The sequence below is a fragment of the Sorex fumeus genome, unplaced genomic scaffold (genome assembly GCF_029834395.1).
Source record: "Sorex fumeus unplaced genomic scaffold, SorFum_2.1 ptg000122l, whole genome shotgun sequence".
Taxonomy (NCBI): Eukaryota; Metazoa; Chordata; class Mammalia; order Eulipotyphla; family Soricidae; genus Sorex; species Sorex fumeus.
In genome coordinates this window covers 49,876,438-50,011,157 of record NW_026606179.1, presented here as the reverse complement: position 1 = coordinate 50,011,157, position 134,720 = coordinate 49,876,438, and the positions used below count along the sequence as shown (strand labels likewise).

The 134,720-nt window shown below is 56.5% G+C and overlaps 11 protein-coding genes across 15 annotated transcripts; 6 read left to right on the top strand and 5 right to left on the bottom strand.

Moving 5' to 3' along the window:
• The first annotated feature begins 870 nt into the window (after positions 1-870).
• Positions 871-6,937, top strand: LOC130043715 (dipeptidase 2-like). The gene is made up of 10 exons (XM_056136131.1): positions 871-976; positions 1,285-1,411; positions 2,831-2,960; positions 3,036-3,177; positions 3,427-3,496; positions 3,619-3,795; positions 4,139-4,223; positions 5,155-5,230; positions 6,488-6,623; positions 6,698-6,937. The coding sequence occupies exons 1-10, from the start codon at positions 951-953 to the stop codon at positions 6,935-6,937; spliced, it is 1,209 nt and encodes a 402-aa protein (XP_055992106.1). The 5' UTR covers positions 871-950.
• Positions 6,938-10,316: 3,379 nt separating this feature from the next.
• Positions 10,317-14,350, top strand: LOC130043714 (dipeptidase 3-like; the record flags this gene model as incomplete). Its single annotated transcript, XM_056136130.1, is given in 11 exon segments — positions 10,317-10,525; positions 10,695-10,812; positions 11,222-11,351; positions 11,449-11,590; positions 11,778-11,850; positions 11,949-12,110; positions 12,346-12,430; positions 13,459-13,534; positions 13,895-14,027; positions 14,121-14,172; positions 14,277-14,350. Coding segments are annotated over 11 exon segments (1,254 nt in total), but the record flags the coding sequence as incomplete, so codon positions are not given.
• A 7,445-nt stretch (positions 14,351-21,795) lies between these two features.
• On the top strand, positions 21,796-44,888 carry SLC12A4 (solute carrier family 12 member 4). Of its 2 annotated transcripts, XM_056135855.1 has the most exons (24): positions 21,796-21,952; positions 27,924-28,018; positions 29,789-29,920; positions 32,804-32,950; positions 33,033-33,087; positions 35,979-36,109; positions 37,680-37,921; positions 38,035-38,249; positions 38,658-38,822; positions 38,899-38,997; positions 39,472-39,529; positions 39,839-40,013; positions 40,203-40,321; positions 41,295-41,393; positions 41,570-41,689; positions 41,877-41,981; positions 42,407-42,575; positions 42,810-43,005; positions 43,119-43,288; positions 43,376-43,507; positions 43,606-43,713; positions 43,825-44,015; positions 44,097-44,230; positions 44,347-44,888. In XM_056135855.1, the coding sequence occupies exons 1-24, from the start codon at positions 21,838-21,840 to the stop codon at positions 44,436-44,438; spliced, it is 3,264 nt and encodes a 1,087-aa protein (XP_055991830.1). In that variant the 5' UTR covers positions 21,796-21,837; the 3' UTR covers positions 44,439-44,888. The 2 variants fall into 2 exon arrangements, with proteins under 2 accessions (XP_055991830.1, XP_055991831.1); XM_056135856.1 differs by lacking the exon at positions 27,924-28,018 and having other exon boundaries at positions 21,836-21,952.
• A 195-nt stretch (positions 44,889-45,083) lies between these two features.
• On the top strand, positions 45,084-47,882 carry LCAT (lecithin-cholesterol acyltransferase). The gene is made up of 6 exons (XM_056136354.1): positions 45,084-45,255; positions 45,823-45,979; positions 46,050-46,165; positions 46,259-46,354; positions 46,443-46,667; positions 47,301-47,882. Exons 1-6 carry the CDS (start codon positions 45,102-45,104, stop codon positions 47,873-47,875), a joined length of 1,323 nt encoding a protein of 440 aa, XP_055992329.1. The 5' UTR covers positions 45,084-45,101; the 3' UTR covers positions 47,876-47,882.
• A 2,105-nt stretch (positions 47,883-49,987) lies between these two features.
• Positions 49,988-52,337, top strand: PSMB10 (proteasome 20S subunit beta 10). The gene is made up of 8 exons (XM_056136715.1): positions 49,988-50,138; positions 50,345-50,432; positions 50,523-50,620; positions 50,732-50,872; positions 51,056-51,171; positions 51,264-51,322; positions 51,916-52,067; positions 52,174-52,337. The coding sequence occupies exons 1-8, from the start codon at positions 50,083-50,085 to the stop codon at positions 52,283-52,285; spliced, it is 822 nt and encodes a 273-aa protein (XP_055992690.1). The 5' UTR covers positions 49,988-50,082; the 3' UTR covers positions 52,286-52,337.
• A 2,432-nt stretch (positions 52,338-54,769) lies between these two features.
• CTRL (chymotrypsin like) lies at positions 54,770-56,476 on the top strand. The gene is made up of 7 exons (XM_056136888.1): positions 54,770-54,858; positions 55,286-55,389; positions 55,482-55,561; positions 55,660-55,741; positions 55,832-56,012; positions 56,097-56,230; positions 56,306-56,476. Exons 1-7 carry the CDS (start codon positions 54,807-54,809, stop codon positions 56,465-56,467), a joined length of 795 nt encoding a protein of 264 aa, XP_055992863.1. The 5' UTR covers positions 54,770-54,806; the 3' UTR covers positions 56,468-56,476.
• A 215-nt stretch (positions 56,477-56,691) lies between these two features.
• PSKH1 (protein serine kinase H1) lies at positions 56,692-81,796 on the bottom strand. The gene is made up of 3 exons (XM_056136845.1): positions 81,686-81,796; positions 67,912-68,941; positions 56,692-58,767 (listed from the first exon to the last, which is right to left on the bottom strand). Exons 2-3 carry the CDS (start codon positions 68,869-68,871, stop codon positions 58,450-58,452), a joined length of 1,278 nt encoding a protein of 425 aa, XP_055992820.1. The 5' UTR covers positions 68,872-68,941; positions 81,686-81,796; the 3' UTR covers positions 56,692-58,449.
• Positions 81,797-88,064: 6,268 nt separating this feature from the next.
• NRN1L (neuritin 1 like) lies at positions 88,065-89,549 on the bottom strand. Of its 2 annotated transcripts, none has more exons than XM_056136940.1 (3): positions 89,427-89,549; positions 88,573-88,705; positions 88,065-88,439 (listed from the first exon to the last, which is right to left on the bottom strand). In XM_056136940.1, exons 1-3 carry the CDS (start codon positions 89,497-89,499, stop codon positions 88,154-88,156), a joined length of 492 nt encoding a protein of 163 aa, XP_055992915.1. In that variant the 5' UTR covers positions 89,500-89,549; the 3' UTR covers positions 88,065-88,153. The 2 variants fall into 2 exon arrangements, with proteins under 2 accessions (XP_055992915.1, XP_055992917.1); XM_056136942.1 differs by having other exon boundaries at positions 88,573-88,684; positions 89,427-89,528.
• A 1,975-nt stretch (positions 89,550-91,524) lies between these two features.
• EDC4 (enhancer of mRNA decapping 4) lies at positions 91,525-103,591 on the bottom strand. 3 transcript variants are annotated; one of them, XM_056137055.1, is made up of 29 exons: positions 103,337-103,591; positions 100,883-101,039; positions 100,455-100,566; positions 100,103-100,202; positions 99,657-99,846; positions 99,408-99,555; positions 99,218-99,322; positions 98,687-98,832; positions 98,526-98,609; positions 98,341-98,436; positions 98,156-98,258; positions 97,869-98,049; positions 97,721-97,793; positions 97,544-97,635; positions 97,277-97,464; positions 97,080-97,189; positions 96,849-96,999; positions 96,166-96,599; positions 95,974-96,078; positions 95,736-95,888; positions 95,623-95,659; positions 95,331-95,508; positions 95,067-95,222; positions 93,990-94,105; positions 93,742-93,907; positions 93,471-93,657; positions 93,161-93,380; positions 92,275-92,438; positions 91,525-92,056 (listed from the first exon to the last, which is right to left on the bottom strand). In XM_056137055.1, the coding sequence occupies exons 1-29, from the start codon at positions 103,419-103,421 to the stop codon at positions 91,864-91,866; spliced, it is 4,230 nt and encodes a 1,409-aa protein (XP_055993030.1). In that variant the 5' UTR covers positions 103,422-103,591; the 3' UTR covers positions 91,525-91,863. The 3 variants fall into 3 exon arrangements, with proteins under 3 accessions (XP_055993030.1, XP_055993031.1, XP_055993029.1); XM_056137056.1 differs by having other exon boundaries at positions 98,687-98,796; XM_056137054.1 differs by having other exon boundaries at positions 95,067-95,508; positions 98,687-98,796.
• A 1,324-nt stretch (positions 103,592-104,915) lies between these two features.
• On the bottom strand, positions 104,916-123,832 carry NUTF2 (nuclear transport factor 2). The gene is made up of 5 exons (XM_056137059.1): positions 123,684-123,832; positions 109,925-110,051; positions 107,911-107,982; positions 107,731-107,829; positions 104,916-105,808 (listed from the first exon to the last, which is right to left on the bottom strand). Exons 2-5 carry the CDS (start codon positions 110,021-110,023, stop codon positions 105,695-105,697), a joined length of 384 nt encoding a protein of 127 aa, XP_055993034.1. The 5' UTR covers positions 110,024-110,051; positions 123,684-123,832; the 3' UTR covers positions 104,916-105,694.
• A 2,671-nt stretch (positions 123,833-126,503) lies between these two features.
• On the bottom strand, positions 126,504-128,496 carry THAP11 (THAP domain containing 11). Its single transcript, XM_056137058.1, has one exon. The coding sequence runs from the start codon at positions 128,133-128,135 to the stop codon at positions 127,185-127,187; it is 951 nt and encodes a 316-aa protein (XP_055993033.1). The 5' UTR covers positions 128,136-128,496; the 3' UTR covers positions 126,504-127,184.
• Positions 128,497-134,720: the final 6,224 nt, after the last annotated feature.

Here is a 134,720-nt window from a genome sequence, read left to right as displayed (position 1 = left end):
GAGGGCGGGGCAGGGGAGCCGCAGGATGGGGAGATGGGGGACAAGCTCACCCCTGAGCCCTCCTAAATGCAGGGTGTACACACCAAAGCCCCCCATTTCTAGAAACCACCTCTTCCTCAAGCCCGGCAGAGCACCCCGGCAGCTGTGGATGGAGACATTTTGCTGCGAAGACTTTTTGTTGTTTATTTTTTTCTTTTGGGTCCGGGGCAGAGTCTGGCAAACTCCCCGTGGCGTACCAAATATGCCAAATACCAGTAACAATGATGGGTCTCATTCTCCTAAAGAGCCTTGAATATAACCTCAGGGCTAGGATGAAAGAGACGTTACTGGGGCCTGCTCGAGGCAATCGAGAATAACAGGGTCCTGGGCGATGCCTGGGGCTTATTCCAGGCTCCGTCTGTGCCCAGGGCTGGCTCCTGGCGGGTTCGGTGTGTGTGTGTGGGGAGGAGGACCAGGTGGGGGTGCCAAGGATCGAACCTGGGTCGACCGCATGCAAGGAGAACGCGCTCCCCGCTGTGCCGGGCCCCGGCCGGGCTCCGGGCGGTGGGGGGGGCGCTGGCTGGGGGAAAGGGGGCGCGGGGGGGCGCGGTCGGGGCCGAGGCGGGAGGCGACGGGCGCCCCCTGGCGTCGGCGCGCCGCCCTCCCCTACGCCTCACGCGGCCGCGCCCACACGTGGGCGGCACCTCCCCGCCCCGCCCCCGCCGCTCGTCCGTTCACCTCTGGCCTCTGCGTCCGCCCGCCCAGCCTCGCCGACCATGCCGGCTGCACGCCTCGACGGCCCGTTGCGCCTCCCGCCCCTGCTGCTCCTGCTCTGGCTGGCGTCCGTGCCGCACACCCGCGCCCAGACCCTGTCGTCGGGGGCCCTCCACCACGCGGCCACGCCGGGCGCCCCCCGAGCCCCAACACGCCCCGCGGCCAGCGGCAGGCTGCGAGGGCGGGTGCGCGCCCTGATGCGGGACTTCCCGCTCGTGGACGGGTGCGTGGGGCGGGGGGAGGGGAGAGGGGAGGGACAGGCCACCCCCCCCAAGAGGAAAGCGGGCTGCCTGGGGAGGGGGCCGCCGTCCACTCACCCGCTAGGACCCTCCCTGCACCCCCTTTCTTGGGAGAACCCCCCCGCCCCCAGCCCAGGCTTCCGCGGGTCCCACAGTGGAGACCCCAAGCGACTGCACACCGGTGAGGGTCCCGCCACCGGGGGCCCAGGCCAGGTCGCCTGCCCTGCCTCGTCCCAGGGGCCTCACCACCACCGTTTGCTTGCTGACCACGTGGGCCTCTGCCTCCCTCCAGCCACAACAATCTGCCCGCGCTCTTGAGGCAGCTGTACCACAGCCAGCTGGAGGAGGTCAACCTGCGCAATTTCCACCAAGGCCACACCAGCCTGAACCGCCTGAGAGACGGCCTCGTGGGCGCCCAGGTACCACGGGGTTTTTATTCTTTGGGCCACACCCAGAGGTGCTCCGGGCTTACTCCTGGCTCTGTGTTCAGGGGTCAACTCTTGCCAGGGTCCTGGGACCATCCGGGGTACTGGATATCAAACCCAGGGGTACTGGATATCAAACCCGTGCAGACGCCTTGCACGCTGTGCTAACTCTGGCTGCAGGATAGGATGTTGGGGATTTATCCCTTTTTTTTTTTTTTTGGTTTGTTTCTGGGCCACATATGGCTGTGCTCAGAACTCAAGAACTCCTGGCTCTGCACTCAAGAATCATTCCTGCAGGCTCAGGGAACCATATGAAATATCAGGGATCACACCCTGGTGTGCAACATACATAGCAAGCACGTTACCCATTGTACCCTCTTCTCAGGCCCCCAAGGTTTATTTTTCTCATTTTTAATTTTTTTTTTTTTTTGCTTTTTGGATCACACTGCAGCAAGGCTCAGGGGTTACTCCTGGCTCTGCACTCAGGAATTTCTCCTGGACCATATGGGATGCTGGGAATCGAACCCGGGTCAGACGCGTGCAAGGCAAACGCCCTACCTGCTGTGCTATTGCTTCAGCCCCTCATTTTTAATTTTAATTTTGTGTGTGTGTGTGGTTGTGGGGCCACACCCAGCTGTGCTCAGGGCTTACTCCTGACTCTGTGCTCAGGGCTCACTCCTAGCGGTGCTCAGGGGACCATAAGTGGTGCCAGGGACTTGACCTGGGATTGGTCTGGTGCATGGTAAGCACGTTAGCCCCTGTACTCTCTTTGTGGCCACTATTTTTTTTTTTGCCTTTTTAAGTCAGATCCGGTGATGCACAGGGGTTACTCCTGGCTCTGCACTCAGGAATTACCCTGGCAGTGCTCAGGGGACCATATTGGATGCTGGGAATCGAACCCAGGTCGGCCGCATGCAAGGCAAACGCCCTACCCGCTGTGCTATCACTCCAGCCCCCCCATGGCCACTATTTTTTATTTTCTAGTGACAGTGGCAATGCTAGAGGCTACACCTAGCCCTGTCGTCTGGCGTCACTCCCCATAGTGTGAGGTCGGCATCATGTGGTGCCAGTCAAACCTGGGTGTTCTGCGTGCAGAGTATGTGCTCCAGCCCAGAGCGCTGTCTCCGGGCCACCTAGAGAGCATGACTTTGAGCAAGACCACCCTCCCCAGTTGGTCACATGGGAACTCTATTATCAGAATGACCCTCCCCCCCCAAAGTGCCATGACATCGATTCGGGAGGGGATGAAGGACCAGGTTTGGGGTGGTATCCAGGTGCCGTGGAATAAGCAGCATATTAGCTAGGACCTCTAGACCCTTGGGGGTGCCATGCTGGCTGTGGGGAGCAGGAAGAGCCCAGGTTGCTTCAGAGTGGCACCTGCTCAAGCTTACCCCCTGAAAATGCGCCCTCCAGTTCTGGTCAGCCTACACTCCGTGTGAGACCCAGGAGCGCGACTCTGTGCGCCTTACCCTGGAGCAGATCGACATCATCCGCCGCATGTGCGACTCCTACTTAGAGCTGGAGCTGGTGACATCGGTCCAGGGTAACTGGGTTGGGTAGGGCCGGGCTGGGACACACTGTCGGAGGCTGAAAGTAACCCCAAACTCCCCACCCCCAGCCCTGAAGAATTCTTCCAAGCTGGCCTGCCTCATCAGCGTGGACGGCGGCCACTCACTGGACAGCAGCCTTGCCATGCTGCGCACCTTTTACCAGCTGGGCGTGCGCTCCTTGACGCTCACACACACCTGCAGCACGCCCTGGTGAGTGAGTGCGGCACGGATGCTGTGGGACTACTGAGGCAGGGATCTGCCCCTTGGCACACGGGCCCAGTCAAGCTGCAGTGAGGAGGGGAGCGGGGGTTCAACAAGAAGACTGGCACACTGGTGCTTGTTTCGGGGACTGCAGGGATAGAGAGTTCGGGGACATCTCTAGACTCTCACGGTCTAGTTATTTCCACCAGTCCTATGTCCCCTGGCTCCCAACATCCCCCCCCACACACTATTCTGCAGGGCTGAGAGCTCCACGAAGGACACCCACCCCTTCAACTTCAACGTCAGTGGGCTGACCAGCTTCGGCGAGGTGAGGGCCCTGGTTCCAGCCCTGTCCCCCCGGGGTACTTGTGTCCCACCTGTTCTACCAGTAGGTATGTGTGCGTGAACGCCCCTGATCAGCTGGGCCTGGGCTCTCTCCCAAACTTGCAGAAGGTGGTGTTGGAAATGAACCGTCTGGGCATGATAGTGGACCTGACCCACGCCTCGCCTGCCACAGCCCAGCAGGCCCTGGAAGTGTCTCAGGCACCTGTGATCTTCTCCCACTCGGCTTCCTGGGCTGTGTGCAAGGACGCCCAGAACATTCCGAATGATATCTTGCTGCTCCTGGTAAGAGCTGGCCTGACCCCTCTGACCCAAGTCAGAGCCCTGTGACCTGAAGCCTGGCTCCTCTGACTCCTGCACACCCCACAGCAAACGGCTCTGTCCCCCGAGGCCACAGTCCACAGCCACTGACCTCTGAACTGTGGTGGGGGGGACATCTAGGGGGCAAATATTTCCCTACCCCTCAGACCCAGGGCCAAGGCACTGCCCCCGCCCCCAGCAAACCAGGCTGAGATTCCATTCCCGCAGAGCTGGGGACCAAGACCAAGAACTCCCTCCCAGGGGCCCGAGGGGACAGCAGGTGGTCTTCCTGGGGATGGAGCTGAGTGTCCGTCTGTCCACCTTGCAGAAGAAGAATGGTGGCATCGTGATGATGTCTTTGTCCGGGGGGGTGCTGACCTGCAACAAGTTAGCCAACGTGTCCACTGTGGCAGGTAAGCCCCTGCCGCCAGGGCTCTCTGAGCAGTGCCCACACGCCCCGAAGCCTGCGGGGTTCCAGAGCAGCTGGTAGCCAGCACAGCATCCCTGCAGCCAGTGAGGGCAGGTACAGAGCACCCAAGGCCCGGTGGCAGTGAAGCCGCAGTCCCTACTGCGATCCTGTCTAAGGGGGCTGGGGGGGTCCTGCCCACCCTCCGTGCCTCTGCGGGGGATCTGCCCAGCACCTGCCCCCTGCCCCCAGCCTTGGGTCCCTTTAATCTCTAGCAGCTGTAGTCTTTGTCCCTCTCATCCTCCACACCCATGTAAAGGTACAGTTTTTTTTTTCATTTCATTTGGTTTTGGGGCCACACCTGGCTGTGAGGGGACTACTCCCAGACTCCCAGCTCAGTGCTCAGGCTGCTCCCAACAGTGCTCAGTGGTACCAGGTATTCAGCCCTGTGAGCTGTCTCCCTGCCCGCTGCCAGGCCCACACACACACAGTGTGTTGGAAGCAGAGTGAGGCCTGGATGGGAAATGACCCCACTAGGTAGCGCTGAGGACAGTGCCATCTCGGAAGTCCCATGAGAGCATTGAGGATAACTTTTGGCCAAATCCAGAGCCTATAGATGGTTTACTAGGTGCCAGGCCTGCAGTGCCCATAGATGCCAAGCAGGGGGAATCAGTGGAGTCTGGGCCTCAGCCCCCACACCCTTGCTGCCTCAGAAGCCCCACATGGGCTGGAGTGATAGCACAGCGGGTAGGGTGTTTGTCTTGCACACGGCCTGACCCGGGTTCGATTCCCAGCATCCCATATGGTCCCCTGAGCACGGCCAGGAGTAATTCCTGAGTGGATGAACCAGGAGTAACCCCTGTGCATCTCTGGGTATGGCCCGAAAAGCAAAAAAAAAAGAACAGAAGCCCCCACACAGCTGCCTCTCTGTCTCCCAGCTCACTTCGACTACATCCGGGCGGTGATAGGCTCCGAGTACATTGGGATCGGCGCAGACTATGATGGGACAGAGCGGTGAGTGCATCCCCGCGGTGCCAGAGCCTCCGGTCTGCTGAGCACTTCGTCACCCCACTTCCAGGGTCCGTTTTCTGGGCTCTTCTGTCGACCTGTGGCCCACTGGGTCCTCTCCAAGTTGTCTGATTGGGTGAAGCCCCAAACAGGCGCACTGACCCACGGCCTGCAGACACGCTGCCCACAGCAGACACTCGGCACTATCTGGTGCGGGCCGGCGTCCTCTTCTCTGTCGGCCGCTGGCTCTCTGCAAGCAGGGCTCAACCCAGCTCTTTTTCTGTTGCTTTCCCCTTCGGTTTGGGGGCCACACCTCGTGGTGCTCAGGGACTGCCCCTTACCTCCATGCTCGGGGTGCTGAAGACCCGGTGCTGCTAGGGATTGAGCCCGGCCTCCTGCATGCAGAGCCTGTAGTTCAGCCCCGGAGCTATCCCCTGACCCATGCCCTCACACACACGAGGCTTGCCCTCCACCACTGCAGCCTGGCTCAGCCCACTACTTCTTCTGGAAAGGAGACAGTACTTACATGCACCAAGAGGCGTAGGTCACCATGTACCTTCGGTGAGCTTGGAGGTTCGGGAGGTTTGGAACCTCCTTTATGGAGGAAGGTTCAGCCTACCCTTCAGTGCTCAAGGCCACTCCTGGCTCTTTGTCCAGGGGTCACTGTTGGTGATGCTCAAGGGACCATATGTGGTGCTGGGGATCGGGTTGGCCACTTGCAAGGCAAGCACCTTACCCTCCGTACTATCTCTCCAGCCCTTTGTTTGCTTGGCCTGGCCATGCTTGGGGGTTGCTCCCAGTGAGGTGCCAAGGAACATGTGCTGTGGCTTGAACCCAGGGCCTTGCGTGCGCGCGCGCGCATGCGCGCGCACACACACACACACACAGCAAATCTCCCACCACTGAGATAGCCCTGGCCTGGTCAAGGAGGCAGGAAGCCGACTTCTGAAAGTGAAAACCAGGCAGATAGGATCAGGGAAATGCAAGTAAGGCATGCACACAGCCAACCCGGGTTCGATCTCTGGCATCCCGTATGGTCCCCTGAGTATCATCAGGGATGATTCTTGAAGTGCAGAGCCAGGACTAAGCCCTGCACATCACCAGGTACGGCATCCCCCTCTCCCCAGGGTAAAATCATTTAGTCCCCTCTAAGTCTCCATTTTTCATAGCCAACCTGGACTGAGGTTTGAGGGGACCCTGGTTCCGAGTCAGGACCAGGGATCAGCGCTGAGGCCCCATGCTGGCCGGCTGGCGGCCACACAGGTTCCCCCAGGGGCTGGAGGACGTGTCCACGTACCCGGTTCTGATAGAGGAGCTGCTGAGACGCGGCTGGAGTGAGGAGGAGCTCCAGGGCGTCCTTCGAGGAAACCTGCTGCGGGTCTTCAGCCAGGTGGAACAGGTGGGCTGGGCCGGGCCACAGCGGGGGTGCTGGGGTGCGGGTCCTGTGGGGCTGCTGACAGCTGCTGCCTGCAGGTACGTGACGAAAAGGGTTTACAAGGACCTCTGGAGGACGAGTTCCCGGATACTCAGCTGAGCAGCACCTGTCGCTCTGTCCTTGGGAGGCAGCAGCTGTCTATGGAGCTCACCACTCTTTCAGGGCTTCCAAACGTCACTGTAGCCACAAAGAAGCCATCCTCCAGCTCTCCCCCCACCGTGGCCCTCAGCTTCCCCGTTCTAGCTGCCTTCCCCAACCTCATTCTGTGGCTCCAGTAGCCAACTTACTCCTACCATCCAGCATGATGGAAGCTGCAGATGCCCTTGGACTCCCCCCCACCCTCACCCCTTCGTCACCATCACATCCTCATGCAGGTACAAACATTGCCTATGAATAAATATTTTGGCAATGCAAGCAGGTGTGGTGCCTTTTTCTGTGGTGGTGGCACAGTCTCCCAAGGATGCGGGGTGTGGGGTGTCTGCAGTTCCACCACCAGGTTCTCCAGGAAGACCTGTTAGCCACGGCCCTGGGAGACCCAGGCTGGGGCTCAGCACTTCACAGACAGAGTAAGACAGACAGGACGATGGAGCCTGTTCTAGAGTCCCTCTGAGACGCTCACCTCAGCCCACAGCCTGACCACCGTCTGCAGATCACCCAGCGAGTTCTCACTGCAATGCCCAAGAAGGATCTTTACTTGGATCACAAATGATCTTCAGTTGTCTTTGAAGGGAGCCCAGAATCCCAGGTCCCATTATGTACCATGCCCACCCCCCCAACAGTTGGACTCTGGACTCTGGACAGCCCTGGGTGTGGGCTCACTCGTCCCCTGTCTTTCTCCAAGAGGTCCAGGCTACTTAGACCCCCTCACTCCCTCGCCTCCCACACCCCACTTACCCCCTGGCCATGAATGGTAATAGTAACTGCAGAAGTCACCAAAAATGTTGGCCCAAGAAATGATATCTAATAATAACATGATGATACATAATGGCTAATAAAAATTGGGCCGGAGAGATAGTATAGCAGGTAAGGCACCTGCCTTGCATGCATCCAACCTGGGGTTCGATTCCTGATACTTATATATGGTCCCCCAAACTAAGCCAGGAGTGATTCCAGAGCACAGAGCCAGGAGTAAGTTCTGAGCACTGTTGGGTGTGGCCCCCAAACCAGACAAAAATAAATTTTAAGAATAATAGTAGGGGCTGGAGCGATAGCACAGCGGGGAGGGTGTTGGCCTTGCAAGCAGCCGACCCAGGTTCGATTCCCAGCATCCCATATGGTCCCCTGAGCACCGTCAGGAGTAATTGCCGAGCGCATGAGCCAGGAGTAACCCCTGAGCATCGCCAGGTATGACCCAAAAAGCCAAAAAAAAAAAATAATAATGGTGAATACTAATAGTTATGCATATCTCGTAAGAGCAGTTTTACACGGGTATTTCAGCAGGGATGCTGCATAAGTTCCCCCCAAAGGCATCTATTAAATTATTACTTATTTACTGGCTTTTGGGGTCACACCCAGCGATGCTCAGGGGTTTTTCCTGGGTCTGCATTCAGGAATCACTCCTGGCAGTGCTCAGGGGACCATATGGGATGCCCGGGATCGAACCCGGGTAGGTCAGGTACAAGGCAAACACCCTACCCACTGAACTATTGCCCCGCCCCCTCCACCCCACAGGCACCCAAGCGCCAAGGCTGGAAGCAGCTGGATGGCCTGGATCCTTCAGCTCCAGGCATGAAAAGGGATGAATCAAGACCCCGAGGAGCGAGGCCCTTCCCTATAGTCTAAAGATCAGGCCACTTCTCAGGGAGCCCAGGTGCGGGAACAGGAAGTGGATGGACCAGGACACAGAGAGCTCAGTGAAGGAGAGGACTGGTTTATCCATATTGAGGGCACCTCTCAGCTTGGTCAGACGGGGACAGGTCCAGGAGGCTTGGAACAAATCCAAAGGTGTTTTAGTGAACGGCTCTCCCTGTATCAGGGTTTCCTGAAGAAAATAATTGTTGGGTCTGAGTGACAATGCAGAGGTTAACACACAGCCAGCCCAGGTTTGTTCCCCAGCACTACTTATAGTCCCCCAAATACCTGTAGGAGTGACTACTGAACACAAAGCCAGGAGTAAGACTTTAGCATGGCTGGATGTGCCTCCACAAAAATAAATAAAATTTCTTTCCAGGCCTTTTGCCAGTCTGGAAATCACATTACCAGTTTTGTGACCTTGTAGTACTTAGGGCTAGTGCTTCATGAAGTGCTGAAACTTGAACCCAGGACCTCACTCAAGCTCTGCTACATGAACCACGTTCCCAGTCCACGGAAACTATCTTGTGTGAAGGATTTTGGCCCAGATCTAACCATGATCCCTCAGACGTTGGGTCCTGACCTCACCCCCTACTCAATCCTTTAGAGCAGCATTTCTCAACCAAGGTCACAGTGAACTGTGGGCACCCCAGGTATCCCAAGGAGGCCACAGATGAGATTAGCATAAATGGAAGTCCCTGGCACAAGACTGGGAGTCCAAACAAAGTTAGAAGGAGGCAATGGCAGGGGAAATGTCGGGAAATACTGTGTTGGTGCTCAGAGGATCATAAAGGATGCTGCGGATCGAACCTGGGTCAGCCTTGTACAGGGCAAACGCACTACCTGCTGTACTATCTCTCTGGCCCCCAAATTGCATTTTTTTCTTTTTGGGTCCCACCAGTGATGCTCAGGGGTTACTCCTGGCTCTGCGCTCAGGAATTACCCCTGGCTGTGCTCAGGGAACCATGTGGGATGCTGGGAATCGAACCTGGGTTGGCCGTGTGCAAGGCAAACACGCTACCCGCTGTGCTATTGCTCCAGCCCCCAAATTGCATTTTTATTTATACATATCAGCGACGGGCCAGAGAGCATTTTTCAAACAGACAACCTGGGTTCCACCCAGCACTACATGGTCCCCCGAGCACTGCGCGGGGAGTAGCCCCTGAAACCTTTGTAGGGTGTTGCAACAAAACACAAACTAGAGTGTTTGGGTAGATTATGGACCCCACACCAAAAAATAAATACGGAATAATTCTGTTAGTGAAAACCTGCTCCTGTGAGCAGGGGCTAAACATTCGTGGAATAGTTGACACATTGGGGTTGGAGGATAGTACAGCAGGCAGGATGCTTGTCTTGCACGTGGCTGCCCCGGGTTCGATCCCTGCCATCCCATAAGGTCCCTTGCGCCCCTCCAGGAGGGATCCCTGAGCACAGAATGAAGTCCTGAGCACCGCCAGGAGTGGCCTCAGATCAATATACCGACTGTTTCCGCACAGGTTGCTTTAGCTGCAGGGCATGAGCTATGTATGCTCCTGTTACTCTGTCCCTCCTGGGTGCTATCAGGAAGAAGCGGGTGGTGTCGCCAGATTCCACCGGTTGCTTCTGACGCAGCCAGGCTGGGTGCAGGGCGCGAAGTGCCACGACCCGACGCTAGTGGGCGCTTTCGCGGACGCGAGGCGGGAAAAGGAGGTCGCCCCCTGGCGTCGGCTCGGCGAGTCCCCGTGCGTCCGTCGGGTCCCCACCCCGAGCCGTTGTCGGCTGGTGCCCCTGGACTTTGCGACTGGCCCCTGCTGCTTGCCCAGCCCCGCGCGTCATGCAGGTCCCCGGTCTCGACGCCCCCCCCCCCCCCAGGCGCTCGCCCCGTGACTCGTGCTGCGTCTGCTGCCCCTGCTGTGGCTGTCGCCGATGGCGAGGCCCGACACCCGCTCCCAGACCACGTCGTCGTCATCAGGAGTCCCCGGCTTCCTGGCCCGCACCGACACGCCCAGCGGCGCGACCACCCCTGGCGCCCCTAGTATGCAGCTCCTGCAGGAGCGGGCGCAGGCCCTGATGCGGGATTTCCCACTCGTGGACGGGTGTGTAGATAGATGCTCGTGCAGGCCTCGTGGCACGGGGAGACCCCACCACTGGCCCGATCCTAGGGAATTTCCCTCCTAGCTGTGCCCCCAGAGAAGCCCTCCCCGTGCACCGTGCCTGGCAGGGTGGGGGCCTGGGCCCACCTCACTCTGCTCCTGCCCGACCTAGCCACAGCAACCTGCCGCAGTTCCGGAAACAGCTGTTGGAGAACAGGCTCCAGGATGTCAACCTGTGCCACTTCAGCCACAGCCTGGACGGCCTGAGGGACAGCCTTGTGGGTGCCCAAGTACCACGGGGCCACGCAGGGGGCCAGGCCTCTGGGTGAGGAGTGATCAGAGGGCACTTAGCTCTCACATGGCTACTGAGGAGTTGGGGGTCTCAGAGGCCATGATCGGTCACCACAGGGAACTCAGGTTCTGTGGAGACTCAGAGAGTGCCCATTGGGTGCTGCTCCCCCCAATGCCACCTTCGCCTTGGGGCGCTCACAGAGCACAGGCACAAACAACAGGCAAGGATGTTCCCTGAGTCCATGGTCTGGCCATTGGTAAGCAACCTGATCAACCAGGTACCAGGAGTACCATGGAGGGCCACTGACCCACATGGATACAGGGTATATGTGCAGTGCAGTGGAGGACGGGGGACCAAGGGCATTGGAGATCACCCCGCTCTCATTCTGTACTCCAGCCTTCCCCCAGTTCTGGTCGGCCTACACCCCGTGCCAGACACAGCAGGGGGACACTGTGCACGGCACGCTGGAGCAGATCGACTTCATATGCCACGCATGCACCTCCTGCAGTGAGCTAGAGCTGGTGACCTGAGTCCATGGTAGCGGGCTGGCGAATGAGGGGCAGGGAAAGTTCGAGGTGGGGGGTTGTCACAATTGTGGTTTGAGTCCTCGCCTTGTGATTACTCCCTCACTTAGGTCTGGAAGACACTCAAAAGGCGGCCTGCCTGATCAGCGTGCACGGCGGCCACTCACTGGTCAGCAGCCTCGCCATGCTTCGAGCCTTCTACCTGCTGGGTGCGTGTGCCCTGGTGCTCACGCACACCTGCAGCACGCCCAGGTGAGCCAGCCTGGTGCCTGTTGGGGCGCCGGGGGGAGGGGGGAACTGGGGGAGCAGAACTGCCAGCTGGCCCAGGTCCTCACTAGAGATGGGGTGACTGGGCAGATAGGGGGACAGCAGGACCCCTCCCCCCAGGCTCTCGATGGCCAGGACATGTGTGTCCTGCAGGGCTGAGAGCTCCACCAAGTTTTGAGAGCACCTCTACACCAACTAAAGAGCACCTCTACACCCGCCAAAGTGGGCTGACAGGCTTCAGCGATGTGAGCACTCCCGTTCCCCCTCCTCCCTGCAGGTCCCAGCACACATAGGCATCCTCCCCCTCCTCCCCCACCCCCTGCAGCGAAACCTGTCCCTACAGCAGGTGCTATGGGAGATGATGGTGGACTTGTCCCACGCGAAGGACGCTTTGGCGCAGCAAAGCCTGCGGGTTTCGGAGGCCCCCGTGATCTTCTCCCATTCGGCTGCCAGGGCCGTGTGTGACTCTGTACTCAACGTGCCTGATGACACCCTGCGACTCCCAGTGAGCCGGCTCTCCTGCCCTCCAGCCCGGGACGAGGCAGGCATCCTCTGAAGCGGCCTGCCAAGACCCTGCTCACCCCTCGACCCAAGGCTGGTTAGCCAAGCCATCTTTGCCATTCAGGGCCCCCATGAGTTCCCTGCAGGCACAGGACCCAGAGAGAAGGCACGTTTCTATCAGATGCCCCAAGGCCCTCACCAGTAGGCCTCTCTGAGTGTCCCTGTGTTGATCCCTACAGAAGCAGAACCAGGGCGTCATCATGGTGATGCTGTCCATGGGGATGCTCCACTGCAACCTGTTGGCCAACGTGTCCACTGTGGCAGGTGAGCCCTATTTTTTTGTGTGTGTTCTGGTGTTTGGGCCACACTCGGCAGTGCTCAGGGCTTACTCCTGGCACTGTTCTCAGGAATCACTCCTGGCAGGGCTTAGGGGACCACACGGGATGCTGGGGATCAAACCTTGGGTACAAGGCAAGTGCCCTACTCTCTGTACTATCGCGCTGGCCCCATGAGCCCCATTTTGACTCTGATGGTAACTCCAGCTTGGGCCTGGGGCTTCTGGGGCTGTCAGGAAGGTCAGGAACTCTAGCATCCCTATTGGCAGTGGGCAACTGCTCAGCACACCAGGGTGTGCCACCCAGATCTGTGCCCGAGTCCTGCAGATGGCTCTGAAGAGCAACCCCTCAGTTCCTTAGTCTCCCTTTTTTGGTTTTATTTTGGGGCCACACCCAGCAATGCTCAGGGGTTACTCCTGGCTGTACACTCAGGAATTACTCCCAGCAGAGTTCTGGGGACCAGGAAGCAAGGTGTGCGCAAGGCAGATGCCCTACCTGCTGTCCTATCTCTCCAGGCCCCCAGTCTCCCTTTTGCTTGCCATCCTGAACTGTTCTCATCTCCCCACTTCATTGGACAGGACAGACAAAATCCCCACCCCCAGCTCTTGGAGGTCCCAGCAGCAGCACCGTGGGGTGGTTCTGGAAGGTCCATTGTAGGCCCAGAGTCCAGTGTGCAGCCTCTGCAGAACTCGCACCTGGCCAGGACACCTGTGGCAGTGACTCTGTGACCTGGAGCGGTGGGCAGCGGCCTTGGCCAGAGACTACCTCCAGCCCAGCTGCTTAACCACTGCTTAACCTTTGTAGATCACTTTGTCAGATTTTTTTATTTGTTTGCTTTTGGGTCACACCTAGCAACGCACAGGGGCCACTCCTGGCTCTGCACTCAGGAATCATTCCTGGCAGTGCTCAGGGGACTATATAGGAGGCTGGGAATCGAACCCGGGTCGATTTGCATGCATTTGCATGCAAGGCAAATGCCCTACCTACTGTGCTATGGCTTCGCTCCAGCCCCTGTAGATCACTTTGACCACATCCGGGCAGTCATTGGATCGGAGTTCATTGGGATTGGCGGAAGTTATGATGGGGGTGACCGGTGAGTGTGCCCCTGGGTCTGCCTTGTTCTTTGGTCTCAGGTCCCCGTCCTGTGGGCCTCCACCCTTCTGGCCTCGACCCAGGCTCTGGTTCCAGCGCACCTGACATTTCCCTATTCCTGGGGCCCTGTTGTTGGACTTTCCCCAGGTCCTCGTGGGCCCAAAAGGACTGACTGGCTCCAGGGCAAGTCCTCCCCTCCCCCGGCAGTGCTCTCTGTCCAGCACCTGCTCCGGCTTGCAGTCCCATGTTCAGGAGCTTCTATGGGTGCAGTGAGCAGCCCGAAGAACCAATCTGTGGTTTCTGGGACCGGGGAGGCGGGGGTCGGGGAGACAGTGGGCCCCAGACCGGAATCAGCGCTGAGGCCCCATGCTGGCCGGCTGGTGTCCACATACCCGGTTCTGATAGAGGAACTGCTGAGACGCGGCTGGAGTGAGGAGGAGCTCCAGGGCGTCCTTCGAGGAAACCTGCTGCGGGTCTTCAGCCAGGTGGAACAGGTGGGCTGGGCCGGGCCAGCAGATGATCAGCGGTGCATGCCGGTGGGGGGGGGAGGCCTGTGGGAGGCACTGACCACTCAGCATCACCCCCAGGTGAGAGAGAAAAGCCGTGGGCAGAGTCTTGCAGAGCAGAGCAAGTTCCCAGGTCAGCACATGGAGTGTCTTGCCAGTCCCACCTCCACGCTCAGCAGAGGGGACACCCGCCCAGGAGGAAGTGGTCAACCAACCAGGTGCTCCAGAGGCCTATAGAGACCTCCCCGCATCTCGTCATCAGCCTCGTGACTTTGGCCACCTTCGCTGCCTTCATCTTGTGGTACCGGTGACCCGGACCTCTCTCCAAGGTCACCACAGCCGAGTCTCATGCACTCCTGCTCTTCATCGGCAGAAGCATAAACATAATAAATGTTTTCTGCATGCACCCGGAGGGAGTGTCCTTTGTTCTGTGTGGGGGCAGCCAGTGGGCTCTTGGGTGAGGGGTCTGGTCTAGCTCCAGCCACTCCAGGCAAGTGGTCACTCTTTGCCTCCAGCTGTCAGGAAAGACAGGCATCTTCCCTATTATTTTTATTATTGCTATGAAATGTGACCATGATCCGTGATGTATTCGATATGCCAAGAACAGTAACAACAAGTCTCACAATATGTTACTGGTGCCCGCTCGAGCAAATCAATGAACAACGGGAGGACAGTGCTATAGTGCTACTATGAAATTTAATTAATTTAATTATTATAGGGACCAGAGCAACAGTGCAGTGAGGTACTTGCCTTGCATGCAACTGATCTGGGTTTGATCCCTGGCACCACCTATGGTTCCCCAGTCCCCATCAGGAGCGATTCATAAGTGCAGAGCCAGGAGTAAGCCCTGAATACTTCCAGATGTGTCCCCTATCACTATCACTATCACCCCATTGTTCATCGATTCTCCTGAGCAGGCCCAGTAACGTCTCCATTCGTCCCTGTCACATGCTAGTGTAGTCCGATGACATATTGGGGGCTCCTTCAGGATCAGGGGAATGAGGATCATTCATTGTTACTGTTTTTGACATATCAAGTACACCGTGGTTAGCTTATCAGGTTCTGCTGTGTGGGTGGGATACTCTCAGTAGTTTGCTGGGCTCTCCAAGAGGGATGGAAGCTTTTGGGGCAGCCTTTAATCACCTTTACACGAATATAAGCGGGTTCCTAGTCAGGCATATAGGCGGGTATGATACTCTCAGTAGCCTGCTGGGTTCTCTGAGAATGAAAACTAGAGAGTAAGAGGTCTAAAACTCTAAAACCGGGAGCTTGGTTTTAGAGTCTCTGGATCCTGGCCGTTGATGGGGTTACATGGCAGTTGGTGGGTGTAACTGTCTAGCTACTGGAAGGTGGGGGAGCTGGGTGGAGGAGGCCCGGCAGTCCCGAACTGAGCAGGCTTGGAGATCTCAGCCCTGGGTCCCGCACACCTGGGTTCCTCTGCCGGTTCCTCGTCCAAGCGTGTGGAGAGTGGTCTCAGCATGGCTTTGGCCCCTAAACTTTTTAAAACATTCGTTATATTTTGGGTCACATATTTACAAAGTTAGCTTTGTGGTTGGGTGTTTTGGGGGAATGGGGGTATGCGTACCAAATTACCTTGTTTGAAGGGCAAAATAAAACTGAAGTAGAAAAGATAAAGGTAACCCCAACATGCACTTACTGCCCTGGTGACCCAGAGGCCACCTATAGCTATGAGAAGCAAATATAAGGTTTAGCTCTCCTTGTCACAATGTCACTGTGTCGCATGTATGCTTGTCACAGAGATACTCTGCCAGGCCAGATTCAGGGGCCCCCTTCTTGCACAAGTTGTTTACATGGTCATCCAGTTCTTTTTTTTTTTTAATTGAATCATCATAGGATAAACCATTACAAAACTGTTCATGATTGGGTTTCAGTCATACAATGCTCCATCACCCATCCTCCCACCAGTGCACATTTCCCACCACTGTTGCCCCAAGCTTCCCTCTGACCATCCCCCAACAAACCACCACCACCTCTGCCCCCCGAGCCTGCCTCTATGGCAAGCACTTTTTTTTCTCTCTCTCTCTCTCCTTTTGTGTAGTATGGTTTGCAATACAGATGCTAAGAGGTCATCATGTTTGTTCAGGGAGTTCAGTATTTTTATCGCAAAGGTATAGCTGAAGTAGCTTTTTTAGGTGGGTGGCAGCTTTGGGGTGGAGAAGTGACTGCCAGGGCATCCGGAAGTATAGGGAAGTGGGAGAAGGTAACTCATTTCAACTCTAAGAAAAGCCTGGAGATTTCTTTCACAAAACCCGCATACCCGAATTTTCAGCAGATTATATCTCTGTGAGGTCTGTCCTCAGATGGTGGAGTCCGGCCAGTGGCATGGCAGAAATTTTGGATTGTGGGAGGAAGTGGCTGCTGTGTGCCCTGTTTGGGCCAGCACTGGGCTATACCACTCCCCTCTGATGTTCCCTGGATTATTCAGCCATGCAAGGGTTTGAGATTTACTGCAGCTTTTTTTTTATCTCAAGATTTATTTATGGGTCTCTGGAGCAATAAATAAAAGCTAGAAAAGCTTACATGGTGACTCCTGGAGCCTCCGGGAGTATAAGGGAAAGGGGGGAGGTAGCCCATCCCAACTCTGAGAAAGCCTGGAAATTTCAGTCACAAAACCCACATACTGAATTTTCAGCAGGTTAATTTCTCAGCAAAGTTCATCTCAAGAGGATGGGGTCTGGGTGGGGAAATGGCATATATTTTGGATTGTGGGAGCAAGCAGCTGCCAGGAGCCCTGTTTGGGAGGACACTGGGCTAACCCGCTCCCCCTCCGATGTGCCCTAGATTATTCAGCCTGCATACCACCAGTTCTTTGATGGGCTTCACCTGCTTATCCAGGGAATGAGTCTTTTTTGTCTGTGGCCAGTTGGTGTAATTTGGGTAGTGGCTGACTCATACTTTTCTCCAAGTGTAATGTACTCCATCTCCTTGGGCCTGGGTTTTGGATCTGAAATAAGCTCTTCCCACTGCAGTGCTTCTGCAGCTTCATCAGCTTCTCGACATGTCCCATGATCTCATGAGACTTATGAAGAGAATATTGGGCAAAGTTCTTCAAAGCCACACCATCACGGACAAAATAATGAGACAGACATGTAGATGCAGGTGGCGTAAAGGTCTACTGGTCTGTTGGTGAACGGTGGCCTCAGTCCTGCAAGTAGCTCTGGCATGGTGGTCATTACGCCCTGGTTGTTATGCTGTGGCCAGGGCTTCGGGTGGTCTAGAGCGGCTTCAAGGGGAGGATCGTAAGTTCTGAGCCACACAGGTAGGAGAAGAGCGCTGGACACCACGGACCTCTCTGCACGTTTGACTGGTTTGTATTTTTTGTTTTGCGGGGGGGCTACATTCAGCAATACTCAGTGTTTACTCCTGGCTTTGTTCTCAGGATCTCTCCTGGCAGTGCTCAGGAGTGATATATGTGGTGCTGGAGAGCAAACCTGGGTCAACTGCATGCAAGGCAAGCGCCCTGCCCACGGTACTATCGCTCCGGGCTGGAGCAATAGCATAGGGGGGGAGGGGGTTTGTCTTGAATGCCAACCCAGGTTCAATTCCTCCATCCCTCTTGGAGAGCCCGGCAAGCTACCGAGAGTATCCCGCCCGCATGGCAGAGCTTGGCAAGGTCCCTGTGGCATATTCAATATGCCAAAAGCAGTAACAAGTCTCACAACGGAGACATTACTGATGCCCGCTCGAGCAAATCAATGAACAACTGGAGAACAGTGCTACAGTGCCCTCCCAGTCCTCAGTCCCACAGCGACCTCTATGTTTAAGGTTTTGACATGCACAATTACCACACCTCAGCACTTTGGTGAAAGTGCCCAAGACCCTCCATGTCCACCAGTCTCTTTCACTTCCAGTTCACCTCTTCATTCCCCCACTCACTTGGTGTTATTTTATAATCCAGGGCCAAGCAAAGTGTTCTTTTTTATGTGAGGTTGTGGGGGCTACTCTGCTGGGTTCAAATCGTGGTCAAAGTGTATACTCAGCCTACTGAGTGCTTTCCAGCCCCTTACTGTATTCTTTTTGTTATATTGGGGTAACAACCAGCATTGTGCAAGGGATACTCCTGGCTCTGTACTCAGGGGTTACTCCTGGTGACGCTCAGGGGATTATTTGCAGTGCCAAGAATTGAACTTGGGTCAGCAGCATGTGAAGCAAGTGTCTGAACCCCATACGATGTTTCCAGCCCTTCCGTACCATATTCTTCTCTGTGTTTTTATTTGGGGGCCACACCTGGCAGTGCTCAGGGATTTCTCCTGACTCCACACTCAGGCCTGTGCTCAGGCCACTCCTGGCAGTGCTTGGGGTTCAGGCAGTGATCCAGGGTAAGCTCTGTACTTGCTGCATTGTTGCTCTGGCCTTCTGTACCATATTCTCCTTCTATTTTGGTCACATTCAGTAATGCTCAGAGGTTATTCCTGGCTCTGCACTCAGGAATGACTCCTGTCGGTGCTCGGGGGACCACATGGCATGCTGGGGATCAAACTTGGGTTGGGCACCTTACCCACTTTACCATTCATCCAACCCATCTATACCATATTTTTATGCTAAAATCCTGGACCCACAGAAGTGTTCAGTGCCATCTCATTAATGAGTGCGGCATGGGTTCTCAATCTCTCCCTGAAAGGTTTAAATGGATTTTGTTTGGGGGCTATACCCGGCAGTGCTCAGGGCCTACTCCTGGCTCTGAACTCAAGGATCACTCCTGGTGGGCCTCATGGCGGGGGAGGGGGGTGGAACGGGATCATACGGGGTGCCAAAAGTTGAAGCTGGGTGCAAGGTATGCACCCTACCCACTGTATCCATGCTTTGGCTCCTAGAGTTATCTGGGAGAGGGTGGCTAGTGACAGGAAAGGGGACATGAGACATTTCTGGGTCGCAAAGAAAATGTCGTATCGTGATCTGGATGTTGGCTTTAGGGGGTGCTCATTTCATCTCTTCTACCATACCAACTTACAGTCTGTCAAATTTCCCCTGCCGGCTTCCCTCTGCTGCTGTCTTCTCAGTGGCCAGGAAGCATGCCTGCACCTGGCTGTGCTGCTCCCAGTTTTATCTTGCTGCTTGCCTGGGCTCATGTGCCAGGCCGTTAGGCCCACAGGCTTGATGTGGGCGGTGCTCACTCACCCAGGGGGGCACTCCTGGAGTTGTGGTGCCTGTGGGGGTCGTGCCCCTTTAATGGCTTGCACACACCTGGCCAGTGCAGCTGGTGATCACTAAGGGCTGCTGGGGTCCCATAGCGTAGCTGCCAGGCACCAACAGCAGAACCCACAGCACAGTGTGGCGCCAGGAGCTGGTCTCTCGCCTTGAGCTTGCAAGTCAGATGCTCGAAGCGCCTTAGCTATTCCTCAGCCCCTGGGCTTTCCTTTTCCCCCCGATTCTTTCTTTATTTTTATGGGGGTGGATGGGGATCACAGTGATGTTCAGGGGCTATTCCTGACATTCCCCAAGGTTCAATCCTGGCAGTGCTCAAGGGGACATGGGGTGCCAGGGATTAAACCCTGAGATGTGCTCAGCCTTTAAACCAGCTCTGGCCAGCCCTGATTTTTTTCCTCCTTTGTCTCTTTCTTTCACTCTTTCTTTGTGGGGTAAAGGTTGGGTTACACCCAGCCCAGCTTTGGGATTACTCCTGGCTCTGTGCTCCAGAATCACTCCTAATGGTGCTCAGGGGACCTAAATCATTCCTGATCAGGCACCTAAACTTCTGTACAATCTCTCTGGAACTTTCTTTTTCTCTTTCTTAGTAGTAGGAGGGATTGAACTCAGGGCCTCACTTTACCACTGAGCCACAGACCAGACCAGAAAGGTCGTTTGTTGATTTCAGTTTTTGCCTTTGGGCCACACACTGCAATGCTCAGGATTACTCCTAGCTCTGTGCTCAGGATTGCTCCTACCGTGTGCAAGACAAGTTCCGTATTCCTTGTGCTATCTCTCTGATTCCAGAATGTTTTATTTATTTTTTGGCTTTTGGGTCACAGCCAGTGATGCTCAGGGATTAATCCTGGCTCTGCACTCAGGAAGCACTCCTGGCGGTGCTTGGGAGACACGGGTCAGCCACGTGCAAGGCAAATGCCCGACCCACTGTACTATGACTCTGGCATCAAAGTCATAGTCATTTTAAACTTAAGAACAATTAGGCACCCTTATTTTATTTATTTTTGGTTTGGGGGCCACACCTAGCAGTGCTCAGGACTTACTCCTGTCTCTGCTCAGGGATCACTCCTGGAGGGGCTCAGGTGATTATATGGGATGTCGGGGGGTCAAACCCGAGTTGGTCGTGTGTCCTTCCCGCTGCACTATCACTCCCACCTTCTCTTTAACTGTTTTTGGGGCTATCCTCAGCATTACTCATCCCTGAAACCCAGTCTGTGGTTTGATGGTTCCATCCATAGGCACCACTGCACTCAGATGTGCCCCTGAGCACAGAGCCAGGAGTAGTGTGGCCCCCACACCAGCCAACCAACCAACCAACCAAAACAAAATCACATTGAAAGCAGGAACTGAGGATACCAAAGTAACAGGGTCAAGGAGGGAGGGACAGGAACAGCATTAATCAAAGATGCTGCCAGTTCCCTGCTCCCTGCACTGGGAACTTGGAGGGGCAGGTGCTCAAGGGACACCCCAGGAAGGAGGATGGGGGCGTGTCAGGCTGCTGGAGGGCAGTGTGTCCAGGGTTAAGAGGAGGGGTTCATGGGGTGGGCACCCGGGTGGCATCTTCTGCCCGAGAGTGAGGATGTGAAAGGACTGAAACATCTGTGCCTGGAGAGGAGCGGGGCGCAGGGTCTTGTGGGCCTGAGAGGTGTCTGGGCCGTGCTGTGGCTCTACCCAGGGCAGGCGGTGCTGCAGGCCTGTTTGGAGGCGCTGCTGAAGGAGGATGACTTGGCGCCGGGAGCTGGCTCGCAGGATCAGCCGCTGTCCCTCCGACGGGCCAGGGGAGGGGGGCGCAGAGTCAGCGGTCCTGCCGGATGCTTCTAAGACTCCAAAGTCCCGAGCCCCATGACAGGGCGGAAAAATGGGAGACGGGAGAAGTGAAAGAAGCCCTGGGGTGCCCCGATAAGAGACCCAAGTTGAAAGGACTGACTAGATGTTTCAGATAAGCCAACAAGGTCAGTTATCTGACGCCCCAGAAAGCGAAAGAAAAGTTCTCGGCGGAGGAGCAAACAGCTTGAGTCAAGGAAGCCGGGGAGGTGAGGCGGTAACAAAGGCGAGGGGCGAGAAGTCGATTCGGGAGTCCGAGAGGGTGTCCCGCATGGGCCGACCAGGCCGGCGGAGGGGGGCGCAGCCCGGGGACTGCGGCGCGGGTGGCCGCGGCGGGGCAGGACCGGCCTTGGCCAGGGTCGCGGTGTGAGCCCGCGGATGCCAGTGGGGCGGGGAAGCGGCGGCGGCCTCGGGCTCCGGCCAGGCGCATCCTGGCCCGGGACAGAAACGGGCAGAAACGCGGCCGAGCGCTCGCCGGGCACCACGCGCCCCGTCTCGGCGCGCCCGAGGAGCGCCCCAGCGTTGGGGGCGCGCATCCCCCACCCCATTTCCTAAGGCCCCCCGCGCAGCCGAGGCTCCGAGAGGACAGAGCCCCGCCGAGAGCCGCACAGCCGGCCCCGGGACCGCCCCGGGGGCTTCGCCGAGCCCCTCCTGCTCCCCCGCCCCGAGGGGCGGCCCGGGGGGCGGGCGGAGGAAGTGAGCGCAGCGGGGAGGAATGCGGCGGGCGGGGCGCGGCGGCCCGGAGCGGCGGGGACAGGCGGGCGGGCGGGCGGCCGGGGTGGCGGGGCGGCCGGGCCGAGCGCGCGCGATGCCGCACTTCACCGTGGTGCCGGTGGACGGGCCGCGGCGCGGCGACTATGACAACCTCGAGGGGCTCAGTTGGGTGGACTACGGGGAGCGCACCGAGCGGGAGGACTCGGACGGTGAGGGCGCGCCCGACGGGTCCCTGGCGGGGGCGGGGGGCCGGCCACGCGGGGCCGCGCTCAAGCCGACGCGCGCACGTCGGTGCGGACCGACTAGTCGATCCCTCCTGATCCCCGGATCCCCCCACCCCCACCCCCGCTCCGCGCTCGCAGATCACACAGTCCCGGGCCGCGGCGCCTCCGGGCCGCGCGTCTTCCCCTCCCCGGCTCCTCCCTTGCGGGCCGCGGGCGGGGGCTGTAGACGTGGCCGCCCGCGCGCCCCGGGCGCCCGCCGAGCCCTCGGCGCCGGCCCGTTGCGGGGCCCGGAGCACGGCGACAGTCCCCGATCCCCGATCCTTGCCCTCCAGCAAACCGACCCCAGACTCTGCCTAGTTCCCCAGTTTGAGCTGCAGGGTCTGCGTCCCCCACCCGCCCCCGCGGGTCCCTTGCGTCCCCTCCCTAGTCCGTCTCGCTGGCAGAGAAAGGGGTGCCTTGTCCGAGGGCCTCTGTGCGCCCTCCGGGCCGTGCCAGTTTAGATCTGGGGAGCCGCGGGCATCTGTGGCTCGGTCACGGCTTCGCGTGAATTGGCTGGTTGGATGTTCCCAGCTCCTGCCCGGAGGGAGAGGAAGGCGCGGACTTGCCGCGTGCCTCTGGGGGAAGAACCATGGGGTAAGACTCTAGTCCAGGTGTGCGGGCTGGACCTGGAAGTAAGTCCCTCTGCTCTGGTCCCGTGCTGGCTTCGCGCCCCTTTCTCCATCTTCCACCCCAGCCACCCCAGAAGGTGGTAGCCTGGGAGGGTGCAGCCCGCTGTGCTGGTGTAACTGTGTTTGTCCAAGTGCGTGACAGTAAGGAAGCACCTTCTCTCGGCCACAGCTGACACGTGTCAAGTGATACGTGACAATGATTTCTGTTTGTCTTGTTTGAGCTAATGGCCGTACTCAGGTGGCTGATGGGGCGGTTCCGGGCTCGGCCCTGAGATGCGCCGCTGACTGGGCCCAGTGGTGATGGATGCGGAACTGTATGGGGCTCCCAGGCTCCAGGTGTTCCTGGCAGGGCAGGGGGGTTGGGGTGGGGGCTGGAACCTGGATCTTTACACATGCAAGGCAGCACCCCTGACTCCTGAACTCTGTCCCCAGCCCCCAATGACGTGATATATATGACTGATGAGTTCCTGATGGGGACCTGACTGAGGTCACCCATGCCAGCTGGGGGTGATAGCTGTATGTTCCCAGTGATCAAGTGAGGGGGACAGTCAAAGGGTGTGTGTGTGTGTGTGTGTGTGTGTGTGTGTGTGTAGTGGGACTGGACCAAGGGTGTGTGTGTGTGTGTGTGTGTGTGTGTGTGTGCGCGCACGTGTGTAGGTGGAATAGGACCAAGGGATGTGTCTGTGTGCTTGGAGGTGGGTCAGGACTGAGGTGTATAGCAGGGCAGGATGGAGACAGGGCTGCTGGATCAGGACGTGCTCTGGGCTTGTGCCACACCTGCCCCCGCCCTGCTGCCCAGCTCAGAGCAGGTGCCTGTATCTCTCCTCACTATCAGCCCAGACTTTCCTCTCCAGAGGCTGGGCTGGGCTGCCTCCTGGGGATCCCTGTGGGCCAGTGGGCTGGCAGAGCCAAACCCAGCCTGTGGCCCCGCCTCGGCCTCTCCCAGGGTGCCGGCAGGGACCTGGAGTCACATTGACTCTGTCCTGCCAGGTCCCTCTGGACTGGTCAGCTCCTCCCACCAGTCCCCCCCCCCCCTTCCTCCTCTCAGCCAGATCTTGACTTGCCTCTGCGGGATGGGGGACACTCTGCGCCCGGGTGAGTGGGATCTTTCTTGGTGGGGACAGCAGCAGGTTGGGGGCACAAAGAGAGTGAGCTTCAAATTCGTCTCTTGGGGTCCCTTATCTAGGTGCCTGAATCCCAAGGCCCACACCTTTTACTCTACGGGGCAAGGCTGGGCTTGTTTATGTAGCCCACAGGGACCTACAGACAGGGTGTGGAAGGTTCTAGAGGGGGACCCGGGTGGATGCCTATGAGCTCAGGGCATTGTCACTCCGGTCACCACCTGCAGCTGGTGTATTTTATAGCTGCTGGCAGGGGCACCCGTATGTATCTACCTCATTAGCGCTCCCCAGGCCCACACTATCTTCGGGGTACACCAGGGGGCTCAGGTGGTATCTGAGCACTTTCAGCCTGGCAGGCAGGCCCAGACCTGCCCTGGAATTTTTAGAATAGCTGAGAGCAGTACAGACATCCAGTGACTGTTTAGACACCCCCCCCCCATTCCCACAATCCCCTCTGTCCTTAAGCAAGGCTTTGGGGAGCCCTGAGGAGTGCCCGCTGGGTGTCTGGCACCAGACTCTCCCTCTTCAGTGTACCTGGGTGGTCTGGAGGGTGGGGGAATGAGGCAGCACAGAGAAGCCAGAGGTTGCCTTGGGGGACAGAAGGAAGGGTGGGAATTGCCACAATTGCCAGCACATCCCGGACACCTCTGGTTACAGGCCTATGCTCTGTCCTGGGGGTGATTCTGCAGGGCCTGGGCCCAGAGCTGAGGTAGGGAACTGGCAACTCAAGCTTCTACCTGGCTCGTGTCGATCCCGGGACCCAGGACTGGCCCTGGTGACATTCATTCCCTTGGGGTTCCTCTGAGTTTTCGTCCCATGTTTTGAAAAGGGGGTACATGATAGCCCCATGGTGAGTGCTGGAGATCTACACAGCCTTTCAGGGCTCTGAGTTGCCCTAGAGTTGGGACAGCAGATGGGCTGAGTCTTAGAGGACCATCCAGAAGGACTTGGGGAGAACTTCTCAGCTCTGCGTTTCCTAGATACTAGAGCAGTTTCCTCAGAGACAAGGCAGTGATGGGGTAGGCTTCATGGCCCAAGTTTAGAAAAACTTGTAACTTTTTTGTTTTTGGACCACACCTGACATTGCTCAGGGCTTACTCCTAACTCTATGCTCAGAAATCACTCTTGGTAGGCTCAGGTGCCGGGGATCGAACCTAGGTTGGCTGCATACAAGAAAAGTACCTTACCACTATACTATCTCTCCTGCTACAATATTTTTTAATTTGATTTTTTTATTTTAATGTATGAGTATTGCTATTTATTCAGCCTAATTTTATTTTTTACCTCCAATAACTTGCAACTTATTTTATTTTATTTTATTTTTTGCTTTTTGGGTCATACCCGGCAATGCACAGGGGTTCCTCCTGGCTCTGCGCTCAGGAACTACCCCTGGCGGTGCTCAGGGGACCATATGGGATGCTGGGAATAGAACCCGGGTTGGCCGCGTGCAAGGCAAATGCCCTACCCTCTGTGCTGTTGCTCCAGCCCCTTGTAACTTATTTTGAACCTAGTTCCCCCAAAGGATCAGGAGAGAGATGCAATAAAGTGCCTCCCCAGAGGCTCGAGGTGAGAAAGCTCAGAACCTTGTATTGAAAAGGGAGGACTGAGATGAAGCAGATGGTGGTTGTGTAAGGAATAAATTTAGCTTAGAGATTCCTGGCAGTCAGGGCAGACAGGGAACTAAGACGAGCTCTCTGTCATTGTCATCATTGAAGCCTTTATTCAGCAGACTTTCTGGGTCACCAAAAGTCCAAGAGTAGTTTTCAGTGGCTTCTCACTAAAGCCCGTCCTTGTAATGAACAAAGTTATTGGGTTTGAGATTTTTTTTTTCCTTTGTGGCTCCTTATCCCGAGGGAGCAAGCCTCAAGGGCAGAGCAATGTAGAAGCATGTCTGAGGAATTCAGACCCCTGAGAGTCTTTGACACTATCTGGTGGGGCTGGCTGACTTTCTCACTGCTTTTATTGGTTTTTGTTGTTTTGTTTTGGGACCACACCTGGCAATACTCAGGGGTTACTCCTGGCAATGCTGGGTGGGTAGAGACTATATGGGATGCCAAGGACTGAACCTGGGTAAGCTGTGTGCAAGGCAAGTGCCCTATCTGCTGTACTCTCTCTTCGGCTCCACTTCTCACCGCTTTTGTCTATGGTACTCTTGTGAGGCCTATGGAACTGAGCCGTGTGGCCCCCACACTGGTCTAGTTTGCTCCAGGAGACCTTGGCTGCTTCCAATGGCTGTGGGGAACAAAGGCCTGACTGCCCTGGAAACAGCTGTCATCATGCCTTACCTGTACCGTGCAGCTCCTGCTGAGTGACGGCTGGCTCAGAGAAGACGAGTTCAGTGTCAGTGATGGCAAGAGGAGAAGGCAGGGAAGGATGGATCCTGAGTATTCTTAACTGCAAACACAAATGAACTGTGGCTTTTTTAGCAGAAAAGGTTGGCAGGTAGCTTCCCCCAAGCCACGTCTAGACTATCTACAAGTCTGGGTCAGTGATGACACCGTCACTTGCCACCAGTCCAGCACTGCTGGCCCCGTTGCTGGTCTCCAACATAAATGTGGCTTGAGCCAAGACGCCAGCTTCCTAACCGTTGGGAGGCCTTGAACCAGTGCAGCTGCTGCCAAGTTGTACAGAGGAGAAAAAACAACTAGAAAAGAAAGACTTGGGGCCGGAGAGATAGTACAGTAGGTAAGGCATGTACTTCCCTTCCCTTTAGTCTGTTGAGTGTGGGGCTCAATCCCTGGCACTGCATATGTTCCCCCCCGCCCCAAACCTAGTCAAAAATGCCCGAGCACAGATTCTAGAGTAAAGAACAGCCGGGTGTGGCTCCAGAGTTACCAGGAGTAAATTCTGAGAGTCAGCGGCGTGCAAGACAAGACTATCCCCTGCTCTGGTGTAAAAAAATAGTAAAGAAAATAGTTTTATTGAAAGAAAAAATCATGGCTTAAGAAAAAAAAAATCCCTATTTTTATTTTTTTTTTTGTGGGGGGCACACCCAGCAGTGCGTAGGGGTCACTCCTGGTGGTGATCCGGGGACTATATGGCATACTGGGGATCGAACCCGGGTTGACTACGTGCAAGGCAAGTGCCTGACCCACTACTATCGCTCCAATCTCCCCCCATCCCCGCTTATTTTTCACACTGGAAAGTGTAGCGGGTCTGAATGCGTCGTCTGAGCTTCCGTTTCCCGCAGTGCATGTTGGCCCTGGTAGCTCCCTAGGCACTAGAAACAACTAAAAGTTCCGGCCCCCACCACCACATGGTTTCTTAGGGCCGAGCACTGCTTCATCCCGGGGTTGGACGTAGCAGGCCGAGGCTGGAGTTGGCCACACACCCAACCTGGTCCCGCGAGGTCCGCTTCCACCCGCGCCTTCCACCGCTCGCTCGGTACATGCTGGGGGTAGCCCCAGGACGCCAGCGTGTGCCCGCGTGGTGCATGCTGGGGGGGTAACCTCGGGACGCCCGCGCAATGCATGCTAGGGGTAGCCCCGGGACGCCCGCGCGGTGCATGCTGGGGGTAGTCCCGGGACGCCCGCGTGGTGCATACTGGGGGGTAACCCCGGGACGCCCGCGCAATGCATGCTGGGGAGTAGCCCCGGGACGCCCGCGCGGTGCATGCTGGGGGTAGTCCCGGGACGCCCGCGTGTGCCCGCGTGATGCATACTGGGGGGTAACCCCGGGATGCCCGCGCGGTGCATGCTGGGGGTAGCCCCGGGATGCTCGCGTGTGCCTGCGTGGTGCATACTGGGGGGTAACCCCGGGACGCCCGCGCGATGCATGCTGGGGGTAGCCCTGGGACGCCCGCTGGCCATGGCAGCTAAAGGCATCCTGTGTGGCTTCATCTACCTGAAGGGCAGAGCCCGGGCGGGTCCTGAGGACACAGAACCCTTGGCGCCCAGCGCCCTGGGTATTCAAGAAGGTCCTGGAGCGGGGGAGGGCGACCCAGAGGGGCCCCTTCAGGCACGTGGCTAGCCAGGGAGTCTCGGGTCTTCACCCTGGTGTGATGCCCAGGGCTTGAGTCCTCATCCATTACCAGCCCTGGCCCTGATTCAAGGAGGCTGTTAGGGTATGAGGGGGAAACTGAGGCTCAGCCTGGTCACACTGGCCCCCAGAAGGCTCCAAAAGAGCTGGAGCCAGCTAGTAACGGGGTTCTGTTTTCTCTGCCCACAGGTCATGGCAACCACCGGGAGAACAGCCCTTTCCTCTGTCCCTCCGAGGCTTCCCGAGGCAGTGACTACTATGACCGGAACCTGGCACTGTTTGAGGTAGCTGAGGATTCGTTCTGGGCTGCAGGTGTGGCAGACAGGTGGGCGGGCAGGGGCCTGTCCTGACCGGGCCTCAACTAGGCGGGTGTCTCGACTCCACCTCCAGTCTCCCTGGTCTGTCTCGTTCCCTTGGCAGCCCCGCTGCGGTTCCCAGGGCCCTTTGAACTGCAACTGCTCTCTCAGAAGCCACTCAGCCTCACCTGCCCTCGACCAAACGACCCTCCTCTCAGAATTGTTCCCTTCAGGATTGTCACTCTCCTCTCTTCTCCCAGGCCTGGTCCCTCCCCTCCTGCACTTTCTACTTCCTGTTCACCGAGCCCCCTACCTTCTCACACTTGCCTCCGCTCTCTCTCTGGACACAGTCCCAGTGCTGAACTTGAAAGTTATCCTTTTCAGAGTTGAGCTCAGAAACGTCCTGGATTTAAGACAGAATTTAAACAGATGAGGCTAAGGGAGCTTAAGGAGCTGAGCACATGCTTTGAGGAGACCTGGGTTTGATCCCCATCACTGCATGGTCCACATGGTCCCCAAAGCACTGCTCTGTGTAGCCCTCAAAGCAAAAGAACTCTGACCCACACATTCACCACGCCCCCCACCCCCACTCAGTGTTTCAGAAGCTCCTTAAGCCCACATCCCACATCTTGAACACCTGCATCTTCCTTTTTTGTTATTGTTTTTTGCTTGGTTTCTGAGCCACACCCCCAGTGCTCAGGGCTTACTCCTGGCTCTGTGCTCAGGCGACCGTGTGTGTCACCGGGATCGAACTCTGGTAGGCCATTGTGCAGGGTAGGCATGTCACCTGCTGTACTGTCTCTCCGTCTCTGCGCTTTCCCTTCAGAGGCCAGTTTCTCCTTGTGTGTAGGTTCAGGGGGAGTGGACAGACAGGGGCAAGGGTTAGCAGAGGTCCAGTGTCGGGCAGGCGGCAAGAGTGAGCAAAGCTAGGGGCTGGAGCGATAGCACAGCAGGTAGGGCGTTTGCCTTGCACGCGGCCGACCCAGGTTCGATTCCCAGCATATCATATGGTCCCCTGAGCACTGCCACGAGTAATTTCTGAGTGCAAAGCCAGGAGTAACCCCTGTACATCACCGGGTATGACTTAAAAAAAAAGTAAGCAAAGCTAGACCTGGGATATTTGGGGAGCATGAGACCTGAGACCCCCAGGCCCAGGAAGCAGTACATCTCTGCAGCTCGGACCTTGACCCGGCCCCACCTGAAGACAAGCTCGGGCACTGAGGTTAACCACGGGGCCTGTGGCCCGGAGGGTCAGGATTTGGCAGAGGGGAGAGAGACTTCAGTTACCCGAGACATCTTTTGACTTCCTCAGTTCCCTGAGGTACCAGCCTGGCCTTTCGAGTGAGAGCCGAGGGCCAGGAGGCGGCCCAGAGGCCCAGTGGCCATTGGGAAGGTGGCCAGACAGCAGAGGCCGGGTGGAGTGTGCGGGTGGAGTGTGCCGTCACCACCACCGGCCCAGCCCTGCCTGCCCTTCCCTCTCTCCCCCGAGGCAGGTGGTTTTCTCAAATGGGCCGGTGGTGATTGCAGCCAAGGTGGGGCAGGAGTGAGTGGCCCAGCGGCCGAGGCGTGCCGCATGCTGAGGTGTGGCGCCTGAACCTGCCTTGTTGGCCCGCATGGGCTTCCCCAGGCCACAGCTGGGATCAGGCCCAGGCTTGCCTTGGGGCTTGGGACGGGGCCAGAGGCTGGCCTGCTGGCTACACGAGGTAGCCTGGCGCCAGCTAGGCCCGTTGCCAGATTGCCCTGTGGCTTTGTTTACAGGAAGAGCTGGACATCCGCCCGAAGGTATCATCTCTTCTGGGCAAGCTCGTCAGCTACACCAACCTCACGCAGGGCGCCAAGGAGCATGAGGAGGCCGAGACTGGGGTGGGCACGCGCCGGAGAGCCGCCAAGGTGAGCTGCGGGCCAAGAGGTTCCCCACCGGGCTGTGAGCCTCCCAGGGAAAGTGGGTGCTGGGTGCGGTCAGCGGGGCAGACAGCTGTGAGTGTCTGGGACTCGAGGGAGCTTCCAAAGGGATTAAGGAGGGGCCCCCAGTGGGCTCTTGAGAAATGACTGGGGGAGGTACCTGGCCCGTACTCCGTCTCTGGCTGGAGGCGCCGTGCCAAGTAGGGCCTGGACTCTTATCGTTTTCACATCACGAAGAGGGGCAGAGTGGCGGGTGCTGTTACCATCCCTGAGTGTCGATGAGGAAACCAAGTGGGGGTTGGCATTGACTCATGTGCCTCACACGGCCCAGGTCACTTGGCTGAGGCTGGCCCCGACGTAGGGCTGGGCTTCCTAGGAGAGGGCTGTGCGGAGCTGCCCACAGGGCGTCTCTGACCCAGAATTCCTGGCTTCCTGGTTGCCCCTTGGGCTGTGTGACATAGAACAAGTGACCCAACCCTCTGTCCCTGACACTGTTGGATCTGCTGGTATCCTCCACAGCCCCGAGGGTCCTGAGCCTCAGGGAGGGGCTCCTCGCTCCCTCTCCCTGTCCCACCCCTGGTCACTGTCACGGCCTTCGGCCTAAGTCCTCTCCTCACAGTGAGCCACGTCTGTGTTCAGTGGCCCTGTGGGAGGCACAGTTTAACTGAGAGATGGGGAATTTCCGACATTTCTGGAGGCCAGAAACCCTTCCTCTCCGCCCTCTCTCCGACTCCCTGATATTCGGGGAGCGGCCGTGTGCTGGAATGCAGCCCAGGAGGGCAGCGTCTCTGCTAGGTCTGGAGGGGCCGGTCCCACCCTCACAGCTGCCCAGGGGGGTTATGCCTTTCTGGAGTGGGCCTCGGAGAGAGAAGAGACCCCATTGATGTGCTCCTGCCCTTCTCCCTCAGCCCCGGGAAGTGAACCAGCCCCCCTCAGATGAGACAGCTGCGTGCTGGGGGTCACGCAGTATGCTGCTGGTTGGGACGTTGCAGGCATTTTCTGTGCCGCAGAAAGCAGAGGTCCTAAGGGAGCTCGTGGGCTCCAAGAGTATTTTCTGCCTTGGGTGGTCGGACTCCGCGGTCAGAGCTTCCTCCTGTCCCTTCATGCCAAGCGCCAGAGCTGCTGGCTGCGAGGGGGTCTCCGCACAAAGTCGGGGACTGTGACAGACCACGCCGCCCTGAGCTCACTGCAGGGGTGTGAGAGCTCCGGTGACTTCCCTGGAAGCGGGGAGCCTGCTCAGATCGACGGGGTCCCCATCCTGGAGGTCTGAGCAGGGACCTGGGCGAAGGGCGGGCCTCCGAGCATTGGCCGCCCTGGTGCTGGCCTGCTGACCTTCCGAGGCTGCCAGAGGTTATTTGGGGATGTAGAAAGCATTTCCGGCCCTGCCCTTTCCCACACTGCCCTTTCCCCAGTGACTCAGCCAGGCGGGGGGTTGGGCTGGGGACTCTCGCAGCCACTGTCCAGTGGGTGGTCGAGCCACTGAATGTGGCCAGATTCCGTATCTGTCACCAACGTGTGCAAGGCGGTTTCAGGGACTATCTGTCCTTGGGGCCCTTCCAGACCTTTTTTTTTTTTTTTTTTGCTTTTTGGGTCACACCCGGCGATGCACAGGGGTCACTCCTGGTTCTGCACTCAGGAATTATTCCTGGTGATGCTCAGGGGACCATATGGGATGCTGGGAATTGAACCTGGGTCGGCCGGGTGGAAGGCAAACACCCTATCTGCTGTGCTATCGCTCCAGCCCCGTTCCAGACCCTTCTAAGCTCCTTTGGGCATACAGACTGGCCCTAGACCTGGACCCTTCAGAAGAGATCCACGGCCCCAGCTTCAGGGCATTGGGGGCTTTTCTGGGACTCTGGGGGAAGCTCTTAAGGCCCCAGTCCCCCGAGCTGTGCTCAGCCGCTGCCCTGGCCTCCTGGTGGCCCTGGTTGTCTTTAAGTAGATGACGTCTCGTAGCCCCCCTCACCTGCTCTCCCTGAGTCTCTGCTCTCTATGTGGATTTCCCTCAGTGGTCATCCCAGGGTCTTCCCTCTGGGCACATGTCGGGCAACTGGTACCAGGACAGTGAGTGAACAGGCAGCGTGGCCGTCGGGCCCTGGAGAGCAGTGGTGGGGCCACTCTGCCGGATGCTGTGTCAGAGCTGAGGGGATTGAGCGGACAGTCAGCACCATCACGGGCCACCCAGCAGCTGGAGGAGACAGTGGTTCAGCCAAGGTGGCATTTGCCAGTCCGGAGAGCAGGGCACCCTCCTGAGCAGAGCCCAGCACTTGCCTTGGTTCTGGGGGTTATTGGCCTATTGATGGGGCACTTGGTGGCTCCCACCAAGGAGTCAGGCCCCCACATGGATGATAGGTTGGAAGCAGGGCTGACAGTTGGGTTTGGCGTCATTGAACTGTTGTCAGGACAATGGGCTGGAGTGTGAAGGCAGCTGGGGACAAGGGTGCCCCTCCAGATGCCCGGGGCTGTTGCCCCAGATTCGAGGGGCTAAGGAATGGAGAGGGGCTAGAGAGATGGAGGGTCAGTCAACTTCAGGCTTGGGAGACATGGGGGCGGCAAGGTGGGGAGCGCAGACAGACCCCTCTGCCCAGAAGCTTAAGGGAAGTAATGGAGGAGACGGTGCTGTCCCTAGAGGGTTGGGGGCCGCCCGTGGGACTGCTAAAGGAATCCTGTTTCTAACTGTCTTTCGACACAGAAGACAACACCAGCACCTAGCTGCCCTCACAGCCCTGTGCTCTGAGGCCATGTGGGGGGCCCCTCTCTGCACCCTGTTCTCTAGGGGCGTGGCAGGGGTCCCTCTGATGCTCTGATGCTCACCCTGTTCTCTGGGGGCATGGCGGGAGCCCCTCTGATGCTCTGATGCCCACCCCGTAGGCTCCCAGCATGGGCACCCTCATGGGGGTGTACCTGCCCTGCCTGCAGAATATCTTCGGGGTGATCCTCTTCCTGCGGCTGACCTGGATGGTGGGCACGGCTGGGGTGCTGCAGGCCCTCCTCATTGTGCTCATCTGCTGCTGCTGTGTGAGTACCGGACTGGGGGGGAGCCTGGGCCGGCCCGCAGGACCCCCCGCCCAGCCGCTCACCGAGGCCCTCCCACCCACAGACCCTGCTGACGGCCATCTCCATGAGTGCCATCGCCACCAATGGCGTGGTTCCAGGTGGGTGTGTGCCACTTCCGGGCCTGCTGGAGGGAAAGGGCGCACAGGCAACCCTCACTCACCTGCCCGGGTCACCTCCTCATTACCGCTCCCTACCCCCTGCCCCCCCCACCCCCCCGCCAGCAGGTCTCCACTGCGGTTTTTGCCCCCATCTCAAAGCCACCACTTAGGCTCGTTTGAGCTGGCCACTGTGGTTATTTTCGGCCTAAAAGTCAGGTTTCTAAAGGGGGGCTGGGGCACACCTGCTCAGCAAGCCCAGGAGTTCCAGACACACCCGTGGGGGGACGGGATCCATTCTCAGCAGGGATGCTCAGATTGGACTTGATTTTCAGAGACCTCATCTTCTCCGTTTGTTTTGAAGTCACATCCAGCAGTGCTTGGCGGCTGCACCTGGCTCAGGGCTCAGGGCTCATTCTGGTTGTGCTTGGAGGAGGATGTGGGGCTGAGGATGGAAGCTCGGTCTCGCATATGCAAAGCAGGTGCTCCGGCCCTCTGCGCCACCTCCCTGCCCCTCCCCATTTCTTTATCTACCCTTCCTGGACTCCTGGATATTTGTTTTTTTCCTTCGGATCATAAGCAAGTATTGTATTTTATATTTTGTTCTCAAATTGTCCTATTTTGGCTATGTCCTTTTTTAAAAGAATAATTTTGGAGGCTGGAGAGATAGTACAGCCGGTAAGGTTCTTGCCCTGCATGCAGCTCACCCACGTTTGAACCCTGGCATCCCATATGTTCCCCACAGCCTGCCAGGAGTGATTCCTGAGTGCAGAGCCAGGAGTAACCCCTGAGCATCACCAGGTGTGGCCGCAAATAACAACAACAAAAACAATTTGGGGTGGGGGGCAGGGAGCTAGTACAGGGGTTACAGCACTTGGCCTTGGACAAGACTGAGCCTGGTTTAAGTCCGTGGCAGCACACCTGGTCCTCTGTCCACTCAGAGGTCATTCCTGAGCACAGAGCCAGGAATAGCCTGGCGACCACCAGTGAGGCAATTCCCCCCCCCCACCACCACCAAATAAGTAACAAAAACTCTTTTATGAGTAATAGTGGAAATGCTAGAGATGTTTACAATAGAGGGTTTAGGGCCAGAGCCATAGCACAGTGGTAAGGTGCTTACCTTGTACGTATCTGACCCAAGTTTGATCCCTGGCATCCCATATGGTCGACTGAGCACCACCAGGAGTGACCCCTGAGCATCGCTGGGTATATCCCAGAATAGCACCGTAGCGCTGTCCTCCCGTTGTTCATCAATTTGTTCGAGTGGGCCCAGTAACATCTCCATCGTGAGACTTGTTGTTACTGTGTTTGGCATATGATTACGGGCAGCTTGCCAGGCTTTGCCGTGTGGGTGACGTATCCCAGAATACAACAAACAAAAAAATAGACAAATTAAAAATTAAAGCAAGAGGATTTAAAATACAGAAAAATGTAGAGAGGAAAAGTGAAAGTACTCAGTCACTCCCATCCTGTTCCATAACTATGATTACTGTTTTTTTTTTTTTAAAGAAGTCAATTTATTTTTCTTTTTTTGGTCACACCCGGTGGTGCACAGGGGTTACTCCTGACTTTGCACTCAGGAATTACTCCTGGTGGTGCTTGGGGGACCATATGGGACATATGGGATGCTGGGGATTGAACCCAGGTCGGCCGCGTGCAAGGCAAACACCCTACCTGCTGTGCTACCGCTCTGGCCCCCTTATTAGTGTTTTGATATAAGTGTCTTATGAAGTGTTTACACATATTCCCCCCCCCATTTTTTTGTGTACCAATTTCAGAAATGTTGGACTGGCTTGTCTTATTTTTCAGACAGTCGCTCTGATGGTGCCTAACTGACATGGTCATTCTTCTCGCCCGGGCTCTCCGTGGCCACTGTGTTAAACATTCTAGTCAGAAGCAGTCTTGCACACAGAGCTCCCTTCATCCCCTGGCAGTTCCCAGGAGGGGTGGGGCTCGCAGCATGAAAGAGATCATCCTGTTTATCATTTCTAGATCCCTGCTCTCTGATTTCTCACCAGAGACCTGTGAGTGGCCATATGCAACCTGGCTCACTTGTACCTGTGCCCTCCGATGTGACCCAATCCCTTCAGGACTCAGGAGGGTCAGCCGTGGCAAAGTGCCAGGCGACATGGGGTGGGGTGGGGTGGGGGTAGGGGACCAGGCTGAACCCAAAGGAGAATGGGCTGTACAAGACCCAAGATCCCTTCCTCATTCTGGCCTGACAAGCAGACAGGGACAGGATACTGAGATAGGACACATCCTTCCAGAGGAGTCAAGAGGGTTGCTTAAGTGTAGAATTAGGGGTCAGGGAGGCCCCCAGGCATGGCTGTGAACCTAGAGATGCTTCAGTAACGATTTCATTCATTTCCTTGGTCCCCTCTAGGCCTGGAGTAGATGGGATTGGGAGCCAGCCCATGTCAGGTCACTTACTGACTGGCGGCCTCAGGAATTCTCCAGCCTCTGGTCACCATCTGCTGGGTTTGGGTGGGGGGCACACCTGGCAGTAATTGGGCTACTCCTGACTCATTGCACCTGTGCTGTTTGGGGACCTTGTGGTGCCAGGGTCAAATCTAGACTTTGCACATGCAAAGCATATACTCCAGCCCTTTGAGTCATTTCCCTGGTCCTGGTCATCTGTTTTAAAGTGGGAAAAGCAATTCTTATACTTCTGGATGGTTTTGAGGGGCTGTCATAGAGGAGATCCCTTGAAAAATTAGATATTTGTGTGTGTGTTTCTTATGTTTCTGGGCCACATCCAGCGATGTGTGACTCCTGGCCTCTGCACTCGGGAATCACTCCAGCAGGCTCAGTGGACCATATGGGATGCGGGGTGTAGTCTTTCTTCGACCCCTGAAGATCTGGGTTTTGACCTGTGTACCTTTTCATTGTTGTAGCCGGGGGCTCCTATTTCATGATCTCCCGCTCCCTGGGGCCTGAATTTGGAGGTGCTGTGGGCCTGTGCTTCTACTTGGGAACTACATTTGCAGCGGCCATGTACATCCTGGGGGCCATCGAGATCCTGCTGGTGAGTCATTCGGTTCTGGGAAACTCAGGTTTTACCCAGACCTATAGGCAGAGCCCAGCTAATCAGGCCCCTCCCATAAGGGCTTCTTTGGGGAGCAGAGAGCCGGCCAGTGGAGCCGCAGGGGTCCTGACTCCCTTCTTCTAAGCCCTGCCTGTTCCAGCACCCCGGCATTTTCTCACCTGCCGGTGGTCTGCAGACTGTCGAATTCCACTGGGCACCAGACAGCGACAGTGGCATGAAGCCTGCCTCCTACAGGCAGGTGGGCCAGGCCAGGGTGTCCCCCCAGGGTTCTGAGGACTTCGCAGTTCCAGCTTTGCCTCCTCCCTAAATCAGGGTATGCAGACACAGGCACAGGCCTTGTATCTGGGTGCCCCCTCCCTGAGTCCCCTTCATGCCGCCCCAGCCTCCCGGTCCCCACTGAACTGCCCGAGTGGCGGGAGGAGAGGTGGGGACAGAGGAGGCCCTGGCACGCAGGAGCCCCAGGCGGGTGTGTCCCTTTCCACCTGCCCGAGAACTGTTGAAGCAGCTGCGTCCCCTCCCTACTCCAGGTCTCTGCTGCTCCCTGGCCCCGCTGCCAGGTCTTTTAGGAGGCTGGCTGGAGTTGGGTTTTCTCTTGTCTACGTTCCTACATTATTTGGGTTTTTCCCGTAAGAAAAGTTTGTGTTTTTCCCATTGATTCCACTATGTTTTTGTATCAGTTTTTGAACTTCTGGATATTTATTTATTCTCTGGCTCATAAGCCAGTCAGTACTATCATTATTTATCTTGTCACTCAAACTATTCCACTTTGGCCGTTTACCTTATTTAGGTTGGCTTCTGCGTCCAGATCCCCACCGCCTTCCAGTTTTTCCCCGAGAGGCCAGTGTGAGGGCAGGAGAGAGAGCTGGAAGGGCAGGAGTGGACGCTTTGTGTACAGACAGCCCAGATTCGATCCCCGACACAGCATGACACTCTGAGTGACACCCAAGTACAGAACCAGGAGCCAGGCCCTAGGCACCACCCGTTGTGGCTTAAACCCATAAAGTCACAGAGTTATAAAACTACCAAAAATGACTTTAGAACATTTTCATGGTGCGGGAGATATAATACAGGAGTTAAGTGCTTGCCTTGTACACAGCTGACCAAAAAAAAAAAAACCATTTCCATCCCCTCAAGAACCTGGATGCGGTCCTTCTCCATGTCCTGCTCCCTCACCAAGTCCCAGCAGTCATTCATTGTCTTTCGTCTTGATCCTGAGTTAATCAGATGTGTCTATCCTGGACAATTCACATAAACAGAGCCATAAAACAGCGATTTTTTTTTACTGTATTTTTAGGGGGTGGGTATTTTTATTAAAGAGAAAACTGAGGGCTGGCATAAGAGTACAGTGGGTAAGGCACTTGCCTTTCCTGATTCAACCTCAGAACCCCATAGAGTCCTCCGAGCCCCTCCAGGAGTGATCCCTGAGCACTGAGCCAAGAGTGAGCCCTAAGCATAAGCCAGGTATAGCCTCAAAACCAAAAACAAATAAAAAACTGAACTGACTGTCCTCATACGGGAAAAGTGACTGTCTCGCCCATCTTTTTTTCAGACCTACATTGCCCCAGCTGCCGCCATTTTTCACCCGACGGGCGCCCATGACACCTCAAGCGCCACTTTGAACAATATGCGGGTCTATGGGACGATTTTTTTGACCTTCATGACCTTGGTGGTATTTGTGGGTGTCAAGTATGTAAACAAATTTGCCTCGCTCTTCCTGGCCTGCGTCATCATCTCCATCCTCTCCATCTACGCTGGGGGCATCAAGTCTATCTTTGACCCTCCTGTGTTCCCGTGAGTCACCTGGAAGTACACTGGACCTTGGGGACCCCGGCTGCCCGAGACTGGCGGGTGGGAACAGTTCGGGACCGCGGGCTGAGGAACTGCTCTCACTTCTGCCCCCACAGGGTCTGCATGCTGGGCAACAGGACCCTGTCCCGAGACCAATTTGACATCTGTGCCAAGACCACCGTGGTGGACAATGAAACAGTGGCGACCCGGCTGTGGAACTTATTCTGCCTCAGCCCCAACCTCACTGCTGACTCTTGCGACCCCTACTTCCTGCTCAACAACGTGACCGAGATCCCTGGCATCCCTGGCGCAGCGGCTGGCGTGCTCCAGGGTGGGTGCTCCGTCCCGTGCCCCCTTCCCTGGGCAGGAGGGTGAGCGGCATACAGAGCTGCCCTTGTGTGGCCAGCTCGGGGCTGGGGACAGGCCTGGCTGCCTTCCCGGCCCGGCGGGGAGGACCCGTACAGCTTAGTTGCGGCTACCCAGAGCCCGTTTGGCCGCGGTCCCAGGCTGGCAGCAGCCCCTCTCCCGAGCCACCAGGCCCCGGAGCTTCCTGGGACTGTTCCCGCAGGAGCCATGGGAGGGCCTAGGAGACAGGCCGAGGCCCACGGGCGCTGGTGGCTGGGCTGCAGCCACCTTGGCCCCACACTTGCAGCCAGGCCGCCACCTCTGACCACTGGCTGGGCTGCCCTGGTGGCCTCGGGCGGAGGGGGGCCGTGGGCTGATGCCGCTGTCCCCTCAGAGAACCTGTGGAGCACCTACCTGGAGAAGGGGGAGGTGGTGGAGAAGCACGGGCTGCCCTCCACGGACGCCGTGGGCCTGAAGGACAGCCTGCCCCTGTATGTGGTGGCCGACATCGCCACCTCCTTCACCGTGCTGGTCGGCATCTTCTTCCCCTCTGTGACGGGTGAGGCCCTCCTGCCCACTGCCTGACCCCCCACTTGCCCTCTGGGAGCCTCTGACAACTCTGTCGGTCTTCACAGGCATTATGGCCGGCTCCAACCGCTCTGGGGACCTCCGGGACGCCCAGAAGTCCATCCCGGTGGGCACCATCCTGGCTATTGTTACCACGTCTCTTGTGTGTATCCTTTGCTGACCTGGGGTGCCTGGAGGGAGGCGGGTTGCTCGCCAGCAGATCCCCACACCTGCATGCCTGCATTTATAGCTCCTGTCCTCGGGTGGCGGGGGAAGGGGTGTGAGGCAGGAACAGTACAAGGATTAGGGTGTGTGCCTGGCCTCCCTGATACCACAGCTTCCTGAACACGGCTGGGGGTGGTCCTGTTGCACCCCCCCACACACACACACGACACCCACAGACAGTGGAATCCTCAACCTTAGCTCCTCTTCCTCCGGGTGAGTCTTTCCACACCCCTCAGCCTGACAAGTACCCTCCTGACATATTCCGCAAGCACCCCAGGGGAGGTTCCCCCCAAATCCAAATCATCTCACACCCAGCCTCACCACACACGGACAGTGCACAGGCCTCAGCTGAGGGTGTCCCCGTGATGGGCCCACGGGGGAGGAGCCAAGCCTCCCTTTCCTTGACGGAACCACAGACTTCAGCAGTGTGGTTCTCTTTGGCGCCTGCATCGAGGGTGTGGTGCTCCGGGACAAGTGAGTGAACTGGGCCCCGCCCTGGGCGGTGTCCCCGCCTGTCCCCCAGCATGCACAGTCCCACACATGCCCTCTGGCCACCGGCTCCCTGTGACCCCGTGTGCCTCTGGGTGGGTGAGCCCAACCAGGGCCTTTGCTTGTGAACGGTGCCATTGGAATCTTGGGGCTGGGCCCAGGGGGGCAGACAGAGCTGGTGGCCTTCTCCACTGGAGGGTCAGAGTTTAGCCTGCCACAGTGCCCCTCCTAGCCCCGGGAACCCCCATTCTGGGCCACCTTTGCCTGGATATGGCCTAAGCCCAGCTCCTGCAGGTATGGTGACGGTGTCAGCAGGAACCTGGTGGTGGGCACACTGGCCTGGCCTTCACCGTGGGTCATTGTCATCGGCTCCTTCTTTTCGACCTGCGGCGCCGGCCTGCAGAGCCTCACTGGGGCACCACGTCTGTTGCAGGCCATTGCCAAGGACAACATCATCCCCTTCCTCAGGGTGAGTCTTCCCACACCCCCAGCCTTGGGGACAGGGGCTGGGGACGGGTGAAGGACATCCTGCCGGGGCCTACAGAGAAGCCTGGAGAGGGAGGGCAGAGAGTGGGAGTGCCTGTTGGCCTGAACCCCAAAGGGAGGTGTGAGGGTTCCACTTTCTCCGGTACTGACCCCTCTGACGTGGTGTGGGCAGGTGTTTGGCCACGGGAAGGCGAATGGCGAGCCAACGTGGGCGCTGCTCCTGACAGCACTCATCGCGGAGCTGGGCATCCTCATCGCCTCCCTGGACATGGTGGCGCCCATCCTGTCCATGTGAGCTGGGGGCCGGGCTGGGAGGTGCTCTCGGGAAGGGCTTTCAGGACCCTGCTGGCTGACCAGGGCACAGCTGATACAGTCAGGACTCGGCCTCCCCTGCATGCAGGCAGGAGCCTGGGCCTCACCAAGAAGGTGTAGTGGCCAAAGGCCCCGGCCCTTGGGTGGGAGGCCCCAGGAGGAAGTGATAGAGCGTTTGGACGAAGCCCCACTGCCCCAGGGCTGGTACTCCCAAGGGTTCCCGCACCTGCAGAGGCGCCCGCATATGGCTTTTCCTGGCATCCGGGACCAAGAGCACATGCTCACTGGACCCCATCCCTGTCTTCTGACACACTGGCTCCACTGCCAACATGCCACCTGCGGCTTCAGTTCTGGCGCCTGTCTTAGTGCCCCCACTCACCTCACTCAGCCTATCGGCCTTTCCCCATGATTGTAACCCCCCAACCTCCCAGCCCCCACAACCAGGCCTGCAGGAGTCTGTGCACTTTCACCACTTTCACTACTCAGAGTCACAATGCCCGTGGTGCCCAGCCCCGCCACTGAGGTGTAGAGCTGACGTGTAGGAACCTCAGCCACAGTCTCTGGGGTGGGGCCACGTCACGGCTTGAACTGAGGCTCTCCTGGCACCTCCCTGGGACTGGCCATCCACATCATGAGCCCACGACATAACCTTCCCTGCTGGCTTGGCAGCAGCCCAGGGTCGCAGCTCTGGGTCGTCCTGCTGTCCCCAGAGGCCAGATTGCCCTTGGTTCTTGAGACGCTGAGCACAGCTCTGCCTTGAAAGGGGCCGGCATGGGAAAGCCCCGCCAGCAGGCTACCAGTCAGCCACACCTCTGCATAGGGTCTCTCTGTTTTGTTTTTGTTTGGGGGCCATTCCTGGCATGCTCAGGGCTTACTCCCAGCAAGGGGTTTGGAGGACCATCTGGGGTGCGTGCAAGCCCAGCTCTTCCCTGCCCTCTCCTGGCCCCTACAGGTTCTTTCTGATGTGTTACCTCTTTGTGAATCTGGCCTGTGCCGTTCAGACGCTCCTCCGGACCCCGAACTGGCGGCCTCGCTTCAAGTACTATCACTGGTGAGCACGGCAAGTCATCCCACCAGGAGCTAGAGGGGTCACCAAGAACCCCCTTCTGAATGTGGTTGGAGCTGCCTGGAGGCAGTGGCTGTTGGTGGGAGTTTGGGGGCCACAGGGCTTGGCCTTGGGTCTTCCTGCTCCCACCCTCACTCGGACCCTTCCCCCGTCTGGCCCAGGACGCTGTCCTTCCTGGGCATGAGCCTCTGCCTGGCCCTGATGTTCGTCTCCTCCTGGTACTATGCTCTGGTCGCCATGCTCATCGCGGGCATGATCTACAAGTACATCGAGTACCAGGGGTGAGTTGGGGACTGAGCGGGCCCTCCATGGGGGCTGGGGGGGGGGGGAGCCAAGCCACCCCCCTCCCGCCACCATTGTGCTGGATCTGGGGGACTGTGGGACCTGGGCCCGGGCCCCCCCATCTCATTCACAGAGACAAGTTCTGGGTGGGAGCAGGGCATCACTGGCTTGTGGGGGTCTCCGCAGGGCTGAGAAGGAATGGGGTGACGGCATCCGAGGTCTGTCCCTGAGTGCCGCCCGCTACGCGCTGCTGCGGCTGGAGGAGGGGCCTCCTCACACCAAGAACTGGCGGTGAGTTCACACCCAGACCAGGAAGGGGCCCTCCAGGCTCTCGGGGAGCACTGGGTGGGTCAAAAGTGTACTCCTCACCACTTGGGGCTGGATCTCTAGTACAGCGAATAGGGCATTTGCCTTGCACACAACACATATGATCCCCAACATCCCATATGGTCCCCTGAGCACCGCCAGGAGTAATTCCTGAGTGCAGAGCCAGGAGTAACCCCTGAGCATTGCTGGTGTGACCCAAAAAGCCCAAAAAAAAAAAGTGCACCCCCCCACCCCATCCAGGTTTCCTTTCCTGGGACTGCTGGGGGCGCCCTCTGGCTTGTTAAGCTCTTGGGCTCCTGCCGCCTCAGCCTGCCCCTGAGCCGCAGTGGGATGAGGGGCTCCCCGGAACCCTCTGACCAGGCCTTAGGCTTTTCCTTTGGCTGCCACAGGCCGCAGCTGCTGGTGCTGCTGAAGCTGGACGAGGACCTGCACGTCAAGTACCCCCGACTCCTCACCTTCGCCTCCCAGCTGAAGGCCGGCAAGGGCCTGACCATCGTGGGCTCCGTCATCCAGGGCAGCTTCCTCGAGAGCTACGGCGAGGCCCAGGCCGCGGAACAGGTGTCCACGCTGGGCCGGGAGCCGAGTGGGCTGGGGGCAGGGCCCTGATGCTGGCCAGCCCAGTGGGCTGCCCCGTGCCACCCAAGCGCAGGACACGTGGCCATGGCTGCCGCCTCTTGAACGCGTGGGCTCTGGGAGGACCCGTCCACCCTCCCCGCAAGTTGCTGTGTACCCTTGGGAACTTGGGAAGGAGCCCAGCAGAGGGGTCGCTGAGGGCCGGTATGTCCCCTCCAGACAATCAAGAACATGATGGACATTGAGAAGGTGAAAGGCTTCTGCCAGGTGGTGGTGGCCAGCAAGGTGCGCGAGGGGCTGGCACACCTCATCCAGTCCTGTGGCCTGGGCGGCATGAGGCACAACTCTGTGGTGCTGGGCTGGCCCTACGGCTGGCGCCAGAGTGAGGACCCGCGTGCCTGGAAGACTTTCATTGGTGCGTTCGGGGCCTGGGCTCACACCCTGGGGCCAGGGCAGAGGAGGGCAGAGGCCAGAGGGCCACAGGCTGGCAGTCAGCGGCACCCCTTGCCACCCCCACCCCACCCCCAGATACCGTGCGCTGCACCACGGCGGCCCACCTGGCCCTGCTCGTGCCCAAGAACATCGCCTTCTACCCCAGCAACCACGAGCGCTACCTGGAGGGCCACATCGACGTGTGGTGGATCGTGCATGACGGCGGCATGCTCATGTTACTGCCCTTCCTGCTGCGCCAGCACAAGGTGCGACACACACGGGCACGGACGGCAGGGGCCGCCATGAGGGGTGGCACCGCATGACCAACCTGCCCGGCGGCCGTCTCCCCGCAGGTTTGGCGGAAATGCCGGATGCGCATCTTCACGGTGGCCCAGATGGACGACAACAGCATCCAGATGAAGAAGGATCTGGCCATCTTCCTGTACCACCTCCGCCTGGAGGCTGAAGTGGAGGTCGTAGAGATGGTGAGCGCCCCCCTCCCAGGCCCCCCGCCCAGCACGCCCCTGCCCTGGGCAGCCCTGGGCAGCCCCGCCCGCCCTCCTCACGGCCTCTCTCTTCCCAGCACAACAGCGACATCTCGGCCTACACCTACGAGCGGACTCTGATGATGGAGCAGCGCTCCCAGATGCTGCGGCAGATGCGGCTGACCAAGACGGAGCGGGAGCGAGAGGTTGGTGGTGCCGGCTGGGCCTCAGGATGGACGCCCCCGGCTTCCGGCATCTGTGTCCCTGCAGCCCACGAGCATGCTGGGCTGCTCAGACCCCCGCCCGGCTGTCCCCAGGCTCAGCTCGTCAAGGACCGGCACTCTGCGCTGCGGCTCGAGAGCCTGTACTCTGACGAGGAGGAGGAGTCCTCAGTGGCGGGGGCCGAGAAGATCCAGATGACATGGACCCGCGACAAGTACATGGCCACCGAGCCCTGGGACCCCAGCCACACACCCGACAACTTCCGAGAGCTGGTGCACATTAAGCCGTGAGTGCAAAGGATGGGACCCCAAACTGGGGGCCGGATGTGGGGCCGGGGAAGGGCCATGATCAGGTGTATGCCCTGTAGGGACCAGTCCAATGTTCGACGCATGCACACGGCTGTGAAACTCAACGAGGTCATCGTCACTCGCTCACATGATGCCCGCCTGGTCCTCCTGAACATGCCTGGGCCTCCCAAGAACAGCGAGGGGGACGAGAACTGTATCCTTCTGTGGAGGGGCAGGCAGCAGGGAGCCGGAGGGGTGCGGTCAGCCCATTCCCTCCCCCGGGGCCCCAGGGCCCCTGTCCCCCGTTGCCTCCTTGACCCTGCTCCGCAGACATGGAGTTCCTGGAGGTGCTGACCGAGGGCCTTGAGCGGGTGCTGTTGGTGCGTGGCGGCGGCCGGGAGGTCATCACCATCTACTCCTGAGCCCAGCACTGACGCGCGGCCTGGAACGGAGGTGCCCCAGGTGACCAAGATGGACGACACGGATGACACCCCCTCACCGCCACCCTCCAGCTCTGCGGGGCCCAGCTCCGCTGGTCTCCCTAGAGACTGGACCTGGCCTGGCAGTGGAGATGGATCCGAGGTCCGGCGAGGCCTGCGAGGTCTGGGGGGACTTTCCCTGCCCCGGCTGGAGAAGACTGGGAGGCGCAGGGGGGCTTTGAAGGCTCAGGTCCTGGAACGCTATTTATTGCATATTTATTGTTCAGATGTCACCAAGAGAGGAGAGGGAAAGGGCAACGGGGAGGGCCCAGCGTGCCTGGAGGAAGGCCTGGCCAGGCGACTGTGGGCAGGGACCCCCGCCACGCCGGGCTGAAAGGAGCTGGCCAGCTGAGGCCTGACTTTTTTCAATAAAACATTGTGTACTTCTGGGCCTCCTGCTGCCCTGGCTGTTTCCTCTGGCGCCAAGGGAAGGCGGAATTGAACCCGAGCCCGAAGCCAGCTCTCTGAAGCTATGCCCTTCCCGGCAATCTGGCCACCCCCATTGGCGGGCTACCCCTCCCACCAGCTCCCAGGCCCCTCCCAGCCCCGCACAGATAAGGCCAGCCCAGGTCCCTGTGTCGTCGGATATCAGGCCCCAGGGCAGGAATGGGGCGGCCCGGCTCCCCGCGGCAGTGGGGGCTACTGCTGCTGGGGCTGCTGCTCCCCCCGGTCACCCCCTTCTGGCTCCTCAATGTGCTCTTCCCCCCGCACACCACGCCCAAGGCGGAGCTCAGTAACCACACACGGCCCGTCATCCTCGGTAAGCCCCCGCCAGGCCCCCCAAAGCACCAGGCCAGACCCTGGGGGCGGCTCCCACCTTTACCCTTCCTCAGTGTTGAGAGGGGCCACCAGCGTGTCGCCTGCCGAGAATCAGCCCTTCCCCAGCACCCTCCGGGGCTCGCAGTTGCTTCTCTGCTTCTGAAGTTGGGGGGGTGGTGGCCAGGGAGCCACAGGCTGTGGCCAGCTGGAGTCACCGGATCATGAACCGAGCCCCCGCCCCACCACGGCAGGAGAGACCCAAGAAGTCCTGCCCCCTGCTCCTGTGCACAGCCCCCCACCTACAAAAAAAAAAAAACCTTAAAGCCCTGTTTGTTCTCACCTTGGACTTTGGCAGTCACCGAGAGCCAGGGGACATGTTTGCTTGCCGGGGGAGGGGACAGCAGCCTTGGCCCCTGCACTTCCGTGCCCAGCTGGAGGGGTCTGGATGCAGGAGGGTCTGGAGGTCGGGTGTGGGGGAGCTGGGTGGGTGACAGCCATGTCCAGGTTGGGGAGGCCGGTGGGGACCAGGGGAGTTGGAAGAGTCCAGAGTGAAGGCCAGTACCCGCAGTGCCTGGCTGCCTGGGGAATCAGCTGGAAGCCAAGCTGGATAAGCCAGACGTGGTCAACTGGATGTGCTACCGCAAGACAGAGGACTTCTTCACCATCTGGCTGGATCTCAACATGTTCCTGCCCCTGGGGGTAGACTGCTGGATCGACAACACCAGGTAGGGACTTTCTCCGGGACCCCCAGCCCTGCCCCACGCCTGCGCCTGCTAAGCGGCCCCCCATCCCCAGGGTCATCTTCAACCGCACCTCAGGGCGCCTGTCCAATGCCCCCGGCGTGCAGATCCGCGTCCCTGGCTTTGGCAAGACCTATTCTGTCGAGTACCTGGACAGCAACAAGCTGGCAGGTGTGTGTCCTCCCTGGCAGGGAGCGGGTGGGCCTCCAGGCTGGGTGCCCCTCCCCCCAGGCCAGAACCCCTGACACTGCCCCTTCCCTGCAGGTTACATGCACACCCTGGTGCAGAATCTGGTCAACAACGGGTACGTGCGGGACGAGACGGTGCGGGCCGCCCCCTATGACTGGCGGCTGGAGCCCAGTGAGTGCCTGGTGGGCAGGCGGGCTGAGAGTGGGCTAGGTGCCCCGGACCCCACATGCCCTGACTCTCCCGTTCGCTCGCCCGCCAGGCCAGCAGGAAGAGTACTACCACAAGCTGGCCGGGCTAGTGGAGGAGATGTACGCGGCCTACGGGAAACCCGTCTTCCTCATCGGGCATAGCCTGGGCTGCCTGCATGTGCTCTACTTCCTGCTGCGCCAGCCCCAGTCCTGGAAGGACCGCTTCATTGATGGCTTCATTTCTCTGGGGGCCCCCTGGGGCGGCTCCATCAAGCCTATGCTGGTCTTGGCCTCAGGTAAGAGCCTCTGGTCACCTTCATCCTGTGAGCAGGGGGAGCTTCCTGGCCTCTCGCTTCTGCCGGCAGGGCCTCGCTGAGGGTGTCAGTTCCCAGAGGCCAGGATTTTGGCCTCCCCAGGAGCAATGAGCCTGGTCTGGGTTATCAGAGCAGCTCGTGATGACAGAGCGCAAGTAGGGCGGAAATGAGCCCCGCAGTCTGACTCACTGCCCCAGTTTTGTTGCAGCGTGCAGCTACCTTCTGCTCCCAACAGCCCCTTCCTGAGGGAGCTGCCAAAGCCAGGCCTGGTCCCTGAGGCCCCTCCTGTCCTTCCCAGAGGAGTGGGTACTCTGCAGCATACAGAGTACCTGCTGTATGCTGCGCATGGCCAGAGGTGACCTTCCTCAGTCGGCGCCCCCATCACACACGAGCTGTTTCATCCTCAGAACATGGCTCTGATCCCCATGCAGCACAGCACCCCACAAGCCCCTCACCCCCAGCTGCCCGAGAGCTCGGCCTGCTGTAGTCCCAGGCTTGGAATTGTGGGGGTGGGTCAGGGAAGGACAAACCAAGTGTGCAGCTGGGGGTGGCTGAGGGCGGGTGGTGCCGGGCCGGCAGGACGGGCTTCTGCCCCACCGTGCTCCTTGTCCCCAGGCGACAACCAGGGCATCCCGATCATGTCCAGCATCAAGCTGAAAGAGCAGCAGCGCATGACAACGACCTCCCCCTGGATGTTTCCCTCCAGCATGGCGTGGCCCGAGGATCACGTGTTCATTTCCACGCCCCACTTCAACTACACGAGGCGCGACTACCAGCGCTTCTTTGCAGACCTGCACTTTGAGGAGGGCTGGTACATGTGGCTCCAGTCCCGCGACCTGTTGGCAGGGCTGCCCGCGCCTGGCGTGGAAGTCTACTGTCTGTACGGAGTGGGCCGGCCCACGCCCCGCACCTACATCTATGACCACGGCTTCCCCTACGAGGACCCTGTGGATGTCCTCTATGAGGATGGGGACGACACGGTGGCCACGCGCAGCATGGAGCTCTGTGCCGGCTGGCAGCACCGCCAGGCGCAGCCCGTGCACCTGCTGCCTCTGCACAACCTCCAGCACCTCAACATGGTCTTCAGCAACCAGACGCTGGAGCACATCAACGCCATCCTGCTGGGGGCCTACCGAAACAGCACCCCGGTGCCCCCCACTGCCAGCCCCGGGCCCCCACCCCCTGAATAAAGACAAGTCTCTGAAACTGACTGCTGTGCGCTTCGGGCTTGGAGACTACAGCAGCTGCACGCAGCAAGGGGAGTGGGGTGGAGGGTGTGGACTGGAGCACAGGGTGTGCATGTGCATGACGGAATATACGCCAAGGGTGTGTGTGTGTGTGTCTGTGTGTGTGTGTGCATGCACTAGCATGCACAGGACTGAGTGACAGCCACTAGTTAATTTCATCTTAAAAAGTTTACTTTTGAGGGGGCTGGACCGATAGCATAGCGGGTAAGGTGTTTGCCTTGCACGCGGCCAACCCGGGTTCGATTCCCAGCATCCCATATGGTCCCCCGAGCACCGCCAGGAGTAATACCTGAGTGCATGAACCAGGTGTGACCCAAAAAGCAAAAAAAAAAAAAAGTTTACTTTTGGGGTCTTTGTTTTGTTTCTCATCCTTCTCAGATGCGAACAGATGCCATTGGGCTACACTAGCACGCGACAGGGACAAATGGAGACGTTACTGGCTCCCGCTCGAGCAAATCGACGACTAACGGGAAGTTAAGTGATTGTTTTGTTTAGGTTTTTGGATCACCCTTGGAGGTGCTCAGGGGTTACTCCCAGCTCTGCACTCAAGAACCACTCCTGGCGGTGCTCAGGGACCATATGGGGTGCTGGGGATCGAATCTGAATCTGGGTTGGCCACATGTAAGACAAGCACCTTAGCTGTTGCTCTATCACTCTCGCTCTTAAAAAATTTACTTTTTAAGTGTAAAGTTTACTTGGAGGGCCTGGGAAATAGTACAGCTGAGTACCACTGGGTGTAACAGCCCCCCCCAAGAGAAGATATATTTATTTATTAGTGGAGCTAAGTGGGTCTGGGGGAGGCAGTTGAAGCAACAGTAACAAGACCTGAGTGGGTGGTCCTGTATCCCACCCGCCTAAGGGCAGAGTGCAGCTGTGACCAGCTTTCCAACCCAGAAAGTGTCCACTCTCTGCTACAGAGAAGTGTGGGGGAGGTGCTGCAAGATACAGGCAGGAGCCAGGTGAGATAGGACACTGGGATTTAAGCTGTAGATTAGGTCTGGGGGAGGGTGCAGGCCAGGGAGACAGGAAGTGCTTTCCAAGCAGGAGGCCCAGACTCAATCCCAGGCACGGTAGGGAACAGCCCCCCACCCCCATATGGAGCCAGGAGTAGCCCATGAGAACTGCAGGGTGTGGCCGAGACACAAATCGAAAAAGCAGTAGTTAGGAGAAAGTGGGAACAAATCATTTCCCAGTGGTATTGAAAGGCAAGAAAGCCTCTGAGGGGCCAGAGCCACTGTATAGCAGGTAGAGCACTGGCCTCGCATGCAGCCAACCCAGGTTCGATCCCCAGCACCCCCTTTGGTCCCATGAGGCCTGCCGGAAGTGTTTGCCCTGAGTTCAGAGCCTGGAACATGCCTTGAGCACTGTTGGGTGTGGCCCAAAAAAAAACGCCAAAAATAGCTCCTGAAATATGCAAGATGGAAGGAAGGCTTCAGGAGGGCTCGGGGAGGAAGGAGGTAAAGGCAGGAGAGGGGGAATTGGGAAGAGGGTGACCAAGAGGTTGTTTTGGGGAGGGCCACACCCAGCTATGCTCAGAGCTCTTAGAGATCACTCCTGGTAGGTCTCCGTGGACCATATGGGGATGCTGGGGATCAAACGGGCTGCTGCATGCAAGGAAGGCACCCTATCCACTGTACCATCTCACCAGCCCTTGACCGAGACAAGGCAGCCATGCCTGCTACACAGGGGTCAGTTAAGAATGTGCAGCCAGGGGCTGGAGTGACAGCATAGGAGGTAGGACATAGGGTAGGCCTTGCATGCGGCCCGACCTGGGTTCGATTCCCACCATTCCATATGGTCTCCCGAGCATGGCCAAGAGTGGTTCCTGAGTGCATGTGCCAGGAGTGACCCCCTGTGCATTGCTGGGTGTGATCCCCCCCCCAAAAAAAAGAATGTGCAGCCAGTGGGGGATTTAAGTCCCTCTTCAGATCGGCATCTGGGGTAGCAGGAAGGAGAGCGGAGTAGGCCACTTAAGAGATGTGAAGGTGAAAGCGAAAGAAGACAGAAGACGCAGAGAAGTGCCAGAGTCCATAAAGGTGAAATCGAAAGGGGGAAGTGACCCACGCCGAGCCCCAGCGAGGACTAGGCGGCCGCCTTTCTCCTCGGAGCTACGACCGCCAACGCCTGCGGCGCCCGCCCGCGCCCCCGAGATGCTGAAGCTGGCGCAGGAGCCCCGAGGGGGCTTCTCCTTCGAGAACTGCCAGAGGTGCGGGGGTTGGGGCAACTCGCCGAGTAGCAGGGAGCGCTGCGGGGAGCGGGCGCGCCCGGGCCTTTGTTCCAGTGGGGGCGCGGGGCGTCTACGGAGCGACCCGGGGCGGGGGCGGGGGTAAATCTGTGCACTGAACTGAGGTACAGATGGGAGGGTCTCAGACGCTAAGATCCGAACCTGGGAAAACTCCCCTCCGTTTCCAGAAACTCCACCTTGGAACGCGTGCTTCCGGGTCTCCGGGTCCCCCACGCACGCAAGACTGGGACCACCATCGCGGGCATCGTGTTCCGAGTGAGCAGGGGGTTGGGGCCTGGGCGGGGGGCGGGGGGGCGCTCGCGGGGCCGAGCGGCTGCTAAGCCAGCGGCCCGTCCACCTACCCAGGACGGGGTCCTCCTGGGAGCCGACACGCGGGCCACTGACGACTCGGTCGTGGTGGACAAGAACTGCGAGAAGATCCACTTCATCGCCCCCAAAATCTAGTGAGAACCCCGCCCCCCAGCCCCGGCCGGCCCGAGAACCCTCCGCCAGGCCCCCTCCCACGCGCACGCAGCTGGCCCGCCCACGCCGACCCTCTCTCCCTCGGCCCGCAGCTGCTGTGGGGCGGGAGTAGCGGCGGACACCGAGATGACCACGCGCATGGCGGCGTCCAACATGGAGCTCCACGCCCTGTCCACGGGCCGCGAGCCCCGCGTGGCCACGGTGACCCGAATCCTACGCCAGAAGCTCTACCGGTGCTGGGGCGGGGCCGACACGTGCCGGGGCTTTCCGGGGGGCGGGGCTGAGGAAGTGGAGCGGGAAGGGCGGGGCCGAGATGTCCCGCGAGACCCGAAAGGGCGGGCCTCTGGGCCGCGACCCGCCGGGGGGCGGAGCCTGGGGCTCGGAGCCGGCCTCTGACCACGCCCACTGTGCCACAGGTACCGGGGCCACGTGGGCGCTTCGCTGATCGTGGGCGGTGTCGACTTGACGGGTCCGCAACTCTACGATGTGTACCCACACGGGTCCTATGGCCGATTGCCTTTCACGGCCCTGGGTGAGCACTTCCCGTCACTTCCCCATGAAGCCCCGCGACCCTGGCTTCACTCACATTGTTGGCCTGATTTCACATATTCGTCCTGTTTGCAGGCTCAGGCCAGGACGCCGCAGTGGCGGTGCTGGAGGACCGATTCCAGCCAGACATGTCGGTGCGCAATACCTGCCCCTCCGATAGGTGGTCATTGGTGGGAAGTGGACCAGGGAACTGGGGATGGGCACAACTTAGTATAGGCTGAAGGTGAGAGGACGTGACAGCTGAGTAAAGACTGAGGAGGAAGAAAGGCTATTCCAGCACACCAAAGCCCCGGGGGAGGGGGAGCGAATGCCAGGTGGCGCCAGGATGTGGATGGTGTGTGCTGCTTCTTAGATGCCTAGCCCTGAAAAAAAGGCAGCAAGTTGGTGCACTGGGGGACAGGACCTGGGCCCTCTGCGTGGATGAACAGGTCACAGGGAGCAGCACCAGTGAAAGCAACACAGAGAAATTTGAGAAGATGGAGGTAGATGACTCAGAGGGGCTCTGGAGAGAGGGGCCAGGAAATGGGGATAGGGGCAAGCTTCAAGGTGAACAAAGTCAGGCCTAGCCATGTGACTCAGTGGTAGAGCATTCGTTTTGCATGTGGGATGTCCTGGATTTGATCCTCACCACTGCAATAATAAATAAATAAATAAGATTAAATCCCCAGACTGTAACCCCAGGGTGACACCCCAAGATTCCAGCAGCCTCACACATATCTCGCCACAGTTGGAGGCCGCACAGGAGCTGCTGGTAGAAGCCATCACTGCAGGAATCCTGGGTGACCTGGGCTCTGGGGGCAACGTGGACATATGTGTGATCACCAAGACCGGGGCCAAGATGCTGAGAGCACTGAGCTCACCTACGAAGCCTATAGAAAGGTGGGAGCAAGGGAGACGGGGAGCCCTAGGGGAGGATGCAGTAGTAGCTCAGGGTCTTCCGGCCACATGATGAGCCCCTGTTGAGATTGTCCCTCCCCCCTCCCAGGGCCCCCAAGTACCGCTTTGCCCCTGGCACCACGGCCATCCTATCCGAGACCGTGAAGCCGCTGACCCTGGAGCTTCTGGAGGAAACTGTGCAGGCCATGGAGGTGGAGTGAGGAAGACGAAGGTTCAGAGCTCGGACCGAGGGGAATAAACCCAGAAAATAAAACAAAGCAGATGACTGTGTTGTTTGTGGACGGAGCAGGGTGAGCGGCAACAGGGCTCTGTGTCTAAGGGATTCCTGGAGGGGCCACGCTGCGGGCTGCAGTGTTAGGTACAAGGTGTCCAGCTCTTCAGAGTTGGCGCGCACCGTGGCTCATAGTAAAGCCCCTTCCTGAATCTCCACATCATAAAGGATCTCCCTATCCCATGCTTTGCTTTTTTTTCTTTTTTGGAGGGGGATTAGGGTTACACTTAGTGGTGCTCAGGAGTGAGCCTGATTGTGCTTTGGGACTGTCAAAGCTATACTATCTCACTGGCCTCTGTGCTTCACTTTTGCCCCCTAGTGCCCTGAAAGATCCTGGGACTAGCCCCCTCCTGGTACAGTTTCACCTGGCTCACTGGCCCAGGATAAAGCCCATACCTGTTGGTCAAGCCTCCCCTGCATTCCCCGAAGGCTAAAGAGCTGCTCTGGGGAGTTCTCCCTAGAACTCTTCACCCCTGCAAGGCCTTAGCTAGTGGAACTAAATGGCACTGGGCTGTTGGCCCTGGAGACTGAGTTCTCTGGCTTGGCAAGGCACATGCATGGTTCATGTGAGGAAAACAACATATGTTGATTCCCCCAAGTCTTTGTGGAGCACCCGATGAGTGCCAGACCCAGGTGCTGGGTGCTGAGGCCCACTGGAGTTTCAGAATTTCAGGGAGAATCTCCAGGTTATCCAGAAAACCCACAGCCCCTCTTTTTTTTTTTGCTTTTTGGGGCCCACCCAGCGATGTTCAGGGGTTACTCCTGGCTCTGCACTCAAGAATTACTCCTGACAATGCTTGGGGGACCACGTCATGCTGGGAATCGAACCCCAGTCTGCTGCGTGCAAGGCAAATGCCCTCCCTGCTGTACTATGCAACCCCTGCCCTCTAGCCTTTTATTATGAAGCATCAAAAGCTGAAAAGAATATTCCCTTCTATCTACCAACTCTGGTGCTCAATGGTTACTCCTGGCTCTGCACTCATGGATCACTCCTGGTGGTGCTTGGGAAACCATATGGGAATGCTGGAGATCGAACCTAGGTCAGTCTTATGCAAGACAAGTGCCCTACCCACTGAACTATCTCTCTGGCCTATCATGTTTTGTTATATTTTGTCACACTTACCCGATCAGCCTATTAAGAACTCATGATTTTGGGGCTGGAGAGACAGCACAGCGGGTAGGGCTGTGCATCGCTGGGTGTAACCCAAAAAGCAAAAAAAAAAAAAAGAACTCATGATTTTGCCTGTTTGACTTTTTTGGACCACACCTGGCAGTGCTCAGGACTTACTCCTGACCCTGTACTCAGGGATCACTCCTGGTGGTGCTCAGGGGACCACATGGGGTCCCAGGGTTAGAATCCAGGTTGACGACATGCAAACTAAGTACCCTTCCCGCTGTACTCGGGCCCCTCATCTTGTTTTGACTGATGTGTTCAGAGTCCGCTGGAGCCATCACACTCACATGGCCAGGAGGCCAGACAACTTACCGACTGCAACTTCACAGCCAGGCCTGTCTTCCTTCTCTTCCCAAGTTCCAGTTCAGCCCGGTACTCAGTAACGGACCAGCTGTATACTGGCGGCCCTGCCCGCAGGAGTCCTGAAGTCCGGAGGCTGACAGGAGAGTTGACTGTCATCTGTCTGTGCAGCCTCTGTGGGGTGCCTGCCACTTACCAGGACTTCTTGCTTGCCTGTGTGCGAGTCCCCTCCCGAGCACCGCAGGAGATGCTTTGAGTCCCAATGCTCAGTGGGCTGCAAAAACACTGGCGGTCTCTGAGCAAGGGTGACTCCTGTGCCAGCTGCTGAGGATGCCAAGGTGCTCGCTGTTCCAACTGGCAAGTGGCCAGAGCGCTGTCCCAGATGAGTGGCCCTGGCCTTCCACAGCAAGAAGGTGACAGCCGGCAATTCCCACTGCCCGCTACCAGTCAGGAACAAACCCTGGTGCTAAGCAGTTTCCTTAAAACCCATGGGCTGGAGAGATAGTACAGAAGGTAGGGTGCTTGCCTTCATGCAGCCAACAAGCATTCAGTCCCCGGCATCCCATGTGGTCCCCAAGCACCACCAGGAGTAATTCCTGAGTGCAGAGCCAGAAATAAGCCCTGAGTACAGCCAGGTGTCACACAAAAACAAAACAAAAAACTCATGACTGCTAGAGCTCCGGGAGGCGTCCCTGAACCCAGCCACCAGGAAGCCAGTCTAGCCCCAATGGAATCTAAGCCCTCAGCACATCGTGTTCAGTGCAGCGAGCCAATGAGTGGCCAGGCTTTGGGGGGCAGAGATGAGAAACTCACACCTGGGCCGATAAGCCCAGACCTTGGTTAGGTGACCTCGGACAAGTCGTTCCTCTGGACTAGAGCATGGAAGGGGGCTGAGCCCACCCAGCTGGCACTCAGGGTCAAGGTGGAGGCCCTATAAAGCCCGGTGCCCAGCTCTCCACCTCGCTCATTTGCCACAATGATGCTGCTCAGCCTGACCCTCAGCCTTGTCCTCCTTGGCTCCTCCTGGGGTGAGTGTGGGGACGAGTCCCCGCCAAAGTCTGAGTGCTCGGGGAAAGGAAGCAGGGAGATGGGGGCGCTCGGTGGGTGTCGCCTGGCCCCTGTGACAAGAGGTGGCTGGTCCCAGTGGGCAGGAGCTGAGCAGAGGCCGATTTAGAGAGCCAAGAAGAGGGTAGGGAAGGGCAGGGTGAGGGCACATGCAAGAGCAGGAGGAGTGAGAGGGTGGGCGTGGGGGGCAGTGGCGACTGTTGGAGAGAAATGGATAGATTGCGAGCATGGATAGATTGGATGGGGTATCCCAGATGGTCGGGGCATCCTTAAGGCACTCAGTGTGAGAACAGGGAGAGATGAGCCCTTTGGTTCCTCTGGAGGGGCGGGGGGACACTTGGGTGGCGGGCTGGGGTGCGTAATGCCAACCCTCACCAACTCCATGGCCAGGCTGCGGCGTTCCTGCCATCAAGCCGGCAGTGAACTTCAACCAGAGGATTGTCAATGGCGAGAACGCAGTGCCCGGCTCTTGGCCCTGGCAGGTGTCTCTGCAGGTACGTGCCCCCTGGGGCTGGGGTGGACCCTGGGGACTTCCAGCTGTGGGGGGAGCCTAAGTTTCTCCTCTCTTCTGACTTCTGACCCCCAGGACAACACTGGCTTCCACTTCTGTGGGGGCTCCCTCATCAGCCCCAACTGGGTGGTGACTGCTGCCCACTGCAATGTCGTGTGAGTGTTGCTGCCCGCTGGGCCCTGGCCAGCTCCCCCTCCACACCTCCCCCGCTCCCACTGCCTCCCCACTGAGCCCCACTCCCCTCTCGCTGCAGCCCTGGCCGCCACATCGTGGTCCTGGGTGAGTACGACCGATCTTCCAACGCCGAGCCAGTGCAGAGAGTGTCCATCGCCCGGGTGAGTGGGGTGACAGCCAGGCAGGGCTGTGGGGGCTCTCTGGGGGCCTGAGCCCACCCCATCCAACCAGGCCTCTTCCCGGCTCCACAGGCTGTCACTCACCCCGGCTGGAACCCCAACACCATGAACAACGACCTGACTCTCCTGAAGCTCGCCACTCCCGCCCGCTACACTGCCCAGGTCTCCCCCGTCTGCCTGGCCGCCCCCAATGATGTGCTGCCCTCTGGCCTGACCTGCGTCACCACCGGCTGGGGCCGTACCAGCGGTGTCGGTAGGAGCCTGGGCTGGACAAGTGGGCTGGGCGGGCTGGCAGTGACCAGGCATCCAGACCTCATGGCCCCCTCCTGGTCCACAGGCAACGTGACCCCCGCTCGCCTGCAGCAGGTGACCGTGCCCCTGGTCACCGTGAACCAGTGCCGCCAGTACTGGGGTTCCAAGATCACCGATGCCATGATCTGTGCCGGTGGCGCCGGTGCCTCCTCCTGCCAGGTAAGCCCCAGCCCCGCCCTTAGCCCTGCCCTTCAGCCCCCCACGTCCCCCACTGACGTCTCTGCTCTCCTCCAGGGTGACTCTGGTGGCCCTCTTGTCTGCCTGAGAGGAAATGCCTGGGTGCTCACTGGCGTCGTCTCCTGGGGTACCGGCAACTGCAACGTGAACACCCCCGCCATGTACACCCGTGTCAGCAAGTTCAGCAGCTGGATCAACCAGGTCATCTCCTACAACTAAGACTGCCACTGACGCCTGCCCCCACCCCTAGCCAATAAATACCCTGAACTCTATCCTCTAGTAGCGTGTCTGTGTCTCCGATCTGTCTTTGAGTCCAGCAAGTAGCGAGGGTTGGGGAGCTCCCGAGATGAGCTGTATCAGGATGGGTCCCCTGCCCTCCTCCTCTGGATCACTGCCTGTACCCAGGACCCAGCAGCCGGGATGGACACTTCTCTTGGAACAGCTGGAGTGGACACTTCCCTGGGGGAAGGTGGCCTGTTTATTGAGGGTACATTTACCAACTGAGTACACAAAATAAATAACTGCACATTCTCCAGCCATGGCCCCCGTGTGAAGGCCCAGGTGGGCCTCTCAGAGGCCCAAGTCCCCAAACCCCTGTGTCCTGCCACAGAATCAGAGGGAAGAACCCAGGCACTAGGGGGAGTTCTGAGATCGTGGGGCTTGGGGGCCCGGACAGAACTGGGGGGTGTCGGGATGTATCAGGCACAGTAGACTTGGCCCAGAGTGGTCTCTTTGGCTTGATTTCCCACAAAAGGTGGCACATGGAAAAAGTGGTGGCGGAGGGGAGGCCAGTGATCTGGCGAAGGTTCCAGCTGGCTCTCTCCTACAGAGCAGCTGTGGAGGGGGCGTGGGTTCCAGCCCGGTTTGGGGGGACGGGGTGGAGGAAGGGGGAGACACCGTGGCAGACAGGGGACTGGTCTGGCTCAGGCCTCTGGGAAAGCAGTCACCCAGTGCCACCCCCCTCCCTGGGGGGTCCCTCCAGCCCGAGATCCAGCAGGACCCAGACTGACAGGTCAGTGCTGTGAAAGGAAGCGGAGACAGGCTGGGCCGGGCCCAGGCACTCAGGGTTCAGAGGCAGGTCACACAGTATGGCTAAGTTCCAGGGGAGCTGCGCAGAAGGGGGGGGCGTGGGGGGAATGGTGGGGAGGTGCTGGGCAGCAGCGCCCTTGCCCTTCCCGGGTGCAGCTGCCTCTTCCTTCCCACTTCCTCTCGGAGGGGGTGGGGGGGAGGCGGGACGTGCAGGCTGCCCTACTTGTGCCAGACACTAGATGGCGCCCTTGTGCAGCTACAGAGACCGCCGTGGGAAGGCTTGAAAGGGGCGGTGGGCACGGGGAGTCCCGCTGGAATCCCAACAGCTGTCTGGGAATACCTGGCTCGCTGTCTCGGCCCCAGGTGCCACCATCCCCTCCAGGTAGCAGCAGTGGGGCTCCCGTTAATTCCCCTCAGGTTGGGATGGAGGCACCTAGGGAATAGAACAGGCATCCGCAGGGTGGGGGAAATGGGTGCGATGGGTTTGGTGAAGGCACAGAGGGGGCCAGGGAGCTAGCTCAAAGGGCTGAGTGCATTCTCTGCACACAGAGGGCCCAGGCTGGATCCCCAGCACCCCACGGTTCCCATAGCACCACCAGGGAGGGATCCTCAAGGACCATGTTGGCAGCAGCCCCTAAGCACTGCCAGGTGTGCCCCTCCCCACCTCCCCGAATGCAACCAAACAAGACAGCAAAGGCACTGAGGGAGGTGGGCTGGAGCAGGGACTCTCACAGCACGAGCGAGGACGGTGCCTGGAGCACAGCACCCACAGGGCTACACAGTCCACAAGGACCCCGGTCCCTACCACCGCCCCTTCCTGGTAAGTGCCAGGGTCAGAAAAGGTTCCTGGGGGCACCAGGAAGGAAGACAGATCCTGACCGGGAGGTGGGGGGTGGGGGGTGGATCTAGCCAGGGTCTGAGATCCCAGCCAAGGCACGAGCTTAATTTGGTAAGAAGGCCACGGAATGTGGGGGCCAGGAAGGCAGGCTTTGATGGAGGAGGGGGGTTCCAGAAGCGACTGTCCCCAAAAGCCCTGGAACCAGAACCCACGTGCCCTCTACTCGGCCCGATGTGCCCCTTCGCTGTGCGAGAGACCGGAGGCCAGGCTCCCCGTTCGGGGGCGCCCTCTGTCCCACCGGCCCCCGCCCGAGGAGGAGCTGCAGCCGCGCGGCTCAGCCGTTGTACTGCTGCTGGTAGCGCAGGTTGAGCTCCCGCAGCTCCCGCTCCCGCACGCGGCGGGATTTGTTGGAGCGCGTCGAGCGGCTGGAGCGCGTGGACTGGGCCGACTTGGTGCTCTGGCAGCGCGAGGAGGCGCGTTTCAGGAGGTTCTGTGAGATGGAGCGGTGCAGGTTCTTCATGGACGAGGAGGCTGCCATGCTCACCACCCACGGGTGCCTCAGGGCCTGCAGGGCGGTCATGCGGGCTCCGGGGTCCACCGTCAGCAGGCGATCAATGAAGTCTTTGGCCAGGTTGGACACGCTGGGCCAGGGCTAGAGGTCAAGGGCAAGCATTAGAGCGAGATCACTCAACACGGCCTTCCCTCCTGCTGAGGCCACCCAGTGTCCGCAGGCTCAGCAGCCCGCTGCACGTGGTCCCTGTGGAAGCACCACCAAGGGTCAGCCCAGGGGCGGCACAGGGCCTTTGTGCCTCCCTAATGTGGGCCCAGACCACTAAGCAGAGGATGGCGCATGTGGAGACCTAGGCTGCCCGTCCTTGAAAAGGGAACCCCTTGGAAGTGCAGGGCTCAACTCAGGGATCCGGTCCCTGTCCACACCTCCCAAGCCACCTCAGGAACCACAATGAACTCAGAGACAGAGAAGAAGCCAAGCCCCTACCACTTGAGACCGAGTTTCTTAAGCTGTAACCCAGAGGTCCCCAAACTAAGGAGACCTCTCAGTCTTCTCAGGAAAAATATAAAAATCTCTTTCAGCACCCGGCGGGAATCTACCTTCTTTCCCTATGGGCTGGGGCCCAGCGGATGCTAGTCACTCTGCCTTGGCCAGACCGCAGAGATAAGCGGTATCCCGGCCCCACTCCAGCTCAGACCAGCCCAACCAAAGCCCCCTGCAGCTCCAAACCGGTTCGGTGCGGTTTGAGATGCGGTTCTCTCAGGGACCCACTCTGTGAGCTTAAGCAGCTCCATTTCCAGAGTGGCACACACTCACACCAGGCACCAATCCCCGCTGTGTGCAGAGCCGCGACCAGATTGATCGGCCGCTTCTTCAATCAGCCGGCGGGTCGCTGGGGCTCTGCGGCTCGCTCCGGCAGGCAGGCTCACAGCCAACCGACTGGGAGGAACGACAGAAGTGGGGCCGGGGTGTGGCCCAGCCCCAGTGACTGGAGCCAGCCTGACTGAAAACCAGGTCGTGTCTGTGGCACCCAGCCTCACCCTGGCACCCAGAGGAAGCCGGGCAGGCAGGACACACTAGTGACAGGGGCTGAGAGGCTGATATTCAGAACAGGGGCTCCGGGCACCCGGATGACGCCTCCAAAGAAGTTCAGAAAGGAAAAGCCAGACTTTGTGTGTTCCCCCAAAGCCAGGCCAAGTTCAATGCTAACAGCCCTTCTAAGAAGCACTCCACACCTGCTTCCGACACACCTGGGCCTTGGGGCCACTGGAGAATGTGACCATGAACACTTCTGGCACAGGACATGCAATAACTGTGACTGCTGCTGGTGGGAGGACAGAACTCTTTCCTGGGACGTGCGTGGTCCCGAATGAGGGGACAGGCCTGGGTAGCACCTGACTCCCACAGGCTTCCACCTCCTCTGGGCCAACATGGCCTGCAGGGAATGAAAGCAACGGTTAACTATCAACCCAGAGGCATCAGAGCGATAGCACAGAGGAGAGGGTGTTTGCCTTGCTCGCAGCCAACCTGGGTTCGATCCCCGGCATCCCATATGGTCCCCGGAGCACGCCAGAAGTCATTCCTGAGTGCAGAGCCAGGGGTAACCCTGAGCATTGCCAGGTGTGACCCAAAAAGCAAAAAAAAAAAAAAAAATCAACCTGGAGGCCTGGGCACTAGGTCAGATTCCCAGAATCACACAGTCCCTGATCTCCATCAAGAGTGAACCCCCCTCACCCCCAGCACCTGGGGCGGGGGGCACTGCCTGGCCCACAGCCCCCTGGATCCTTCTCTCCCCACAGCCAGAGGCTCTGCTGGAGACAGTGTAACAGTAGAGAAGTCAAGGTGAGGCAGGAATGACCTCCCCTGAGACAGCATCCTTACCAACACCTTTCTATTCAGCCCCTGCTTCTGGGGCACTACAGCCATCCTGGCGGCGGAGCCCCACAACAACACAGGCCTGAGTCCCGTCCCAGCTCAGAGGCTCCATGCCCCCAACACTCCCCACCCCAGCTTGCTCTAGGTCAAGGGTCACAAGGAGGGGCAAGGTCATGATCCGAAGCCTAGGTGCAGCCTCGCTGTGGGCCCGGGGCCAACGGAGGTCTGGGAGAGGAGGAAGCTTCTCTCCTGCAGCGCGCCCAGTTCCCAGTGAGTGGGGAGGGAGGCGCATTCTCCAGCCCCAGTCCTGGGGGGAAAGGACCCGGGTGAGGCCGCAAGTGCAAGTGCTCTACTTGCACCAGCTCAGGGACTTAAAAAAACTCGCTGCTCACTTTCAGGGGGAAGGAGCAGATGCAGCGAGCCCAGTGGCTCCTGGAGCACGACTGGGGGCCGAGGCATGAGTTCAGGGCCTTTTTTCTCACTTGGCAGCTGGCCGGACAGCTTGACCTCTGTGCGCTCTCTCCCAGGGTGATGAAGGCGCCCCGAAAGGGACGGGGATCACCACCAGGAGCGCTAAGGGGACGCAGGGAGGAGGGGCTAGAGTGATAGTACCCTACCCTACAGAGGGTAGGGCACTTGCTTTGCCTGAGGCTGACCCAAGTTTGAGCCTCTGAGTCCACCAGGAGTGATTTCTGAGTGCAGAGCCAGGAGCAACCCCTGAGCACTGTCAGGTATGGCCCCCAAACAAGAACCAAATACACAAAAACGTAAAACAAAAAGAAAAGGGGGGCAGGGGAGCAAAGATGCCTGGGGCCAGCTCCCATGACTCAGAGCCTCCCTTAGCTTGGTCCCAAGCCGTCTCTTCAGAGGCCACTCTCCCACCCACAACGGCCTCCTTCCTGTACTCACTTGGGCCTGGGTGAGAAGGCCCAGGGCCCCAGAAGACATCCTGGGTTAGGAGCTTCAGTGTGTGCGGGAGGGGCAGGCACCCACTCTGACGTGGCCCTGGACCAGTGTCCTCCCTCTGGTGCACACACTCCCCATCCTGGGGCCGGGTCCACCACCCTGGGACCTGGCAAGGGGCGAGCAGCAGCAAAGAGAGAGAAGCAGGGGGAAGAGAGCCCGAGCAGAGAGAAAAGCAAAACGGGTTTTAGAAAGAAGCAGAGTGAAAGAACAATCCAAAGAGAAAAGGCCAGATAATTGTGAGGTTGATAAAGAAACTGTTTTGAAACTGGAGCTGAATGAACAAAGCGAAATCTTAGCATCCCCGCTGGCCCCCGTGCAGAGTGAAGGAGAGAGGCGGGTGCTGTGAGCAGGAGAATGCTGTGAGCAGTACCCGGGCCAACACCTCCAGAATTCAACAATCCCAAGGGCAGCCCTGAGGTCAGGTGGTTTACGGGGCCTAATCTCAATCATTAGGGGGGGGCGGGGGGGGGGTTGGAGGCCCTTACCTGGCACTGCTCTGGGGCTACTCCCAATTTAATGCTCAAAGCTGCTCACAGTGGTACTCAGGGAATATGCAGGGCTGGGGATGGGCCCTGGGGTTCCCACGTGCAAAACAAGTGCTCCAGCCGGACTCATCTCTCTGACACGGGATCTGTTTTTTTCTAGGGAAGTAACTCACAACTGATGCTCAGAAGGCCGGGGGTCCCACCTGTGATTCTCAGCCACAGGGTACGAGGATGCCCTGCTGCTCGGACCCTGAGGGAGCTGAGGCCACGCCAATGGTGCTGGGATGTTTTTTCCTTAATTCCTTCCATTCTAGTTTCCAAAGCACTTTGTTACCTTGGTGCCTGTTAGCGTCTGTCCCTGGAGGCTCTGCCCTAGAACCATGGGTCCCTAGGACTTGGCTCAGGGTGGGCAACTGGTCAACATGGGATGGCAGAATGAGTGAAGAGATGGATGTGACTCAGCCTTAGGGGGGCTGGCTCGGGCCCCTTGGGAGGGCCTGTGGGGCTGGATGCCACACCTGCATACAAGATAGAGCGCTCCGCAGGGCAGGCACAGGTGTGTGGCCATGTGACCTGAGCAGGAGAGAGCAGCAAAAGCGCTAGGGCCAGGTCACCTGGACCATCCTATCCTGAGGCGACGTCCACCTCCACGGGGCAGGAGGGGAGAAAAACTCCTCAGGTTTCAAACGGTCAGAATGCAGGAGACAGCAGAGGTGAGAGACGGCAGGGCCAGTGAGTGGGCAGAGCTCGGCAGGTTGACAAGAAGAGCAGGAGAGGGAGGGGTCACCAGGAACCTCTAAGAACACCGTACCCCAGGGTCCCCTTGGCTGGGGCTGGGAATGGGGGCAGCCGCGGCAGAGGGATGGCTGGAGGACTGGGCACAGGGGGCCGGGAGGCACAGTGGGCATGCTTGACGGGCTACTGTCCTGTCCGCCCAGAGCCCCCTACTGCTGCTACAGGAAGGGAGCTGTCCCTGTGCTCCAAGAGGTCTCCCATCAACAGATGGGTCCCAAACACAGCGACCAAAGAGGGGCCACGAACAGGCCGGGCTGCCGGTGAGGGAGTCGGCCCCACGCCGCAGCCCAGTCCGGGGGGGACCTCATCTGCACGCCTGTGTCCCTGGAGCTTCAGGGAGTGAGGGGGGCCCTTTGTGCATGTGGAGGAGCCTCTGCTGACCCCCTGGGACCCTGGCATAGAGCCCCCCAACCCCCGCAGGCAGGCACGGAGGACGGTCAGGGACAGCTCAGAGGAAGAATTCTAAATCCGCCTGTGTTCCCTTTTGCGCTCAGGAACTGAGTCAGAAAGGAGCCGCCATCCTCTGCGTGGGGAGCAGGCCACCGGTGACGCGCGGCCGCACACGGCCCAGTCGCCACACAGCGGGGAAATGCTGCCTCCCTGCAACCCGCCCTTCGCCCTGCTCCTGCCCAGCTCACTGCACCCCCAGGCAGGCAGAGGCCCCAGAGTTTCCAGCCCTTCTGGGGCAAGACCCAGTTCCTGCTCACTCAGCTGCTCCGTGTCAGGATCCCTGAAGGCTGGGAGGCCTGTGCTGGAGCCCACCTGTTTCTGGAGAACTCACCGGGCTCGCCCACACCTCAGAGGCCGCCCAAGCAGAGGAGGAGGGTGACAATTAAAAAGGTTGCTAAAGGCGGCTGACACAAAGCTGCTGATGGCATCAATCTGCCATCCATCCACCCAGCCGCTAGGAATAGAACGGCTGACAAAAGCAGTGACATGAGACTGGCGACGTCACACTTCGTGTCAAGTGAATCACGGGCTCTCCAAGCTAGTGAGCCCGTAAGAGCCCTCTAGTATGGGGCTCCAGATGACTCACCTGGTGAGTCACCCCAACAGCGAGCTGCTCCGGGGCTCTGGGGGCCTCACATGACAGGAAGCGCCCCCTCTTGAAGCGGCCTGAGTCTCGGACTGCTCACTCACAGGCCTCCCACATCTGGACAGCATGTGTCTCCCCATCGCTGCCAACGTGACCCTAGCTCGGCCCTGGCCACCTCCAGTCACTGGGCAAAACTTCAGATTTCTGGAGCCGGAGAAAAGCAGAGCACAGGCGTTGAGGCACTTGCCTGGCATGTATGTGGCTGATTCTCTCTTTTTACTTTTTGGGTCACACCCGGCGATGCACAGGGGTTACTCCTGGCTCTGCACTCAGGAATCACTCCTGGCGGTGCTCGGGGAACCATACGGGATGCTGGAAATCGAACCCGGGCTAGCCAAGTGCAAGGCAAATGCCCTACCCACTGTGCTATCACTCCAGCCCTGGCAGCGTTCTCCCTTAACCACCCAGAGGTTCAGGGATCTCTTGAACCTGAAACCTGAAGGGGTTTGGGGGGTGGGGTGCCAGAGACTGCTCAACATGCTGGAGAACAAGCCTGGCATGTACAGGTTCAAACCTGGCACTCATGGCTTCTTGAGCACTGTCAAATAGAGTCCTGGTGCCCTCCAGTACTGCTAGGCAGCACCTCCTACCCTACCCTCTCCCCTCCAAAAAGGGGAGGGGCTGGGGAGATGGTTCAAAGGGCTGAAGTGCCTGATTCCATGCAGGAGCCCCAGAGTCAGGTCTCATCAGCATTCAGTCTCCCAAGCACCAAGGAGGAGCCCCTGAGCAGTGTTGGGTGTGATTCCCCCCAAACAAAAACACCTGAAACCTACCTGAATGGTGCAAGCCTCTGGCCCTGCATAGCTCCCAACTCCATCAACCTCTGCTCCTTTATCAATCTCTCTCTCTCTCTCTCTCTCTCTCTCTCTCTCTCTCTCTCTCTCTCACACACACACACACACACACACACACACACCAGTTTATTCCAGAGCACAGCCAGTAATCTCCCCTCCTCCGAGCTTCCTCCTCAGAGACGATCTCCTTCAGGAAGCCCTCCATCCAAATCCCCAAATCCTCTGCCTCACAGGGGCCCATGTGAGCTGTACCCTGGGGGTACGTGCATACAGGAGAGCACTTCAGTCCTGGGGTAATGCATGTCCTGAGACTCAGCCCAGGTGAAGAAAGCTACCCTAGCAGGGGGGAGGGAGGCACCTCCCCACGACAAACTCCCAGACAGGTTTTCCGGCAGGGTTTTTGCTCACATGACCTTCAGAAAGGCAAATGGTATCAGGCCATAGAAGACTGAGCAAGGGGACAGGGCTCAGCCCTAAGAGGAGGGTCACCTGGCCGGAGCCAGGGCTCAAAGCCACAACCTGTCCTGGCACATGCCTGCCAACGAGGGTTCACTCCATGGCCATTTCCCACGTGCAGCTCCCCCCCAGGCTACGGCAAGTGTCCTCGGGTCAAGGAACAGGTCTTCGCGGCTTCCCAAGGCGCACTCATGGGAAGGCGATGGCCTGCAGGACAGGCAGCAGGGAGATACTCGGACCACTCGTCTCCCACAACCCCCTCCCAGCCGAGGCGGGCTCAATCTGTTCTCTCAATAAGCTCTGCTAACAGGTGCCATCAAGGCTGCCTCTGGGCCTGGAAATGAACTCTCAGCTTCGGGTGTGAAAGGCAGTGGGGTAAGAGGCTGGGTGGTGTACACACACACACACACACACACACACACACACACACACACACACACACACACAGAGTCACAAAGATACACACACTCTTCCAACAGACACAGACACACACACACAGACACTCTTCCAACACATACACTCTATGAGCCCCAGTCTCTCCTCTCCCTCTCCCCCCTCCCCTCTTCTCCTGCGGCTACTGCAGGAGCTGAGGCCCGAGTCCCTTCTCCCCACTCATCTGTCATTCTCCCACTCACAGGCAATCGATTCCCAGTTAATGAGACTCCACAGGTTCCAATTAGGTAAACTGCCTGATCAACAATTGCCAGAATAAGAAACTCTTGGGTAAAATCTACAGACTTCTTTGTAGAATTTTGGAGTCTCTCCTCGATCGACATTTCTTTGGAAACTTCCCTCCCTCTTACAGCTAAGCTCACCACTCCCTCTGCCAGCTGGACCCTCGATACGGGCACCGGAGAAAGTGCCAGGGCTGCGGCTCCCAGCCCACAGTGAGCCAGGCAGGGCCTTGGCACACACAGCGGGTATCTGCAAGGTGGACTGCAAGTCCTCAGAGTCCAAAGGGTGGCTGCCGCGCCAGTCACAGTGGGGTCTGCTGAATTCATTTGGAGCAAGAAAACGCAAGAGAAACTTCAGGGAGGGGGAAGGGGAGCGGACAAGGTGGAGGTTGCTCCCCAGCTGACCTGAAGAGGCCGGCTTCCGCCCTTCCTCACGCCACCAGGCAGGACTGGGATCCCCTTCCCCTGGGAGAGAAGCCCCTGACTGGACGCTGACAGGGAGGGGGTGAAGCACAGGACCCCAAGCACTGCAGGCGAAGTGGCAGGGGCCGCTCCCACAGGAGACCCCACACAGGCCAGCTGGCCGAACCCCCGAGCTGCCTGCCCAGAGCTCCCCCACTACTGGCTGTCAGAATGTGCAGCTGGCACCGGGGCTGCGGGGAGCAGCAGGGACTGGCCCTCACTGCCCTGGTGGAATTCTGCGGTCCAGCAAAGCTCCCGTCCCTCCTGCGTGAACTGTTCACACGTTCTCCTCCCAGCCGCACCGAGCACGCCATGACATTCCAGCCCGCCTTCCTGCTGAGTCACGGGGCCCCCCTCAGCTCCCACCAGGCACCGATCCCGCCGGAGGATGGACCAGCTCTTCTCCTTCTGCATCTCCTGCCACCTCCCGGCCCTCTGTGCTAAACCCAAACAGCAGTGTCAGTTAGCGCGACTGTCAGCAGATCCGGAGCCTGTTGGTGGGATTTGGCCTGCAGCCTAGCGTCTGTTGGCACACAAGAAACGGTTGAAATACGTGAGTTCAAGTCCAGTGCTTTAAGATCAGATCTTCCAGTTTTTCCTTCAAAAATTAGACTGTCGGGGCTGGAGCGACAGCACAGCAGGTAGGGCGTTTGCCTTGTACGTGGCCGACCCGGGTTTGACTCCCAGGATCCCACATGGTCCCCTGAGCACCACCAGGAGTAATTCGAGTGCAGAGCCAGGAGTGAACCCTGAGCATCGCCAGGTGTGACCAAAAAGAAAAAAAAAACTAGACTCCTAGGGGCCAGAGAGAACTCTCTCTGGGAGTAAAACACTTGCCCAGCACGAGCCACTGGGCAGCAGCACTGGCCTGAAGAGACCAGCTTCCACCCTTCCTCACGCCACCCCAGGCAGGCAGGAACAGGGATCCCCTTCCCCGTGAGGAAGCTTGATCCCTGACACCACATCTGGTCCCCCAGCCCCCAGGAGAGATCCCAGAGCTCAGGGCCAGGAGTAAGCCTTGAGTAGAGCTAGGTGTGGCCCCTAAATTAGTAAGAATCAAACACTAGAATTTCTGGGTGCATCAGCTCTTTAGTGCCATGTGGCTAAACTGGGCAAACCCCATGACCCACTGCAGGTTCCTGTGCAGAGGCAGCTGCCCACGGCCCGCGCTCACATCGCCCTGCGTCTCTGCCTGAGGACTTTGTACAGCACCAGTTGGCACTCAGGACAGTGCAGAAGTGCCAGGGATTTGATACCGCCAAGAAATTCTTGACTCACACGGGAGTCAGAGGACTGGAAGCCACCCACTGGCCTGCCCCTCGGCACGCTGGCTCTGCGGTCCCACCACTGACGACTATTCAAAGGGTCCCGGCAGGGCTCGGAGCTGAGGTCCACAGCAGCCCCCACTCCACACACTTGCTCCTGGCTTTCTGCCTTTCCACCTCGCTCTCCCTGCCCTTCACTTGTACTTTCCAGAAACTCCCAAAGCTCCACCCTCCCAGGCTTCCCAGCCAGGGCTCACTCGTCAGGGAACACAGTCAGATACCCCATGAGTCCCACTTCATCACTGCATTACTGTCTGCACACCTTTCCCCCCAGCTCACATCCCCCAACGGCAAACTGCAGCACAGGCTCCCACACCCAGGGGGCCCCCCAGCATCCCCGGAACAGGGCAGACTCACCTCCCCCGAGTAACTGTACTTGCCCCTGAGGATCTGCCGGTACAGCCGGGTGCGGTTGTCATCCTCAAAGGGCATGGTGCCACTGAGCAGGATGTAGGCGATGACACCCAGAGCCCACATGTCCACGGAGTTGGTGTAGGGCTTGCGGACCAGCACCTCGGGGGCGATGTACTCGGGCGTGCCACAGGTGGTCTTCATCAGGCAGTCATCGCCCTTCTTGCGGGCACTGGCCAGGCCGAAGTCGGTGATGATGATCTTGGAGTCCGTGCCCGGGTGGTAGTAGAGCAGATTCTCAGGCTTGAGGTCTCGGTGCGTGATGCCCAGCGCGTGCAGGTAGCGGACGCCATCCAGCACCATCTGCAGCACCCGGGTGGCGTCGCGCTCCGTGAAAGACCCCTTGGCGATGATGCGGTCGAAGAGCTCGCCCCCGGTGGCCAACTCCATGACCATGTACACGCGCTCCTGCGTCTCGAACACCTCCACCAGCTGGATGATGTTGGCGTGGCGCACGCGGCGCAGCACGCGCAGCTCCGACTCACACACCTCCCGTCCCTCCCGGTACTTGGTCTCGATCATCTTGATGGCATACGGCTGCCGGGTGGCCCGGTGCTCCACACGCACCACTCGGCTGAAGCTGCCTCGACCGATCAGGGCCTTGATGTCATACTTGGCTGTCACTCGCGGATCAAACTTGGCCCTGTACTTAGCCACCCTGGTCCTGCGCGGTGGTTCAGAAGGAGGTTCTGTGGGGCCGGTGGTGGTGAGGGCCCCGGGACAGGGGCCTCCATACTGGTCGGCTGCTGGGAGCCCGGCTTTGGGTGGAATGAGACTGTCCACCTCCGTGATGAAGTGCTTGTACACATCGCTCTTAGTGCTACCGAAGGGCTCCACCTTCTTGACCAGATCCAGCTGGACATCCTTGGGCGGCTCAGGAAGGACCTTGCTTGTCCCACAGCCCATCACGGACACGGGGGCATCCTCTCCAGCAAGGCTGGCAGGACCTGCTCTGCAGGCAGCGTCCCGTCTACACCTACGCAGGCAGCGGAGAGGCAAAGTCAGCACAGCCAGAGAGACCCTGGACGGGATATCAGCCGTCCTCCGCCCAGCCTCCCGCCCGTCAATTAACCCAGCCAGGAAAGCTGCAGCGGCCCGTCCACCATGGCTCCCCAGAGAGGACGCCGGCTTTAGCCCCCTGGGGTTAACACCTTCCTGGGCCTGACTCCCCTAAAGAGGGCAGGAACACACACCAGGCCCAAGTGTCACTACCCTGCTCTGCTCGGGTCCCTTTTCCAACTGAACTCCCATGTTTTTCAACTGTTAAAATCATTCCTCTGACTCATCTTTTCTGACGTGGGGGTGTGTGTGGAGTGTTGGAGGTCTGCTCCCCAACATTATCATCCACCAGAGCTCAGGGAGCTGCTTCTCCAGGGTCTCCCTCCTGCTCAGCCTTCCTGCCCACCAAGGCCTCCTATAAGGGTGGGCCCCTGTGACCACTCCCCACCTGGGGCTGGCCTGAGTCCTTCCGGGGACAGCTCCAACCCGTCTCCCAGTCCCAGAGCTGGCTAGAATCAATCCCATCAATCCCAGCGAACCCGGGGCAAAAGATTTGGCGACTGAACTAGCCAGGGCTGCACTCTCGAGACACAGAGCAGGCCATGAGCTCCAAAAGGACAGGAGCAGCTGCATCCAGATGTGACTCGGGCTGCAGACAGAGAGCACTCTTCCTAGGGTCAGAAGATGTCCTATGTGGGCCTGAGAGAGTACAGGCAGGGCACTTGCCTTGCATGCAGCCAAGCCGGGGTCTATCCTCGGCACTCTATAAGGAATAAGGGAATAAGGAGTGTGCCTAGGAATAAGCCCTGAGCACTGCTGGGTGTGGAGGGGAGTGGGGGAGGACGGGCAAAAGAGAAGGAGAGAGGGAGGGAGGGGGGAGAGAGAAAGAGAGTGCAAGGGAGGTAGAGGGGGAAAGGGAGAGGAAGAGGGCAGGAGGGAGGAGGAGAGGGAGAGGAGGAGAGGGAAAAGAGAGGAAGGGAGGGGGAAAGAGAGGGGAGGAGAAGAAGGGGGAGGGGGAGGGGAGGAGGAAGAGACACCCTATGTGCTTCCTGAACAAAAATGCTCCAAAAAGGGGCTGGAGCGATAGTACAGCGAATAGGGCATTTGCCTTGCATGTGGCCGACCCAGGTTCAATCCCCACCATCCCATATGGTCCCCCAAGCACCGCCAGAAGTGATTCCTGAATGCAGAACCAGAAGTAAACCCTGAGCATCGCTGGGTGTGACCCTAAAAGCAAAATAAATAAAATAAATGCTCCAACTATTAATATGCTGAAGAGACGGTTCAAAGAACTGAATGAACACTCCGTACACAGGAGGGCCAGGTGTGATTCCCAGCACTGTTGCCGGGGCCCTCCTGAGCACAGAGCCAGAGTCCCTGAAAAGTGTCGGGAGGCACCCCCAAAACAAGACAAACGCAGGACACCCAGACATTACAGATATTACAGCCACAGAGACCCTCAGATTCCAGTGAGAGGAGGCCTGGGCCGGAGATGGCAGGACTGACCAAGGAGGCCAACTGTCAAGGAACAAGTTCATCTGTGACACAGTTCCAAGGTCTTGACCGATATATCAGGCAAAAAAGGAGAATCTAACCCCTGAGTACCACCAGGTCCCCATCCCCCCACATGTGCACACACACACATACACAAAAAAACAAAAACAAGGAGAAATTTAGAAGCCATAGAGCAAGAGCTGAGTTACAACAGGACACTTGTACAACGAGGATTCCCCTTCTCGCAGGGAGGGGAGATTCCAAGACACAAGATTCCGTGGGATTGGCTGCAGTCCCTGCTCCAATGCCAGGGGGATCCCACATCGCTGCTTACGAAAGAGTGTTTAACAAAGGCATTCAGAAACTGGGCTCCATCCCACGGAGGCCAAAGATCAGCACAAGGAACTGTAGAACTCTGCAGACTTCTCTTTGCTTTAGGGAATCCACACTTCCACAGAATAACAGGGCCCTCTCTCAGAACACAGGCCCCTGACTCCAGCAACACACACCAAACAACCACCACGGCAAATTCAGGGCAACATGCCAGAGTCCCCCGGACACAGGAGGCAGGATACAAAGCTCCAGGCACCCATGCCAGCTCTTTCTGCTAGAATCTGGTCCCGATGAGAAAAACCAAGTTCACAAGAGAGGCCTGACTTTTCGTCTTAAACACAGGACGTCTGCACAGGGCTCCCGAGCCAGCAGGGAGCGGGGCAAGGGTGAATCCTCTCTGACCTTCCACTTCCATCCTAAGGCTCACTGCACTTAGACACTCTTCACAGACTGGCTGCTGTGGCACTCTGCCGTTGCAAGGGTGGACGGACTCTGTGCGGAGGGAGGGTGCCAGCTGGCAAGGCACCTCCAGTGCTCTCCGCTGCGCCACATTCCAGTCACAGGGCCCTCTCCCTCCAAAGGGGCCCGGTGAAAAGACAGGCAGAGGGACAAAGGAGGGGGCGGGCAAAACCCTTTCTGAGAGAAGGGCAGAACGTTTGCCTGCCCCCCATGCAACCAGGAGACAGGTGGGGAATGGGGTGGGGGGCAGGACGAACGAGGAGAACCTCAGGAGTCCTCCCAGGAAGGTCGCTCGCCCCAACCCTACCACCTGTAGCAAACGCTGAACTTGAGAGCTGGCCTCCGTGCCTCACTCATACTTCTCGAGTCAGGCAGGTCTGTTAGACGGAATCTGGCCATGGGGTAGGAACTCGGAGTGGCTGTCTGCACGACATCACAGGAATGGCAAAGCTTACCCAGAGCTGCTCAGATCGAGGTGGCCAGGGGGAGACCCCAATCCCCTAGCTTTCCAACCAGAACTCCTCCCTCCACACGGAAGAGACTCCAGAAGCACCTGGAGTCTGCCAGAGGCTGGTCCTCCAAGTCAAGACCTTGACCCTTTCTTCTACCACTTAGTTGAAGAACTTCTTTAATTTCTTAAAAAGTTTAAAAATATGTATTTTAAAACAATGTTTATATAAATATATATATATTTTTTCTTTCTGGGTCACACCCGGCTATGCACAGAGGTTACTCCTGGCTATGCACTCAGGAATCACTCCTGGCGGTGCTTGGTGGACCATACGGGATGCTGGAAATCGAACCCGGGTCGGCCGTGTGCAAGGCAAACGCCCTACCTGCTGTGCCATCACTCCAGCCCCCCAAAACAATGTTTTAAAAACACTTGCCTTGCACATGGCAGACCTGTGTTTCATTAATCCCTGGCACACTACAGGGTCCCCTTGGTCTTGCCAGGAGTGATCTCTGAGCACACAGTCAGGAGGAACTCCTGAACATCACCAGCTATGATGCAAAAATCACTGTCACTGTCCTCCCGTTGTTCATCGATTTTGCTCAAGTGGGCCCAGTAACGTCTCCATCGTGAGACTTGTTGTTACTGTGTTTGGCATACTGAATGTCACAGGTAGCTTGCCAGGCTTTGCTGTGCGGGCGAGATACTCTCGGTAGCTTGCCAGGCTCTCCGAGAGGGGCGGAGGAATCGAACCAGGCTCGGGCGGGCCGGCTGTGTGCAAGGCAAACGCCCTACCGCTGTGCTATCGCTCCAGCCTCCAAAAATCACAACAGGGGCCAGAGTGATAGCACAGCGGGTAGGGCATTTGCCTTGCATGCGGCCGAACTGAGTTCAATCCCCGGCATCCCATATGGTCCCCCAAGCACCACCAGGAATAATTCCTAAGTGCAGAGCCAGGAATAACCCCTGAGCATCACTGGGTATGACCAAAAAGAAAAAAAAATCACAACAAACAAAAACTCTCAGGAGAGGGCCAGAGGGGGCCAGGTAGTGTGGCAGGTAGAGCACTTGCCTTCCATGCACCCAAGTTGGGTTCAAGCCCCGGCACCCCATATGGACTCCAAGCCTGTCAGGAGTAATCCGTGAGTGCAGAGTCAGCCCTGAGTAACACCAGATATGCTCCCCAACCCCACACAAAAGAAGAGGGCCAGAGAGGTGGTTCAATGGGCTGAGCATATGCTTTGATTCTAGAGGTCTGGATTCAGTAGCCCTTACTTATGAGCCATGAGCATCATTGGGTGTGGTCCCAACGTTTAAAAACAAAAAAATTTTTTAAGGGCCAGAGACGCCTGCTCTTCAAGCCTGTGTTTTCCCTAAACACATATCATGCTTGTTTCTACCAATGTTCTCTCTTGAACACGTATTTCTTTCCCTTCTCTACTCACATCTTTCTAGGCAAGTTCCATTCAATAAAAACTATGTTTCACACACACACACACACACACATACACACACACACACAAAGTTTAAAATCAAAAGGGCCAGGGGTTGGAGCAGCAGGTAGGGCATTCGCCTTGCATGCGGCTGATCCGTGTTTGATTCCCAGCATCCCATATGGTCTCCAGAGCATTGCCAGGAGTAATTTCTGAGTGCATGAGCCAGGTGTAACCCCTGTGCATCGCTGGGTGTGACCCAAAAAGAAAAAAAATAAATAAAAAATAAAAGTAAAAAGGGCCTTGGGGCTGGAGAGATAGCATAGCGGGTAGAGCGTTTGCCTTGCATGCGGCCGACCCGGGTTCATATTCCCAGCATCCCATATGGTCCCCTGAGCACTGCCAGGAGTAATTTCTGAGTACAGAGCCAGGAGTAACCCCTGTGCATCACCAGTGTGACCCAAAAAGCAATAATAATAATAATAATTAATAATAAAATAAAAAGGGCCAGAAAGTACAGCAGTTAGGGATGCTTTCCTTACATGTGGTCAACGCAGGTTCAATCCCAATACCATAAAGATTCCCCCAAGCACCGCCAGGAGTGACCCCTGAGCTCAGAGCCAGGAGTTAAGTCCTGAGTACACCTGGGTGTGGCCCCAAAGCCAAAAATTAAAAAGAGGCAGAAGTGATAGTACAGTGGTTAGTGTGCTTGCCTTACATGTGGCTGACTTGGGCTCAATTCCCATATGGTCCCCTATATTAAAAAAAAAAAAATCAATGTTTTTTTTTTCCCCCAAAAGTAAAGTAAAGTAAAGGCCCTCCCATTGATCATCGATTTGCTCGAGCGGGCCCAGTAACGTCTCCATTGGAGACTTTGTTGTTACTGTGTTTGGCATATCGAATACGTCACGGGGAGCTTGCCAGGCTCTGCCATGCGGGCGAGATACTCTGGGTAGCTATAAAGTCAGTTGCATCATCCCCTGAGCAGTGACAGAGTGACCCCAAGTCAGAGTTCTATAGCCCCCAAGAACCACTAGGTGTAGCCTCAAAAACCAGTAACAAAAATTCTCTAAGAACCTTTTCTATAATAAATATCATTTTTTTTGAGGCCACACCCAGTGGTGCTCAGGGGTTACTTCTGGCTCTGCACTCAGAATCATTCCTGATGGGCTTGGGAATCATATGGGATACTGGGGATCGAACCCAGGTCGGCCACGTGCAAGGCAAGCACCTTACCCACTGCACTATCACTCTGGTCCCTAAAAAGTATCTTTTGAAATCTCCATTTCAAGTACAATTTGGTTACATTGCTCAATGTCTCCCTAGGTCTGGTTTCTAGGGGGCCTCCCCAACAGTTCTGAGGGCTACCAGGACCACAACCAGTCCCTGGAGCTCTCTCTCGGGCCCACCGACTGCCTTTGATCACCAGAATTGTCAAGCCTTGAGGGAAGGGGCCAGTGCTCAGGTTGCTAGAACTCCTTGGCTGCCGGCCAAGTGCTGAGCTCCGAACAGGCCTTCAGTGTTTGCCAGCACCCAGTGGGAAGGTGGCCTGGCACTCAGATTCCATGTGTGATGAGGCAGCGATCCCAGAAGCTCAGAAATGTCAGGTGGCTGAAGAGGTCAGACTTGCGGTTTAGGCAGACTCTGCTCTTCAGCAGCCAGTGCCAAAGTCCCAACAACAAAGGACGCTGTTGCTTAGGGGTCTGAGTGGGTCTTCCAGATGGTTATCTGAACTCCAAAGCAAGTATGTCCACCAGCTGCCAGGGGGGTGGGGGAGGCCAGAGGTTTAAGCACAGAGGCAAGGACGGAGGCGGAAATGTTTGCTGACCACAAAAGCCAGGTCTCTCCCAGGCATGCACACAGGGCCCTGGTCCTCCCCCCTGCGATAATTCTCCACAGCTCCATTCACTGCCTTTCTCCAGCAGAGATCTCCAAATCCCGTTCCTGAGTTCTGAAAGACTGCCTATTAAAAAACAGTACGCAGGAGTTGGAGCAATGCACAGCGGGGAGGGTGTTTACCTTGCACGCAGCTGACCCGGGTTTGATACCCAGAGTTTCATATGGTCCCCCAAGCACCGCCAGGAGGAATTCCTGAGTACAGAGCCAGGAATAACCCTTGAGCATTGCTAGATGTGACCAGAAAAGGGGGAAAAAAAAAAACCAAAACAAAACAACAAAACAACAGTAGGCAGTAATCTCTCAGTAATCTTAGTATTAAGTGGCTGTGAAACAACACTTCTAAACACTTCTAAGCATGATGGAGCACACGGGCTAAGAATCTTTGCCACTTTAGATGAATATCCCTGGGCTCTAAGACTCTGCTTTCTCCAACAGGGAAACTGACACAGATTCCGTTTTCATTTTCAGAAATCTGACAAAAAACGCTGAAGGACCAGAGAGAGGGTTCAACATGCTCACAAGCAGAAGGTCTGGGGTCAGTCGTTGGAACCACTTAGTCCCCTGAGCATTGCCAAGAGCAACCCCTGAGCACTTTTGCCAGGAACAGCCCCTAAGCACTGCCAGGCATGGACCCTCCCTTTAAAAAGGAGGGTGTAGTCTATGGACCGAACATGATTGCCACCCAATGTCTCTTCTGCAGACCACAGCACCCAAAAGGAGAGATAGAACAAAAGGGAGTGCCCTGCCACAGAGGCAAGGTGGGATGGGGGATGGGAGGGATACTGGGATTGGTGGAGGTGGAGAATGGGCACTGGTGGTGGGATGGGTACTCGATCATTGTATAACTGAAACCCAAGCACAACAACTTGTAAGTCTACAACTGTACCTCACGGTGTTTCACTAATAAAACAAAAATAAATAAATAAAATAAAAAAGGAGGGTGGCGGAGAGATAATACAATAGGGCATTTGCTTTGAAACCCCAGCACCCTATATGGTCCCCCAAGTCCTCTACGAGTGATCCATAAACACAGAGCCAGAAGTAAGCCCTGAGCACTGCCAGGTGTGGCACAAAAACAAACAAAACAAAATTGACAAAAGTACACAAAGATGTATTTATGTAAGAAAGTAAAGTTAAAAAGAAAGTGAAGTTCTAGATAGAATTCTTCATAATAACGAAGAATGGAAACAACCTAAATATCCACCCATATGGGAATAAAAATTCAAAATATATCCATATAATGGAATGTTCTGCAGGTGCTGAATGACGTAAATCATTACATAGTGACAAAGACACATACTAGTTGCTTATTCATACTCCAAATTCCCATCCATGCTGTATTAAGTAGTGTAGAAAGGATCGGGGAGAAGACTCAAAGGCCTGGACTATGTGTGAGGATTTGCCTGTGGGAGTCCTAGTTCAAGCCTTAGATTTGATCCTCAATGTCACATGATCTCTCAGACATTCTCAAGCACCAAAGTCATAACATAACAAACAAACATCATAAAAATAACTATTTTATGAGTGTGACCCTAAAAAAGTCTTAAAATAGTATATAAAGCATATTGTAATACTTAAAGCTATAGACAGCTACAAAGAAAAAAAAATTTTATTCTGGAAGTATAGAAGAGAAACTTTTGACAGCGATAGGCCCTGGGTGTGGGACTGTGAAGGGGAGAGGGGTGTGGTGTGGGAGATCCTCCACCTCACTTTGAACACTTATGTGCGACTGCTTTATTTTGTTTTGTGGTGCGGGGGATCAAACCCATGTTTTAGGCATGGAAGGCATGTACTTTACTACTAAGCCACTTTACTACTAAGCCACTTTACTACTAAGCCATTCCCAGCTCTCTGTTGCTGTATTTTTGGCACAACGATACCCAGTCGTGCGCAGGAGTTACTTCTAGCTCTGCACTCAGGAATTTCTCTTGGAGGTGCTGAAGAATCATGGGATACCTGAGATAAAACCCAGGCTGACCACAAGCAATGTTCTACCCGGTATATCGTTCTAGCCCCGTTGCTATATTCTAAAATCTGCCAGGGGGGCCAGTCACAAAGATAGTACCAGGTTAAGGTGCAAGCCCTGCATGCAGCCAACCAGTTTGAGTCCAGCACTGAGAATGTTTCCCGGAACATTGCTGGGTGTGGCCGTCTGAACCCAAAGCACCTCCACTCAAGTGGCCCCGATCTCAGCATCGGGGTCTGAGTTGCATCATAGCCAGGGGGCTTCACACTGAAACATCAGCCTGACTGCCTAAGAATCACCTGGAGGGGGTCCTAGGCCTCCTGAACACAGCTTGGGCGACCTCCCGACCCCCACAAGAAAGTGGGCAGAGTCTGTACAAGGGTAAAGGTACTTGCCTTGCATATGGCCAACCCTGGTTGGGTCCCCAGTACCATACAATCTCATATGCACTGCTGGAGCAATCCTGGAGCAATCCTGGAGCCAGGAGTAGCCAGGTGTGGCCCAACCTACACACACACACACCCATGCCCCCCAAGAGAGCGCTAATGTACCTGGGGTACACCTTCCAAAACCTTTTTTTGTTTGTTGGGTCATACTCAGCAATGCTCAGGGGTTACTCCTGGCTCTGCACTCAGGAATTACTCCTGGCGGTGCTTGGGGGACCTTATGGGATGCTGGGAATCGAACCTGGGTCGGCCACATGCAAGGCAAACACCCTCCCCGCTGAACTATCGCTCCAGCCCCAACCTTCCAAAATCTTAAAATGCAGCCCACTAACATTTACTTCCTGCACTTGCTCTGAGCCAAGGCCCCTGTGAGGGGCTGCAGCTGCCAGTGCTGAGAGCATTCAAAGGGCTGGAGCACATGCCTGGCACGCAGGGCCCCAAGTTCCATCCACAGCACCACATGGTCCCCAAGCGGGGTGTAGCCTTAGTGCTGCCCTAGGGCTGCTAGGGTAGAGCCCTGAGCCCACTACACTAGCACAGCTTGGCCCAGTATCCCCAGGAGTGCCCCTGGGACCACCAAGCACTGCTACCCCCCTACCCCATGGCAAATAAAAATGGAGGCAGACACAGTCTCCGCTGTCCAACAATATAGAGCCCAAATGGCCCCACCAAGAGTTCCTTCAACCACCGCTCTGAGGATATTCAGAGAGGCCACTTCAAGGCTGGCAGTCTGGAAGGGGGTCTCCCTGTGATCATCTTCCCTCAGAAAATGAAAACACCACATTTTTCTACTTCAGCATTACATTAGACACCTCAGCAACAGAGGGCTGAAACCAAGAATTAGCTCAGTGATGAGCAAGCCAACAAAAATTAGCTTTTTACTCACTGAGCAAGATTCCTGGAAGGAAAGGGTTTATAAGTCTCTCCAGCTCTCAACAAGCAGAATGGCTTCCCTCCCTCCGTGTCTGTCCTTCTCCCAGTTTTCTTTTTTTTCACCCTGGCATCAATGGAGGCTGCTGTTCCCTATGCTCCAGAGGCTCAGGGACTGATTCTTTGGCGTTTCTGTAGCACACTCACATCATACAGTTGGGAGAGCTGAAGAGGGTCTGAGGCCACACTAAGTCTCATGAATGTGACCCTGAACTATAACTGACAGAGACACAGTATCAACCCCAGGCTCTATCAATCTGAGATCTGCAGAGCATTCTGTTCCAGGCGAGGAGCAACGCTAGCTCACTGTCAGAAGCAAATAGGTTTCTGCAAATGGCATTTTCTCCAGCTCGTTTATCCAACTTAACAAGCACAAGAACAACAATTAGACCTGGACAATGTGCTTATTCAGCAAACCCACCCTCTGGTGAGTCAGCATTCCAAATCTCTTCCAGGGAATGGCCAACTGCAACTGCCCTGAGTAGAAGCAGTGTTAGCACTGTCGTTGATGGCCAGAGATGAACTCGAGCAAATTCCACAGTACAAGGCAGCTTCCCACACAAAGCTCGGTCTGCGGAGCAAACAGTCCCCTCAGATCTCCTGAGATGGCGCAAAGGGCCAGAGTACAGGCTTTGCATGAACAAGTCCCAGGCTTCATCCCCAGCAATGCACGGTCCCAAGCATCAACAGCAGCCCATTAAGGAACATGCAAACTGGAACTCAAAGAACTACTAAGAAATCAAGCAGCGAATCCATGTCTTTCTCACTTCGAAGCTCATTTAGAAGTTCATGCTTTTTTTTTTTTTTCTTTTTGGGTCACACCTGGCGATGCACAGTGGATTACTCCTGGCGGTGCTCAGGGGACCATATGGGATGCTGGGAATCGAACCTGGGTCAGCTGCGTGCAAGGCAAACGCCCTGCCCGCTGTGCTATTGCTCCAGCCCCCCCAAAGTTCATGCTTCTAACCACTAAATCTTTTGTTTTTGAAGGGAACATTTCTGGTGGCAGTGCTTATGGTGGAGGTGGGGGAAGGCATGTGTGGCAGAGACTGAACTTGGGCTCTCACATAAGCTAGGCACATGGTCTACCACTTCAGCTACATCCCTAGGCCACTAACTCATCCTTCCAGGTATGGGTGATGAGAATGCCTCAATGAGTCCACAAGACTCAGCAAAGTCTTCCCACTTAACAAAGATTCAACAGTCCCCTGGGACTGTAACAAAGATCCTGGCCCAGAGAGAGTACTTGCCTTGCACATAGCTGACCAGGATTCGGCCCCCTGGCACTACCTATGGTCCCCCAGCATTGCCAGGAATGATTCCTAGCACAGCGCCAAGGGTAAGTCCTGAGCACAGCTGGACTTACTTAAAAACAAAGATTTTCAACGAGAGAACACAATAAAGTCACTTGAGCGAAGTTTTGTTTTGCTTTCAAGATCATACTAGGTGGGGCCAGAGTGAAGGTACAGCTGGTAAGCCACTTGCCCTGCATGCAGTCAGCCCAGGTTTGATCCCCAGCATCCCATATGGTCCCCTAAGCATCGCAAGGAGTAATTCCTGAGTACAGAGCCAGGAGTAACCCTGAACATCACTGATGGTGGCACAAAAACAAACAGAACACACACACACACACACACACACACACACACACACACACACATCATACTAGGTGACAAAGAATCAAAATCTCAGAAAGTAAAACTCTTCAGATTATATCGTGATAAACTACTCCAAGTGATTTTTTTTTGGGGGGGGAGCACATTCAGTGCTGCTAAGGGCCACTCTTCGCTCTATGCTCAGGAGTGATCCCTGGCATTGCTCAGGGTTCCACAGATGATACTGGGCACACCACATGCAAAGCAAGCAGTGCCTGACCTACACTATTTCTCTGCCCTCCGCCAAGTAATTTTTTTTTCTTTTTTTGCTTTTTGGGTCATACCCTGTGATGCTCAAGATTCCTGACTCTCACTCAGAAATTACCCCTAGCAGTGCTCAGAGAACCATACGGGATGCCAGGGCTTGCAAGGCAAATGCCCTCCCCGCTATACTATCGCTCCAGCCCTCACCTGACACAAGTGAATTTATACCATTAAGGTTGAAGAGGCAGCACCACTTAACATGTGTATACATAAACAGGTCACCATCGACCCACATTTTTTTTTCCTTTTTGGGTCTCACCCAGGGATGCACAGGGGTTACTCCTGGCTCTGCACTCAGGAATTACTCCTGGTGGTGGTGTTCAGGGGACCACATAGGATGCTGGGAATTGAACCAGGGTAGGCTGCGTGCAAGGCAAACGCCCAACCCGCTGTGCTCTTAAACCTATCCCAAGCCGGGAATTATTTTCTGCAGAGCACAGAGCCTGATACTAAGATGACAAGAGTGGTAACACACACTCTCCACTGCCTCTGCGAAGTGCTCCACAGAAGCACGGGTAAACAGAACGCCAGTCCATGTTAACACGTGAAGATGTGGAAGAGGGGAGGTTTATCCAGGGAAATACAACCTCAGGAGGACTTGACAGGGCAGATGTCAACATCCAATAGCGGTAGAGGTGGGGGGGGAGGGAAAGACAGGGAAGGGTATTACTTGAGAAAATGGCAACTAGAAGGACGAAGCCTTATAAACAGTCGGATCATTTCAAGCGCCAACTGCAAAACCACGTGGAGAGGAGACGGAAGCGCCCAAGTGCTGGGAACTGGGCGTCCAGCAGACCCCCAGGATGAGGCTCCCCATCCCTCGCGGAAAGCCTGGCCTGATCCCACGGGCACCAAGCTTTGGGGGCAGCGGGCGACTTATTCTGACATTCGGAGGGGCCGGCGCTGCCCGCTCCCTGGGGGCCTGGGCGCGGGAGGCCGGGCTTCCTTCCGCGCGGGATGAATGGCTGCGGGGCGGCTCGCCGGGGCTCGGGCCTGCCTTTCCTCGCCGGAACCAGGAAGGGAGCGGCGGCCCCGCCAGCTCCCGGCGGGCGACCGGTGGCCAAAGGGGTGTGGAGTCGGTGTCGGCCACGAGACGGCAGTGCGAACCGGCGGGCTCCACAGCGGGCTGGGGCGGCTGACCGCGTCCAGCGGGCCCTGGCGGGCACCACCCGGTGAAGCCCACGTTTCCGGCCCGGTGAAGCCTCGGGCACGGAGGGTCCTGGCACGGCCGGGCACGCTCCCCCCGTGCGTTAGGCCCTGGCGCACCGGGTACGGGCCGAGGGCTCCGGGCTGGGCAGACACAGGGCCTGGGGCACCAAGAAACGCTCGTGGCCGCAGCTCGTCCGCCCCTCCCGCCCACTGAGCCGTCGCCCTGAGCCGGCCCGCCTCACCTCGCGCGGGCGGCGGGCTCTTCGGCGTCTCGGCGGCTGTGCTGACCCTCTCCGGGCCGCGGCCAAGGCCGCCGCCGCCGCCGCCGCCGCCGCCGCCATCCTCGGGCGTCAGCGTCTTGGCGTCATCACCGCGCGCACTTGACGCCAAAACAAACCCGGGCCGCCCACGGGGCGGGGCGGGGCGGGGGGGCGGGCTCCCGCGGGGCCGCGAGACGCGATTGGCGGCGCTCCGAGCGCGGCCTGTCAATCATCGCCTTCAGGGCTGGGACTGGCTCTACTACCCGGGTGGGGGTGGTTCTAGCTGGCTCTGTGTGGCGGGACTTGTAGGTAGGGGGAGGGACCGCGGGAAGGTGGGAGAGTTTCAGGGTTCTGTCGAGGGGCTAGGGCGGTCTGTCCTTTCTGGAAAAGCCTGTGGGCAAAGGATCGGTTTAAATTAGTTAACAAATCTGTTGTTTTACCGCGATTGAAATAGTTCAGACAATCGAATGTGTGAAAGGTGGCCTGCATAAACGATCATAATTATACATGATCACTAATTTGAGGATAAGTGACAGTAGTTTGGGATAACTTTTGCGATTGGGAGGGGAGGTTGAGCCGCACGCTGGTATTTTTATTATTGTTATCGTTATTAAATTTAAGTGTGGGGCTTTTTGCCAAGGTGTCGAAAATCAGATGGGCAGGTCACGTAATGAGATTTAAAGACGACCGTTGGACTAGAGCTGTTACTGATTGGATTCCACGGTATGTCAAGAGACCGAGTGGCCGCCCACCTACCAGATGGTCAGACTTCTTTGTCAAGGTCATGAACGATCGGTTTGAGGCCCTCCATGTTCCCTGAGCGAAGAGATGCCATTGGGCTACACTAGCACGCGACAGGGACAAATGGAGACGTTACTGGCGCCCGCTCGAGCAAATCGACGACTAACGGGAAGTTAAGTGATTAAGTGATTAAGTGGGACTGGAGAGATAGCACAGCGGGTAGGGCGTTTGCCTTGCACGCAGCCGACCGGGGTTTGATTTCCAGCATCCCATATGTTCCCCTGAGCACCGCCAGGAGTAACTCCTGAGTGCAGAGCCAGGAGTAACCCCTGTGCATGGCCAGGTATGACCCAAAAAGCAAAAAAATAAATAAATAAATAAATAAATTTAAGTGTATCCCTGAAACAAAAATCAAGTTGTATTTTTAATTTTTTTAATTTATTTTGGTTTGTAGGCCACACCCAGCGGTGATCATGGCTTACTCCTGGCTCTGCACTTGGATCAGTCCTGGCAGGGCTCACGGGATCATCTGGGGTGCTGGGAATTGAAACCAGGTTGACCATGTGCAAAGCAAGCACCTTTACCCTCTGTACTATCTCTCCAGCCCCTAATATTAACCTTAACCTAATATTAACTTTAAACCTAATAATAAAATTCGGTACAACACCATTTTGTCTATTTTTTGCAGTTGGGTTTCATAAGATATTTTATTTAAAAGATAAAAATTTTCTGTTGTGTGACCTTGGGCAAGACATCTCCCATACCACCATTTCTTTGGGGGGAGGGGCCACACCAGGGGCTGGGGGACCATACATCCTGCAAGGCATCATATCCAGATCAGCCATGTGGGAAGTAAACAATCAACCCACTGTACTATAGCTCTGGGCCCTACATCTCCCTCTTTCAGCTTCATTTTTTTCCCCTTCCCTTCCCTCCCTCCCCTCCCCCTCTCCCCCCAACTTCCCTGTCTGCATACCCAGAAGTGCTCAGGTATTTCTCTTGGCTCTGCTCTCTGGGACCACTACTTTTTTTTTTCTTTTTGGGTCACATCCGGCGATACACAGGGGTTACTCCTGGCTCATGCACTCAGGAATTACTCCTGGTGGTGCTGGAGGACCTTATGGGATGCTGGGAATTGAACCCGGGTTGGCCGCATGCAAGGAAAATATCCTACCCGCTGTGCTATCACTCCAGCCCCCATCTCTGGGACCATTTCTAGCAGTGCCAGGGAATGAACACCCAGGTCAGCTGTGAGCACCCACCCTGCTGTACTATCTCTCCTAGCCCCATCATCTGCATTTCGTATGTAGATCACAGCCCTGTTCCCAGAGAGTTGTTATGAGGTTTAAAAGTAACATAGAAGAGATAGGAGTTATAGAAGTACAGGGTTTAGACTAGCACATAGCTGTGATTGTGATATTGGATTGAATTCCAGCACTGCAAATGGTCCCTCAAGCACCAAACACTTCCAGGAGGGGCTCCTGAGCACTGCTAGGTATGGCCCAGAATCAAACAAGACAATAAAGAATTCCAGAGCTTATGGGTCTTAGTCACACAACAGCCCCTCCTACCACCCCTTTATAGATATAAAGCAAGTGAATTCAATCCAGTTTGTTTTAAGCCGTAACTCTGGGTAGGGGCTGGTCTGGGTTCTGGTGAAGAACAGGAGTCCCTGAGGTGAGGAGGTATGTGGAAGGTTGAGCAAACCAAACTCAGGACATCCAGTCCCCCAGCCATTCCCTTGAACAAAAGCTATTCCAGGAGACTCTGGGGAACATCCCACCCGTCCCTCTAGCTCTGGGATCACAACTGCAAAGCCAGTAAGCTGCAGTCAAAGCGGCTTGGGCCCCACCCCCACCCCTTAGAAGCTCACAGGTCACTGATTCTGGGGATTTAGGCAGCAAAACCAGGGGAAAGCAGGTCACAGCAGGAGGGTAGTAATCCCTATTCCTGCTGGCCTGCGCTGTCAGGCCCCTGCTGGAGAAACAGGCTGCTCCTGGCCCCTAACAAAGTTCGCCCCAGTTGGGGGAGGCCACCTCAGGAAGACACAGCCTCTGCACAGAGGTCATTCTCAGCCCAAGCTCTTGCCAACTTTAACACTTACTAGGCTGGACTTAGAGATTCTTTTTTTTTTTTATCTTTTTGGGTCACACCCGGCAATGCACAGGGGTCACTCCTGGCTCTACACTCAGGAGTCACTCCTGGAGGTGCTCAGGGAACCACATGGGATGCTGGGAATCGAACCCGGGTCGACCGCGTGCAAGGCAAATGCCCTACCCACTGTGCTATCGCTCCAGCCCCCCAAATACACTCTTTAGACACGACCCGAGGTTGGGTACTTGAGCCTTGATGAGGCCCTTACAGAACTTACCCCATGGCAGGGAATTCTGTCCTGCACTCCGGTGGCAGTGAGTGAGTGTTATTGTACTGACACCTAATAACGCCCCAGAAGCTGTGTGGACTGTAGGAGGCCTCTGATTCAGCTTCGAGTCAGAGAGAATCTTTCCTGGAGGAGGTGACACTGAACAACAAGTAGGAGTTCCCCAGGAGGAAATAGGAAAGGGATTCTGAGCACAGAGGACGGATGTACAGAGGAATAAAAGGCTGCCCTTTTCTGGAAATGTCTGGTGCTTGGGAAAGAGAAGGGAGGAAGAGCTGATCTGGGAGGTGTTTTGGTTTTGTTCCCCATCGGAGCCACATCCAGAGATGCCTGTAGAGGAAACGGGTGCTCCAGAGCCCATCCTGCTGTTGATGCTCCATCTGCCAGGACAGACCTGATGCCTCGGAGCTGGAACCTGGTGCTGCTCAGGGGGCAGCAGGGCCGTGCCCAGGGCAGGTATGTCCAGGTGGTGCCAAGGATCTAACTCAGGGCCTAGCACATACTAGGCACGTGTTCCACCACTTGAGCTATCTCCCTGGCCTCTGGGAGGGGGTTTTATTTCTGAACTTTCTCTTCTAGGTATTGTGAGGAGAGGCGTAAGGTGGATTGGCAGAGAGAAGTGGGAAAAAAAAGTTCAGGTGAATGAAAGCCAGGAGCAAAGGGAATGAGGGCAGAGAGGGAGTTAATGGGGCATCATTCGAGTGAGCTGTGGAGCTGGAGCTGTCGTGGAAGAAGTCTTTGGAGACATGAAGAGAGCAGGATGCTGCAGGTGGAGGTCCTGGGGAGTTTCTTTCATCCTGGACCCTAAACAGAAGCTCCAGCAGGTCCAATTCTTTTTTATTGGGGGGGAGGGGGGAACATCTGACAGTGCTCAGGGTTTACTCCTGTCTCTGTGCTCAGGGATCATTCCTGGCAGGCTCATGGAACTATGTGAAATTATGTGAACTACTGGGGATATAACCTAGGTCAACCCAGGTCAACCTACTGTGCTCTCTCTCCCTTTCTCCCTCTCCCCCTTCCTCCCTACTTATCTCCCTCCCTCCCCCCTCTCATTCTCTCTTCTCTCTCTCTCTCTCTCTCTCTCTCCCCCCCCCCCCCCCAGTTCTATTCTCTAGGCAATAACCTCCCAGCAAAGTTTTCGTATAAATGTGCCCTGGGGCTGGGGAAATGGCTCAGCTTGGGGCTGGAGCAATAATATGATAATACAGTGGGGAGGGCTTTGCCTTGCACTCAGTGGACGGGTTCAATCCCAGCATCCCATATGGTCCCCTGAGCACCACGAGGAATAACCCCTGAGCATTGTTGGGTGTGATCCAAAAAGCAAAAAGAAAAATAACTAAAAAAAGAAAAAAAGAAATGGCTCCGATTGCTGGAGCGCAGGCTCTGCGTGCAGGAGGCCTGGTTTCAGGCCTGGGACCACATGCTTCCCCCCCACCAGGAGTGACCCCCCAAAACACTGTGCTGGGAATAGCTTCTAAACTCTACTAGATGTGGGTGGCCAAAGAAAACAAAAAAAAACCCGATTTTCCTGGCTCCTGGCTGCTTGGTTTCCTCCCAGTCAGCCCTCTTCCACTCAGCCCCCCTTTCTTTCCCCAGCTGTTTGTTTAGGTTTGGTTTTGGATTTTGGACCACACCTGGCTATGTTCAGGGATCACTCCTGGCAGTGCTCAGGGGACCATATGGGATGCTGGAGGTTGAACCCAGGTCGGCTGTGTGCAAGTGTCCTACCCGCTGTACTACTGCTTGAGCCCACCAGCTGTAAACTGCATTCCCTCTGTGGGGGTGCGCCATCTCTGCGGCCTTATTCCCCCCACCCCACCCCGCCACCACCACCACCAGGGCTGCTGCTACCGAGGCAACTCTAGGGGAGCTGGCGAGTGTGGAACCTGCACACAGAAGGAGCTCAGCCTCGAAAGGAGTTGTTCAAGTCAGAAAACGGGCCAGAGGGATAGTAAGTACGGCAGGTAAGATCCCCGGCTCGACAGCAGGGAGTGGGGAGGCATGTGGGCTGGGGGGATAACAAGCAAAAAGAAAACGGGCAGAAAGTGACAGGCATGCAAACAGAAGCCGGCACAGACGATAGGCCCGAAGATTACAGTGTGGAGGCAGGAACAAAAGCCAATCTCACCTCTCCGAGGTGCTCCCTCCCCTCCAGACTGCCCACAGGAATTTGGGGAACTGTGCAGTGCCAGAGATTGAACCCGGGGATTCTGCCCTCAAGTTGTTTGAACCATCTCCCCAGCCCAGTGCAGATTCTGGCTCTTTCTCTCCACAGGATCGATAGGGGCTCCCCACACACCACACACCACCCTCTACACACACTCCTCATACCACACATCACACCACACACCTCACACCATAATACACACGCACCATACCATAACACACCTCATACCATACCATACCATATATCACACACCATACCACACACACAACTCACACTGTATCACCCCACAAACCATACATACCACATGCACACACCATACACTATACCACACACCACACACCATACTACACATCACACCATACCACCCAAACCATGCATCCATCTCACACTTCATATCACAAACCACACACCTGACACCACATACAACCCAAACCTCACCCACACCACCTCACACCCACACCTCACATCACGCACCACACTCCACAGTCTGATCTGAAGCCTCCAGGAACCTTCTGGCCGCTTTGTCTCCAAGCTGCATACCTCTTCTCAAGGCTGCCGAGATCAGAGGAACCCCCTTGTGATCCGTTTCTGCAGCATGGGCCACCTCAGGGACTGGAAGGTCACCTTTGAAAGGAGTGTCCCACCTTATGGAATGGGGGCCCCCTGGATGGGCCAGGACCCCAGAAAGGGAGAGGCCAGAAAGCTTACCCTGGAGCTTCTTAGAGGCCATAACAGTATCCTGGTGGCGGCCCGGCAGGGGGAGGTGGTGAAAGCTGGAGACTGGAATAAGCCTGGGGAGGGGGGGCTTGCTGTAACTGAGAGGGGGGGGCGAAATGCAACCTCACAGGACCTCCAGGGGCCAGGATAAGAGGGGAAGCAGCAAAGGAGAAGAAGTGTGTGTTCCGGCTTCAGGAGTGCGCAATGGAAAGCTGTCTCCCCTGGGAAGGAGTGTTTGCAAGAGACTGTGTCCCCTGCGATGGCCTTTGGCCCCACCCATCCCGTCCTGGGGATCAGCTTCTGGAGGCCACAGCCCAGCCCCGCAAGCACCACCACAAGAAGGGAAGGAGTTTAGTACAAATATAAATACCTTTAATGAAAGCCCGAATTGCTCTACAGAGCCCTGAAGGCAGCGGCAGAGCAGAGCTGAAGGTGTGGGACATGGTTAGGCCAGAGGCCCCAGGAGGCAGGCCAGCGCCAGGCCAGCGGCGAGCAGCCAGGGGGTGGGGGCTGCGGCGGCTGCAGGTGTAAATGCCCGCAGAGTCTCCTGGTTGGTCTCTGGGCCTGCGCCGTGCTCACGCACACGCACCGAGGCGCTGCACAGGGCGTGCAAGTTATCCGGATGCGGGGCCCGCCGAGCTTCTTGCTGTAACGACTCCCACACGGCTGCTGCCTCCTCCGGGCAGCCCGACAGGACTTGTGAAGCACAGGTGTGGAATTCATTCCAGGACCTGTGGAGGGCACAGGGTTAGGGAGATTTAGGCACAAGAAGGCTTAGGGATGGAAAGGAAGAGGTCCAGGCGCCTCATGGCTGGGGGATCCGTTTGGGCTGTTGCTCTCATTCTTGCCCCCAGTTTCCAGTACCTGCAGACAGTCTCCAGCTCGCCTCCGCGACTCATGCCGTCTCCCAGGCGGATGAGACACTGTGCAAAACCCTGGTATATGTTGTCACAGCCACCCGGGCCCGCTGCGGCTGCTGCCAGGGGAGACACAAGAACTTGGGGGTGGGGGGGGACACACAGTTAATAGGGTGAGCAGGCCTGCCCCCAATCCCTGGGGACTTGTTTACCCTGGTGTGCTCTGGGGACGTGACTCAGCATGTCAGGGGCACCCCCAGGGAACTTAGGGGCATGTCTGAGGATCACCGGCAGTGGCCTCTGTCTACTTTGAGGGGGAACCGGAAAGGTTATTTGCCAGGGGAGGGGTCTTCACATCCCACGGGACCTGGTACTCTTCCTCTGAGCTTCTGGGTGAGGATGGTGCAAACAGAGTGAGGACAAGGTGAAGAGGGGGTAGGGTCTGGGGTTATAGGACCCCCCTGAACCGTCCAGTCTCTGCAGCCAAATTTTGCTGGACTCCCCCACCTGGCCCCCAGACACAGGTGTTCTCAGACCGGGCAGGACAGAGGCATCTGCATCTGTGCCAGGTCCTAACAGGGGACTGAACGAGCCCGTGGCTGACTTAACAGTGCCACAGGGCCATACCTTCGAGAATGGGGAGTTTAGAATTTTAGGGTCCCTCTCCCACATTTGGGCTTGGCTCACGCCCCTCAATCTCCACCCTGAAGTTAGTCCTCCCTGGACCCCCCCACCCCACCCCATCTCTCCATTCAGCTCCCAGGGCACAGGCAAGCCGTGCCCCTGGCTCCCATATACTCTCTATACCCAGCCTGGCCCTAGGCCGCGTGGCCTGGGGGGGTCCAGCTCGCCCGCCCTTACCAAGTGGCAGCAGCAGCAAGAAGCGCGGCGAGCCCCGTGGTCGCTGGCGAGGGCAGCTCCAGCAGCGGCGCATCGTCCCCGGCTGGGAGCCAAGTGCCAGAGCCGCCGGTCTGGAGTGCAGCCTCAGGCCCAGCCCCCGGAAGCAGGGGCTGTGATTGGCTAGGGCTTCGGGGCGGGGCTCGGAATCAGCTGTCGGCTCCACCCACTTTCCCAGATTGGCACAGAGCAGGGAACCCAAAGGGACAGACGTCCAGAGGCACAGGTCAGTGTTCCACTGTCTCCAGGCTCCTGCCCCAGAGATGGGACGGGGACCTCTGGGGAGACAACTGTGCAGAGCTGGCCTGGAGCTGCTTCAACTTTTCCCACTTGAGACCCTTATTTGTCAAGAGAGATTTATGGAGGATGGTTGTTTGATTTTTGGGTCATACCCAGCAGTGCTCAGGGCTTTTCCCTGGCCCTGGGCTCAGGAATCACTTCTGGTGGCTCGCGGACCTTAGTGGGTGATGGGGATCAAATCCAGATAGGCTGTATGCAAGGCAAACAATTTAGTCCCTGGACTATCACGCCAGTCCCTCACAGAGAAATTTTTATGTGATTATGGGTATATAGCTATATAAAACATATACAAAGCAGGGCTAGAGCAATAGCATAGTGGGTAGGAAGTTTGCCTTGCATGTGGCCGACCTGGGTTCGATTCCCAGCATACCATATGGTTCCCCGAGCACTGCCAGGAGTTATTCCTGAGTGCAGAGCCAGTAGTAACAACTGTGCATTGTCAGGTGACTCCCCCACAAAAAAAATATACAAAGCAAATATTTACTGACAATCATAAAAAAAAAAAACTTAGTTTCTGAAACAATAAATTATAAAGAAAGTTAGGCCCATACCAAGAGTACCCAGAGTCTGCTCCTGGTCCTGTACTCAGGGTCTCTGCTGGCAGTGTTCAGGGATCACTCCTCATGGTACCCAAGGGACTATTACGTGGTGCCAGAAATAGAATCCCAATTGGCCATATACAAGGAAAGCCTTACCTGTTGTACTATTTCTCTGGCCCTTGAAACAATTTTAAAAGTCTGGAGGGGCTGGAGCAATAGCACAGCGGGTAGGGCGTTTGCCTTTCATGTGGCCAACCCGGGTTCAATTCCCAGCATCCCATATGGTCTCCTGAGCATCGCCAGGAGTAATTCTTGAGTGCAGAGCCAGGAGTGACCCCTGTGCATTGCTGGGTGTGACCCAAAAAGCAAAAAAAAAAAAAAAAAGTCTGGAGGGGCCGAAGCAAAGCACAGTGGGTAAGTAATTTGCCTTGCATGTGGCCGACCTGGGTTCAATCCTCAGCATCCCATATTTCCCTGAGTACTGCCAGGAATGATTCCTGAGTGCAGAGCCAGAAGTAACCCCTGAGCATCACCGGGTGTGACCCAAAAAGCCAAAAATAAATATAAATAAGTCTGGAGCTGGAGAGATAGTATAGGGACTAAGGAACTTAGTTTACAAACAGCTGGCGTCTGGGTCAGAAAGGTAGTACAGAGGAGAAGGTGCTTGCTTTGCATGCAATTGGCCCAGGTTCGATCCCTGGAATTCCATATGGTCCCCCAAACGCTGCCAGAGTGATTTCTGGATACAGGAGTAACCCCTGAACGCCACTGGGCATGTCCCAAAACCAAAAACTACATGGCTGACATCAGCTTGATCCCTGGCATCATATGTAGTCTCTTGAGCATCACACGTGATACCTAAGCACAGAGTGAGGAGTGAAATAAGCCGTAAGCACTGCTGGGTATCGCCACAACCCACAGTTTAAGAAGGTTTTAGGGACTGGGGAGATAACTTGAAGGGCTGGAGTGGAGGAATGCATGCTTGTTTGCAGAAACTGTACGTCTGATCCTGGGCACCACACATGGTCTTAACACTGCTGAGACTGACCCCTGTGCCCTAAGCTGGAAGTAGCCTCTGGGCACTGTAGATACCAAAAACCAAATCGGTAAATAAATACAATAAACTGCTGTACAAGTTAGGCAGGCTCTGGACAGCTGTATCTGGGGAGACGGGGGGAAGGGGGAGGTAGTTCTCAAAGTCACACCAAAGAAACACTAACACATGCTTCATTTTATTCCAAAAGCATTTAATCGAATTTCTCAGTGTTTTTCAAAAACAAAAAGATCCAAATTGGAGGTAAAAAGGAACATGGAAAATTCAACTCAAATGGTGTCACGATCTCGGGGGTCATGCTCCAGGCATGGTGGAACCCAAGAAGGCACGATATCCAACCTGGGTCCAGCCTAACCTGCTGCTACCATAACCTGCACTCCCCCCACCCCAAACACCCCGAAGTGGGAGCCTGAGCAGGTTAAGGGCAGACAGAACCTGCCCTCCTGGCCTAGGCCTGCTTGTTTGCTGGCATCTGGTGCCATCCCGCCCTTAGGCACGGCCGGCTTAGTTAAGGGAGGCTGGGTGTCACGAGGCCGTGCAGCATGAGGCTGAGCCGCCGGGCCACTTTTCCAAGGGAATTGTGTGGCTCAGCCTGCAGGAACTGGAAAAGCTTCTGGCGCACCTGGGCCATGACGGAGCCCATGTGGTCCCGAGTGATGGGGTCACTGTGGTCCAAGTGCATCACAGCTTCTTCCAGGTAGCTGGGGGTGGAAAAAGGGAACAGGCTACAGGTAGGTTCCAGTGGGTGGGAGCGCCACCTGGTGGCACTGAGGCCTACAGGCGCTGCTGACAAGGCAGGCCCAGGGGTTCAGTGGAGAAATCAGGTGGGGGAGTCGTGGGAAAGTGGGAGTCTGTGCTTTGAAAAAACGTTCCCCGCCTCCCCCAGACTCTCCCCTCGTCAGTCACTGAACCCACTCACCTGAGCTTGAGGTCAGTTCTAGTGCCTAGGTCAGAGGCCAGCTGCTGAATGAGGGAGAGCAGGACGGGCTGGGAGAGGGGACAGGGCGGCTGTCCAAAGACCTGGCCTGGGTCCACGGTTTCACACACGTACAGCACCAGGTTCAGGTCGGCAGCTGTCAGGGCCTAGGGTAAGAAGAGTGGCTTTTATGTCCTGTTTCTGAAACACAGACAGCGGTGACAGGGCTTACTCCTCTCAGGGGTCACGGCTGGCAGTGGCTCAGCGTCTGTCTGTGGTATACGGGGGACTGAACCCGCGTCTGCCACGGGCAAGGCTAGCACCTTCCTTGTTGTCTGATCTCTGGTCCCAGGAAGAGGCCAGAGCTAACGTCAGTCCTGCCGCTCTGGCTGTGTAGCCTGGGAGAGGACCCTGCCAGGTATTGAGGCTCTGAGAGCGCTCCCCAGGATGTGCACCCCCAGGGCAGGAGGCGGGGATCCTTTTCCTACCAAGAGCCCTCTGGCTGTTTCTAACATCATTCATGGGCCATACGATCCACACAGTAGGGCTGCAGGCACAGTCAAGCAGCAGATGTGTCTGTCCCATCATGAACCAGGGAGACCCCATGGTTTCACAGGCCTTACATGACGCGGCCCATGGACGACGTGCCCACCCCTGCTCTAGGGCATAAGGGGGTTCTTAGAAACGATGTGCTGAGAAAGGTAGGCAGGAAACGAGTTGGGCTGACAGAAGGAACAGGCAATGGGTTCCAGGCAGTGAGATCGGCAGGGGAAATGGCGTGGAGGCCAGAAAGCAGCAGAAACTGTCCACAATGGAGAGGGCCCAAGAGCTGGCGGGAGGGCCCTGAGCGGGCACAGCCGGCTGTCAGCTGAGCCTCTGCCTGGCGTACCTGCTGGAAGGCCTGGTTAAGGTTGCCCTGCTGCAGCAGCTGCAGGATGTGGGCTTGCTGGGCCTGGCAGTCAATGTGGGCGGCAGGAACTGGTGTGCCAGCGGCCGAGCGCATGGCCTGCATGATGCTGGACGTGACTGCTGCCTGCTGCTCCTTGAGTGCAACGCTCACCTCACCCTTAACGATGCGCTGCACCTGCGCCAGAATGGACTCCTGCAGGCTGCAAAGGGAAGCCGGGGGCTGAGGTAGACAGGAGCCCAGGCTGGCAGGGCCCGAACCCTCCACCTTGCCCAGTGGCCTGTCCACCCACCTGCCCACAGCCAAGTGCAGCTGGTGCTGCACCTCAGCCCGAACGCTGCTGGACACGGTGGCGGCCATCTGCTCAGTGGCGCCCTGCAGTGTGCTGACAAGTCCTCGCAGCTGGGCCAGTACTGGCTCGCGCGCCTCCTGCTCCCGGGCCTTCCGGCTCTTCATGTGGCTCTCAAGCTGCTGCAAGTCTGAGGAGACCACAGGGCCTTGAGAGGGAGGGTGGCGGCAGAGGGGACAGGCCCTCCCGCCTGGGGCCACAGGACTTCACTCACACTCCTGCGTGCCCAGCCGGAAGCTGTCATTGATCTGCTGGAACATGGCCTGGCAGCTCTTCTCGAAGGCGGGCAGCACCACACTCTGGAAGGCTTCACGGTAGGCAGCCTGCATCGGCCCCTGTAACGTGTCTGCAGCTGCTCGGGCGATGGCGTCTGTCAGGTTCTGGGCACAGAGAGAGGAACCGAGTCTCAGGCCTGAGCAGGCCTGAAACCATCCCCCTCCCTCCTCTGGGGCTCGAGCGTACCTTGGACTTGAGCAGCTTGGAGATATTCTCTTTCATGCTGCCCTCCACTGCTGTGAGCTTGGTGGCCACTGAGCTGCTCAGCTGGCCTGCCACGGGCTCCAGGCTCCGAGAGACACCTAGGTAGGGGGAGGAGGGTGCGGTGGGGATCAGGAGAGGAATCTTAAGTGGGAGGGAGTCCCCTCCCACCTGACCCACCCAGCAGTCTCCCACGAGGGGCTTGGCTGCCTTGTGGGCATGAAGCCGTGATTTCCACCCCTGGCACCGCCCCACAGGCTGAGTGAAGTTCTCGCAACAGTCATCCGGTGCCACAGCATAGCGTGCGTCTCCGTGCACCGCAAGCGTGTGAGATCCCTCGTGAGCACCACGACTAAACTATGAGAGCATGAGCACTGCCACCACGATGTGCTTGAGAGGCACAATCGGGGCCACAGCTTGGAGGGCTGGACGTTCACCCTGCGTGTGGGAGCCCCGGCTTCTAATGCTAGCCCCACAGGGGTCCCGAGCACTGCCAGGAGTTGACCCCCAAGCTCGGAGCTGAGAGCAGACCTGAAGAGAGCTGGATATGGCGCCCCCAAAAAGCAAATTTGAAAAAAGCACCCTCCAGTGAGCACGTGTGCAAGCACAAGCTGGTGTGCATCACAACCAAGGGTGTGAAACCTTAGTCACTGCAGGGGGAGGAGAAAAAATCAGAAAAACCCAGAAACGGACCAGAGAGGCTGTTTGCCTTATATGCAGCTGACCCAGTTTTAACCCCTGAAACTCCATATGATTCCTTGAGCCCCACCAGGAGTGTTCCGGAGCACAGAGCAGGAGTAATTCTGAGCACTACTGGCCCCCACACCGAAATTAACCAACAACCCAAAACTGGGGCTGTAGAGATAATACAGTGGGTACAGCATTTACCTAGCATGTATCCGACCTAGGTTCAATCCTTCAATCCTTCCATATGATCCCCCAAGCATTGCCAGCTCTAATTCCCGAGAATGCAGAGCCTAGAGTGACCTCTGAGTATCACTGGGTGTGACCCCCAAACTGAAACAAAAACCCAAAAGCCCCCCCGACGCAAAAACCACTCACATGGAGGCACCGTCTTCTTGATCTCGTCCCGGATGCTGCGCTCCAGCCGCCCGGCCACAGCCGAAGACAGAGCCTGGGACAGCTGCTGTGTCAGCTGCTCCTGCAGCTGCCCGCCCCGCTGCTGCCCCTCGGCCAGCGCCCGCTCCAGCCGCCGCTCTGCACCGCAGCTAAGGAAGCAGACCGGCCCCGTGTCCCCTCGCAAGCCAGGGACGACGCCTCTGCCCCCACCCCGGCCACGCCGCGGCCCTCGCTGCCCAAGGATACGCTCCTGCTCGTGCCGGGACTCGAGCGCTCGCTCGACGTGGCCCGTGACGGTGCTCTGCAGCCCTTCCAGCTGGGCGCACAGACGCTGCAGCAGTTCCTCCTGGCTGTGCCGCAGCCCCGCCAGCTCTCTCTGCTGCTGCCAGATCAGCGCCGGCCAGTCCTCAGGGGGCTCCACCACCTGCCCAGAGCAGCAGCACATGTCACCTGCCCCCACCCCACCCCACCTCACCTCTGGCCCCCCACTACCTCGGAGGGAGCAACCCCGCAGGAGCCAGGGTGCTGGCTGACTCACCTGGTGCTCTGCGTGCCGTGGCCCCACCGCTGGATCCCTACCAAGGAGAGCAGCAGCTCAGGCCTTGCGGGGCAGGTAGCTGGGACAAGCCAGCTCCGCCCCGACCCACTCACCCGTCCTCCTTCTTGCCCTTCCTTTTAAGCTTTGGGGAGGCCCGAGGGGATCCCTTGGTCTTCCAGTCCTTGGCGGGCAGCCGTGGTGCGGGGACCTTGGGGCTGAAGCCCCCTGACACGGAGGCGAGGCTGGCCACCTCGTCATCATGGTCGCTGCGGGAGGGAGGGCGGGGAGGGATCAGCGCCCGCCAACCCCCGCGGCTGCCCCCGAGCGCGCCCACCACTGCCCGGCACCCACCTCTGCTCGGCACTGGCGTCCTGGCTGTCGTGCTGCTGCAGCAGGTGGTAGGGAGGCCGGTGGAAGGCCAGGCTCTTGTGCTTCTCCTGGAGGCCGTTTCTGGGGCTGGGCGGGGGGCAGGCCCACTCAGCAGCGGAGGCCTCGCTCTGGAGCCCCCCGCCCGCGGCACCCTGCCTCTCCCCAGGGCCACACCTTTCCCCAAGGCTGCTGCAGGTCTCGCGAGTGATGTCGGGGGCCGTGGGCCAGATCTGACTGTCAGCGCCTGTGGCCTCCTGGGTCAAGGCTGCTTCCAGGAGGGAGGGAGTGCTGTGCCGATCCCCGTCCCCCGGGCCTCCATCCAGGCCAAGCTGAGGACCAAGCTCGGAACCCGGGCGGGGCCGAGGGGACAGGAGGTGGAGTGCCGAGGCCGCAGAGGCCATACTGTCTGGCTCCAGGCCCTCAGGCGCCGAGGCGCCAAAGCCACGGGGAAGGGCCTCAGACGCAATCTCGGGGATGTCCTGGGACAGGGCGGTGGAGGCTGAGGAGATAACATCGGGGGAACGGGTGCGGCTGGGAGAAGCCTGGGGGAGCCCCAGGGGCTCCACTTCCTGTAGCTCCAGGGACAGTGCAGAGGCAGCAGTAGGTACCTGAAGTGGCCAAAGACCGGGGCTCAGGAGGTGGGAGGCGGGGCGGGCTGGAGAGGAGGCAGCACCGGCATTTGCAGAGAGGAGGCATTGGCGAGGAGGGAGGGGACGCGGGCCAAACATGCCCGCGGTCCCCGACGGAGCGGCCGAGGAGCTGCCTCCCGGGACCCTCAGGGGAAACGTGGCCTCTTGAGCAAGCTGGCCGTGAGGCGCCCGGCCAACCTTCCCGCTGCCCCCCTGCGCTTCACGCACCTGGCCCGGCCCCTTGGGAGGGAGTTTGTCGGCCGGGCCTGGGAGCAGGCCGGGCAGGAGGCCGCGTGGGCTGCCCTGCAGGCTGCCGCTGCTCACGCTCAGGCCACCTTCAAGCTGCAGCTTAGGGCTCAGGGTCAGCTCCTCGGGGGGCCTGGGGGCAGGAGAGTGGAGGTATCAGCGCCCAGGCCCCGGAAGCCCGGCCACTCTGACCCCATCCTAACGCCGCTTCACCTGGGCAAGGCAGGGTCCGCCGTGGAGGTGCTGCTCATGGCAGACACGGCTGTGAGAGACGAGCTGGAGCTGGAGCTGGAGCTGCTGCTGCCGCCGGGCGACACCGCCATCTGGGGGACGCGGAGAGGGGGGCTGTGCCCTGGACCAGCCGCGTCCGCGCCTCCCGCCTGGAGCTCTGGGCCGCTCCCCTGGCCCACCTGCTGCAGGGAGGTGCTGGCCGTCATGAAGGCGTCGGGCGTCATCAGCTTGGGCTTGGCCTCGCTGCTCAGGCTGAGGAAGTCGGCGGGCGCGGGCAGCTCCACCAGGCGCCGGAGGTCAGGCTGCGAGCCGTGCGCGCTGGAGTTCAGGCCCTCGGAGCCCAGCTCGGGCCGGGACTCCCCAAAGGCTGTGGGGGAGGCCGCACACGTGAGCCCGCACGCAGGGAAAGCGAGCGTCTCTGCTCCCCTCGCTCTCCCCCCACTCACCAAAGTCCTCGTGGACAGGGTGGGTGGGCAACGGGGCCACCACGTCAGGGTTCAGCTGCGGCTGGAAGCGGATCTGCACATCTTGCAACGCCCTGTGGGAAGAGAAAGGGGCACTTGAGAGCGCTCCGGGGCAGAGGCGGGGGGGGGGGGGGAGTGGGGGAGGTCCCCAACACTCACTTAGTATGCACGCAGAAGAGCTTGATGAGCACACCGGCTGCGGACTCCGCGGGATTAGCTCCATGGGGCCCATCTGTGAGGACAGTGCGGCTACTGAGCCCCCAGCACCCTCCCGCGCGCCCATCACGCACCCCCGGCCTGCACTCACCAGCGCTGAGGCTGTCATTCTCCTCCTCGGCGGGCAGCACCTCCGTGTGCCGCAGCCGGCAGCGACTCACAACCTGGATGCCGAAGCTGAGCACGGGGTGGGTGAGCAGGAACTCGGAGATGGAGCTGAAGCAGGCCCGGCCCTCGTCCTGATTCTGCAGCAGCTCCATCACGTACAGGACCTGCCCGGGCGGTGCGCGCCCCGCCGAGGTCAGAGGTGGCGCGGGGGCCGCGGCCTTCCCAGCGCCACCAGCCTGGTCCAGGCTGTGCCCCCACCCCGCTGCCTACCTTCCGCTGCACATCGCTGAGAATCAGGTACTCGGCAGAAAGGTCCAGGCAAACCTTGAGGCTGGGGGGCACGCTCACGGAGCTGAAGATGTCTGGGGAGAAGCTGGGGGGTGGGGAGCAAGGCAGGATGAGCGTGGCTGAGAGGATTGGAGACCCCGACCCCAGCCCGCCCCACGCCGGCTCACCGGATGGTCTGCATGCAGGTCCAGGACACCGTGCACCACATCTTAAGCTCCCGGTTCTGGTCAGCACCAGTGATGAGGAACCGCCAGAAAGGGACCCTGCGGGGCAGCAAGGCACCGAGTGGCTGGTCAGGCCCTCAGCTGGGAGCCCAGGGCCCTCGGCCCACCCGGTCTGCCCACCCACTCACTCAGGGTCCTGTTTCTTGTGGTTGTCACAGAAGAGGAGGCAGGAGAGGGGGCGCCCGTCATGAGGCTTCCACTCATGCAGACACCTGCGGGCGAGCAGGAGGAGTGAGCGGCGAGGGTCTGGGGGGAGGGGAGGGACACTGGCCCACAGACCCCACCTTACCTGGGCTCATCCTGGCCCTCAATGTAGATCTGCCAGAACTTGACAAAGCCATCGTGACTCGCGGTGGCCAGGACAGTCCCGTCTGGGGAGAGGGCCCCCTCGCTCAGACACTGGGAAGAACCCAAAGAGCCTGGCTTTACACCCACCTGCAGCGGAACAAGCCCTTCCCAGATGAGGACGGGCGCGAGCCAGGCTGACCCACACAGCAGCCGTGCTTTTTCTGTCTCGTCTTTGAGGAGGGGGGTTTTGGCTACCACACCGGGGATGCTCCACGATAGCTCCTGGCAATGCACAGGGGACCCTGTGCTGTGCGGGGCTGAGGCGCCCACCCGGATGGGCTGCACACGAGGCAGGTGACTTAACCCCTGTCCCGTCTCTCAGGCCTCGGGGACAGCAGGATTTGAGCCCTCAGGGGAAGATCCCTGTGCGCAGTCCCCTCGAGCAGAGGCGCCGGCAGTTGTGGGCCAAGGGGAGAGAGGAGGAACAGCAGGAAGAAGGCGGCGGCAGGGGCGTGGTCAGCTGCAGGCTTACTGTGCTGTGGCCTTTTACCACGATGAAGCCCTGTTTGATCTGGCTGACGTCGACTGGCCAGGTGCTGTGGTTGGAGCGGAGCATGTCCAGGTCCCACACCTCAGCCTGGGGGCGTGGGGGGGGAACAGAGCGGTGAGCAGGCTGCCCCACGGCCACACTGCCCCTGTCCCCGGGGGCAGCCCCTCCTTACCCGGTCTTCATGCAGCAGGGCCACCGTGGGGCTGCTCTCCTCACAGCAGTCCTCGCTCTCCTCAGGGATGAAGGGGCACCAGATAATCCTGCGGAAGTGGTTCAGCGGCGTGCCCTCCGGCTGCCGGATGTGGACCAAGATCTCTTCCCTGAACAGGGCGTTAAGGGCCGGCCAGACGGCTGACGCGGTGTGTCTGGCAGGCCTCGCTCCACCCACCCTCCCTCTGCTCCAAGCCCGGGCAAAGGATACTGAATCTTGCAATTAACCAGGGCCAAGCGCCACACGAAGAGATTGCCGGCCTCGTCCAGGCAGGCCAGTTGTGGCGAGTTGAGGTGCGCGAAGGCCAGGTCGGCCACGCTGCCCGTGAAGCCCTTGAGCAGGGTCCGCTCCGAAGTGCTCACGCTGATCACCCGCACCATCGCGGAGCCATTGTTGGCGGCTGCAAGCAGGAGTGGAGCCGAGAGCGAGGATTCAGGCCCGGGCAGTGGCCGAGGAACATGGCTCTGGCCTGCCCGCCTGCTCGCATCGCCAGTTTCAGGCTCCGAGCTCCCGCCCAGCTCCCCCAAGGCCCAAGGCTCCCTGTGCATGGGCAGCACAGATGGGCCTGACACTGTACCCCAAAGGGCTGACTCTCTTCATCGGCACCCCTAGTGTGGTCAGCAGAATGCCTCCTTCCACTGCCTGCTCACACTCACCCCGAATGGCGTAAGCCAAGAAGGAGTTGGACACGGCAATCAGGTTGCCATAGTAGTATTTCTGTTCCCAGTCGTACTTGGCGACAGGCTGGATTTTCACCTGAGAACCAAAGGTGACGTGCAAAGAAGCTCAAGGGCTGGGGCAGCATCCCTGGGTTCAGGAGAGATCTCGTGCACAAACCCCACCAGGTCACAACTCTGGGACAGGATTCCCACCATTCCCTGCCCACCAGCCCTGGCATGCAGGGGACTAAGCGAGCTGTCAGGGTGGTCCACGGAGGAGCCGCAGCCTGGCGGGAGGGAGAGGCCGGAGTGCTCCGACCCGCCTCCACCCACAGTATCCCTTCTTCACCTTGTTGCTCCCACGAGCCTTGCTTGAGATGCTCGAGTCACTGCTGGCCACAATCTCCACCTCTTTTGCCAAAATCCCGATACAGGTAGAACTGTCATCTCCTGACAGGCAGCTGGGGGAGGAGGGGGGAAGGTACTCTTGGTTACCCCAAGTCTCGATGGGTAGGGAGGGGAGAAGGACTTGGTAAAGGTTACACACGCTGCTTGGTTCTTTCCCGCCCACACCCTGGAACCGGCCTGCTTCTGTAACCAACAAGAACCCCAGCCCCAACGCACTGGGAGCTGGTGCTCAGCTGCATCCTAGTCTAAGTGCAGGTCCAGTGCAGCTACAGGACATCCCCAGGCCAGCTAAGGCCCCAGAGGCAGTTCCCTCCCCTCATTTCCTGTCGAAGACCCCAACACCACCGTTGCCATCTCCCCGGTACTCACATGACCTGCTTCTCCTGCAGGCTGAGAGGTGGCATGGTGCGGAGGCCAGACTTGCTTGCTGAGGTGGCGTCACCCGAGCAGAGAGGGTCTGGAACCAGGAGCCCATTGAGGTCCCCATTGTAGGTGTTTGGTGGCCGCTGGCTCTCTGCATTGGGGCCTGGGGACAGAGAGGGACACCCTGCTGAGGTGGCTTCTCCTTGACCTTCATAACAGGGCTCTGGGGTACCCTCAGAACACTCCAGAGTAAAGCATGTCTGCAGGGCAGGGGCCAACGTTCGTCCCTAGACCCACACCCTCTGAGGGTGACTTCGCATCCCCATCATGCCACCACGGAAGGACAAGTTCAGAGCTTTTCAGCGGATGAGTCAGGGAGCCATGAGTCTTCGAGAATCCTCGGAGCTGAGAGGCCGAGCACAGAGGCACTCCATGGACTTGAGCAAGAGCACAGGAAAAATAAGAAGAGAATTTAAGCAGATGCTATAAGGGCCAGTGGTGGTGGGGGGGAACCCAGCACCAAGAGCAGACATGCAGAGTACCGGGCATGAGGCTGGGTCCCCACACTTTCCCCCTGGCAATAAGAGTCACCAGAGTTATGAAAGGGCAGGGAACATGGACACCTCTGCCCAGCGGGCAGACTGCTTGAACATGGCATTTGTAATAGAGAAAGTGGGTGAGAGAGATCAGGAGTAGCAGGGACTGGAGGAGAGACACTGGGCTCTAAGGCACGAAGAACAGAGGAGAAATGGGCTGAAATGGGCTCAAAAGAAGCACGGGGCAGGGTGATGCAGTTGTTCGCCATTGGCTGAGTGTCAAGCACTTTCAACAGGCTCAGATGCCACCCACAACCACCCCGCTGGCTGACGACTGGAACTGGAGTCAGGAACACCACAAGCTTCTAGGGGAACATCAGCCGGAGTCAAACATGGCCCTCTCGTGAGACAAGCAAGACTCACTTGGCCAAAAGGGGCCTCAAGTGCCAACCAAACAAACAAGGAGCTATGAAGAGTCCGGACCTTGAATTTTCCTGCATCTTCTCAGTGGTTCAGGAGCAAGAGGGCAGTCCTGGTCGGCAGGGACCCATGAGCATGGAAGCAGCATGGTGTGTGCCCAGGCAAGACTCTGTAGAGTCTAGAATGCACCTGGGCTGATGCGTTCAAAAGCCCAAATCAATCTCCGGAGGCCTGACTTTACCCCAGGGTAAAGGGCATAGGGACTGCAGCGAGAGCCCAGAGAAGCAAAATCCACTAGAGGGAACAAGAGCACTCACTCACACCGCAAGTTTAAAGAACAGGGTCTGGAGAAGGCCAGCTTCCCAGTCCTGCAGACATCACCAGCCAAACCTTCCACTACTTTTCACGGGTTCCTGAGTCTGGTAGGAACCGTGTCCCTTCAAAAAGCTATTTCCTCAGAGGGCTTCCAGACCTCAAGCCCTGATCAATTTACAAAACCTAGTCCAAACCTTGTTCCTTCTCTGAGTGTGCACCTAGCTGTGCTCCAGCCCCCAATCATTCACCGGAACGCAGTCAACTGCACCCAAACCCTTCCAGGGGCTGGAGTGATGGTAAAAGCAAGGCAGGGCACTTGCCTTGAAGCAACTGACCTGGGCTTGGTCCTTGGCACCCCATATGGAGTCCCGCCCCTACCCCCCCAGCACAAAATCAGGAGTAAACCCTGAGCATGGCTGGGTGTGCTCCCCCTACTCCCCCCAAAGAAAGGACTCAACCCTTTTCTCTTTCATTGATAACCGCACTACGTTACAATCCCATTAACTCAGTGTGCTGGGGGCGCCAACGGGGCAGAAGCATCTCCAAGGCTTCCCGGGGAGCCTGGGGTAAAGTTTAAAAAGGAAAGAAAACAGATTCGGGCTTGCACGTTTGTGGCCGCGTCTAATCCGGGTCGTACATCCTGTGATTTATTTGTCTTAGCCCTGAAAAGGTCAAGGAATTGGGGTTGGTCACCTGCTTCCTGAACAACAGGTTCGGAACAGCAGGCCTCAAATGTGGGGTCCGGGTGTATGTGTGTGTGGGGGGAGGTCGGGGTGTGGGGGGGAAGGCGAGTTGCTAAGGGATGCCGGCGGCTGCTTGGCACAGGGCACCTGGAGGCCAGGCAGGCAGGTAGAGAACCTGGACCAGCTGCAGGAACGCTAGGCATCTTGGGGCCTGGGAGGGCCGGGGGACCCTGCGGATTTAAAGGGGCCTCACCTTCAGCGGAGATGCTGAAGGACGTGGCCCAAGCGCCCCGCGGGGGAACGGGAAGGGCTCGCAGTCGGGGGTCTGCGCCCTCCAGGAGCACGGGAGGTGGGGGGCGGGGGCGTTTGCCGCTCGGACCCTGCTCTGCCCTCACTAGCCAGGGGGACGCAGGGCGGGCGACGGTCCCGCGCGCCCCGAGGAGGGGCCCCGCACGCGCCGCCCCGGCCGCCCGCTCGCCCGCGGCCCGCCCGCGGCCCCGGCTCACCCCCCGCCGGCCGGTCCAGCTTGAGGATGTCCCGCAGGTGCTGCGTAGCGTCCTCGATGTCGATGCTCGCGCAGGAGGAGGCCATGGGCCCGGTGGCGGGCGCCCCGGCCGCGCGGGGTTCGATCGCTGACGCCGCGCCGCGCCGAGGTCACACCGCGGGCCACTGGCCGGACTCCGCTCGGCCCTCCCGCAGTCCCCAAACCGCCGCCCGCGCCGCGGCCCTGAGCCCCGCCAACCCCACCAACCGCCTCCACTTCCGGCCCGCCGAGCCACGGCTCCCGGAACCTGCACCCGCCCGAGAAGAAAGGTTCCGGGCCGGGGAGCCGGCGAGGCGCCTCCCGAGCCCGCCCCTGGCGGAGGCCGCCTTCTGGCCGCCCTCCAGGATAGGCGGCGGGCGCGGGTCCGTGCCCACTCCCCAGTCACGGCGCACACGTCCACTCAGCCCCCAGGCTGGCATCTCTCTCCAGGGACAAGCAGCTAAGTTGGCAGAAGCCTCAATTTCCCCCAAAGAAATAGGTTGGAGTAAACAGGTCTGGCGGGAGGGGGGGTGGGTAACACGACACACGGGGGGGGGGGGGGGGGGGGGACACCAGCAACGAAGGCTCAGAAGTGGCAAGGGCAGAGGAGATGGTCTCAGGGCAGTGCTTGTGTCATTGTTCCCCGTCCCTGATGTCCCCCAGGATCCCCCTTTCCCAACCAGGTGCCCTCAAGAAGAAAGAAACTGCAGATTACAAACACCTCTTTTTATTGCAGACATTTCAGGCACAGGTACATGGAAGCAGCTGTATTGCAGATTTTATACAGGGTAGGTTTAAGAGGCAGCAGGCATCTACCTCTCTCCCTTCCCACCCCGACATACACAGCCCTCTAGAATTCAGTCTCCCTGAAATCTCCTGAGTATGCTGTCCTCTCAAGCAGCACAGCATCCAGCCCTGTGTCCAGGGTGGCCAGACAACAACAGGTGATGGGGGGTGTGGGGGTCGAAGAAGTCCTTGGCTTCACCTTCACGTGTGGCGGAAGGTCTCTGAGTATAGATTCTAGCTGCAGTGCCCCATCAATCCTGAAACTCCGAACAGGGTAGCTGCCAATCCTGGGTTTGGTTCTAGCCTGTGGCTGCTACATCACCACTAGGTTTACCAAGAGGTCTCCGGGCTGCAGGACCAGATTTGTACTGAGTGAGGACTCTGTCCCCCAAACGGAGAACCACAGCTTCCTGGGATCTGATGACAGTGTCAAGTTGCATGTGCGGGGAGGGAGGGAAGAGAGGAAAGAGGCCTAGAAGCATCCTGCAGAGGCTGAGGACTGAGAAGTAGCACATAAATCCCTCTGCTCTCATCGCTCTAAATCCAGACTGCAACTCAACTTGGCCTAGCTGTTTGCGCACTGAGGCTGGCAGCTCTGGGCACTCATCCGTGGGCAAGTATATCCAAAGCAGGTAGTCAAAGATCTAAGTTGCCTTCAGCTTAGCTAGACTTTGTGGGACACCCTGGCTAAGATGCTGGCCCCTGGCCCTCACACCTCTGCTCTTCCTTTACCTCGCCGAGCCCTCAGTCCGCAGGACCTGAAACTGGGGGACTACTTTTTGCCAAGGCTCTTCATCTTCAACAAGATTCTGGGTAATCTCTAGGCCCACAACCTTGACCCAGCCGACTGCAGAAGAGGTCACAAGAGGTGAAGGAACTTACTGCAGAGCCTTCAGTGCAAGGGAAGCCTCAGGCCAGACCCGAGCTCTCCCTGTCTGCAGCACACTTCCCAGGACCAGGTGGGCTGGGGGAGGATCCCTACCTCCTCTTGCAGGGCTTCTGAGAGAAAACAGCTGGAGCGCTGCTTCTACTGGGATCTCCTCGAAACAGGTATCACTGAGTTGGGGTAGAGGTGGAAGGGTGAGGCACGAGTCAATGGGGCAAGGGAGTTACTGATGCCCAGCCAACTATTAAACTAATTAAAACAATTTAAACTGTTAAGAAAAGTTTTGTGGTTTTATTGTATCATGAGGCATTGAAACATCTGAACAAATCAATATCTGGGCGGTGAGGCAGCTGCTTTCTCCTTCACTTCTTTGGGTTACTAGAGCAACTTGTCAGTAGATAAAAAAAAAAGGAAAAAAAAAAGGACAACCTTTTGCATTACTTAAGTCTTTCCAAGGCATGCGCTGGTACAACACAAACTTCTCCTGTCAGATGCAACTAGTCTAGTGTCCAAACATCATGCACAACACCTTGGTGGCAGCAGCGCACCGCGCCCGCTCCCACCGCGGCTCTGTTCGCTTGTGTATGATATTTGGAGCATCTGCAGGAGTGTGAATAGTATCGGAAATTGGAGGGAGGAGGAAACAGCGAGTGCCTGGCCGGGAGGAGGTCAGCCGAAGTTGTGTAGGGCAAGCCTGAACATGTCATTGGTGCAAACCCAAGCATCGTTGATGTTCTTTAGTAGGAACATCTGGTGGAATCCCATGATGGGGTCTTCATCGGCCTGGGAAGAGAGAAAACAGATTCAGTAAAGGGGCCAAGGACTAGGGAGTTCAGGGGAGGGGATCAGAGCCAGGAGGCTGGCTCGGGCACGAGGGCCTCTCTTGCTGGACTCAGACCGGTCAGGTCCAGGAGCTTGCAGATGTGGGTAGACAGAATGCACCAAACACTGCTCTGGGTACAAAGCGCGATGTACCTTTGAATTTTAGGAAGATTTACTAATTAACTACAGAACAGAGGAGAGCTCACAGTGACCTCTCAGCTCATGTCAACAAGAGATCCTTTTCAAAGAGTTATGACTGCAGTGCTCACCAAGAAACTTACAGTAAATACATAAAGGCAGACTAACCAGTTAGTGTCTAGCCCAGTTGGTCCAATTAGTGGACAGCGGCAACGTATGTAAAGAAAAGGTTCAAAACTGAGTTCACACTATAGTCACAGAGCCACAAGAAAAAAGAAGTGTTACCATGTGGGGATTTGTCCTCTGTGTAGTAATATATAATATTTGCAATGAAAAATGGTAAGACAACTTCCAAACTCTAGAAAATTAGGATGAGACCTATATAAGGTAGGAATCCAGGTAACTAGAACTATCTTTAAAATCACCAGTCTTTCTGAGAACTATTGTTACTACAGAGATAAATGTTTTTGGGGGACTCTGAAGTAGACAAGACACTACAGGGATAAAGAACCTAAAACAAGGAGGAGGAAATGCTTATACTTACTAAGAAAGGAGCACTAAATTCCCTGGAGAAACCCCCTCACTCCCAAGAATTTATGAGGGGTTAGAGCAAGTTCAACAAGCTCAGCACACAGTTTGCATGTAGGAGACTCAGGTTTGTCTTGTATTTTCTTTTTTTTGGGGGGGTGGGTGGTGTTTGTTCACACCCAGCAGTGCTGAGGGCTTAGACGAAGCTTGAGGGACCATATGCCAGGACTGAACCTAGGCCAGCTGCATGCAAAGTAAGCATCCTACCTGCTGTACTATCTCTCTAGCCCCAAGCTTAGTTACTAGTAACTGTCTTTTGGACAGTGTAGACAGAGAACTCTGTTACTGCAGGAAGTTCTACTGATCTCTTGGAAAGAGACAGGAGGTAAGGAACAGAATGGAGCTGTGCCAGACCGCTGGGGCTCAGCATAGCCTGGGCTGTATGTGGGCTAAAGCTGGCTGGGATGCCGGCAACAGCCTCTCACTGGAAGCAATGCTGCCGTGCTCCATGCTGCCTCCTGAGGGCTGAATCAAGTACTGAAATTTTCTCTATATTTTCCTCCTCTTCTCTGGAGGAGAGCTCAGTCGCCTGAGCACTGCCAGGAGTGGCTCCTGAGTGCAGAGCCAGGAGTGATCACTCAACACCGACCGGGTATGACCCAAAACCAAAAAATATAAGCTCTTGAAATACAGATGTGTACTGGGTACTAATAAATAACTATTTCAGCTTTGTTGTTTGTAATTTGTGTGGGGCGGGGGCAGGGGCTCGGAGGATGGAGGGTTGGTTTGAACCATTCCCAGCGACACTCAAGGACTATAGGAGGTGCCAGAGATCAAACTCGGGCCTACTGTGTGCAAAGCAAGTGCACCAGCCACTGTACTATCTCCCCAGTTCTTAAAGTATTTTAAAATACTTTCCAGCAGGGCTGGAGAGACAGCAAGGGCCAAGGTGTTTGTTTGCCTTGTGTCCTGTGGACTTTTCTTCAAACCCCCAGCAACTGCCAGGAATCACTCTTGAGCACAGAACCATGAATAGCCCGCGCCCTGCTGGGTATGGCCCAAAAACCAAAACAGAAATCACATGTGGCTAGAGGCTACTGTACTGAACTACATACCAGGGTCACTCTGGGTGTCCTTGATGATAAACGAGTGGCACTACAGGGAAGAGAGGGGTGCTGGGCTCCCCCGGGACTGCTTTGCAGCCGAGTAGCAGTTACCTTGAGCTGGCCCACCACCATACTGATGATGCAGCTATCCGGCGTGGGCTGATGGTCCTGTGCCGTGATGCTGTGCTGAATTTTCTGGAACGGAAGGCTCTACAAGAAAAAGAGCAGCCATGGGCTATAGCCAGCAGGGCAGAAAAGGAGCTGCCTACCGCCCGGCTGGCCCTTACTTACAGACAACTTCTCCACAATGGCAGCTTTCCCCTGGAACTGCTCTCCTTCCCACGTAAGGCATGATGCGTCAATCTGAAAGCCAGAAACTCACGGTCAGAACTGCTGAGGTCGAGAAACACACGAAGCCCTAAAAAGGGGCTTATTTAGGGAAATGAGTTCATGCCTCAGCTTCCCAGCCCATAAAGAAGGGAACTGTAGGCAGTTTCCAAACTTTACAGATGAGGTCACCAAACTTATTGGCCTCTACTACATGTTGAGAAAAGAAATTACTCAACACTACCCCCTACCCTAATCTACCTCTTTACACGAACAAAAAGAAAACCGCTCCCCTATCTACTGTGCCTGGAGGCTAGTACTGGCCCCGTGGATCATTTCAGCAGAGGGCAGTATCACACACTTGGGGAAAGCCAGCATTGTAGGTTATTTTGAGGGGTGAGGGGGCTTTGGGCCACACCTAGCAGTGCTCAGAAATTATGCCTGGTGATAGTCAATGGTGGAGCCTGGGGGAGGGGGGTCATACAGAGTGTCAAGGATTAAGTACCCGGGGTCAGCCACAACAAGGTATTTTACCCTCTACTATCTCTACATTAACATACTGTACTAATAACTTTTTCTGTGGTGCTGGGGATCAAACTCAGGAACACACATATGCAAGGTAGGTGCTTCTACAACTGAGTCAAACTCTAACTTCTTTTACCCCCTCTCATTTGGAAGTGTGTGTGGGGAGGCGGGGGGGGAGGGGTCACACCTGACAGCGTTGGGGGCAATACCTAGGTCTCTAGGCTCAGAGGTTCCTCCTGGCAGGGGGACCAGGTGCTGCCAGGTATGGAATCTGGGCCTTCTGCATTTCGAGCATGAGCTGCAGCCTGTTGACTATCTCTCTGGCCCAATATCAATTATATGTTTTTGTGCGGTGGGGCAGTTAGTCACTTCTAGCTCTGTGTTCAGGGGACCATGTGGCACTGCAGCTCAAAGGATTAATAAGGAAAGTGCCTTAAACCCTGTATGATCTCAGGGACCAGAGAGATTGTACGGCAGGCAGGGAGCTTGCCCTGAACGTGGCTGACTGGGTTTGATCCCCAGCATCCCACATAGAACCCAACCGTCGCTACATTAAGTCCTGAGCACAGAGCCAGGACTAACCTTTGAGCATCAACGGATATGCACTCCCCCAAGCCTGTACATTTCTATAGCTTCAACTTTCAAAAATATTATGATAGTGACAGTATCTGTGTGTCTGTGCTGGACTTTTAACTATGATATTTTTAACCCCCCCACCAAAAACTTCCCACATTTCCCAAGTTTCCCCTTTAGTCTTTGGTGGGAGACACAGAAGGATCCATCCAGGCTGTGGTTCTGAGCGGTGACTCCATCACTCCTATCCTGGACAGCACCTGCTAAGTATGACTGGGCAGGGTCAAACACAACTCGTGGTGCATAAAAACCCCACTAAAATATCAAACAGTGCCTGTTTTCTCAAGGTCGCCCCAGCCTCCTGGGGCTCAGGAGCATACAGGGGCTTTTGCTACCCTTAAGGAAGCTGTGCTTGGGGCTCCTGACAGAAGAGCGCCACACTGCACTGATGCTGCTCCCAGCGGCCTCCAGAGGGCGCCACAAGTCTAAACTGGGCCTGTAGTGGAGCAATCTCAGAGACACACTCCCAGGACAACAGATTGATTGGCCACCTACCCAGGCCTCCAAGACCCTCACCACTGTGAAAGCTGCTACAAGGGAATACAGACCAGGTAGCTGGGCCACGCTCAGAATCCCTGTCTCACAGGCAAAAGCTCAGACAGACAGCCTGGAGGGACAGTACGGGGGTAAGGTGCTTGTCTTGCACAGGCACCGCCAGGAGCAACAGAACTGGGAACAAGGCCCCGCCTCCGCCAGCAATATTAGATGTGGCCCAACCGTCGGCCCCCAGGTCCAGTTACATGCAACACCAGAACTGATGAACTGAATACGTTAGCCCAACATCTCAACTGATCCCTGGAGTCCCGCGAGGCAGACTTACGTAAATTGCGCCTAGTTGAGTCCTGTCATTATCAAATAACTGGTAGTAATGCTGAATGAAGCTGGATCCAATTTGCTCCCAAATTGGCTTGTCTCCCATTCTGGAGCGTCACCCGGCTCGTGGAGACCTGCAAGACGGGTGAGATGAGAAAGGTTGGCAGGGAGGGAGCAGGACTCGGCTGGCACTCAGTCCCCCCAGCCCCCTAGAGCAGTGTTCTTTGGCGAGGTGTCAACTCTCCAGCGATGCTAGGGCTTCCCCACAGGAGACCTGCTGCAGTCCAGGAAAGCAGACTCGGCTACTGAGAGTGGAGCCAGGACAAGGGACGGTCAGAACAGGCCCTTCTGTGCCCAGTGAGGGGAGAGGCTTTCAGGAGCAGCTACGCGCCCTCCCCACATCCTCTGACTCCTCTCAATGCTTGAGGAACTAGAGGTCGCATTTCTCGCCCAAGTCAGGAACTACTGCTCTTCATGCCAAGTGTTTTCTTCCACAGCCTCGGCCTCTCCCCATCCAAGTAGGTCTTGGGGCTCTAGGGTGCTACTGTCCTGGGTACTCTAATGAGGGGGGCGCCTCAAATCTCCACTTGCAATGAAAACAGCAAGTGAGCTCAAGTCTTAAGGAGCTCACATCTTTAAGGCAGGCTGACAGCTGGCCTGGCCCTTCCGTCTTTGATGGCCCGCTTCAGAGTGGGAGCCTCACAGTAAGAGCTGGGGGGTGGGGAGGGGCCCGGACTTGAGTCCTCTCCTCCCACCCAGCATGGCTCCCATCAGAAGTGGCTGCCCCTCCTGCCCCCGAGGAGGGAGAGTCTCTCAACCCAGCTAGAGACCACACTCCCAGGGTGCTAGACAGAAAACCCAAACCTCAGCGAACAGTCCCCCAACTTTGCTCCCAGAAGCTCCCCCGAACCTCCACCATGGGATCCAGCCTTGTGCCCTCTGCCTGACTACAGAGGCGCCATCCCTCCTGGTAACAGGACTCTGAAGCACAGCAGTGAGGAAGGGGGTTCAACCCAGCAGTCCATCATTGGGGAGAAGCTGATGCTACCCACGTGCCCACTTGGGGCCTCAGGAGAATGGGGGTGGCGCGGGGGGGAAGGAGAAACGGGAGAGCCTCACATCACAGGAGTGCTGGTCACACCCATCTCCGTGACCTCACTCAAGGCCAAAGGAGCCAGCAGGGAGGGACAAGGTAGAGGGACAGTGATTTATTCTCAGTCCAGTCAATTTTCCAGCCTATGACCAATACTCCAGCCAATGAGGGGCCAGGAAACCTAGCCAGTTTTATTTTAGGTCTCTTAGGAGGTGGTGATGCTAAAAATAGCAGCTTAGTGCTGCAATGACTAAGAAATGTCCAGGAAAGTCTAAAACAAGCAGGCGAGCGCCTGGCCCCGCCACGCCTGCTACAGAGGAACACAAGGTGTGTCCCAACTCACACTCTGCCAAGAAACAAATCAACAAGAGGGAAATCCCAAGATCAACAGGCAGTCTCCGAGGCTGTCCTGGTGTGAGTTCCAAGGGGCCAGACCAAGGCCACCTCTCCCCCTTCCCCCCTGCTCTGCACGACACCGACACCGAGCCCACTGCGGCCCAGCCCCGGATCTTACCCCCAGGATTCCTTGCCCAGCCCCGAGCACCGGGAGAGTTGAAAGGGATAAGGGTCACCTCTCCCTCCCCTCGGCAGGGCTGGACAAACCTCAGGAAAGGTCTTGGAGAAAGTGTGTTCATCAGAAGAAACCACAGAAGTAAATGTCTGGGGACACAAAAGAGAATAAAGGAAGCTGGGAAGCTGGAGATGGAGGGTGAGAGGAGCTAAGGCTGGCTGTTCCCGAAAAGTGGCATCAATCAACGGGAAGGTGAGTGGAGGAAGCCGGGGGAGGGGAGGGGGCTTTTTCCCTTTCTCCATGCTGTTCACGGGACCGGAGAGAGAGCTCCACAGGCTGAGTCCATGTTTTGCATACAGAGGCTTATGTCCAAGTCCCAGTATCACACAGTCCCCCACGCTGAGCAGGGAGCAGTCCCTGGGCATGGCCTACTTTGACAGTACTGGGGTTAAGGCACTTGCCTTGATATTGCCAGTTCAAACCTAGTTCTGTCCCTGAGCAGAGCCAGGAGTAAGCCCTGAGCACAGCCAGTGGGCAAGACCCCCCTCCACCCCTCCCCCCACCTGGGAGAAAAAAACAAATACTGTGCAGAAGTAGTAGAGAAGTGAGTAGAGGGATGGCTGGGCAGGGCAGGGCATGATGAGACAGTTCAGAGGCTCCCGGAACATGAGAAGGGACCTCAAAGTGCTGAGGACTGAGGTCCTTTGTTGTAATGATGCCAAAAAGGGGCCCTGAAGCCTGAGAGGCCTCTTGATCCTGATTCCCACATCAGGCTCACAAGGGCTGTGTGGTCAGACTCCTAGTCATCACATCAGTCTGAGGAGGGAGGCGGCGAGTCTTTCTCAAGCTCATCTGGGATGTAGAGCTGACGATGGGGCGTGGTCTTACTGCTAACTTTGCAACCCTGACCTCCAAACTCCAAAGCTGGCATGGTTAAAGGTCAACTCCTGGGGCTGGAGCAATAGCACAGCGGGTAGGGTGTTTGCCTGGCATGCAGCTGACCTGGGTTCGATTCCCAGCATTCCATATGGTCCCCCGAGCAGCGCCAGGAGTAATTCCTGAGTGCATGAGCCAAGAATAACCCCTGTGCATCGCCAGGTGTGACCCAAAAAAAGAAAAGAAAAAAAAAGTCAACTCCTTTGCCCCAAGCTCACTATCAGGCTTCCTGGGGTACCTCCCCCTTCTTCCACCCTGTCAGTTCCTCAGACCCTGGTCTCTCTCCAGTCACCGCTCAGCTGCCATCTATTTGGCGATTCCTTCCCAGAGTCAAACACAGACCCGACCTCATGGACAAACCCTAATCAGCACTCCTAGGGTCCACTCTTCTGCCTGTTGCCCGACAGCCCCCAGTATGGCCCGTCTCCCACCTCCGAGCAGGGCACCGCAGAGTCCTTTAGGTTATAGCTTCTCACTCCAAACGGTCACAGCTTTCAACTCAGTGCTGGGGGGTAGTGGGGTGTGGAATCCTTAGTCCAAAAAATTAAGGGTACAGAGCTTAATGCCCTTCCCAGAAAATGGGTCTAGGTCAGGCTGCGACGATGGTTCTCAAAAACAGCCACCAAGTCCTGACCTACTAAGAAGAGCCGAGAAACAAAATGCCGCGTCTCAGAGGCAACCGCACATCAGACGGGGACTAACCTTCAGAACTTCCAAGAAGGTCACCGCGCTGTCCCCAGCTTCACGCCAAGCCTTCAGGCTGACTGAGACCAGGCCCCTCAAGCAGAAATGACCGTGATAGTCTGGCCTCTCTCACCACTGAATGGGAACTCTAGTCAGTCCCTTAGGTTTCTGCAGGTGCAAAGACTCCAGAATGGGGTCTGGAAATCCGTGGCCTACTTCCACTCCCAAATACTTTGCAAAGAATTTTAGGTTGTTCACCTTCCATGAAATTACAGACCCCAAGTTAAATAGTCCGAGATCAGAGTATTTCAGAAGGAACCGAGACAGGACGGGGGTAGGCACTTACTCTGCACGTGGTCCTCCTGGGCTCAGTCCCCGGAACTGCATACAGTCCCCTAATACTGGCAGGAGTAATCCTGAGCAGAGCCAGCAGCAAGCCCTGAATTGATCCGCTCCCCCCGCCCCGGCTCTCCCTTGTCTTGCATGCAGCTGACACCAGTTCAGTCCCTGGCACTAATAGGGTCCTGAGCCCTGAGCTCAATTCTGGGTCGTTTCTAAGGAACAACACCTGACAGAACAGTGTGGCTGACAACATCTCATGTTCACTCAAGTGTCTGCGGTGCAGAAATGAGCGGAGGGCTTTCCATGCACTCGCCCCTCACACTGAGTCCGAATCCTGTTGGAGCACAGCTAAACGAGGCTTGGCAAGAGAGTTACCTCGTTTAAAATCACTAGCCTAATACACGGGGGCACTACTCTGGAGATAGAAATGATCAGACCACACCAGCAGGAAAGCTGCTTCTGGGCTGCTCAGGCCAGGGGTGCCAGGCAGATTTCTACACCAAACTTACCAGCCCCAATAGGGGTTTTCATGGGGGGCTGAACTCACAGCTTTCCCCAAGCCTTCAGTCACAAACCCGTTCTACCATTTTGCCAAAGTGAGACCGAGCCTTCCTGTCCCAGCTGGCTAGCCCAGGTTCCAGGGCAGGGTCAGAGCGAGAAGGAGGAGGTCACTAGTTCCAGAATGATACCCCAGAAGGATGCTCGCACATCTAAGGAACTATCGCCAAGGTCTCTGGGAAGTCCCTAGTGGGGGTCCAAGAACTCAGTCCCAACTGCGGCCACTACACTCTCACCTACCTGCCAGGTCCACAGAACCTGAACCCCAAGGAGTGATCCCTTAGCAGAGCCAGGAGCAAGCCCTGAGCACCACCTCCCTGAAAAGCTCCTCTAACTCATGGTCTGAGGGGTGCAGTGCATTCTAAACTCCAGCCCATCCTGACTTCCTTCCCATTCTCCACTGATCAAGTCTCAACCACTTACCCTACCTTCAAGGTACTAGGTGACCTGTCCTCCGGCTGCCTGACCCCAGCCTCTGCCACTCCCTCCCTCCTCTGCAGTCATTCTGGGCACACTGAGCCTGTTCTCACCCGTGAACTTTGTGACTATTGATCCTGCTATGCCTGTGGGTCTCTCCTTTGGATACAGGTGTCTGATCCTTGTTACATAAGTGTCAGATCAAATGTTCTCCTCCTCACCCTGAATATCCTGAACACAGTTTAAAGTTGCTGCCCAGTTACTCACTTCACCCACTGTTTTCTTAGCATGTGTCACCGCCTGAGTCTGTCATGCTTAAGAAATTCGCTTATGGTCCATCTCCCTCCCTAGCTGGGGAGGGCACTTGTTACCTTGGTGCTGGACCAGCCCTCAACAGCAATACACTGACCAAGTCTGCCAGCATGTAGGAGGCTGGGCCGAGAGGCGAGTCCTTCTTCGGAAGAGGAATGAGCACGGCGAAAACCGCACTGAATTTAAATGGCCAAGTGACCCACTTCCTCTCCACCCTCTGTCCAAGTTGTCAGGATATAATGCTTTCTCACCAACCCTGCCATCTTCTGTCTGGGGCATGTGGCAAGTAGAATGTGGGTCCAACCCACGTCTCACCCTTGGCTGAATGGCAAGCACAGTCACACTCAAAGGCCTGACCTTGACTCATCAGTAGACAAGGCCCCTCACCATATCCACGGGGATATGTTCCAACACCTCTTCAGTGGATGCCTGTCACCATAGCTGGAATCAAGCCTAATCCATACACACACAAATATGTTCACATGATAAACATTAAAATTCAGGCACAATAAGGGTTAATCACTACCAAATTAATTAAAATAAAAGAGAATCAGGATGGGGAGGGCAAAGTTATAGTAGAGCGCATAAAAGTGCTTCCCTTGCACGTGGCCAACCTCGGTTCAGTCCCCAGCATCCCATGTGGTCCCCTGAGCACCACCAGGACTAATTACTGACTGCAAGGCCAGGAGTTACCCCTAAGCACCGCAGGATGTGGTCCAAAATCAAAAACAAAATAGAACAGGGCTGGAGAAATAGTACATTGGGTAAGGGTTTGCTCTGTAATTGACTGATTGCAGTTTGAGCCCCTGTACCACATATGGCCCCCTAAGCCCTGCCAGGATAAAGCCCTGAGCTACTGCCAGGTGTGGCAAAAAAAGCAAAGTGTTGGGGATGAATGTGTCATTCCTAGAATGGTGGTAGAGGAAATACCTCCTATGTGCCAGCGTTTCGCTATCTCATTTGAGCCTCATAACTGTAAGGCGGGTTATGACAGATTATCATCATTTTGTAGAGTATAGTAACAGGTTCTTCTCTCCCTTTTTTTTTTCTGGTGCCAGGGATAGAACCGAGTCTTATATGCATGAGGAAGGCACTCCACCACTGAGTCACACTTCCAAGCTCAAGAACTGGTTTCTCTTTCATTTCTTATTGGGAGGTGGGGAGAGGGGTGCTGGACCACACCTGATGGTGCTTGGGGGCTACTCCTGGCTCTATGCTCAGAGATTACTCCCAGCTATGCTCAAGGGACTATGCAGTGCCAGGTATTGAACCAGGCATGGCCACATGCAAGGCAGGCACCTTAATCCCTATATTACCTCTTCCGGCCCCATAACTGACTTTTCTTCTTTTGTGGGGAGCTTCACATTGGTGCTTAGGAGGCTCAAGGCCTTCCACCTGGTGATTCTTAGCCCTTAACACTTGGGTGCGAGAATGTGGTGCTGCTCAGGTCCTGTAACACCATGTACTCCCCAGGCTACCCCAGGGGGGCATAACAGCCTCAGGATGGACGCTTGCCCTGTGCCTTAACTATCTCCCCAGCAAGCCATAATTAGTTTCTTAAGGAAACCCCAGGATTCCAGGAAGAAAGAAATCTAGTGCTGAAGAAGTGGCTTAGTGGCTTAACAGTGCCAGCCCCTGAAGTACATGGCCCAAGTTCACAGCCCGTGTGTCACACTCATCAGGTGCAATCCAGCAACTCTGCTGTCTTGAGATTTCTGGTGTCACAAGCAGTTGCCAGCTGCACCACACGGGTGTGTGTGAGTACCACAATCAGAAAAGTGTGGCCATCCCAGTCTGGCAAGTACGTGTGAAAGCAGTGACCCGAAGCATGCACCACAACCATAAAAACTTGTGTGCCCAAACGAGAGGGCGAGCCCCAGGGGGTATATCTTCAAGCCCCACAACTCAAGAAATACAAAAGCACAATTAAAGAAATGGGTGAGGCTGGAGCTCTAGTATAATCCCCGAAACCTGCAACCAACAAGGACACACCCATTCCCCCCTCTCCTTTCCTTCTCTCCCTGACCACCCACTTCTCTTCTCTCTCCAATCCCCACCACCACAGACGGTCTCACGCACTCTCTGGTCACATGCGTGCCCCCACAATGGAGTATCTGAGACAGATAAACTCCAGAATTGGGGCTAGAGATAGAACAGTCGGTAAGGCACTTGCTTTGCATGTGGCTGACACCAGTTTCAATCCCCGGTTCAACATATGGTTCCCTGAGCACAGTCAGGAAGTGTTCCTGAGTACAAAGGAAGGACTAGCCCCTGAACACGGCCGGGTGGGGTCCCCAAACCTAAATAAATGAATAAACAAACAACTTCAAAATTCCCTCAGTTCATAGAGGCAAAGAACATTAGTTTTCAGATACTCTGGACAAATACATCATGGGGCTGTGGGGTTTCTACTATAGGAAAGCCCCCTCTCCAACCTGGGGGTTTAGGGAGTTGGCACAGGGCAGGTAACAGCACCAGTAAGGAGAAAGTCTCAAGGCAGTGAGAGATTCTTGGTCTTTGCATGACAACCCAGAGGAAGCCCTGGGGTCAGTGAGCAGGGACACTTCTCCCACTCCTCACCTCAGTCATTTTTCCCTAGACACTAAGACACTTCCCCCATTACAGCCAGATCTGAACAAAGGATACTTCCTAGGAGAGGACATTCCAACTGATAACATGGCCTGTGGCCAGGGTGATCAGAATGACCCTTTGATATGGGTCTGAATTCAGACCACTGCAAGAGAATCACAGAATCTCTCAACAGGGAAAGGCAAGCTAGCCCAAAAGTGATATCAAATACACAAACACCCTCAAATGACTCATCAGAAAAAAAATTAACTGAAAAACAGTAACAACAAAAACCCAAGAGCCATGGGGGCATGAGCCATATTACAGCCGGTAGGGCATTTGCCTTGCATGAGGCCAATCCAGGTTTGATCCCAGACATCCCATATGGTCTCCCAAGCCCGCCAAGAGTTAATTCCTAAAGGCAGAGCCAGGAGTAACCCCAGAGCAAACTGAGTAAACTGGTGGCTGAAAAAAGCAAGTAAAAATAAACCAAAAAACCCAGACAGCTAATACAGTGGGGAAGGTACTTTCCTTGCATACAACCAACCTGGAGTTGATCAAAGCACACAATGTTCTCTCATGAATCACCAGGAGTGATCACTGAGCACATAGCCAGGTTAAGTCTAGCATATAGCTGGGTGTGCCCCCACCCACCCCTCCAAAAAAGAGAGAGCGGGCTCCAAAGATAATACAGCAGGCAGACACTTCCCTTGCCTGCAGATGACCTAGGTTCAATCCCTGGGACTCCATAGGTCCAGAGGCCTTCCAGGAATTATCCCTGAGTGTAGAGTAGAGCCAAGAGTAATCCCTGAGCACAGCTGGATGTGACCTCAAAACCAAACAAAGCAAAAATAAAACAACAACAACAATAATAATAATAAATTCTAAAAACCCACCCAAAACAAAACCCCAAAAAACTCCATTAGAAACCATTCCAGGGGGCCGGAAGAATAGTGCAGTGGCTTGGGCATCTGCCTTGCACAAGACCAACCCGAGTTTGACCACCACATATGGTCCCGTAGGGCCCCACCAGGAGTGATCCTTGACCAGAGAGCCACAAGTTAGCCCTGAGCACCACTGGGTATGGCCCCTAAACAAAAATTACACTCCCCGCCCCCCGCAAAAAAGAATCATTCCCATAGAAATCCTGCACACTTTTCAATGTCCATAATGTAAAAGGTAAAAGGTAAAAGGTAAAGGCCCTCCCGTTGATCGTCGATTTGCTCGAGCGGGCCCAGTAACGTCTCCATTGGAGACTTTGTTGTTACTGTGTCTGGCATATCGAATACTCTCGGTAGCTTGCCAGGCTCTCCGAGAGGATAATGTAAAAATCTTTTGGATTTATGCCCCCTTCCTACAAAAGGATTATTCCTTCCCATTGCTGAAGGACCCCATTATCTCATTTTTTTTAATTTGCTGGGGAAAGGAGGGGTACAGGAGACACAGCTCATAGTTTAATGGCTAGAGTGTAAGCTTTGCATGCAAGAAGGCTGGATCTGATTCTCAGCACCACATGGTTCCCTGAGTACCACCAGAAATGATGTCTGAGCATTTCCAGGTGTGGCCCCAAAACAAAATTTTTGAGGGGGCACATCCAGTGGTGCTCTGGGGGCGATTCAGTACCAAGGGTCGAACCCAGGACCTCACACATCCAAATCATGTGCTCCACCACCCATCTTTTGGGCCACACCCAGTCATGCTCAGAGTTCACCCCTGGTGGTGCTCAGGGGACCATATGCAGGTAAGCGCCTTAAGCCCTGCATTAGCCCTCTGGCCTTGCTCCAGCACTTATCCCACATCCTTGGTCTTCTCTTAGGAAAAATGTCCTGATGCGTCCCACTTCAGCAGCAACTAGTGGGCGGTTAAATAAAGGTGATTACTGAGAGGGTCTCGGTGAAAGTGGCTGAACCACAAATCCAAGCTCCAGGCAAGGAATCAGAAGGCTATAAAACCGTGGAGAGACTCACTAAAGGCAATGAGATAAGCCCTAGAAGAAACCCTGGGGATGGAGGAAGAGCAGGTCATAGAAAATGGCAGTCATGGGGCTGGAGAGATAGTACAGTGGGTAGGGCATTTGTCTTGTTAACCCAGGTTCCATCCCAAGGACCCAATATGGTCCCCTGAGCCTGCCAGGAATAATTCCTGAGTGCAGAACCAGTAGCAACCCCTGAGCATTGCTGGGTATAACCCCCCCAAAAAATAATAAAACCAGCCAGACTCTGAACCACAGCGATTTGGAGAGTAACTGCACTGGAGGGCTGGGCCCGCCATCCAGGGGGTACCTTGTTCTGTAGTTTTCGACAGGCGCTGGAGGAGTGAGCTCAGTAACAGCCTTTCCTCTGCGGTGCTCTAATAACTCAGGGCCACGGCCCCTTCAATTTAGCCTTCAGCACACAATAGCATTTATTATTACTGTATCCCTCACTACTGTGACCTCATTTTCCTGCAAACAGAACTGTGTAGGATTCATTTTTCTACCTCCAGATTCAGTCAGGGACTAACACAAAGAAAGGGCCCAAAGAATACTTGGTGAATAAAAGTGATCACTGAAGAGAAAGGAGAAAAAAGTAACTCCCAGGGCCGAAATATGTAGAGGTTAAGGTGCTGGCCTTGCACACAGCACCACTAACTTGATTCCTGAGTAAGAGTAAGAGTCAGGAGTAAGCAAGGTGTGGTCCAAACCTAAAAAAATTCCCTACAAGATGTCAAAAAATGAAATCCTAGAATTGATAAGGGGTACCTTCCAGTTCTGGATTTTGAGAATTCTGTGCCATTCACCCAATTCCAACCTACTTGCAAAGATAAGAAATAAAACTGAAACCTAGGGGCCAGAGCGATAATACAGCGGGTAGCGTTTGCCTTGCACATGGCCAACCCGGGTTCAATCCCCAGCATCCCATATGGTCCCTCAAGCACCACCAGGAGTAATTCCTGAGTGCAGAGCCAGGATAACCCCTGAGCATCGATGGGTGTGACAGAAAAAGAAAAAGAAAAAAACCCCAAAAAACTGAAACCTAGTCTGAGAGGGGGCTGCATGTTCCTTTAAGACTGAAGGTTTGATTTTTTTTTGGGGGGAGGGGGAGTTGGGCCCACAGCCAATAGTGCTTAGGGCTTACGTTTTGGCTCTGCACTCAGGAGGCCATATGGGAGGGCACCCATATGGGGATTGACACAGGTCAGCTGTGAGACAAAGGACCTTGGGGCCAAAGCAATAGTACAGCAAGTAGGTCATTTGCCTTGCACGCAGCTGACCCGGGTTTGATTCTGGGCATCCTATATGGTGCCCTGAGCACCGCCAGTAATAATTTCTGAGTGCGGAACCAGGACTGACCCCTGAGTCTCACTCTGTGTGAGCCAAAAAGGGAAAAAAAGGGACGAGTGAGTACCTTAACCTCTCCCACCCCTCCTCCTCTTTTGTTTTGGGGCCACGATGGACAGTGTTCCAGAGCTACTCCCAGCTCATTGCTCAGGGAGTGCGCCCAGCTTGGAGCACCATGTGGTGCTACATATTGAACCCAGGATGCCTACATGCAAAGCATACACTCCTGTCCAGTAAGCTACCTCTCTAGACCCTCTCTTATTTATAGGGGCTCACTCCTTGCCCTGAGGGCCTGGCAGTGCAGTGCTCACAGGACATTGGAGCTATACCCAGTGGTGCCAAGGAGGGATGAACTCAGGGACTCACGTGTTCTATCACTTGAACTATCTGCCCAAGTCTATGGGATCTAAGTTTGTTTTTTTTTTTTTTTGGTGGGGGGCTACACTCAGCTATGCTCAGGAGTTACTCGAGGCTCTGCACTCAGGAATTACTCCAGAATCGTATGGGATGGATGCCAGGGATCAAACTAGGGCCGGTCCTATAAAAGCAAAGTGCCCCCCATTACTATCTCTCTAGCCCTGGGCCCTAGTTGTTTTTTTTTCTTTTTGGGTCACACCCGGCAATGCACTGGCATTACTCCTGGCTCATGCACTCAGAAATCACTTCTTGCGGTGCTCAGGGGACCATATGGGATGCTGGGAATCGAACCCAGGTCAGCCACATACAACGCAAATGCCCTACCTGCTGTACTATCACCCCAGCCCCTGGACCCTAGTTCTTAAGAGGCTAAAATCCCCTGTTCCAATTTGTGCAGCCACATCCCAACTGCTCCAAGCCAGGTTCCCAGGTCAGTCCAACAAGAAATGGTGAAAACAGGTCCTAGAGAACCCAATGGTTCTCCTCTTATCTCTGAGGCTCGGATAGCTCGCCAAGTTCCAGAAAGTACAAGAACTTTTGGGAACCACAATGCCTAGCAAAGATCAGCTGATCCTACACACAGCAGTTAAAGAGAACTTCTAGAGATCAGGAGAGTTTCCTTCCTCCTACTTCTGAGTAACTTTCAAGAAGGAAATGCATCTTTTAGGCCTTGAAGAAAAACTCTGGTGGCCCCAAACTCCAGTCTTGGAATGTGCAAACTAATTCATCATCATAAGCGAAGCTATCTGACACCTGTGTCCTAGGAAGGAAGACCCAATCCAAAGAGTCTAGAGAGCTCCTGAAGCAAATGCTAAGAGCTGGCACTGAGGGGTTTCAATCTACAGCTCCTAGGAGCGTGTGGCCCATAGTCCCCGCTGCCCTCCTCCACTCACAAACCGTGAGAAACCTGACTCCATCTGGGTGGTGATGAGGAGGGTTGAATCCAGAGACAAAGCAGGCCCAGCTAAGGAGATCTGGACAGACCTTGTCCTCCTTGATCCGGGAGAATGACTAGACAGAACGAGTCAACTTCTGGGGCAAAAAAAAAAAAGTCTCGGGATGACAGCTTGTGTATCACCAGCATAACTGAACTCTCCTAAGAGACCTGACATCCCCTGCTCGCTGCTGCCAGCCTATCTGCAGAGCCTGAGATGTTTCTTTTCCTTTTCTTTTGAGATTTCCTTTTGTCCCTGCGATATTTAGGGCTCAGACATTGGCAAGCTGTCTCTTCCCCAAGTCCTGAGCTCTGTCGGGGAGGAATGCCTTCATGCATCAGTCGATGAGAAGAGACTTTACTCTCCCACCAACATACCTCCTTCTCCCAGACCTCTGAGGCTCCCTGAAGCCACCGTTAAGGGCAAGGTACCCCAAATTTAACCAGCTTCCTGCCCATTCGTAGGTGGCCGTGGCTGCTGGGAAGTGAGAGCGGCCTGACTCTGCAGTCTCCAGCTCTTCTTTTGTCCTTTCAGGAGATTCTCACCCACTCCCCCCACCCCGGGTCTGAGTCCGAGCCCCCCCCCCCAAACGAGCCCACCCCTTAAAGCAGCCTCCGGTCCAGCTCCTTGGCATGCTGGACGGCCTGCCCATCTCATACGTTTTCCGTGATAGTCATCTCAACACCGCCCTTCTTCTGGAATCATCCTCTGCTGGGGACTCGTTCTCTGACTCTAGAACGGGCAGCCGTGCGATGAGGCGTGCGCCTGAGATGGCAAATAAAGGGCCGGAGGCTCACAGATCCCACTTGGCCTCCTGGGATTCCCTCGGTCCCATAACAGGGTCGGTCTGTCTGTCTGTGTCTGTCTGTCTGTCTCTCTCTCTCTCTCTCTCACACACACACACACACACACACACACACACACACACACACCACTGCCTCGCGCCCCCATAGCTGGGGCCTGACCACAGATGGGGGTTGGGGGGCTGCTCACGGCCTCAGGCCAGAGACCAGATGCCGCCCTGACTGTCCCACGTGGGGCCCCTCCCGATTCCGACAGCTCTCCCGGCACGAGGGCCTATTCAGGGATACCACAAAGCGCGGTTCTGGGGGGCATGCCTCCTCGGCGGTCAGACAAGCAAGGGAGCATTCACCTACACCCTGGGCCGAACGCGACTGCGGGTTCTGAGGTCGGGCTGCTGCAGGTGGGCGCCCCGACCCCGTGCAGACGCCGGAGCTCGCCGTCGGCGCGCGGGCCCAGCCCCGAATGCTCGGCGGCGGGCGGGCGAGCAGAACGCGCCTAAGGCCGGGGCCCGCCCGCGAGCCCGCCTGCAAGCGCGTCTGGGGCTCGGGCAGGCCGGGCCAGACGGGGCGGGGCCCGCGGAGCCCCATCCGGGTGGTCGGGCTCCGAGAAACAGGCGCCCACCGCCGGCACGGGAAAGCCCGGCGAGACGCCCGACTGTCTCTCCGCTTTCTCCCGGGCCGCCGCCTCAGAGGACCGGACGGGAGGCGGAGTCGCGCGCGACACATGGCCCCGGCCCCGCGCGGCTTCGGGCCGCCGGGGTGGGGGGGAGAGGAGGGGCCGCCCGGGGACTCGCGGGCGAGGCTCCAGGAGGCCCGGAGCGCGGCTCCTGCGGCCCAGCCCCCGGCCCGGCGCGCTGGCCCGGACACTCACCCGAGGGGCTGGCTCGATGGCGGCGGCGGCGGCGGTGGCGGCGGCGGCAACCCAGCGCGGTCTGCGACCGACTGTCCCTTCCCCCCTGCCTTCCCTCGCCGCCCCGGTGCACTCTGGGAAACGTAGTCCCGTCACGCGCCTTTCTTGCGTCTGTGCCGCCCGGAGGAAACTACGACTCCCGGCGAGCCACGCTCCCGAGGCCCAGACACAGCCCGCAGCGCGGGAGGTGAGGCTTAAGTCAAGGAGGGAGGCTGCCCGGGCGAGCCCCTGAGAATTGTGGTCCAGCGGAAGCCTCTGGAACACCCGAGGTTGGCGCCAGGCTAGGGTCAGGACTAGGTTGTCACTAGGTCTAACTAGTCCGCCCCGCCCAGGCCGCACTGCGGAGGGGAGCTGGCCGCGCCCTGCTTGGGAGCCCGAGCCCGACCCGGCCTGGCCGCCCCCAGCTGGGCCCCCGGGCCCCTTCCGCTCGCAGAACCCCCTCCTCTTTGGGGCTTTGGCGGCGCTTTGCACTGTGCCAGACAGTGCGCAGATAGGGCAGAGTCAGAACCCACAGCTCCTGCTGTCCTAGCATTCTTGCACCATCGTATTGAGGACCGGACCCAAAACCGGTCTGAGCCACTGGAGGCTTTTCTTGAGTTGGGGACCCCCATCTTCGGTTTTGTTTTGGGGCCACGCCCAGCAGTGCTCAAAGGTTACTTCTTGAGTAAGGACTAAGGCTCTAGTCTCAGGGTTCTAGTCTCGTTGGGGTTGGGGGAATCACGTTGGGGTTGGGGGAATCACGTGCCGGGGCTGGGATAACCTCAGCCATGTGCAGGGGAGGCGCCCTGCCTGCCGTTCTTTCTGTCTCCCACCCCAGAGTTCCCAATTTTCAAGTGCGGTTCAACTAGTGATCATATTGGCACAGTTGGGTCTCCAAAATATTGTTTCCAGCAGGCAGGGCAGTCAAAGAGTTTCATTTTTTATTAGTAAAAGAAATAACTGGCACAACCAAAGTTTTCTGGGATCAGCACCCACCCCCCACCCTGCCAATCCAATGTCCTTTCCTTTCAAGGCCCATTTCTTCAATTCCTGGGCAACAATCAAACCTGATGCCCTACAGCTAACCCAGAAGAGGAAAAGCAAGGGAAATAATTACAAGACTTCTCTTGGGAGCTCCAAGCCTTCATGGTTACACTCTTGATATTTTTGATCTTCCGAAAGATTTTAACCTTCACACACCCCACCCCACCCCACCCCACACACTGCCCCAATGGAGATAGCTAATAAGGCCAGACCAAAAGTGCTACTCAAATCCCAGGTCTATACTTTGCTTTTCTTAAGACTCAGGAAGAGAGAACTCTGCTCCCTTGCCCTGAGCTATCAGCCCCACAAGAAACTAAAGCAGGGATGACAGAGAGATAGCTCAAGGGGATGAGCATATGCTTTGAATGCAGAAACCCAGGTAGATTACCAGTCCCTCAGGGTCCCTCAGGCACCACCAGAAGCCACCCCATACCAGCACAAGGCCCCTTAAGCACCACTTGCTCCGGGCCCAAAACAAACAAACTGAAACACTTCCCTGACAATGTTGCTGAGAAACTGAGGTTAGCCAAAGCAGGAAGAGACTAAATTCCTTCCACAAACAGGAGCTAAAGGTTTTAAAAAGCATGGAAGAAAGGCATGGGAAAGCATGCAGCCAAGGGGTCTAGTGAAGGATAGTGGGGACACAGAGTGGACCATAGCTACCAGCAGATGGCTCAGTCCCAGAGAGCCTAGGAGACACTATTGTGTTTCCACCTAGGACTAATTATTCCTAGGCAGGCAGAAGTGCAGCACCCCCCCCCCCATCACAATGTAGCACAACCTACGCCCCACTCTTCTCCAAATTTATTTCTCAAGTTGCTGCCAAGTGACCAGGAGGGGAGCAGAGACTAAAGGAACATTCGAGACCTTCCATTGGAAGCCACCAGGAAATTCTCCAATCCAGTAGCTATTTCTATAATTAACAACAAAAAAAGGGAATCATAGTGTTTTCTTGGGGGAATCATGTTTTATGCAACCCCAAAACCATCCATGTGAACTAACCCCAACAATCATAGTCATAAGGCTCATTTTAAAAGGTACCTGCCTGACCTGAGAGATGGTTGAGGTACTCACTTACCTCTCACACAGCCGACTCTTGTTCAATTCCCAGCACCACCTATGATCTCCAAGCAGTCAGGAATAACCCCTGAACACTACTGTGGCCCCTGGACCCCCTCCCCACTCTACCCCCACAAGAAAAAAAAAGGCACTTGGCTCTACTTAACCCAAAGATGGAAGCAGCCAAGAGGCAGATAACAAATTTCAAAACCCATTATTCCTAAAAGCCCTCAGTGGATGCAGCTCCTTCAGAATCAGTGTCCCAAGGTCTAAAGGATCTGAGTCCAGTGCTCGCAGCAGTGGGCCTTACAGACTTAAGGAACTGCATATCCCCTTTGCCAAACACTGTACCAGACCCAAGGGCTGAAACGATTAGCAAAATTCAACCCCAGCTGAAAATTCAAGAGGAAATTCAAAGCCCTCAGTATGGGCTATGGCAACTCAGTTTAGTTCTCAGTGTCTTCTCCCTGTTGAAAAGACACAGGGAGATGAAACCATTTAGTGCAGTTTCCAAACTCTTTTAAATTGAGCTGAATTCTCTGAGGGCCTTACATGCTTGGGGGCCCCTTTATGGAGAACCCTGAGGATAGTAGCATCTCTTCTCCCAGGATCGGCTGTTCCCTGGGACCTAGAGCCCAGGCCCATCAGGCATACTTCTCCATGCTTCCAGCTTCTAAAAATAAAGTGGCGAAATCCAAATAAAAACCTTACTTTCTGTTTAATTTGTTTTGCCAAACAAACACAGTGAAAACTTTAGTCTAATTGTACAGAAAATAGAATTTGTAACCAGTAGCAAACATAACAGGATAAACCTAAGTCCCTGGCAAGCTGGATCTCCATCAGCAGGTCACCTAGATCCCCAGGTAGATCCTCCTGGGGAAAGAGGTCCTAGGGGGGTGGAGGCACAGATCTGCCAGTCCCCATCACTTACGGGCTGCACCTGGGAAGGAAAAGCATGGAAAGGCGGAGAAATGATGTTACTTGGACCTCTCATTGCTACACCCTGGAGTTCTCTCTGTTGGCTAGCCTCAAAGTGATGTCCTCCCAAATCCCATCCTCTCTGGACAGCCAGCCAGCTTCCCTAAGGGCAGGTCTCAAGTTCAGTGGAGCTGAAGCCTCTGCTTAGCCAGAATCTGCAACATAAACTGGGGATGAAGTGCCGATAGACAAAGTCATAATTGCTGGTGTCTGAGATCCCCCCACCCCTGCTTCAGGAAAAACAAGAGAGGGTGCCAGGTTACCAGCCAAGAATCCAGCTGCCCTAAGACTCAGTACTGTCAGCCAGCGGCCCAGGAGTACAGGGGACTTCAACCGCAGCGGCCTGAGCCCCTCCCAGGCTGGCAGAGGTCTGGGAGTCTGACAAGCCGCGGAGGGGGCCATTCACATTCCGTGCTTCTTGCGGATGACCGCCATGGCCAGCAGCCGGTCCTTCTCGCGGAGCTCCTCTCGCAGCTTGGCCTCGGTGAGACGCAGGTGGCGGATGCTGCCCTTCATCTCCTTCATCTTCACTTCCATCAGCGCCAGGATGTCCCGCTGCTCGTTCAGCTTGCGCAGGAGCTCTTCCTCCGTGGTGCCAGACGACAAGGAGTACGAGTGATCGGAGCCAGTATCGGGGAAGCCCTCCTCTCCCACGACCACCAACTGGGGGCCCAGAGGGCACTCGGCAGCTTCCAGCCCCGCCGTGGCGGCTTCCAGCTCTGTCGCTGCGGCGGCGGCAGCGCCCTCTGCGGCCGCGAACTCCACTTGCACTGTCAGGTCGATGGGCTTCACGTCTTCTCCGGAGGGAGTGGTGGATGCCGGGGCCACGGAGCCGGGCGCCTGGCTGCTGTCAACAGCGGCTTGAAGCGTGAGGAGCACAGCCGCAGAGGCAGACACCAGGTTCGGCTGCAGCTGGGCGGCCTGGGCGGCAGAGGCGGTCGGCGATTGCTGCTGCTGCTGCTGCTGCTGTTGCTGCTGCTGTTGCTGCTGCTGCTGCTGTTGCTGCTGCTGCTGCTGCTGTTGCTGTTGCTGCTGCTGCTGCTGCCTGCGGCGGGCAGCTGCGGCCCCCGCGGGTCTGCGTGCTACTTTGCGCTCGTTGACGCCGCGCAGGGGGAAAATGGTGGGGACACGCACCGTGTAGGTCTTGCGTCCGCCCTGGAAGTGGACGCTGCAGAGACGGTGGCCTGTGGTGGGCTGGAAGGTGGAGAAGCACCCACTGACGCCAGCACGGGACACGTTCTTGAGCCAGAGGCGCCGCAGCTCAGCGTCCTTGGGAAATGTGTAGAAGTGCAGCGCCTTGTCCCGATGCGAGTTGTTGTAGCAGCCTGGTACGCAGCACGTAAAGCCTGGCATGGCTGCGCCGCGCGGCCCGGCCCGGCCCACCGGCCTCTAGGGCTCTTCGACGGCCCGGTCTGTCGGCTGCCGCCCGCCCCTCGACGGGCGGCGCTGCGCGAGGCCTCAGATGGCCTCCCACTACTGCCGCCTGGCTCAGCCGGCTTGGCCCGGCGCCCCGTGCCCGGAATACGCTTCCCGCCGGCCCGCGCCGCGCCGCCCTCCCGGTCGCCCGCCTGCGCTCCGGAGTCGGCCCCGGGGACGCCGCGAAGGACCGCCTGGGAAGGAGGACTACGCCCCCCACAATGCACCGCGCCAGAAGTGGCTCACTTCCGGAAGGGGCGGGCTAATTCCGGGCCTTTTAAAGGGCGCCGCGACAGTCTGCGCGGAGCCGATTCTTGCACTCACACTGCTTTTCGCGGGCTGGTGTATTAGGTTGGAACGCTGTCGCTAGACCGCCCTTTCTAAGGACCCAGAATGCTGATGGGGGTCGGGCGCGGCTCTTCAGTGCGCAAGCGCTTTTGAGCGGAAACTACAAGTCCCATAATGCCTTGTTTGAAACCCTGCGGCTGCCGCCTGCAGCGCCGCCTAAGGGAAAGGGCGGGTTGCGGGAGCGCATTAGGATTCTAGTGAGGTTGTGTTGCATGGTGGGGGGGTCTCCCCAGTGGCGCCAAATCCATTTCTGTAGGACTGGGTGAAGGGGGTACTGAGATCAACGCCGGAAGGACCTCACGAGCCCCATTCTCTGCGTTGTGGACTCCCCCGATCCAGCCTCTGGCCGGCTCTGACTCACTCACCTAAACATGGTCAACAGCAGTAGCCGGCTGTTTTCTGCACGTAGGACAGGAAGCCTAACTCAGCCCCTCCCTCCTGGAGCTTGACTACCTGGAGGAGAGAGGGTCTAGGTCCGAATACTAGGTGTGAATAAACGCGAATGGGTAGTTTCGGTATAGAAATAAATGCTCCAAAGGAATGAACCGGACAGAAAATAGAAGGCGGGGGGGCGGGGGGGGGGGCTGGTGGGGGGGAGGGGCCGGAGCGATAGTACAGCGGGTTAGTACACGAGGCCGGTGACCCCGTTCAATCCTCAGCATCCCATGTGGTCCCCTGAGCACCGCCAGTAATTCCTGAATGCAGAACCAGCTCGCCATCACCGGGTGGGACCCAAAAAGACAAAAGAGCGCTTTCCTTTCACACGCTTAAACTGGTTGGATCACTGGCAAGGCATAAGCGTCCCCAGCACCCGGAATAACCGCCCCTCCCCAGCACAGCTGGATGTGTCCATAAAACAAAGCAAATAAGGGCCAGAGATGGTTTGGTTTGATCCACATATGGTCCCTGAGCACCATCAGGAATAAGCCCTGAACACTGCCGTTTGTGGCCTTTCCAACACCCTCCACCCACCCCTCAAAAAAAAGATGTGGAACGGGAGTGGAGATCGGAGCAATAACTGCAGTTGTGTTTTACTAGAAAAGTCTTGGTTTAATTTCCTACAACTCATGATCTCCCCAGCACCAACGATCTGGAGCACTGCTCCTGGAGTAGACATACACTCTGAACACACACACACACAAACACACACCGACAACAACCGGGAGTAGCCCCCAAAACAAGGGGGAGAAGGGAAAGGACAGAAGAGTTGTACAAGGGTTCACTTGCTCCCCTTGCACACGACAGACCCAGGTTTGATTTTGGTCAACGTATGGTACCCAAGGACCACCAGGGCACTCAGGAGCACAGAGAAGTTGCCCTTCAGCACCTCCCAAAACCCCCACAAAAACAACAAAAGGATTTTGGATTGTATTCTGTTGCCTACTGAGAGCTCTTTGAAGAACTTTAAGCAAAAGGATGAGCAGAATTTTTATTAATAAAACATTTCCCCATTTCTACAGGCAAAGTGTTTCAAAGGGCAAAAGAAACTAGGAAAGGTCTCGTGTGGAAAAGCTTGGAGGAATCTATGTAATTGTCTTAATTTGCTGAGTCAATCCTTTCCTCTGACTCTTGTTTGTTTGTTTTTGGGCGACATCCCGCAACGCTCAGGTCCATGGCTTGAACCCCTTTAATTTCAGAAGTGGATTCTCTAGTCTCTAGTTTATGCTTTAAAAAATTTGCACTTATGGGGCTGGAGCTATAGTACAGTGGGTAGGGTGTTTGCCTTGCATGCAGCCAACCTGGGTTCAATCCTCGGCATCCCATATGGTCCCCCAGCACTGCCAGGAGTAACCCCTTAGCATCTCTGGATGTGACCCAGACAGCCCCCCAAAATTGCATTTGTTTGCATGAATCATTCATTTAATGATAACAACATGAATTATATATTTGGCTGTATTTTAATTTTTTTAATCTTTTGTGCATTGCTTGGGCCATACCCAGGATGCTTAGGGCTTAGTCCTAGCTCTGCAGTTAGGGATCACTTCTGGAGAAAATTGAGGAACCCTATGGGGTGCTGGGGATAATCAAACCCAGGTTAGATGCATGCAAGGCAAGTGCCTTATCTGCTGCACTATCGCTCTAGGCCTGTGTTTAATTTTGTAAACAATGTATGCAGCAAAGATCAAATTCAGCGGGGCTGGGAATGTAATTCAGTGGCAGAGGACTTTGCTTTCACGTGTGAGATCCCCAACATTGCAAAAACTAATAGTAAAATTCAGCAAAAGATCATTGTATCCATTGTCTATTTTCACTGTATCACTGTTAGTGTTAGAATTCTATTCTTAAATTCCTCAAGACATAACTTATTTAAAAAATATTGGTGAAGGGACAGAAAGATAATAGAACATGTAGAGAACTTGCCTCGCATGCAGCTAATTTGAGTTCATTCCCTGGCTCCGCACATGGTGTCCCTTGAGCCCCAGTAGAAATGATGCCTGATCAGGCACAGAGTCAGGATAAGCCCATCCGGTATGGCCCCAAGATTTAAAAAAAGTTAGTGAAAGGCCAAATTGTTTTTGTTTTGTTTGCTTTTGAGCCATATGAACTGGTGCTCAGGGTCACTTCAAGGGGTCCTCTGTGCCAGGGATCGAATTAGTCAACCACAGGATAGCATTACCCACTGTACTGTTTCTCCAGGCTCTGATGTTATTTCTCATTCCTTTATGCATGGACCACAGAATACTATGCTTGATCAAACTCTTCCTTCCAGTGCATAAAATGACCTGAAGCTGAGACCAGAGAGAGAGTACAGCAGGTAAGATTGCACACAGCCGACCCAGGTTTGATCCTCAGCATCCCATTTGGTCCCAGAGCTAGATAATAGTACAGCAAGTAGGGTCATTTCCATGCATGTGGCAGACCTGGGTTTGATCTCGGCATAGTCTCTGAGCACTGCCAGGAGTGATTCCTGAATTCAGAGCCAGGAGTAAACCTTGAGCAACACCTCACCCCAATGTAGACCCAAAACAAAGACACAAACAAACTAAACTTTGATCACAGAGTCCCTCCAGATGTTATTACTGAATGCAAAACCAGGACTAGCCGAAGCATTGTGAGATGTTGCCCCAAATAAACAAAGTAATTACGTCATATTACTGCTCATATTTCCCCACCTGCCATTTATTGCATTTAGAATGACATCCAAACAGCTTTCAAAACCAGAATCATCCCATATAGTCTGGCCCTTACGATCTCTCTGCCCTCACTCAAAATTAATTTCTTTTATTTTTTAGATAAGTATATAGTTTATTCAACTTATCTATGTAAACACAGACTAATACTGTGCAAGGAAGTAAGTTCAAATTGTTTTTGAGGGGACTTTTCTTCATATTATCCAGTGTTTTTTGTTGTTGTTTGTTTTGGGTCACAGCCAGTGATGTTCAGGGATTATTCCTGGCAGTGCTTGCAGGGTGCCAGGGATGAAACCTGGGTCAGGCTGGAATGACGGTACAGTGGGTTGGGCATTTGCCTTGCAAGCGCCGACCAACCCAGGTGGGATCCCTGGCGTCCCATATGGTGCCCCTAGGACTACCAGGAGTAATTCCTGAGTGGAAAGCCAGAAGTAACCCCTGAGATGTCTGTGCAAATGCAAAAGCAGGTTGGATTTGGCATTACCGGGTGTGACCCAAAGCACTAAAAAAATAAACAAACAGGGGCTGGAGCAATAGCACAGCGGGTAGGGTAGGGCGTTTGCCTTGCATGCGGCCAACCCAGGTTTGATCCCAGCATCCCATATTGTCCCCTGAGCACCACCAGGGGTAATTCCTGAGTGCAGAGCTAGGAGTAACCCCTGTGCATCATCGGGAGTGACCCAAAAAGCAAAAATAAATAAAGAAATATATAAACAAACAAAAATCCTGGGTCAGCCACATGCAAGGCAAACACCTTCCCTGATATACTACTGCTCTGACCCTGAATTATCCCATTTTTGTTGTTGTTGTTGTTGTTGTTGTTCTTTGTTTTGGAGGCCACACAGTGCTCAGAGGTTACTCCTGGCTCTGCACTCAAGAATTATTCCTGGCAGTGCACAGGGGACCATACGAAACACTGGGGATCAAACCCAGGTTAGCTAAGTGCAAGGCAAGTGCCCTAACCCCTGTACTATCTCTCTGAGTGTCTAATTTTTCGACTGTCTAATTTTGATATTTATTAGAGTATCTCTCTTTTTTGTTTGTTTGCTTGTTTGTTTTGGGGCCACACCTAGCTGTACTCAAGGATCACTCCTGGAAACAATACTGTTAGCTGCAGGCAGTATGTCTCCAGCCCCTCTATTATTTTTTCACTTAATCACTTAACTTCCCGTTAGTCGTCGATTTGCTCGAGCGGGCGCCAGTAACGTCTCCATTTGTTCCTGTCGCGTGCTAGTGTAGCCCAATGGCATCTCTTCGCTCCGGGAACATGGAGGGCCTCAAACCGATCGTTCATGACCTTGACAAAGAAGTCTGACCATCTGGTAGGTGGGCGGCCACGCGGTCTCTTGACATCCCGTGGAATCCAATCAGTAACAGCTCTAGTCCAACGGTCGTCTTTAAATCTCATTACGTGACCAGCCCATCTGATTTTCGACACCTTGGCAAATGAGACAGCGTCCCTGATCCTTGATCGTCGACGGATGTCAGAACTCCGGATTCGTTCTCTCATTTGAGTGAAACGTGATATTCCAAGCATAGCTCTTTCTATTCTTCTTTGGGAGACCTGAATGGCGTTCTCATCTTGTTTGCGTAGGGCCCAGGTCTCTGAGGCATATATTAATGCAGGAAGAACAGTGGAATCAAAGAGATGTGCCCGGAGCCGGAGGTTCTTCGTCCTCTTAGCTATTTCTTCGACGTTCTTGAAGGCGTTCCAAGCCGCTCTCTTCCTCCTGCGCAGCTCGGGTGCCAGGTCATTTGTCATGTTGACCTCTCGACCTAGGTACACATAGCTGTTGCATTTGGAGATGGTCGTTCCATTGAGAGCGAATGGGGCGTCAGGAACAAGGCTGTTTCTCATAAACATTGTCTTTGTAAGATTCAGCTGTAGTCCTACCTTTCCACACTCACGGTCAAAGTCGGCCAGCATTTGTGCCGCTTGGCTGATGTTCGGTGTTATTAAAACAATGTCATCAGCAAAGCGGAGGTGGTGTAGTTGCCAACCATCTATCTTCACTCCCATTCCTTCCCATTCCAGTCGTCGCATGATGTTCTCGAGGGTGGCACTGAAGAGTTTTGGTGAAATGGTATCACCCTGCCGCACCCCTCTCTTGACATCAACGATCACTTCTTTGTAGAATGGTGAGATCCTGGTAGTGAATCCGCAATACAGCTCACGGAGGATCCTGATGTATTGGGCTTGAATGCCCTGATTGGCTAGGGCTTCAATGACCGCTTCCGTCTCAACAGAATCAAAGGCCTTCTTTAAATCAATGAACGTTAAGCAGAGCGGCATCTTGAACTCCCGAGAAACCTCAATGAGTTTGGTTATCGTGTGGATATGGTCGATGGTGCTGAATCCTTTGCGGAACCCTGCTTGCTCACATGGTTGTCCTTCATCTAGTGTTCTGCCAATCCTATTCAGGATGACTTGAGTGAACAACTTGTAGATGACAGACAATAGGCAGATCGGGCGATAGTTGCCAATGTCATGGATGTCTCCCTTCTTGAACAGTAGTACGGTCCTGCTGGTTTTCCATTTATTTTTTAAATTTTTTTATTTTAGGGGTCCCCACTCAGTAGTGGAGTGTGTTTGCCCCAAGCTGAGTAGGAGGGACCATGAGATACAGCGGCTCCACCACGAAGCCCTTTCAGTCTTCTCCCTGGCCCTGCTCTATTTTAGGGAGGGGGGGCAGGGTACTTTTGGCAATACTCAGGGGTTACTTCTGGCTCTGCACTCAGAAATCACTTCTGATGGTGCTTGGGGATCATATAGGAGGTGATGGGATTTACCTCTTACTTTCTTGAGGCCCCATCTACTCTGTTTTCGGGTTGGTGTTTTTTTTTTTTTTTTTTTTTTGCTTTTTGGGTCACACCCAACGATGCTCAGAGGTTACTCCTGGCTCATGCACTCAGGAATTACTCCTGGCAGTGCTCGGGGACCATATGGGATGCTGGGAATCGAACCTGCGTCAGCCATGTTGGCTGCATGCAAGGCAAACGCCCTACCTGCTGTGCTATAGCTCCAGCCCCTGTTTTTTTTTTT

What these genes read in the sequence shown, in the direction of transcription:
- PSMB10 (XM_056136715.1), top strand. Translation starts at nt 50,083, where the DNA reads ATGCTGAAGCTGGCGCAGGAGCCCCGAGGGGGCTTCTCCTTCGAGAAC. An exon ending in TCGCGGGCATCGTGTTCCGA is followed by an intron (nt 50,433 to 50,522) that starts GTGAGCAGGGGG and finishes CCACCTACCCAG; the next exon opens with GACGGGGTCCTCCTGGGAGC. An exon ending in CCTACGAAGCCTATAGAAAG is followed by an intron (nt 52,068 to 52,173) that starts GTGGGAGCAAGG and finishes CCCCCCTCCCAG; the next exon opens with GGCCCCCAAGTACCGCTTTG.
- LCAT (XM_056136354.1), top strand. Translation starts at nt 45,102, where the DNA reads ATGGGGCGGCCCGGCTCCCCGCGGCAGTGGGGGCTACTGCTGCTGGGG. An exon ending in CACACGGCCCGTCATCCTCG is followed by an intron (nt 45,256 to 45,822) that starts GTAAGCCCCCGC and finishes CAGTACCCGCAG; the next exon opens with TGCCTGGCTGCCTGGGGAAT. An exon ending in GGACAGCAACAAGCTGGCAG is followed by an intron (nt 46,166 to 46,258) that starts GTGTGTGTCCTC and finishes CCTTCCCTGCAG; the next exon opens with GTTACATGCACACCCTGGTG.
- PSKH1 (XM_056136845.1), bottom strand. Translation starts at nt 68,871, where the DNA reads ATGGGCTGTGGGACAAGCAAGGTCCTTCCTGAGCCGCCCAAGGATGTC. An exon ending in AGTACAGTTACTCGGGGGAG is followed by an intron (nt 58,768 to 67,911) that starts GTGAGTCTGCCC and finishes CTTGACCTCTAG; the next exon opens with CCCTGGCCCAGCGTGTCCAA.
- LOC130043715 (XM_056136131.1), top strand. Translation starts at nt 951, where the DNA reads ATGCGGGACTTCCCGCTCGTGGACGG. An exon ending in ATGATATCTTGCTGCTCCTG is followed by an intron (nt 3,796 to 4,138) that starts GTAAGAGCTGGC and finishes TCCACCTTGCAG; the next exon opens with AAGAAGAATGGTGGCATCGT. An exon ending in GACTATGATGGGACAGAGCG is followed by an intron (nt 5,231 to 6,487) that starts GTGAGTGCATCC and finishes GCGGCCACACAG; the next exon opens with GTTCCCCCAGGGGCTGGAGG.
- CTRL (XM_056136888.1), top strand. Translation starts at nt 54,807, where the DNA reads ATGATGCTGCTCAGCCTGACCCTCAGCCTTGTCCTCCTTGGCTCCTCC. An exon ending in CCTGGCAGGTGTCTCTGCAG is followed by an intron (nt 55,390 to 55,481) that starts GTACGTGCCCCC and finishes TCTGACCCCCAG; the next exon opens with GACAACACTGGCTTCCACTT. An exon ending in CCGGTGCCTCCTCCTGCCAG is followed by an intron (nt 56,231 to 56,305) that starts GTAAGCCCCAGC and finishes GCTCTCCTCCAG; the next exon opens with GGTGACTCTGGTGGCCCTCT.
- NUTF2 (XM_056137059.1), bottom strand. Translation starts at nt 110,023, where the DNA reads ATGGGAGACAAGCCAATTTGGGAGCAAATTGGATCCAGCTTCATTCAG. An exon ending in CCATTGTGGAGAAGTTGTCT is followed by an intron (nt 107,830 to 107,910) that starts GTAAGTAAGGGC and finishes TTTTTCTTGTAG; the next exon opens with AGCCTTCCGTTCCAGAAAAT. An exon ending in TGGTGGTGGGCCAGCTCAAG is followed by an intron (nt 105,809 to 107,730) that starts GTAACTGCTACT and finishes CTCTCTTCCCAG; the next exon opens with GCCGATGAAGACCCCATCAT.
- SLC12A4 (XM_056135855.1), top strand. Translation starts at nt 21,838, where the DNA reads ATGCCGCACTTCACCGTGGTGCCGGTGGACGGGCCGCGGCGCGGCGAC. An exon ending in AAGTACATCGAGTACCAGGG is followed by an intron (nt 41,690 to 41,876) that starts GTGAGTTGGGGA and finishes GGGTCTCCGCAG; the next exon opens with GGCTGAGAAGGAATGGGGTG. An exon ending in TCCTGCTGCGCCAGCACAAG is followed by an intron (nt 43,289 to 43,375) that starts GTGCGACACACA and finishes GTCTCCCCGCAG; the next exon opens with GTTTGGCGGAAATGCCGGAT.
- THAP11 (XM_056137058.1), bottom strand. Translation starts at nt 128,135, where the DNA reads ATGCCAGGCTTTACGTGCTGCGTACCAGGCTGCTACAACAACTCGCAT.
- EDC4 (XM_056137054.1), bottom strand. Translation starts at nt 103,421, where the DNA reads ATGGCCTCCTCCTGCGCGAGCATCGACATCGAGGACGCTACGCAGCAC. An exon ending in CCCTGCTGCATGAAGACCGG is followed by an intron (nt 99,323 to 99,407) that starts GTAAGGAGGGGC and finishes CCACGCCCCCAG; the next exon opens with GCTGAGGTGTGGGACCTGGA. An exon ending in GACGCCAGTGCCGAGCAGAG is followed by an intron (nt 95,889 to 95,973) that starts GTGGGTGCCGGG and finishes TCCCTCCCGCAG; the next exon opens with CGACCATGATGACGAGGTGG.
- NRN1L (XM_056136940.1), bottom strand. Translation starts at nt 89,499, where the DNA reads ATGCGCCGCTGCTGGAGCTGCCCTCGCCAGCGACCACGGGGCTCGCCG. An exon ending in CTTGCTGCTGCTGCCACTTG is followed by an intron (nt 88,706 to 89,426) that starts GTAAGGGCGGGC and finishes CCCACCCCCAAG; the next exon opens with TTCTTGTGTCTCCCCTGGCA. An exon ending in GAGCTGGAGACTGTCTGCAG is followed by an intron (nt 88,440 to 88,572) that starts GTACTGGAAACT and finishes TGCCCTCCACAG; the next exon opens with GTCCTGGAATGAATTCCACA.